Raw genomic sequence first — 144179 nt, forward strand, 5'->3', positions numbered from 1 at the left:
TCCAAAAATTAGAATGAACATGGGAAATAGTAATGCTATTACCCCTTTTCAGAGGAGACCAATCAATTTAGAACAATATAGATAATTGTTCTTTGATGGGATCCTAGGATATCCCAATCATGTTCCTACTAAGTTAAGAGACAGACTCCATAAATTTGCTGGGAACAATGCCACTAGCGTCGAGGAACATCTGAAATCTTTTGGGGATTTGATAAATGATTATGAGATAGTGGATGAAGATCTCATCATGAAACTATTTGTTCAATCCTTGGTTGATGATGCAAGAGATTGGCTCAGAGGTCTTTTGGTTAACAGCATAGGGTCATGGGAGGATTTTAAAAATTGATTCCAAGAGTAGTATGGTGACAAGACTAATTAGAGCTTCATGCTCAATGAATTCAATAATATTAGAAAGTCTGATAATGAAATGGTCACTGATTTTAATGCTAGATTCCAAAAGGCCATGCACAGATTGTATCAAGTGGTGAGATTAGATGATAACATGTGTTTAAATACTTATTACAATGCATTTGATTCTAAAATGGCCTATATCCTGAGAGATAAGAATCCTTATAACTTGAGAGCTTCTTTCAGAATTGCCATAAATGTAGAAAGTAATAGAATAGCATCTGGGAAGTCAGGAAGAAGAGCAGATAGTAGATTATGGCAGGAAACAAAACAATAACCTAATAAAGTTGCTAAGGAGGATGATAAGATAGAGAAATTGGTTATTGCAATGAAGGATCTGACTACCAAGGTAAACGAAAATGACAAACCTCATTATAACTGGCAAGATAGACCCCCTAGATTGCATGACATGCCATACAATACCAACTAGAAAGATGGCAAACCCCAAATTGAGAAGCCCAAGATTGCCCAAAATTAGGACACTCCAAATCCCTTGAAAGGGAAAACTATCCATAATATAGAAAATACTCCATGGTGTGTTGCTTGTGATGGACCACATTCCCCTCATCAATGTGCAGTGGCTCAGGCTCTAGAAGAATCCATGAGACAAGAGGTTGAGCCTGACATCAATATGTTTGAAACCATCATAGAAAGTGATGAGGAGTCTGTGCAAAGTGAATACAATGATGTGCTAGAAAATGAGAGGTTTGTTCAAGGACAATTAACCTTATATTGCCATCCTCCATTGAATGTGGTAACAATTGAGGATGAAGAGGTTCATCTTAGAAGGCCTAGTGAGGAAGAACTCAAAAATCTCACTAAAGCCGCCATTGCCAAAGCAAAACACAACTATAATTTGAGAAGCACCAAGAAGGACATCGATCAGGGTGAACCTGGTTCCATGTTCATAAAAGAGACCACCCAAAAGGGGGAAACAGGTAGTGCTACTACTGTTCCTAAGGCTGGTCAAGAAAAGAAGGAACAGGTCAAGGATGTACCTGAGTACAGATACTTGTGATGTACAAGGAGCTGCCATAGTGAAAAAGGTAAGTCAGCTCAAGATAGAAAGAGTTAGAGCTAGTATTGAAACAAGCAATAGTTCTACATTTGACATGACTCAAGCTCTTACTCAGATGAAGGTCATTGTCCCATTAGTAGAACTACTGAAGATTAAAGAACATAGGGATGCAACCTTGTCTCTATTTTCTAGTATATCTGATAGTGACACAGTCTTACCCACCAGTTCAGCTAGAATTGGGAAGGATCAAGAGTTCCAAACCCCAGAGGTCTATGTTGGGACCACTATCACTCAAGAGCCTTTACAGGTAGACCCTTTCTATGCTACTTTGTTAGTAAATAACCAGTTGATTAAAAACTGCATGATAGATTCAGGAGCTGCTGATAATGTAATGCCCTTTGGTGTTATGAAAGAATTAGGATTGTTAGTAACCACTATGTATGGGAAACGCTATGCCATGGATAACAGTTAAGTACCTGTGATAGTTACAATGAAAGATGTTGAAGTAAAGATAGCAGCATTCCCTGAGGCAACCTATAAAATGGATGTTATTGTTACTGATACCAAACCCCATTATGGTATGTTATTTTCCAAGCAGTGGGCAACAGCAGTAGGAGGAAATGTTCAATTGGACTTATCCTATGCCACCAATCCAATCAATGGAAATCAGGTCAAATTGTACAAAGAGCCACAAGCTCCTAGGGTAATTGAAAATGTAAACCCTAATATGCCCAATTGTATGATTGATGTAGATCTTGACAACTTTAGACTTCAACCAATTTTACCCCAATTGAAGAATACTAACCCCATTGTGGTCAAATTAGAAGCACAACAGTATGGTTTATGGCAGATGTATTTTGATGGAGCTTCCTCTAAAGAAGAATCTAAAGCAGGGGTTCTTTTTGTATCCCTATCAGGTATAACTTTCAAGTATTCATTCTTATTGGCCTTCCAATGAACAAATAACACTGCAGAGTATGAAGCCCTATTGCTGGGGCTTGAAGTTGAAAACAAGCATGGAATCTAGTTGTTGACAATGTTAGGGGATTTAGAATTGGTTGTATCGCAGGTGAGAGCCAAATATGCATCCAAGAATGATAGATTAAAGAGATATAAGCATGCAGTTTGGGATGTTATTGAGCATTTTTGTGCATTTTCTATTAATTGGATAGAGCGGTCAAAAATATTATGGCAGATTTCTTAGCTGATGTTGCCTTGAAGAATGATGATGCAACATTAACCAGTATTTCCACTGTGGAAATAAAATCTAGGCCTACTATTCCTAACAATGTGTACAATTGGCAAGTTTTTGCTGATGATGAAGACATTCTTACGTTCATCCAATGTGTTGATGATTATGATGGATAGAAGATTGATTGCAATGCACTAGTGGAGGTGGTTGATAATAGAGAAATAGTGTTTGGAAATGAGTTGGTCCAATTGGAAACCAATGAAATACCTAAAGGGTTGGTAGAGATGGAAAGCATGTTCAGTTATAATGATAGTCACTTACATCAACAGTTTACCACCAAGTTGGAAGAGCTAGAGGAGGTAAACCTGGGGACTGAATCATCCCCTAAGTTAGTATACATTGGAAAGAAATTACCCCCTCATGTTAGGACTAACCTTATTAATTTATTGAAGAAGTATAAACATGTTTTTGCTTGGTCTTATGAGAACCTAAAGGCATATAGACAAGATTTTTTTTAGCATGAAGTTCCTCTACTTCCAGATGCTAAGCCTTTCAGGCAGAAACAAAGACCCATTAATCCCCTGTTGGAAACTAAAATGCAGCAAGAGTTGACCAAATTGAGAGAAGGGGGGATTATCAAACCAATAAGGCATTCTTCATGGGTCTCCAATCTAGTCCCAGTAAGATAGAAGAATGGGAACATTCGATTGTGTGTAGATTTCAGAAATCTAAATGTTGCTTCTTTGAAGGACAACTACTCTTCTCCCAATATGGAAGCTATGTTGCAAAGGGTAAAAGGTTGTGATCTTTTGTCCATGATGGATGGTTTCTTAGGACACAATCAAGTGTTAGTGAAGGAATCTGAACAGTTCAAAACTGCTTTCACTACTCCAAGGGGGACATATGTCTATGTGAGAATGCCATTCATATTGAAGAATGTTGGAGCTACATTTCAGAGAGCAATGGATGGAGCTTTCAAGGAGTTCATTAATGTTATCATAGTGGTCTATCAAGATGACCTAACCTATTTCTCCAAAAGGGCTGAAGATCATTGTGGACATCTGGAAAAGGTATTCAGTAAAGCCTTGGAATTTGGTGTTTCACTAAATCCCAAAAAATGTCATTTTGGAGTTACTGAAGGAAAACTATTGGGACATATTGTTTCCAAGGAAGGGGTAAGGATAGACCTTGAAAGAATTGAGGTAATAAATAAGGTGTCTGAACCTAAGAATGTAAAAGGTATTCAGTCCTTTCTAGGCAAAGTGAATTTTGTTAGGAGATTCATTGCAAACTTTGCAGAGATAGTGAAGCCTATCATCAAGTTGCTCAAGAAGGATATCGAATTTTGTTGGGATCAAGAAGCCTCAAAGGATTTTGCTGAGATTAAGAAAGCCATTCAGGAAGCACCAGTGCTGAAATCTCCTGATTACAGTAAGCCTTTTTCTCTGTTTTCCTTTGCTTCATATCATACAATAGCTGCAGTCTTATTACAAAAGGATAATGAGGGATATGAACATCCCATAGCCTTCTACAACAAGTCTTTACAAGCAGCAGAACTAAAATATGAGACCATGGAGAAACAAGCTTATGCTTGGGTTAAAGCTATCAAGGCTTTTAGGCCATATCTAGTGAATGCAAATATCATTGCCTATGTCCCACATGCTGCAATTAAGGATATTCTGTCCTAGTCTGAAGTTATAGGGAAGAGATGCAGATGGATTAATAGAATCCAAGAATTTGACTTGGAGATAAAGATTACCAAATTGGTAAGAGGTTTAGGTTTGGCTAACCTCATGACTGAGTCCAATCTTATGAATGTTGAAATACATAATGTTGAAGTCAGAGATACTTCAGTCACTAGCATTGAAAGGCAACCTTGGTACTCAGAGATAGTCAAATTCCTAAGAGATGCTGCATTCTCAGAAGAAATGACACATAATTAGAAAAGAACTCTGAAGCTCAAGTCCCAAAAATATGTGCTCATTCAGGGTGATATGTTCTGGAGGAAAACAGATGGAGAATTACTAATATGTTTGGATGAATTCTAGGCTAAATGAGTATTTGACTGAAATGCATGATGGAGTATGTCGAGGCCACTACTCTACTAAGACCACTACTAGTAAGATAATCCAGGCAGGATACTATTGGCCCACTTTATTTAAAGATACTCATGCATATGTCCAAAAATGTGATCCCTGTCAGAAGTTTTCATCCAAGCTGAAATATGAAGGAGCCTTGCCCCTAAATCCAGTCACAGTGGAAGCCCCTTTTGTCCAGTGGGGAATCAATTTTATTGGAGAAATTGTTGAGAGGTCAGGGAGAGGTCACAGATGGATCATAGTAGCCACTGACTATTTCACAAAATGGATAGAAGCTATTCCTACAAGAAGGGCTACAAGTAAGGTTGTCATTGATTTCCTAATGGATAATGTTGTAACCAGATTTGGAATACCTGCAAAATTTGTGATGGATAATGCCATGTGTTTTAGATCAGAAGAGTTTGTAGGCTTTTGTACCAGTCATAGAATACTCATGTCTTACTCTTCACCTTATCATCCTCAGGGGAATGGACAAGCAGAATCCAGCAATAAAAGCCTATTGACTATCATCAAGAAAATCCTGGAAGAAAATAAGAGGTCTTGGGATCAAAAATTGAAGTTAGCTCTGTGGGTAGATAGAATAACCGTTAAAAAGGCCATTGGAATGTCCACTTTTGAACTGGTCTATGCAACTAAGGTTAGATTACTAGTGAATAATCTTCTTCCAGTTTACAAGTTCTTGCAAGATGAGGATATGGAGCTATCTGAACCTATGGAAGATAGAATGATCCAAATTGTGGAGGTGGAAGAGCTTAGAGCTTTAGCTCACAAAAGAAATTAGAAGATCCAATTGTGAGCCAAATACCTTTTTGATAAAAGGACATCATTAAGGAAGTTTCAAATTGATGACATGGTTCTTCAGTGGAATGTAAAAGGACAAGACAATGGAAAACATAAAAAATTTGAATCATTATGGACTAGCCCTTTTGTGGTCTATGACTTAAATGGTAAGGATTCATATTTTGTGAAGAATATGAATGATGAAGTACAGGAATTTCTCTTGATGTCCATGCACAGTAGGTCCTTGTTTGTACATATTTTCTTTCTTCCCTATTTTTCTATTCGAGTCTGTGTTTTGGTCTATTTCTCCAGAGTTTTTGAGTTTTCTTGCATTGATCTTGCGATCAACCATCTCTAGTCAGAGCCGCTATTATCACTGTTTAAAAATTGGGTTTTCCTTTCCCATAATTGGCTATGATTTTGAAATTTTGAATAAGACATGCTACCAATTGCTTTATCTCTATGTTAGGTCTCAAAGGTTTAGGGTTTTTAGTTATAAAATTGCTCAATGTGTTATCAAAAATCCTCTGGTTTCTATTTCTTTGTTACTTTATCCACTTAAGTAATGGGTCTCAAGTTCATCGAAAGTGTCCCCCCTTGTCATTTGCCCAAGCGATCATTTGAATTAATCCTAAAATTTTATGCCTTATATATTTCCCCCATAATGTTGTCGGGCCCAGTATGTGGTGCGCATCTCTTAGGAAGATCTATGGTTTTCGCTATTTTGTTAGGCAAAGTTGCACGTGGTTTAAGACCCGTGAAATGGTGAAAAGGCTTTGCATTCAAAATGGCGATTTTGGTAAGGTTTAGAGAGGTCTCATCTTGTCCAAGATCCAACGGCTGGCATTATTTCACAACTTGAACTTGCAAGCAAAATACCTTTCACAAAATGGCGAAATCGTTTGGTGGGACCCTGCATGCAAGGATTTTCTAAAGTGACTAAAAGGTGATCAGGTCCCATTTGATCTGACAGTTTGTGCTATTTCACAAGATGAAAATACTTGATAGTTATCTTTCACAAAATGGTGAAATGATGTGGCACTCCAAGTAGACAGTCCAGCTAGTCTAGAAAGTGAGTGAGATGGTTGCACGTGGCAGAGACTAAAATAGTCAGTGAGGCGGGTCCGAAGGGTTAAGAGAAGGTGGGTCCCAGAGGTGAGTCATGTTGCGGGATAAGAGGTGACCTGGCAGATGCAGGTGGTAAAAATTAATTGGAACCCAGTGTTTTCTCTCGATAAATGAAAGACTGACATGTCAGCTCTGAAAGTGACTAGATGCTAGGTGTTTGAGGTTGAGTCGGATGGCCCACGTCTGTCGAAGTATGTTCAGATGGTTAAGCACCGACCAAATAGAAAATAATCCAATGGCCCGCGTGATTTCACAAGGGTAAGATGCTCGTGCTTTATGTCCTGTGAAATGGTGAAAAGGTTTTTCGTCCCCAAAGGTAGACAAAACATAAGGTTAAAAGAGGATCGACTTTGTTTTGATCCAACAACTAGTACTATTTCGTGGTTGCAAGATGCTTGAAGGATATGCTTCGCAAAATAGCGAAAGTAATAGAGGTTCGTCCAGGTGTAAGGCTAGATGGTGATGTGTCCATGGACACGTGGTTTCAAAAAGAGCTGAGGGTCCACCAAGGTGTAACTGGAGGTAAAAGGGAGAGACATGTGGCCAACGCAGAACTAGGCTTGAATGGTTTTCTAAAACCAATGGTTGAGTGCCACATGGTAATTAATAACCAATAAAAGGTGGTGTCAGCAAAGCAAGCATAAAGGGCTTCCCTTAAAGGATGGTCATCTCCAATCTGATCCAACACTTCCCGTTGTTTCGCAGCCCGAAGTTGATAGATGTTTAAGCTTCGCAAAATAGTGAAAGACCACTAGCAGTTAAGGTAAAGGCACAGTTAGTAAAGATGTCTGCAGTCCCGGTGAGAATTAAAGGCCAAGTAGTTAGAGTTCCATTTAACATCTGGCATTGTTTCGTGAAGGAGAAGTGCTCGAAAGATAAAGTCTACGAAATGGCAAAAAGGAGGTGGAGCCCAGTGGGAAGGTAAGACTGTTAAGTCAGTATAACGGCCAATCAAGTTTCTTTTGATGGAATGGTTGGCGTGATTTCGCTTATCGAAATTGCCAGAAGGTTATGCTTTGTGAAACAGCAAAAAGGTGAAAGGAAAGAATTGCAAGAACGTTGTGGCTCATTGGAGTGAAAAATATGAATTCTCTCATGAATTCAATTCTGAAGGGACGACTGAAGTATGCGGAATCAATGTTGCAGTTAAGACCCTGGGTACCATATATGATCTCCTATCGATTGAGTAAGGGTATCATTCAGAATAATTGTTGCAGAAGAGGAGACACAGAGCTTTTTTCTTTAGATATATAGCGAGTCAATTCAGTTGCAGAGAAGATTCCTCTGAGCTAAAATCAGGTTTTCTTGTACTCCTATGTGGTAATTGCTTTATAGTGTTTTCATTTAAGGTCTTGATTCATCGCTGAACCATTTTGGGGTAGTATTTTGATTGCTTGCATTTGCAAATGGCACCTAAGAGAGAATTTTCTGGGAAGGTTAATTATCAGGAGAGGGCCATTTGTGATGACTTCTTGAGCAGTTGATGTTGTCAACTAACCAAGCCTCAAAAGTAAAAGAGCTAGTGCCTAGAGCTCCTCGTTTGAAGATAGGAGAAGGGCTGTATGACAAGGGAAATTGGTTAAGAGATCCACAAGTCAGATTGTCTGGGTTGGGGTTATTTAAGGTTGGATTTGGAATGAGGAATTCTCCGGCCCCACAAAATAGCATCTAGGAGTTAGATGTAGGGAAGTTGGTAGTCCCAGGGGTATTCATCGACATGGATCTATTGACTCAAATTGCACACAATTATGATCCAGTTACTAGAAGCATTAGGGACATAAATGTAAAAGCCTTTATTGATATTAATCCTAAAGAGTTCAGAAGCGCTTTTGGACTAAATGAGTTTACAAATTTTCTTGAACCCATAAATCTCAAATCATTAGCTCAATTATACAATGCATAGAGGAATCATCTTAGGAGTGGGCCTCTTCAAGAATTTTTTGTGAAGATAGGTGGGTTGACAGTTGTAGGACCCAACACGGAAGAGCCCTTCTCATTGAATCTATTCACCCTTAGGGCTAAGGGAATATATTGGTCACTTTGCCAAGTTTTGGGAGAAGATGCTGAAGCAAATATGCCCAGCCATTACTTGCTAATGATTGCTCGGATTCTAAATCCTTCGCTTGCAATAACATTTGATTATGCTTATTTCATTGTTGATGCTATCCATGGAGGGTTAGTAGGAATAAAAAATGGGAAGATGGATAGGCCTTTTGGATGGTACTCACTCTTGAGGCAGCTATTTCTGTTCAAAGGAGGTGATTACTTTGCCAGTGGACTAGAGCTTATCAAAGAGAAGGAAGGAGAAAAGATGCCAGTGCAACTATGGAGTACTATCTTGTCATGGGATAGAGAGGATGCCAGTTTCCTAAAATTTGATAAATATTTTGCATCCAAGATTAGGACTCTCCTTTGCTCAGAGAACCCAAGAATCCCCAAGGTTCTTTTGGAGTTTATTAGACCAAAAGAATTTGTAGAGAGCATAAAGATTGTTCATAATTGGGGTGACATTTATCTGTACCCAGTCTCAACTATTTTCAGAGTTTTTGGTTTTAAAGGCACTCCATTCTTGTTTCCCTATCAGGTCCCTATCAAAGTGTGAATTGTAGAAGTCCTCGGATAGATTGGTAGTGTACAAGAGGCAGAGCTGATAGGTAGGGGTAAAGGGACTATTTTCCCTACGGTTACCATAGCCCATCAATTTATAATAACCAAGGGAGGTTGGAATTGTTTTGAAGACTTTCTCAAACCCTGTCATTTTTCGACTACAATATCCAAGTGTGCAGATCCTGAAGACTTCTTCAGTGACATATTCAGAAAGAGGGCAGTGTGCAGAGGAAGACCCCTTCAATTTCAGTTTCCTAAAGACCTCATTAGAATTGAGTTTGATTTGGATGAGTAGGAACTAGAAAAAGAGAAATGGGTGGCTTATAAGAAAGCCTTAGACTTTGTGCATCAGTTTGATGCCAGTTATGACCCATTGTCTAGCTTTTTCCCTCTAGAGGAGAAAATAAAGTTTTTAATTGTTTGTTTTGAGGATGTGATGTAGACCTTGAAGGAGAAGAGGGAAGTTGTGATTAAAAGAAACCCTGAAAAGGAAAGAATGATTCTAAGAAGGTCTGCCTCCACCAAAGTAATCCCTCCTTGTGACTACACACTACATAAGAAATCTAGTTATAGTGTATTGATGCCTACAACAGGGGAGCCCTCTACCTCCAAAGAAAAGAGGAAGATACAAGATGTCATTGACATCCAAGAGAGCCCTAAAAAGTAGAGAGTAGGAAAAGAAATACCATCTGATACACCTTTGTACTCTCCATTCCAATCCCTTATCCACATAGGAGATGAGCAAGCAGCAGCTGAGCAACTTCTACAGTTGGGCAGTTTAGGGGAAATTGCCTACACATATGATGAGGTAGAGGAAGGAATGCCAGAAGAACCCCTTGCTGCTGAAATGAACATCACTACCACTGAACTTAAAGGCCAGCAGTTGGATCCTGAGATATAGCAAGCCAGTGATGATTTCTTGGCTGACAACAATTTTGTTACCTCAGGAGCATTTATGCAGTCTGTATGGAAACAAAACATAGATAAATACAATGCAAGATGCAAGAAGAGAAAAGGTGAGCAGCCTAGCAAAGATCCAGCTCTGGTAGAGGAAGAAATAAAACATGAAATGATGGAAGAATTTAAAACCATCACTCCTGAGCAAGGAAGAGATATGGTGGCACAAGCTGGAGTGCTTATTCTCCCTGAGTGGGATATAGCAGATGCCCTGGTTCTAGAGGCAGTGAGGAAAGAGACTAAGCCCATGGAGGGAATCACTTTTAGTAAGGATAATGTTGCACTTGTCATGTGGTCTCTTAAGAGAGATGAAAATAAGAAAATAAAAGATACCCAAGGGTCAAGCTACCTTGGTGGAATGATAGTAAAGAGAGTGCAGAGCACAGGGTTGGTAGAAGCTGCTAGTACTGTGTTACAGACTGCAAAATTCAATGTTATAGTAGCAGAAAAGGAGGCCAAGGAGAAAGTAGACCTCCAAGTCAAGTTGGAGACAATTCTAAAGGCCTATAACAATGTTAAGGAAGATGTAAGAGGTAGAGATAGCATCATTGCTAAGCTACAAAGCTAGTTGATAGGATAGTACCATCAAGGTGAGTCTTCAACACTGATGATCTCCTCTTCTCCTACAAGACCTCCACCTAGCAGTCCTATCATTGAGTTCCCACCATCCCCAACACCCTCTAGCTCCTAGATGATTGAAATTACTCCTCAAGAGCTAGAGAATTTGGAACAGGCTCAGGCCCTGTATGCCAAGAAATATGAGGATAAAGTAAGAGCTACTATTTTAAGTTTTGCGGATACAATGAGTGCCTCATTGCTATATAATAACATAAGAAAGATTTTGGATATTAGGAATGAGCTCAATGGAGATAAAGCCATTCTAACACCTATTTTTGACAAATGGAGGCCTAGAGAGCAGGACTTGGAGTTTATTTGTGCAGCTTATGGTGAAGCAAGGGCCAATCCTATCATCAAATTTAGTTGTGATACCACCAAGGATCTAGTGAAATTAGCAGAAGGGGTAAATAATGCTGATAGGAAAATTAACTTGTACAAAAAGGAGTATACTGATCAGGTTTTTGAGTTGCTCCCAAGAGTTTTTGCTAGCCTAGATCAACTGAAAGACAAACAAGTGTGGCTCAAGGAATTAGAGGCCAAATTGTTAGCCAGGATTAAAGGCATTGTTGATCTAGATGATGCTTCCTTCTTTGTTGTGACAATTCAGGAGATAGATAAAATCAAGTCTCATTATGATTTTCTAAATTCAGAAGTCAACAAAATGAGAAATTCCTAGAAAAGGTTGACCAAGGCTAAGACAAAAGTGATTAATTTCACATGGCCCACTAATGATGTGTACAATGAATGGACAGCAAAATATGCCATCCAGGATGTACAGCAGTTAGAGGATGCTCCTGAACAATTAGAAGAGGTTGCAACCAAACAGCAAGTAGAAGAAGCTGTAGAGGTCAAAAAGGACTCGTAACCGTTTTGCAAAAGGTTTTGTAACTTCTTCTTGAGAAGAAACAATTGTAACAAATTCTCCTAGGAAAGTCCGAAGCTATGTGCATCCATATTGTTATAAATGGATACCAGGACTAAGAGAAAAAAGATCGCAAAGAATTGTAAGAAAACGCTGTAGAAATTTATCTGAGCTTTTCTAAGTGTAATGGAGAATATTCAAAAAGTTTTTGTAATACTTTCTTGAAAATATATCAATATACAGACCATCGGTTTTGAGTAAAACTTTGTGTCATCTTCGAATGTGCTTGTAGTTGTTTATTGATTCATTTTGAATAATCCAGGGTTATTTTGTTTGAATGGGGATTGTAAGGCAATTTTTAGTAGATGTGCTCGCTAGCTTTTTCTCTTTAGGAGGGAAATTAAATATGCAGGGATCGCCTCTACCAATAAATTCTTCATAGAATATTTTGAATCTTGATGAGCATAGTTTGATTTGCTATGCATAAATTCTCATGTATGTCAGACATATATAGGGATTAAGAGAAGCCGAGCCAATGGGATGTGTAGAGATATTCTGTTTGGGGAGTATTGTTTGAATTTTGATGACTCTGTGACCTTGGATAAGGCACTGGTATAAATCACAGTTGTCTATTGCATGTTTTCTAGATCAAAATATTGAATATGAGTATAATTTTATTCCTTTGTTTCAGTTGGTTTCAAGGTGATTAGGTCCACTGGTTTTTGGGACTTGTTTGTTGTGGATTTATCTTTTGAAAGTGTGAATTTAGTTCAGAAAGGTATACCTGCCTGGATTCTGAGTAAGTCTGAAGTGTAGAAGGTTAAATCAAACCTTGTCATATGTTATCCTAAGAGTTCCCTTCCCTTTACTATCTCTTCTGCACAAAGTTTAAATCATTTTATTATAATGATGTTGAGGTGAATTAGATTTTGAAGACAACACCACTTATGTTCATCACATTTTCTTTGACCTCCTTGGCCATCTTGGATGCATCTCTTATAAGCTTTTCTCTACTTTTTCTCTATTTTTGCATTGTAACAACACTCTCAATGGTCCTAGAATTTCCAAAAGTTTCTTCAGTTGGTTCTCTAGGTGCTTCAAGTAATGTTTTTGCATATGTTTCCAGAATGTGTAAATAAACTTCATATCCCATTTTAGTAACCCAAATAGTTCTAGGGATAACTGCTTCCATCCATGTCTCATCGTGTTTAATTACAAAGAAAATTTTCTTGTCACACTTATCAAATATTCTCTGTGGTAACCTCTCTCTTGCCTTCATTTTGGTTTGAAATGTTTTGAAGTAATCTGATATGATCTTGTCACAGTTAGTGCCCATACCGGTGAAAACTTCCTTGATTTGTTTTCCTACCAAGATATCATATACAAAGTCCTTATGACCAATGCCAGGTATCTTTTTAGTGAAGTAAAGCATTAGACACACAAGAAGGTTGCCAAAACAAAATGTCCCTTTCTTGTCACCCTTAATCTATTTCACGTTGTCTATTAATTCACCTTTAAGCCATTCACAAACATCAATTTTAGTGTTTTTCTTTACCATCTCATATGTACTATGAATACAAAGGCTAGAAATTGAATTCAATTTGATTGCATGTGTTTCTCTATAGCATGTGTTTCAATTTGATTGCTTCCTTAGAGATTTTAAAAACAGAGTCAAGCCACGTGAACTCTCCATGAACTCTACTCAAAACTAGATGGATTACTTCCCTAGGAAATTAAGGTATGTTCAATATCTCAATGAATCCTAAGTCTTCAACTATCTTATGCTCTGGTTTGATTAAACCTTGTTCATCAGTAATGACACCACTGTACATGTTCTCCAAATCATTGGTTTCTAGGTTTTCTATGTTGCAGTGAATGTAGATTCTAGGATCTTCTACAAAAGTGACTCCCTTCATAATTTTTGAAAATGCTCCGATAAAATTATCTTGCTTGGCAATTTTAGGGATGATTTTAAACATGGGCCTAGGGTGCTTAACATTTTCTACCATATTAGGTTTTGCAATAACCTCAGGTGTAGAAGATGAATATATCATTTCAAAAGATAAATACCTCTTACTCAAAATTTGAATGCTTGGAAATCACTTCGCTACTTTGCCTTAAAATGCCCTTGCTCAATTTTGGGCTCTCTAAAAGCTTGAATGCCTGGTGAGTCGAAATGAGAGTTTTCCGGTGTTATATAACCAAAAAGTTCTTCAAAAACCAGATTAAATGCTTGCCGATTAAGTGAAAACTTAACATATCTATCGGTAAAGAAGAAATGTATCTTCTTCCTATCAACCGAGGCTAGAATGCATGATTTTGAATTTTATACAATACCCCCTAAGGATTATTACTTAGTTAGATGAAGAATCTCCTACCAATGGAGGGTTACTTTGTTCTACTGGTGCAAAGATAGATTCATCAACTTTCTGATCTCTCTTCTTAATCCATTGTTTTAAAAATTCTTGCTTTATTTCATTTACTTTTTCTTTTCCCTTCACACTAGATCCTTTATTGTTTGTCGGTATAGTCTTACTTCTACAAAATTTTGCAATATGTCTAATCTTGTTACATGCATAAAAAGTTACATTATTCCTCTGAATAGATTTTCTATATCCTTGACCAATTTGTGTTCTACATTGATTAGATAAATGCCCAACTCTACCACAAATATAGCATTCCACATTCTTTCTGCAATTTTCTGAATTGTGACCAACTTTATTGCATTTGGAACATTGACTGGTGGGTAAGTTTGTATTCTGATTATTTCTAAATCTACACTGATTTTCTCTATGACCAAATTTATTGCAATTGAAACATTTCCCATTGAATTTATAATCATTAGGTTGTCTTACCGGTTTACTATGATCTTGATTGTTTGTAGTCCTGAAACTTTCTCCATATTCAAATCCAAGTCCAATTGTATCTCCATCAAGTTTTTGCCTTTTTAGCATGTCGGCAATTCTTTCTAAACTTTTCTTGAATTTGTCTTCGTGTTCATTTGTAGTGATCAAATCATTTTCAAGAATTCCAACTTGTCTCACAAGCTCATCTTTATCATGTTGCATGTGAATAATATTTGTCTTTAGCATATCAATTTCATGACATAGTCTTTGATTTTCATTACCTCCATTATTAAGTCTCCTAGTCAAGTCTTCTTCATTCTTCTTTCTATCTTCAAGATGCTTACATAGCCTCATGGTTAAGTCTTTCATTTCATTTCTTATGTTAGTGTTCACTTGCCTCAACTTGTCTGCAATATCACTAAGAGTTTCCTTTTCATCATCATGTTTCTTCATTTGCTCATTAAGTTCTTTTCTCTTATTTTGTGATATAACCAGGTTCTCCTGAAGTCCTTTAATGAATTCCTTAGTAGTCCTTAGATCATCTTCAAGTTTTATATTCTTCAATTTTTCTGCATCAAAATCTTCAAGAGCTCCTTCCAACTGTTTTCTTAAGTTCTCCATCTGTACCAGTTTCAGAATCTTCCTCAAGCTATTAGGCTTTTGCAAATAGAGGACCAGGCTCTAATACCAATTGTTAGATTCAATGACAGTCCAAAAAACACTAAGAGGGGGGGGAGGGGGGGTGAATTAGTGTCTAAGAGGTTAGTTAAATATTTGAACTTATTTATAACTTTGCAACCCAAAATAGTGTACCGGTAAACAAGAAATAGTGTAGTAAACAGAAATAACTAAGACAACATAAATGCACACCATAACACAAGATATTTTAACAAGGAAACCTGGTGTGGGAAAAACCTCAGTGGAATTTGTGACCCACAATATTTACTCACTGGACAATATGAATAAATACTACTTACAATAAGGGTCTACACATGCAGGAAGGCCAATTGCCTAGAGTGCACTACTCAAAAGAGTCTCACTGATTACAATATGGATAATTAAATCCAATACAATGTACTGCTCAGAATAGCATCTCAAATTCTTGGTTTAGTACTAGCTTAATCTTAGTCAAACCTTCATTGTCCACTATATCACTTGATACAATAATTTCCTATTACATTTAACCATATTCTTCAAAATGACCTATGAGATCTCATACATATATGAGTCTTTACAATATACCAGGTCGGATTACAAATAATTAATAACATTTACAATATAATTCTTATAAACAAAACTTTATCCCATGTCAGCTTGAGTGTCGGTACACTTCATTTCTGGTGTGATTTGGATGCCGGTGAAAGTGTCTGTTGGTGTTGGTGCCTATCGATGCATGATGTATGTGATGTCGATGCATGTGGAGAAACCTATTGCCGGTTGATTGGGAGTTGGTTTCCATCAATGAAAACATAAACTATTCTCATTAGAGTGTATAATGCCAACATATAAAGAATCTGATAGTGATCGGCTCGCTCTGACTATCACATGAGATCTCTCATAGTCTCCCTAGTCAAGCCCTGAGTGGCTATCTTCTAAAGGGTCTGCATGAGCTGCTCAACATGGCCCCACTACTCTATCTTTGTATCCTGCTCAGAGGTGAGTCGAGCGATTTGAGCCTGTGCAACCTATAAACCCTGTTGTGTTGTATCCCTCTCTAGGGTAAGAGAGGTAACCTATCCCTACAACTGGGCTATCTATGTCTGTGCCAACATCATCTAACCCTATAATCCCTAAACCATGGCTTGTAGTGCAGCTATTTGTGCCTGCTACAGATGAGGATGCAGTGAAATCTATACCATTGGCGGTTGCGGATCTTGTGCAACCTATACTATTATAACTGGTACTAGGGAAGCTGGTGGTGGCATCTTTGTCCTCCTCTGCCTAACCAATGGTTGTGGATCCTCCTCCTCCTCCTCCAATTCCCCCATCCGTGTGCAGATTATTAGCTGAACTGAAAGACAAGTTAGGACCCAATCTCTACCATAAAGTCTTTCAAAAATGACCAATAAACTTTGTATCTCTATCTGATACTATGATGATAGGTAAGCCATGAATTCTAATGAATTCCTTGAAAAAAAAATGAGAAATATGACTAGCATCATGAGTCACCTTACATGGAATAAAATGGGCCATCTTGCTAAATCTATCTACCACAACATAGATGCTATCAAAACCTGACTTGGTCTTAGGCAAACTGGTGCAGGAGCACCTAGGCACAAGAGCACTACCAGGAGGTACATTTTCAATAAAGGAAGATTGGAAGACAATAAATTCATTTTTGATATTGTTATAATGTTACTAAGGTCATTGAACCAACATATGTAAGGCTATAAAGCCCATTTGCAAAAGTTGTCCAGTAGAGGCCTAGATTGGTCAAAAGGTAAAAATCATATAAAAGGCCATGAGAAGGATAGAAAGTATGTAAAAATAATTAAATGGGTCATTTGGACATGTATTGAATTTTTTTATACAGCCATGAAGACATTTGTGCAAAAGTGTAAAAGTTGTCAACTTGACAACAAAATGTTGTCAAACAAAGTTGCAAAAATGCAACAAAAGTTGAAAAAGGGGTTAATAGTTGGTTATGAGAGGTAGTTGTAAGGTCAAAACTGACCAAGAGTCTATAAAAATACATTGTATGGTCGTTCCAAATCAGAAAAAAAATAAAGGGAAGAAAGGAGAACATTTTGGATACATTTTGGTGCATTCTACTATTGTTGTTTTGATTGGCTTTCCAGTTTTTGTGTTGGTTCCAGGCCTTGTATGACCATGTATGGCTTGGAAACCTTTGTATATGTATAATGGATAGTTATATATGTGAATTACCTTTCTTTTCCTTTTTTTTTTAGTGATTATGTTTAGAAATGAAGAAGATATGGAATTTTTGGTGAAAGTTGTTAATTGCAGATTTGATATTTCCTGAGAATAGACACGTTGTAGCATATGTAATGAACTCATATGGGATGATTATAACCTCTAAATAGATTTATTGGAAATATAAGTGAATTATCTTTCTTTTCCCTTTGGTTTGAGGTATTTTTGTTTATATTTGTTAAAGTTATGAAGATTTTGGTGAAAACTGGTTTTAAACTGTCTTAAATGGAGATGCTGGAAAGGGTTTGTACTTATCTTGTGATTTCACCATTGAAAAAATTAATGGCTTGCATATTATGAAAGAATAATTATAATTCTTTCATTTGATTATGGTCTTGTTTTCATCTGGTTAAGGATTTTTTGTGAAATATGATGCCCTAGTAGGCAGCAAGCATACATTTTCCACATTTATGACAGTCAAAATTGGTCTCGGTGCAGACATGATTACTTTTTATTTCACGATTGGATCTTTATGAATGTTGGATATGTTGTTATTAATAATGGGTTATAAACCTTCACCAGAGAGATTGGCTAAATCATTTTGGGTTTAGAATTTATTAATGGTTGAGTGCAGGTATAGAAAACTGTCGTGTGAATGACAATCACCTTGATGATAGTGAATTGGATTCTTTCAATGAAAAATGATGTTTAATGGTTTGCAAAGGTATAGATGATTGGATATGTTTGAGACAACATTAATGAACTCCTATAGCATGCATAGAAGTATGACTATTGAGATGTGATATATTACCTTGAAATCAATATGGAATATGAGCTTGATGTTTTAGTACCTTGATAAAGAGTGTTGGATGAACTTGTAATGGATTTGGATGAAAGTGATATGACAATATGAGAAATTTTAATATGTTTATGCCTTTGATATTGAAGATATTGTGTTGAAGATTGAACTCCATGTTTTATTTGGGGTTCTTGGTTGGTTTTTCATGATGTTATGCATCACAAACCAACAATAAAATCTATACTTACACACTCCCATGACTGGTTTGGAATAGGTAAAGGCTGATAAAGACCAACATTAGAAGAGGTACCGTTAGATCTTTCAAAAACCATGCATTTCTCCACATATTTCCTAATATCCCTTTGCATCTTAGGCCAATATTAGAATCTTTGGACAAGTTCCAAGGTCTTGTTCAAGCCAAAATGTCCACTTAGGAAACCATTATGCTTCTCTTGCATCAAATTTTCTCTCATAGACCCTTTAGGCACACAAAGTTGTCCTCCCTTAAACAAAAGACCATCTTGTAAGGTTAAATCTTCATATTCACTATGAAAATGGTTTCTAAACTCTTGACAAACCTTGTAGGCAGCAGCAAAGTCTTCATCATCTTGATATAACCCCTTGAAACTATCCACTCCAATGCTCTTGAGCTGCACTTCTTACACTATTAACAACCTTCTACTTAATGAATCAATAACTTTATTACATTGACCCTTCTTGTGTTTATAGTAAAGGTATATGACTACAAATACTCTACTCATTTAATATGCCTATGATTCAACTTTTCATGTGAATTGAGAAAGCTAAGAGCTTTATTATCAGTATAAACCACAAATTCTTTGGGCAACAAATAACACCTCCACTTCCTAAGGGATTGAACAAGTGCATACAACTCCAAATCATAAGTGGGATACCTTTTCTTGGCATCATTGAGCTTCTCAATGAAAAATGCAACTGGTCTATTGTCTTGACTTAAGACTACTCCAACTGCTATGTTGCTTGCATCACATTCAATGGTGAAGAGCTTGTCAAAGCTTGGAAGAACTAGTACCAGTTGAGTAGCCACGTTTGTCTTCAAGAGATCAAATCCTCTTTCTGCTTATTTTGTCCATTAAAACTTAGTCTTCACACCTCCTTTGATTGTATCAAGCACGGGTGCACATATCTCACTAAATCCTCTAATGAACCTCCTATAGAATTGTGCTAAGCCATGAAAACTCCTTACTTCACTTGTTGTCTTAGGTGTAGGCCAACTGATTATGGCTTCCACTTTAGACTTATCCATCTTTAAATCACCTCTTGAGATTACAAACCCAAGATATATCAATCCTATTTCATAAACTCACATTTCTCCAAATTGATGGTTAGTTGCTCATCGCATAGTTTCCTCAATACAATCTCTATATGCTTAAGATGTTCATCTTTAAACTTGCTAAAAATCAAGATGTCATCTAAATAAACAACAACAAATTTACCAATATAGTCTTTGAGTATTTTTTTCATGAGTCTCATAAATGTGCTAGGAGCATTTGTGAGTGCAAATGGCATAACAATCCATTCATAAAGTCCTTTCATGGCCTTGAATGTTGTCTTCCATTCATCTCCCTCCTTGATTCTAATTTGGTGGCAACCACTCTTGAGGTCTATCTTTGTGAAGTATTCAGCACCTCCTAAACAATCCAATAAATCTTTAATTCTTGAAATGGGAAATATATACCTGATTGTAATCGGGCTTATGGCTCTAGAATCAGTGCAAAGTCTCCAAGTACCTCCCTTCTTTGGGTTCAAAATGGTGGGTATTGAGCATGGGCAAATTCTTTTTCCTTATCAGTCCATTGTCTAAGAGTTCTTGTATTTTCTTAGCTACCTCCTTGTTCTGATCTGGTGCCATTTTATAGGCTGCCCTATTGGGCAATGAGGCTCCAGGTATGAAGTCAATTTTGTGACTTATGGCATGTTGAGGAGGCAAGGTTGCTGGTGTTCCATCACTAATAATGTCCTTAAACTGATTTAGGACCTGATGTACTTCATTGGGAATGCATACATTCTTCTCCTTTCTTTCTTCTTTTGGTTTTACTACAATTGTAAACCCCACTCCTTCTCCTTCCTTGAGTGTGTTAATGAACTCCTTCTCAACAACTAGCAGCACATTAGGACCCTTTGATTTTCCCTCTTCTTTATCTCCTACGGACTGAATTTTATAGGTGATTCCATCCTTTTGAAAAGTATAGGCATTCTTCTCCCCATGGTGTATTGCTTTTCTATCAAACTGCCAAGGCCTACCTAGGAGTAGGTGGCAAGCATCCATTGGTAAGATTTCACACTAAATTTTGTCCTTGTAGCCTGCTATAGTGAACTCCACCCAAGTTTGTTCATTCACAAGAACATGCTGCCCCTTGTTGAGCCAAGTAACCCTATAAGGATCACTATATGGTACTCTTTGTAGGTTGAGCTTACTCACTGCTTCTTCTGAGACTATGTTATCCATGGACCCTAAATCTACCACCACTCTACATACTTTTCCCATAATCTTGCATTTTATCCTAAACAAGGATCTCCTTTGGCTAGGTTCCTCCTTAACTGGTTCTTTAATCAAGACTCTTCTTATCATGAGATTTTCTCCAACTTCTGATGCCTTAATGTTTGTTGCATCTTCTTGAACATAATTCACTCTCCTCTCACCTCCTTGGGATGAAGAATACTTCTTAGGACATCTATAGGTCAGGTGTCCAAGTTGATGGCAATTGTAGTACTTCATTGTGGCAAAATAGGACCCTCTTCCTGATACATTAGACCTTCCTCTACTAGAGTTGCTATACCCCCTTCATCTATAGCTGATCTTGCTATTGGAATCCCCACTTTTCTCTACCAACTTGGATTCCCCTTAGGATATTTGGTTTTCACTTCATCCACCATAGCTACCTCTATGACCTTTGCCATCTCTTCCCCTACCTCTTCCTATGTTGCTTTTCTCTTATTTCTTTTTGGTCTTCTCTCCCACCTTGAGTGCCAATTGATAGCACTTATGAACAATACTAGGACACAACAAACTCAACTCTTCTTGAATATTCTATCTCAAGCCATTCAAATACCTAGCTACCTTCATTCTTTCATCTTCCACCACCTTGGATCTCAAACACAACTTCTGGAATTCTTTAGAGTAGTTGCTCACATATAGTTCTCTTTGTCTCAAGTTTTGTCTCCTCTTGTGAAATTGGATTTCATAGTCTTTAGGGATATATGCTTCTTTCACCTTGGCTAACATTCCTTTCCAAGTGGCTACTGGGTTCTTACCCTCCTTTTGCCTCTCCTCTTGGATGAACTTCCACCAAGTCAAGGATGCTCCTCTCAATCTAGATTTGGCTACCTTCACCTTTTGTGCCTCATTTATCCCATCACATTCAAAGTGATTCTCCAATCCTTCAATCCATTCCATCACTACTTTTGGCTCCATTTTTCAACAAAAAGTGGCACTCCTTCTAAGGATTTTACTCCTAATGATTTGATAGCTCTAAGGAAAGGTTCTTTAGGTATAATAGGATCTGGTTGAGGTGTGCTATCCTCTTCTACTACTTGTTTACCCTTCCCTTCATTAACTTTGATTGTCACTTTCTCAGTCTTGTCTTCAACTGCGTCTAGTTTACTCTATAACTGTTGTAATCTTACCCTGAGGATTCTATTCTCTTCCTCTTGATCTTCTACCTTCTTGGATAACTTTCCATTGGTAACCATCCTTAGGCTATTTTCTCCTACTGACTTAGTCTCTGACATGAACTGGCTTCTTCCCAAATCTTAGGCTCTTTGATACCACTTTGATGGGGAGGGGTTCTCAAAGAGAGTTTCACCTTGCTCAATAGGAAGTTGGGTGATATTTTAGAGGGCTCCTTTCACTCTTCACTGGTCATTTAACAAAACAAAACACTCAAACTCTCTAGGAGTTCTCCCTATCAATTGTGCTCAATAGTTGCTTCAAGCATGGTTGAGATTCACAAGGCTAAATCCAACCTCTAAGCTATGCAATCCTCTAACATGTACTTTTAGAGGTTGTAGTAGGTATTCTAAAGGTGTTTCCATGAAATTCAACTGGTTCTTCAATTGGCTTTCCTTCATTTCTTCATTGTTCCCTCTTTCTCCCATTTTCTAGGGCTAGTAGACCTAGAGCCCCAATAATCCATACCTTACTAGTTTTTAAGGAATAGTTCAAAAATCACTCAAAGAACCTTCCAGCCTCTTTTGTGATATAAGTACCCTTTTGGATGAAAGTTTGAATCCATCGGGTGATATAGTCAGGTTTGTTCGTACTAGTATGGGACCCAAAAATGGCATTTATAGAGGGTTTTGGGACTTTGTAGTCTTCTCCAAAGGGTTCGTTGTCTTCTCTACTCTGTCACACCTCCAACCTTTCACATAGGCTCTTCCACACATTAATTTCTTATGCCAAACACTTTGAATCTTCACAACTGGTCATACCTGCAAGCATATGCAACATTTCAATCATTTTCCTAATCGGGCTATGACTGAACTTGCCTAGGAAATGATGGCAAATTGCTTTTCAATAACTTCCAGGCCAATAAAACAAATATTTACACTATACAAGGGTTCCATGGCTCGAGTCCCAAGGGTTAATGAGAAAAACTCAAGGGCTTTCATGCTGGAAGCATAATTGGGCTCTTAAACCCTTGCTCAAGCTGAGTGCAATGTAAAATCAATAACACACTTCAAACTTGCACTAAAAATAATTACAAACACCTTCTGAGCACTAAAATGTCATGTACTAAGTGTAGACGTATAAAAATAACCACTTTCCTAAATAAATATTTAGTGTTCATTTTATTCTCATTCCTCTATTTAGTTAAATCTCATTTAATTAAATCATCCACATTCCTCTATTTGATTAAATAAATTATTCAATTTATTTATTTAAATTCACCTAAGCCTTTCATGTCATTTAATCAAATAAATCATTTTATTTAATCCCTTCTCTCACCTTTTAATTAAATTTACATTTAATTAAATTATTCACTTCAAATAAATAAATCTAATTTATTTAAATCCCCCACTTGCATCTATTTTGTTGAAATAAAGCAATTTATTTTAATTAAAATTATCCTCCATCCACTTGCATTCTCCTACATCTCCCACTTGCCTCCTAACCCTCTTTCTAGATTCTTCTAGAACCTATCTAATCCTAATCAATTAGCCTAAACCCTTCAATTATCCCCTTTCCCTAAATTTGAGGATGTCACTTCCAAAATTTGGAGTAAAGTCTTCCAAAGGCATTAAAGCCTTTATGCCTTCAACAAGCTAACTTGTTGAGTTCCCCCAAATTTGAAAGTACTCTTACAAATTTTTCCCCAAAGTCTTCCAAACCATTAATGGTTAACTAACCCTTTTGGCATGGTTAGAGACATTTTGCCTAACTCAACCTTCATCTAACCCAAGGGTCTCATCAAGCATTCATGGCTTTACCCTTGGTTATCCCTTTAACCCTTGCACAAGAGTTTATCCTTTGGGTAAAAGCTTTATCCAAAAGATAATCTTAACCTAAACTTAACCCTTACCCCCTAGGGTAACCATTATGTCTTCTCAAGCATTTAATGCTTCTCACATCTCCTCTCAAGCAATCTCTTGTTGACAATGTCACCATTTCATTGGTGAAAATTGTAAACATGGATTGATAACTTTCAATCCTGACCCTTGATAGGATCATCCAATCTTGACCCTTCATTGCCCTATTTTCCCTATAAATAAAGCCCATTCCTTCTTGAAAAAACAAGTCTTTAGCATCAAATTTATAGACATTTTACTAAGCATCTAAATCATTTTTATATAGCATTTAACCTCTCTTTGATAGAAATAATCAAATCATCTTTATTTTTTTAATCATGGTAGACTAGTATGATATGCTAGGATAGTCTTATTACTAGTCCTTTCATCTTATCATCATACGCATGCTAGTTAGTTCATCTTTTAATATCATACACATTAGGATTGCATTCATGTTAGATTGATCAAAAACATCCCTCATTCTCATGATTGTCATCCCTAAGTCACTTTGCTTAGTGATCTGAGAGCAAAGGCATTGGCTTAAGGGGTCTTGTGAGATAGAGAACAATGGAACATTCCTTGGGAAGTTGAGCTATTCCATATAGCTCTATAACTTGCACCAAGAGTCCCATTGGTGTGTGAACTAGTCATGATTTCGTAATTTTTGTTTCATTGCACCACTTTTCCTGCATACATTTCCGGTGCCCACCGTGGGGCATAAACCCATTTATCAAATCATTTTTGATGCAGGATTAACTTTGCAGGTACACGGAAAACTTGAATCAACGTGTGGAGAGAATCCTGTAGTGCATCCGGTCAGTTCTTTGGTGCATCTAGCGGACTATTTAGCGCTTTCAAACCATCTTTTAGCATGTAAAGACTTAAATTTAGCGCATAGCATTTATGCTATTTCCTGTAGGTCTCAACCATTTAGTACATCAGTCTAGCACATCCAAACAACATCTGGGCATTCGGCTAGCGCATCTGTCTTATTCTGTAGCGCATAGGTTCCATTCTGCAGTGCATAGAAGACACGGGCAGAAAGAAAAATTGTAAGAGAGGCTTATATTAGACTTGTAGAAGTCCACAAAAAGAAATATTTTGATTGCTAAGTGGTTTTACTGTAGGTAACTAACAATTTCTTTGCAGGGTTTGGGAGATTGTTTTCTTTTACTAAAGTTTTAGGCTTGGAGTTTAATTTTGTACTTCTAACTTTGTTAAGTTAGTTATATTGAATTTTCATCATTTCCTTCTTGAGTAAAATTGAACTCACCTTTCATTTTGGGGTACCTAAAAAGAACAACAAATAAAAACCATTTTCTTGCTTTCTTAGGAAGAAAACACTTCATTTTGGAAGCTATAAAAAGAACCAGACAAACTTTACTTTTGCAAATGTTTTAAAAAGAACCTGTTGGTGTTTAAAAGTATTCACTTTACTTTGCAAGTTAAATAACCTCATTTTCCTAGAGTTTTTGAGGCAAACCAAAAGAGGGAAGTCCTTCCCCTTTATCGATTTCATTTTGTTGACCAACCCGAACACTTTGCTTTGTTGACCAGGATTTTATTACTTAGCTTAGAAAATCATTGATTTGGGAGCTAAAAAGAACACCATGCTTTTTGAAGTAACATCTCCAAATAGAAGTTAGCAAAATCATTGCTTTAAAGGTTAAAAAGAAGATTGTTTGCCTTGTCTCGAAAGTGGAAGGTATATGCTCTCCCCTTAACTAGGTGATCAAAAATCCAAATCACTCTTATGCATTCTTCATTTCAAGCATTTAAGTCCTTTAGCAAGCCTACCCTCCCGAGGAGCTAAAAACTCTTAAAACCATTTTTGGTCGGTGTGAGGGGAACGACCTAAGTGGGAAACAACTTTATCACCAAGTGTTTCAACCCACTATAATCAAAAGTGGAGGGTGACAAAATTCCCTTTCATCGGTTTCGCGCGGTGATTAGCCTTCCCCCAATATCTTTATGATACATAAAGCCTTTGTTCTAAAGGTTGGGAAGCCTCCTGAGGGAGTTTATCACTTACGACTGAACAAGAAGCTTGATTACGAACCTTAGAAATAGAGACCTTGAGCTAAGTCAGTATCTAGACATTGGCAATATCATAGTGCAAGGGTGGGGAAAAATACACCCCCAAGATTACTCACCATATATCTCCCAAGATAGCTACTCAATTGTGAAGCAATTCACTTTGGGTCAATTTCTGGCAAAAGGCAAAAAAATGGGTGCCCTCTAGGGGGTGACATGGTTGTTTGAGCTAATGGAGTATCGAGACTAGTGGGCTATGATACTATTGATAACCCTTAAATAAAGAGTCTGATTGAATTGTATTATTTGTATCCAAACCTGTCAAAGCATTGGGGATTTGAACACATCTTTGCAAAACATACACTCTTTGTTTAGAATAGGCAAAAATGGTTGTCTTTTTCATGTTGTGTTTGCATTTCATACTTCAGAAAATCATCTATCAGAGTTAAAAAAGTGTTAAAACTTCCAATAAAACCAACAAATCAAAACAAATAGGATAGTTTAACACGTAGGAACAACATCCTAACACATCTGGAGCAAAACTTAGTGCATACATTATGAGAAACAGAGCATAAATCATCAAAACATTTGATAGCTAAAAAGTAGCGCCTCTTAGGGACATATTAGCGCATTCAGACACTAGTTTAGCACATTCGAGACATATAATAGAGTTTTGAGCTCAAACAATAGCGCGTAATTGGAACATATTAGTGCATAATCTATCCAGACCGATCAAAATCAAATAGTCCAAGTTAGCGCATAGAAAAGGCAGCTTAACGCATCAAGGTATTCCTTTAGCGCATTGGGATCATTCTTTAGTGCATCTAGTCTCTGGCTTAGCGCATGGTCAAAAACTTAGAAAACCAGAGAGCAAAACAAACCTTTCTGGAAAATTTTATCAAACTTCTTGAGTATCCTTTCAGGGCCAATATTGAACACGGTCATAAGAAATCAAATTAGAAACGCCAGAGAAATCATTTCCAAATCAAACAAGTCAGTCTTAGAACAAAAGTTGTCAAGTCAAAAACTAGCTAAAGATAACACTTTTTCCTATCAAAATCAGGTTACATCGTCACACTGATCAAAAGGTCCATCATCTAATGGATTCCATCATCAAACATACCTAGTTTAAGCCTAAGTTGTCAAATCGAGTTTCCATATTAGGAAAACTCTTATTCCATATCATTTGACACACTTTGTCGTGAGGGGCATCTAAACCTTCATTTGATAAAAGTAGGCTTAATTTTTCAAATGAAGTATCACAATCCAAACATCGAAGGAAACCATTGATCACCTGTGTATGAATAATCCTCATATTTTGACAAGAAAAAGTCTTCATCATAACACTAAGTAAAAGAAACAACAACCTAGTTCCCAAAAACTTGCTAAAAGAAATAGATTTCTCTACATCAATCACCAACTCTTCAAATCTCATCACACATTTCTCCATCATATGTGCTTATATCTTCAAAACAATTCAAACAAATTTGACAAGGAGCCATTGAGAAGTAGACCATTTTGCCAAAAAGCAGCGTTCAGCCAACGCTTAAATCGTGGAGGAAAGATCAATCCAAATTTCTTCCTGGAAGTTTGCATCACTTACAACATACCTCGATTAGAACCACCAACTACCAAGCAAAACATAGAAGAGGAATTCATCCCCTTTGTCATAGAAATTTTCTACTAGATGCCCGCTATCACTCGCTCTCAACGAAACAAGCAACATGAACCACAACCAGAGTCTAGTATGGGTCGAACATTATCAAATCCCTTCGAGTATCCAAATCTAGAAGATACAGAGATTATTGAAGAGCTCCTCCAAGAATGTCAAGAAAGCACCTCATTTCAAAGACTTATGGAAAGACTCATAGAGGCTGACAAAGAAAATAACCTACTCATGCTAACAAGCAAAGGAGTTAGGATTCCTGAAGACTTTGATGCTAACACCTTTAGAACAAGGTCTTGGAATTATACTTATCAGGAACAACATAGAGAAGAAGATGCATGTGACCCTGAGAAAAACATGCATGAGCCAAACATACCACAACACATGCCTACCCAAGCTAAAAATAATGAGAGGGAAGAAATCTTCCCTCGGCAAACAAATGCACCGTTGGTTGCTCTCACACAACAAATTCAAATGTTGCAAAGACAAATATAGGACATGCAACAGGGATCAATAGTAAGGTATTCCTTAAATGAAATTTGTCCTTACCCTTTTGATAGAAGGTTAAACATGAGACCTTTTCCCCCAAATTCAAACATTCCAAAATTTGACAAATATGATGGAAAAAGCGATCCTCGCGATCATGTTAAGAATTTTGTACCATGAGCCTTGAATTTTCCCATGATGACACCTATTTGATGAGGCTATTCCCGAGAAGTTTGGGAGGACAAACAATGGAATGGTTATCCAAACTCACACCTTGTGTTAGATCCTTTAATGAGTTAGTCAACAAATTTATCACTCAATACTCCTACAATATTCAACATGCAATCACCATGCTAGGTGTCTGCAATACCAAATAGAAAAACAATGAAACATTCATGGTGTTTCTTCAATATTGGAGATATCCTCAAGATGTGTCTGAAAAGGAAAAGATGGAAATTTTCATCGACAATTTGAATAGCGAGATGAGCTACTTACTCAATCTCCAATGCATACCATCTTTTGCTAAGTTGATTGAAAATGGAATCCAAGTAGAAGAGGCATGTGTTAAGAAAGGAACATTGAAATTCTTCAAAGAAGGAACTAATTCATCCAACTCTCATTTCAACAATCAAAACAACAACAACAACTTAGATAAAAACAGGTTTTGGACTAGAAAACAAAATACTAGAAATGAAGGAGGAAACGAGGCTAATGATGTGAAGTCCAAACAACCAGTATTGGCCTTATCAAGCAATCCTCAGGCTACCAAGAATCAAAATGGTGCTAACCAAGGCACTAACACTTATGCACCGAATATCAATCCAGAATCTTCAAATACAAACAACACCAACAATACCCAAAACAACAACACAAATCGAGGACCTAATACAAATTCAAGGGGTAACACCAAAAAATTTCCTAAACGCATTTACACACCATTAGGACAATCATTAGAATCCGCATTCTGAGAACTCGTGGCAAACAAGATTATCTCATTACCAGCAATAAACAACTTTGAACCCCAGGTCAAACCACCTTGGTGGAATGACTCACACTTTTGTGATTTTCATTGAAATAGAGGACATCAAACAAATGATTGCATGAGGCTTAAAAACATGGTTCAAGACATGATTGATAGAGGTGATTTAATAGTTGATGGTCTCAAGACAAATGGTGATCATGGCACCTTTAAAAATCCCCTTCCAAATTACAACAAGGATGGAGCTTCAACATCAAACGATACAAGTGGAGCTCGTATCAATCACATATACAATAACACCATCAATCATATATCAACAGATGACAATCAAGTAAATGTCATTAAAATCAAGGACAAACGTGAACATGAATCGATCAATGTAACCACCAGAGCTCAAAAATATGTTTTGAAAGGGCATACAACAGTAGCACACACTATCCCCAAAATTCAATATGATCTGGTCAGTCAACTGCACAGAACTCCTCCTCAAATATCCATACTTGAGTTATTAAAACTTTCACCAAAGCATAAAGACATCTTGGAACAGGCACTATTGGAAACAAATGTACCTCAAAATCTGGATATTGATAAATTTCAAGCCATGGTAGCTCACATGACAGGGCCTCATAATCTCACCTTTTCTGAGCATGATAATATCTCATTGACCCATCCACACAATACTCTACTTCACATCAAAGTATTAGTCTACAAACATTGAGTTAAAAGAGTATTAATATATGTGTTGACATTTTTTATGTTTATGTTGTGATTGTCATTGATGGACACACACTTGCTTTGAGATCACTTTTTGTAAGTATGAGTTATGATCAACCGGTATTTGTTCCAAACCGGTATTGCTTTATAGTCTATAGGACATCCATGTTTTGCAGAAAGTGTTTACCAATCTCAAGTGGTATGGAGACCTCAAACCGTTCAAGGATATCAAGCAGAGCAAAGAAACTGAAGCAGCAATTATCATTTTCCAAGTCTTCATTTTTGGACAACCATCAATTGGTTTAATGTTTGAACTAGTACTACTCTGTGATGAGGTACCACCCAGTAATCAGTAAAGTTGTATGAACCGGTAATACTCTATGATGAGTTACCAACCGGTATTTATGTGATGAGTTACCATCCACTGATACTTTGACGGTGATTTGTGTCGTGTTATCAAATGTGTCTAGATGCAATGAACCTAGGAACTTGCAATGTAATCCTATTGGACCGATATGGAATTAGATTCCTTTTTTAAGGACATCATGTCTCAAGTTTTAGGTGTGGTAGCTATTAGGGTTTGTGGTGGTTGATGAGTTTTTGTATGTGCGATCTTAGAAGAGAAGATCAAGTCTATGTCTTGTAACAGAGTATGGATTGATTGAAGACTGAAGTAATGCTAAAATGTATTAGCAATGAGCTATCATGGATCTAACCAAGCAGACTGTACTATTTGCTAGATCATTCACTTGTTGATTACTCACATCTTCGATAAGTCTGAAACCCTTAATCGGGTAGGTCTAGAAAAGCCTTTGTAAATCCTCTAACAAGGTGGTTCACATCTGTGGATCTGAAATCCTCTCACAAGGTAGTCTTTAATCGAACTTATCTCCTAACAAAAATTGAGATTCCTAATAGGATCTGTTCTAGTAAAGAACATTGTATGACCTTAACCGGTCTGGTTACTATTTTGCAGATAGTTACCTGCGAGTTTCATCTCACCGTGGTTTTTCCCATTTGGGTTTCCACATCAAAATCTCTTATGTTATGGTGATTGTGCTTCTGTGGGTGAATGCCTTATTTGCTGTTTGGTTTGCATTTGTGTTAACCGGTTTGTTATTTAAACTGTTATATTAGTTTACTACTAAACTGTTAAAGTGTTTGAGTTCAGTATTTTTTGGTATACTAATTCACCGCCCCCCCCTCTTAGTATTCATCAATTGGTATGAGAGCCAACCTTTCTATAAGTTTAACCACTTGGAAAGAGATATGGGGGAATACACTGTGAGGAAACTTACTCATCGGCTCACTCAGTCTGAGAAAGCCTATCATAAACTCAAAGTCAAGTATAAGGCCTCTCTGGCAAAAAGGAGAGAGCATGCTGAGAAATTGATGGAGCTAACTGAAAATGGTTCCTCTGATGAAGCAAATATGGATGCCCTAGTTGGAGAAGCTGAAAAATTGAATGAGTCTAATGCCAGCCTAAGAAATGCAAGGTGAACTAAACTTGGCTATTTCTGAGAATGCAACCTTGAAGGAGTCCAATACTACTATTACCAAAGAACTCACCGAGTCAAAGGAAATAATTGTCAAATTCAATAAGAGCACTATTAAGTTAAAACAAAAGCATGAATCAACAAAACCAGTAAAGAATACAATTGGACTTGGTTTCTCTGAGTATGAAGAAGGTGAGACCTCTGGAGAAAAAGATGTAGCATCAAAGAAGCAACCATCATCAAAGGATAAAGGTAAGAAAAAGTTCAAACCTATTTGCTTTAATTGCCTCAAGGAAGGACACACTGCCAATGTATGTAGAAACAAGGCTTACAATAATTTTCTTTACTTTTTAAACAATAAGCCTAGATTTAATAGATTCAATGGAAATTGTTATGCATGAAACAAGTTTGGGCATAGAGCATCTGAATGGAGGTCTGTCATGCACAACACTGGAAGGTATCCTCAAAGGAGTCAAGGAGTTTTTCCTGAACCCTCTGGGAACCAGAATCCTAACCAGTTTAATACCTACAATTATCAGTCAAGAGGTGGTGGCTATCAAGCGGCAACCGAATGGAGAGCAACCTATTTGATTTGTCATGGTAGTGGTCACACTGCTACAACATGTAGAAGGAAGAATGGAAACATGAATAATGGACCTTGGAGAGCACCTAGAATGATTTTCTATCATTGCAACAAACCAGGTCATACAACAAGATTCTGCAGAATGAGAAAGAATATATCGGATGATATACCGGTCACTCCAGAAGGAAAGATTGATATTGAAACTATTTAAATAGATATGAAGAAAACTTGGAAGAAGAAGCCAGAAGAAATGCCTCAAGAAGAGTTGGTTTTTGCACCTAGTGTGGAAGACGTTGAACCGATAAACTAAGCTACAAAAAGGCTTAGGGGGAACAAATCGATGAAATGTTTCGATCCCCCGATTTACACTGGTAAAAGACCTTAACCGCTATGTGATACTTGTCAATTGGCAGAAGATTGGGAATGGTAAAAGGAAAAATAGGGTTTATGCCCTAATAGTGGAGCATTTATTGTGGTAGGTGAAGAATTCATTTAAAAAAGGATTTTCAAGTCATTTTCACTTATCAATTTTTGAGCAAAGAAGTTTTCAAGCGTAGAGCGACAAAAGGCGATTTGTCTTGCAATTCGGTGAGATTTCAAAACCATGACGAAGAATCTGAAGATATCATCAATCGGTCAAGTGTAGAACCCAAAGCGGTAATCTAGCAACTGAAGTGGTGAGTGTCGAAGCAAAAATTTCAAGCCCTAAATCTTGACATTCGAAGGTATTTCTTGAGTTTATCTATTTATCATGGCTTCAACATCTCACTCTAGCTCTAGTACACCCATTGATTCAGTTGATTTCATACAACAGAAAGCAAAATATAATGCCCTATCTCAAATTCCTGCTAGTGTTATAGTAGAGGAAGGTATTTCAGATTACATTGATTATAAAATTGAAAACCTAGGATCTCTAGTGATGCATTCTCAGTTGAGTTTGTTATGTGGAAAGGACAAGAAGATCAAACCAGAATTCAACATCTTGGAAAAGAAGAAGCTTCACAATGTGGTCTATTTCCTTGAATAATTCTCAAATGATCACATTCGCATCATTCTAAGTAGAGTGCATGGTGACAAAATGTATTTAGAGCGGATGCAGGACATCACACTAGAAGCGATTCATGTCATCACCGGTTTCTGTAACATTGGGGAAGTGCCAACCCTAAGGAAGATCAACAAGACTAAAATGACTAAGCTCATTGGTTTTGTGAGCGACCATAGGAGAATGACCATCAATACCATCAAGGATGATCTGGTCAAGTATGCTTGCATGGTGATAGGTTACCGGACATTCTATGCTAGCAGGATCAACTCTGTCTCTTCTGTAGTGGTAAATGCTACGTATAGGATGATTATGGAAGATGCCTCGTTTGATTTATGCACCTGTATGCAAAGGCAACTCCTGGTGAATCTGAAGTCAATAAAATAAGACAATGCCTTGAGATTTAAATTAAGACAACTATTGGTCGGATTATTCTTCTACTTCCAAGGGTACTCTCTAGGAGTGGGTGATATTTAGTGTTCTGCTGACCAACCGGTTACAAAGAAAATCAGGGAAAGTCTACAACTGGTTGGAACCGGTTGCCCTGAAGTCCTGAACAAATACTTTGATGAGTTCAGATGCAAGATGAGCCAAAGGCGGAGTATATCTAGTGATATTGTCAAGAAGTATGAAGAGGACATCTGCTTTATCATCAAAGTAAATGAGTGCATAATGGAGGTTGTTGAGCCCAGAAAGGAAGAAGTGGAGCCTATGGGTTATGAGATAATGTATGACATGCTGGATGAGTATGCTTCTACCCTTCTTGCCTCACCGCTTGATCCCAAGGAGAAGAGAGCCAGCACCTATCTAGAGAGGATTACACCAGTTGAGGAGCCCACGGTGAAAAAAGGGAAGGCAATACCATCTGTATCGGCACCGGTTACTCTGGTGAGTCCTAAAGTGTCCAAACAGTCACTGGCAAAGAAGAAACTAGAAGTTGCACCCACCAAAGTCTTTGAGAGAAAGCGGAAGACAAAAGGAAACACTCCAGACTCAAAAGACACTATATCTAAAGAACCACCTAAGAAGACTAGGCAAATGAGGAAGAAGTCACAGGCAACCAGCAGTGAACCGCCATCTTCAGCACTGGTAAATATTGATATCTCCTCTTACAAACCTTTCACACGTTGTCAAAGAACCATTAAGAATATTAAGAGGAAAGTGTTGAGTGACTTAGTAGATTATTTTGATGATTTCAATGATAATGAGGAGGAAGTAGAATAGGCAGTCATTCAATATTTATGTATTAATGACCGGTCGCCGTCAGAAATTAAATCTATGACATCGGATTCTTTATATAATTCTTTGGACAACAAATGGTGCATTGCCATAGAGAAAGAATAGGAAATAAGAGAGGAAATATTTGAACAATATTTTCCTAATATGTCCAATTTTGAACTCTATTAAGTTATGGAAAAATATAAAGGCCTCTTCTTTATGCAAAGAAGGAGACTCTTTTTGCTAGAAGGGAAAGTCCCTGAGGTGGTAAAAGATAGCCACTCTCATGCTCAAGCTTCTCTGAGATTGCATCAAGTGTCCAAAGCCAACAAAAAGGCTGAACAAGAATTAAAAATTGCAAAACCAGATGAGGTGTATAATAGTTAGGGAGAACAGGTCACTGAGAAAATGGACCCCATTGATGTTGATGCCCTAAATGGTGAAGATGTTACCCCTGATACACCATCAGAAACATCAGGACAGGAGAAACAGGATGAGAAGAAGCAAAAGGAAGAGGAGAAGTGAAAGTAAGAGGAGAAGAGAAAGGAAGAAGAGAAGAAATAGGAAGTGGAGAAGAAGAAGGAAGAAGAGCGGAAACAGGAAGAGGAGAAGAAGAAGGAAGATGAGAAGAAATAGAAAGCAGAGAAGAAGAAGGAAGAAGAGCAGAAATAGGAAGCAGAGAAGAAGAAGAAGGAAGAGGAAAGGAAAGAAGAAGAGAAGCAAAAAGAAGAAGAAAGGAAGAAGGAAGAAGAGAAAAGAAAGAAAGAAGTTGAAGAGAAGAAAAAGGTAGAAAAAGATAAGCAGAAAGCCAAAGAAAAGGAGGAAGTGGCAAAGAGTGCTCATATAGAGACCCCAAAGGCAACCGGTGATAAAGCCAAACCGGCTAACATCACCAGTCCCATTGACCTCTAATCTGCAAATGAAATGGAGCTACTGCAAAGTATTAAGCTTGCTCAAGAGTGATTGGATGCACTAAGGAGGAAAAAGGAGGAAGATGTGATTCAAACTGTGCTGGAAACACTCACCAGTTTGATTCCCGGTACCAATCTCCCAAGTTGTGATTCCTCTTTAGCTCAATTGAAGCTCTTATGCATGGTTGTAGAGGACCAAGTGCAATGTCTAGAAGATGTTGCCGAAGCCAATGAAAAAAAGAAGCATCAAAAGGCTCTAAACACTGCCTTGGTGAAGAAGTTGAATGAGCTCTGGTCCGATCTACAGAAGGCACAAAAGGACATTAAATATGTTCTAGATGAGGGGAATCTATTACTCAGCAAGATATGTCAACCTCATCTATTCTGTGATGATGTGCTTGCTCAGAAAGACAAACTGCAAACTGATTTGTAGACATTTATAAGCACCTTCAAGATGCCATATGATTCCCTTACCGCTTATGAGCAAACAGTTCACCGGTTTCAACTTCAGGCTACAAGAATTGATTTGGAGATCAGCAACCAAACCAGGGATTTGCAGGAACTACAACTGGTTCTACTACCAAGACTGCAAATACTTTAGAAATGTTATCTCAATCTAGAAGCCTTGACGGTTACTCAAGAGATGAGTACCTTGGATGCCATGAAGGAACATGTATCCTAGATGCAAACGGAGAGTGACGTTGCTACCTCATTGCTTGAGTCATGGTCTGTATCCATGAAGACATTTATGCAAGACTTTAAATTGGTTTTTGACAAGCTTCACTCTTTATTGTCATAAATTTTTATTATTTTAATGCTAATGGACACAAGGGTTATTCAGCTGCACTTTGTCATTGTTGGCAAAGGGGGAGTATATTTTGTATTCAAAATTTTGATGCATGCTATGTATAATTTCATGTTTATCTATGTAAGGGAGTAGTATACATTGTGTTTTCTACAAAAGGGATAGTGTATATTTTTAGGGGGAGTAATTTTGATTATGGCATATTTTTGTTGTAAAACACTTAGGTGTCAAAATTTTCCTAAGTGTTGCCATGAATGCCAAAGGGGGAGATTGTTGACATTTTTAATGTTTATGTTGTGATTGTCATTGATGGACACACACTTTCTTTGAGATCACTCTTTGTCTGTATGAGTTAGGCTCAACTGGTATTTGTTCCAAACTAGTATTGCATTATAGTCTATAGGCCATTAGTGTTTTGCAGAAAGTGTTTACCAATCTCAAGCGGTTCGAGGATCTCAAGAAGAGCGAAGAAACTAAAGCGGCAGTTATCATTTTCCCAGTCTTCATTTTTGGACAATCGGTAATCGGTTTAATGTTTGAACTGGTATTACTCTGTGATGAGGTAGCGACCAGTAATCGGTAAAGTTGTATGAACTAGTAATACTCTATGATGAGTTACCATCCACCAACAATTTGATGGTGATTTGTGTCATGTTATCAAATGTGTCTAGATGCAATGAACCTAGTAACTTGCAATGTAATCCTATTGGACTGACACGGAATCAGATTCCTTTTTTAAGGACATCATGTCTAGGGTTTTAGGTGTGGCAGCTGTTAGGGTTTGTGGTGGTTGATGAGTTTTTGTATGTGCGATCTTAGAAGAGAAGACCAAGTTTGTGTCCTGTAACAGAGTATGGATTAACTGAAGACTGAAGTAATGCTGAAATGCATTAGCAATGAGCTATCATGGATCTAACCAAGAAGACTGTGCTATTTACTAGATCATTCACTTGTTGATTACTCACATCTTTGACAAGTCTGAAACAATTAACCAGGTAGGTCCATTAAAGCCTTTGTAAATCCTCTAACAAGGTTGTTCACATCTGTGGATCTGAAATGCAAGCAGTACCCTCAACTTACCACCAATCTGTTAAATTCTTGTACAATGGGCAGGAGATTTCTATATCAGAAGATAATAACCCTTTTCAAAATTGTAATGCTATGGGGGCAGCCCAAGACAGATTGGTTCCACATAATAGGGAAAAACAAACTTCCTCAGCACCAGATCCTTAACAAGAAAAGCTTAAATATTTATCCATGGATTTCAAACAAAAGATGAAAATCAAAGAACAAGGCATGAAAGAATACTCTTTGGAACCCATGTGTCTAACCAACTTACCAGCATCACCTAAATCTCAGGGGCTACCTTCGGTATCAACACATCAAGAAACACAACCCATCACCAAGTTTGATGGCAAATTTATCCAATTAGGCACACTAGAACATGAATCAGAAGAGAAGAAAATCCTTAGTTAGTTATACAAGGATGAAGAAGAAGTCAGAGCTGATACTATGGAAGTAGCTATACCAACACAACTATATGGGAAAGGCTAACTAATCATGCAACAAATGGGATACAATGGCAAAGGACCTATGGGTAAGCATCAAGAAGGTGTCACAGAACCATTGGATCATCCTTCATAATTTTCTAAAGACAAAATAGGATTGGGCTATGAACACACTCTACCCCCAAAGAAGAAACCAAATAAATATCAAAAACCTCAGTGGAAAACAAAGAAGAAATACGAGGACTCATGGCAGGAGGCACTACACGAATCAACAGAAACAATACGAAAGGAATGTGAATACCAGGAAAAAGAGAAACAATACAAGGATTTGGCCATTCAAAGAGAAGAAGCATCTTATGCAAAAGTACATCATGTTCAGGAACCTATTCCAAACAAGGAAGAATCACTCCTTGACAATATCACTACTCCCCGAGGAGAAACAGTAAATGAACAAATGTAAAAAGTACAAGAAGGATTTGATATAGAATCAGAGAAAACTATTAGGCTGGTATCAATCATCGAGGATCTCTTTTCACCTTACAACACCCCTATCAACAGCACTGAAAAACTCTAGGACAATACTTCTGAGACTGATTCTAATGACTATGAATGGGGCAATTGTTCAAATATTACTAAAGATATTCCTAAAGATACTAGTCATACACTTATTTCTCAAGAAGGACAAGACACGGAGTCTAGACTGCATGAATTGGGTCCACAAAATATCTATGAAGCCAAAGAAAACAAGCGGCGAAATTACAAGAAAGTCTACATAGAAGATGATACCATCGAGGACCTCGACAATATCATTAACTCATTCAATATCCCAACCAACCTTAATGATGCCTCTATCATGACACTTACCACAGCCGAACTCGATGCACCTAATGAATCTTTACCACTCGTCTTTCCTGATCTCATAGACTGGGATGAACCTGAAAACCATACCTATTTTCCCAGATGATGACTCCATTATCCATTACCTATATATTTTCAACCTGGAAACAGACTCTACTAGCAAACAAAGTAACAACATCCACAATCAGGGGAGTGCCAAGTCTTTAAGTCACAAATATGAAGGAAATAAAGGATCTAGTGCTGAAAACTAGTCAATGGAAGTACTAGATCACAAAAAAGTAAAAATAAAGGACGCATCTGAGGGTGAAAACCTTTTTAAGGCACTTAAAGATGGGAGACTTCAGACTCTTCCTGAACACTATCAGGAGTGATCGCCCATATTGATTGAGCCCACTCAATCCATCAATATTGGTACAAAAGAAATGGCCAAACACATACACCTAGTAGAATCTCTGACAGATGCAAAAAAGCCAGAGTTTATCAATTTCTTCAAAGAGAAGCAGATCAATTTTTCTTGGTCCTATGTAGATATGCCTGGGATTGATCCACACTTAATCATGCATCACTTATCTATTGCTCCAGGAGCTTAGCCAGTCAAGCAAAAGTTGAGAAAGATGATTCCACATGTGGCATTAATGATCAAAGCTGAGCTAAAGAAACTATTAGATGTCAGATCTATTTGACCTATCGACTATGCTGAATGGATTTCAAACATTGTACCAGTTTCAAAACCAGATGGCAGCATCAAGATATGTAAAGATTTCTGGGATGCTAACAAAGCCTATCCAAGAATGACTTTCCTTTGTCTAGCATTGACAAAATTGTAGACCTCACAACAGGCCATGCAATGCTATCATTAATGGATGGTTTTTCTAGCTATAATCAACTCAAGATAGCTCTAGAGGATCAAGATAAAACAACATTTACCTATCCTTGGGGAACATATTGTTGGAATGTCATGCCTTTTAGCTTAAAGAATGATGGAGTAACTTATCAACTAGCAATGATGATAATATTTCATGATATGATGCATACCTTCATGGAAGACTATGTGGACAATTTACTGGTGAAGTCATTTACCCGGGCAGAACATTTGGGCATACTAGAGAAATTTTTTGAAAGATTGGAGAAATTCCAAGTCAGGCTTAACCCTAAGAAGTGTTTCTTTGGGGTAACATCAGGCAAATTATTAGGTTACATTATGTCAGCAAAAGGCATTGAAGTAGATCCAACAAAAGTATAGGCCATCATGGAAATGCCACCTCCCAAGAACATTAGCCAACTCAAATCTCTACAAGGATGGCTCCAATCAATCAGGTGATTCATTGCCCAACTAGCAGATAAAAGTCTACCATTCAATCATTTGCTACACAAGAAAGTACCATTTAGATGGGAAGCCAAATGTGCAGAATCATTCTATCAAATCAAGCAATATCTAATGAACCCACCAGTTCTGGTACCACCAATAGCAGGAAAGCCACTTATTCTCTACATATCAACAACGGACATTGTTGGCGATATTGCATTATAACAGACAATGAAAGATTGTTGGCATTTCATAAGGATATTGAGAAGGTTGTTGATGATTGTGGATATAACTGATTAAAGATGTTTTACTATCTTGATATTATTATTTTGTCATTGATGTCAAGAAATTGATTTTCTAATTCAGTATGATGTTGCCATATCTTGAGAAGTATAATATGAAGATTATAAAAATGTCGGTAAAAGACATACGAAAGAATATGATGAATAAGGGGATGAATAAGGTATTCAATGCGAAACTACTACCGAGTCAGACAATGATGAGATCATGATGTTTTAGATTGTTTTAACATCATACATATGTTGTAAATTGTAAAGGTTAATACTATACTATGTTATCGACCAAAGAACCTAGTCGATAAACCCTAAGGTTATCGTTATCGGTTAATGAAGGCGGAATGTATACTGAGTGAAGTTTAGTATTCACCGAGTTGTTACCGAGTTGTAATGGAGCTATAACAGAATGCATTAAATGTTTACATGTGGTATTTAATGAAGGAAGCTGATGAGCTGGAGCGGATTAAATGATTGGTAAACCATGGAAGAAGTTTGTTAACGAATCTAAGGCAAATAAAATTTGGCATGAAGATCTATAGCTCAGATTGAACCGCAATACCCTAGCACAAGTTCCAAGACTAGTATGCAAGTTCCAAGGTGGGGTAAAAAATTTTCAGATCGAAAGATGCATTGAACCTGGAAAAGATTAAAGATCTGATGGCTATGATTGATCATGGGAAATGTGATCAAGGAGATTAGGTGGTTATCAAATTGTTTATAAATAGGAAACTATTGATAAACAATGTATGCGGGCAAGTGTATGCACAGGGATGCTACATAGTGATTATCGAACAAAGAAGCTTGAATACCTGTTTGAATAACAGAGTATAGAAGCCCAATAGATAGACAAGATTAGTTCTATGTCTAGATTGTATTGAACAAATAAGAATCTGCTTTAGCATTTTAGATGTGAAGTTGCAGATAGATTTTATTACTGTCATTTTGTGAAAGTGACAGAAAATCTCTTAACCGAGTGGACTTAATAGTCTTATATGTAAATCCTCTAGCAAGGTGACATTCTGATTGAGTGTTTGAAATCCTTTAACAAGGTCACTTCTAACAAAGTGAAGATCCTAAAATATCTAAGGGAAATCCCTTAACCGGGTCACATCTAGAAATGTGTTTGTAATCTTTAATAGGATTTGTTTTTAACCGAGCATACTCTAGAAGAGTATATTTCTTAGTGGGTCCAAAATCCCATAGTGGTTTTTCCCTATTTGGGTTTCCACGTTAAACCTGGTGTTATGAGGTTTATATTGTTCATATGCTTTTGAGTTTGCATGTTTAATAGTTTTGGTTATATTACTGATATATATGTTAATGAGGTTGAATCTAATGTTTTTATGGATGACTAAGTTTGTATGATTCAGCCCCCCCTCTCATCTTGTTGGCTATTGGATCTATACTTATATTAAGTATCAGAACTATCAATTGGTATTAGAGCTTTGGACTCCGGAAGGAAAGTTTAAAGGCACTTGAGTCAAAGATCCAAAGATGTATAAGAGGGATGCACCGAAGCTGAACAAGTCAAGTTTCTCTACATGGTAGAAAAGGATGAAGCTACATCTATCAGGAGTTGGAGAATATGTTGTATAGTATCTGGAGAATGATTTTGTTGCACCGAGCACCTATCCACTGACTATGGAAGAGATAAGGGCAAAGAAAAAACATATTCAAGCAATGATTGAAATAACATCTGCATTGACCGATTTAGAGTTTAATGATCTAGAAGGCTGCAATGATGCAAAGGCAATGTGGGATAAGCTCATATTAGTATATAGAGGAGATGAACATGTTCAAAGAGCAAAAGTAGACAATCTGAGAGACAAATTGAATCTATGAGGATGAATGAAGGTGAGAACATAACTCAGTATAGTATAAGACTAAAGGAGATTGTCAATCAAATCAAAGGAGCAGGTGGAACTATTGAAGAAAAGGATATAACAAGTAAGTTGTTGAGAACCCTTCTACCATCTTATGCAATCTGAGTCTCTGCAATCAATGAATTGAGGTCTGTACCTAATATGCCAGTTTCTTTAGATGCTACGATTGGTAAGCTACACGCATTTGAGTTAAGTAAATTTGATAACAGTGGATCTTTAGTAAATAAAGTTGAATCTGCATTTAGTTCTTTTCATCTTGATGAATCTAATGATTACAATGAAAGAAAATATAAGTACTCTGAAGGAGATCACAGTGGAGCAAGTGAAAGATTTTGGAAGAACATGGAAGAAGTACAAAAACTATATGAAGAAATCAAAAAGAAAGAAGAGTTTGAAGCACTATTAGCCAAAAGGTTACCGAGAGGCAAAGGTAAGTATAAAGGAAAACTACCTTTGAAATGTTTCAATTGTGATAAGATAGGACATATGGCTTCTAACTGTCCTGACAAAGATTTTAATGAAAGAAGAGATTATCGAGATGATAGATAAAAAGATAATAATTTCAAAGGACACCGAGACTTCAAAAGAAGAGATAGAAAGACATGCTTAATAGCTGATGAGGAATCTAACGATGATAAATCAGATGAGACTGATATAGAGGAAGTAGTTTATGTGGCTATCAAGGATGGATCAGATGAAGAAAGGTATGAAGAAAAAGCCCTAATATCTCACATAAACACTAATGATTCTTGGATTATAGATAGTGGATGCTCACATCATATGACAGGAGATAAACACAAGTTTGTTATATTAGAAGATTATGATGGAGGCTATGTTAGATTTGGTAATGATGCACCATGTCCGGTAAGAGGTAAAGGATCTATAACACTTCTTGATAATGCAAGATGCAATTATGTTTATTGGGTTGAAGGTTTGAAATACAATTTGTTGAGTGTAGCTCAACTAAACAACACAGGTTACCGAATAGAATGTCAGAAAGGAATTGTCAAAGTTCATGACAAAAATGGAAAGTTAGTTGCTACTGGGACATAAACAAAAGGTAATACATTTCACCTTGACTCAACTTGGAATAAGTGTTTGCATGCAAAGATTGATGATACCAGGTTATGGCATAAAAGGTTTTGTCATGTCAATTTTGATAATCTGATCAAAATAAGTAAGAAGCACAGAGTAAGAGGTCTACCGAGTCTTGAAAAACCTAAGAATGCTATGTGTCGAGGATGCCAGATGGGTAAGATGACAAGATCAAGCTTTACAAGTAAGTCCTACACTTCTAAGGGAATTTTAGATCTAGTGCACACTGATCTTTGTGGTCCTATGAAAGTTCAAAGTTATTATGGTGATAAATATTTCATATTATTTGTGGATGACTATTCAAGGATGATGTTAGTAATGTTTTTAAAAGAAAAATCAGAAGCTTTTCAAATGTTTAAATGGTACAAGGCAAGAGTTGAAAATGAAACAGGAAGACAACTAAAATGTCTTAGATCAGATAGAGGAGGAGAGTTCACATCTGATGAGTTCAACTTATTTTGCAATGATCATGGTATTAAAAGACAAGTCTCTACACCAAGAACTCCACAACAAAATGGAATAGCTGAAAGAAGAAATAGATCTATTGTGGATTGTGCTAGAACACTGATGATTGAAAAGAAGGTGTCACAAACATTTTGGAGAGAAGCAATAAGCACAGTTGTTTACACCTTGAACTGAGTTCAATTGAAGAAAGGTACTTTGAAGACACCATATGAAATCTAGTATGATAAGAAACCTAATGTTAGTTATTTTAAAATCTTTGGAAGTAGATGCTATGTTCATAAAGATGATAGAAATGGCAAGTTTGATCAGAAAAGTGAAGAAGGAATGTTTCTAGGTTACTCTTCTCGAAGCAAAGCATTTAAATGTCTGATCAAATCATCTAACAAAATAGTAGAAAGTGAAAATATGAAAATTGATGAATTTGCAGAAAGAAATGATGAAGGAAATTCCAAGGAACCAGAAGACTATGATGAATTTGTCTATGTTCAACCGAGAAGTCCTACTGAAAAGACTGTTGAAGAAAATGAAGAGAATATCCAATTACTGAGTGATGAAGAAGATCATACAGAGCCTACCGAGCCTGTATTAGCCAAGCATGTCAGAAGACATCATGCACCAGGTCAGATTATAGGAGATAAGGATGATCCAGTGATGACAAGGAACAAACTGAGACATAACACATGCTTGATATCTGAATTTGAGCTGAGAGTAGTAAAAGAGGCATTTAATAGTGAAGATTGGGTAAATGCTATGATAGAAGAGATTGATCAAATCAAGAAGAATGATACATGGACACTAATCCCAAGACCGAAGGACAAAAATGTAATCAGTACAAAGTGGATTTTCAGAAACAAGCTAAATGAAAAGGGTGAAGTCATTCGAAACAAAGCAAGACTAGTTTGCAAAGGTTATGCTCAAGAAGAAGGAATTGATTATGGTGAAACTTTTGCACCTGTTGCTAGACTTGAAGGAGTTAGAACATTGTTGGCCTATGTTGCTTTCAAGAACTTCAAGATATATCAAATGGATGTCAAATCTGCATTTTTGAATGGAATATTAGAAGAATTTTTCATTGAACAACCTGAAGGATTTGTTGAAGACAATAATAAAAATCAGGTATGTAAATTGAACAAAGCTTTATATGGTTTGAAACAAGCACCAAGAGCATGGTATGAAAGATTGCACTCTTATTTGATTAAGATTGGTTTTATAAGGACAAGTGAGAATAGAAACATGTACATGAAGAATGATGAAAATGGAATACTAATCTCAACCATATTTGTTGATGATATTATATTTTGTGGAAATGACTCTTTATGCAAGAACTTTGGAAATGAAATGAGCAAAGAATTTGAGATGTCATTATTTGGTGAGATAAAGTATTTTATAGGTTTATAGATACTGCAAATGAAAAATGAGATTTTCATTACTCAATCCAAGTACATAAAGGAAATCTTGAAGAAATTTTGAATAGATGATTCAAAACCAGTAAGTACTCCTATGACTACAAACTACAAATTATCAAAGAATGATGAATTTGCATCTGTTGATGAGACACTCTACCAATCCATGATTGGAAAACTACAATATGTTGTTCACAGCAGACCAGATATAGCACATGCAGTAGGTATAGTTGCAAGATTCTCTGCAGCTCCTAAGGAAACACACATGATAGCAATCAAAAGAATTTTTAGATACTTGAAAGGCACAGAGGATTATGGCTTAGTATATCATAAAGGAAATGATTTTGATTTAAAATTTTATATTGATGCTGATTGGGTAGGCAACATTGATGACAGGAAAAGCACAAGTGGAGGAACTTTCTTTTTAGGAGAAAGACTAGTGAGTTGGCTTAGCAAGAAACAAGGATGTGTTTCATAGTCAACAGCAGAAGTTGAATACGTTTCTGTAGCATTGAATTGTACCAACATTGCATGGATCAAACAACTGTTCGGAGGTATAAATGAGAAAGTTACCGAGCCAGTAACTATATTTTGTGACAATACTAGTGCCATTAATATTTCAAAGAATCCTATTATGCACTCTAAGACAAAGCACATATCTATCAAATATCATTATCTTAGAGAAGAAGCTCAAGAGAAGAAAGTGGTGTTGGAGTATGTTAGCACAAAGGAGAAAATAGTAGATATCTTCTACTCACTGACCGAGTTCAGTTAAAGCATCAATCCGATGACTCTAATGAATATCTTTTGGGAGTTGATGCTGAGTTATACACTTTAGGATGTTTTGTAAAAGTGTACTAGAATTAATATAGGAAATATTATAGGGAATAGGAATTAAAGACAAATGCTCTAACCGAGATGCAGTTGATACACAACAGCAGGAAATAACTTCTTATAGAAAAAAATTATGTTTTAGTTCTTTACTTTTTGGCATTGTTGTCAAAGGGGGAGAATACCTACAAAGGGGGAGAAGACTACTATGAAGGAGAAACGACTGAGAGAAGACTAAGAGCAAACTACAGATTGGAAAAATGAGGAGAAGTCTAATGTATGGGGGAGAGCATTTCAGCATTTCAGAATCATAGCAATCCGAATCTATTAAGGTCAAATCAATTGGTTTTTCCATCAATGCCAAAGGGGGAGATTGTTGGCAATATTGCATTATAACAAACAATGAAAGATTGTTGGCATTTCATAAGGATATTGAGAAGGTTGTTGATGATTATGGATATAACTGATTAGAGATATTTTACTATCTTGATATTATTATTTTGTCATTGATGTCAAGAAATTGATTTTCTAATTCAATATGATGCTGCCATATCTTGAGAAGTATGATATGAAGATTATAAAAATGTCGGTAAAAGACACAGGAAAGAATATGATGAATAAGGGGATGAATAAGGTATTCAATGGGCAACTACTACCGAGTAAGACAATGATGAGATCATGATGTTTCAGATTGTTTTAACATCATACATATGTTGTAAATTGTAAAGGTTAATACTATACTATGTTATCAACCAAAGAACCTAGTCAGTAAACCCTAAGGTTATTGCTATCGGTTAATGAAGGTGGAATGTCTACCGAGTGAAGTTTAGTATTCACCGAGTTGTTACCGAGTTGTAACCAAGCTATAACAGAATGCATTAAATGTTTACATGTGGTATTTAATGAAGGAAGCTGATGAGATGGAGCAGATTAAATGACTGGTAAGCCATGGAAGAAGTTTGTTAACGAAAATAAGGTAATGAAAAGTTGGCATGAAGATCTATACCTTAGATTGAACCGCAATACCTTGGCACAAGTTCCAAGACTAGTATGCAAGTTCCAAGGTGGGGTAAAACATTTTTAGATCAAAAGATGCATTGAACCTGGACAAGATTAAAGATCTGATGGCTATGATTGATCATGGGAAATGTGATCAAGGAGATTAGGTGGTTATCGAATTGTTTATAAATAGGAAACTGTTGATAAACAATGTATGCAGGCAAGTGTATGCACATGGATGCTACATAGTGATAATCGAGCACAAAAGCTTGAAGACCTATTTGAATAATAGAGTATAGAAGCCCAGCAGATAGACAAGATTAGTTCTATGTCTAGATTGTATTAAACAAATAAGAATCTACTTTAGCATTTTAGATGTGAAGTTGCAGATAGATTTTATTACTGTTATTTTCTGAGAGTGACAGAAAATCTCTTAACCGAGTGGACTTAACAGTCTTATATGTAAATCCTCTAGCAAGGTGACATTCTGATTGAGTGTTTGAAATCCTTTAACAATGTCACTTCTAACAAAGTGAAGATCCTAACACATCTGAGGGAAATCCCTTAACCGGGTCACATCTAGCAATGTGTTTGTAATCTTTAAAAGGATTTGCTTTTAACTGAGCATACTCTAGAAGAGTATATTTCTTAGTGGGTCCAAAATCCCATAGTCGTTTTTCCCAATTTGGGTTTCCATGTTAAATCTGGTGTTATGAGGTTTATATTGTTCATATGCTTTTGAGTTTGCATGTTTAACAATTTTGGTTATATTACTAATATATATGTTACCGAGGTTGAATCTGATGTTTTTATGGATGATTGAGTTTGTATGATTCACCCCCCCTCTCATCTTGTTGGCTATTGGATCTGTACTTATATTAAGTATCAGAACTATTAGACATATCATTCAGGGCACTATTATCACAAGAAGATCAAGAAGGCAAGGAACGAGCTATACATTACATCAGCAGAACATTAAATGGATATGAGCTTAATTACACATTCATTGAGAAAGAATGCTTAGTTGTAGTCTTCGCTTCTCAAAAGTTTCGACATTACATGCTAGCTCACACAATCAAGCTAATAGCCAAAATTGATCCTCTCATGTATTTACTCAGCAAAGCAGCTCTCACAGGCAGACTAGCTAAATGGGTCATGATTCTCAGTGAATTTGATATCCACTACACAGAGCGTCGAGCTATCAAAGGACAGGTAATTGTAGATCAATTAGCTAGCGCACCACTACCAGATAAACAACCAATGGAGATCAAATTACTAGATAGGAATGTTCTTACTGTTACCACCAAGCAATGGACCCTGTACTTTGATGGTTCCTACACTCAACATGGCTCAGGTGTTGGCATCTTGTTTGTCACTCCTAAAGGACACACCATACCAAGATCATATAGACTCATGTTTCCATGCACAAATAACATTGTTGAGTATGAGGCACTAGTTACAGGAATCAAAATGGTCATGGAATGGAGAATCATGGAATTGAAAGTCTATGGAGATTCCCAACTAGTCATAAATCAAATCAACAATGACAATGAGACAAAAGATGACAAGTTGTTTCCATACAAAAGAATGGTGGATGATTTCAAACAGTATTTTGTACACATCACCTTTGACCAAATATCAAGGTTGGACAATAGAGCAACTGATGCAATGGCTACTATCGCTTCACTATTACAAATTCCAGAATAATAGATTCGTTATGAGTTTCTGGTAGAGAAACTATTTTCCCCAGCCTATGACAATTATGCATCCCATGTTATCTATGTCTTAACCGATTTAGACTCTCTGTTATACGGAACAATATATGAATATCTCAAAACCAATACCCTACCCATTGACTTATCTTGAAACAAAAAATGTAACTTTATCTGGCAAGTCACCTGTTACACTCTAACTGCTGATACTCTTTACCGTTGAGGTCTAGATGGTACTCTTCTTCGTTGCCTTGACTATAATGAATCTGACTTTGCTTTACAAGAGAATCACGAAGGTATCTATGGCACACATTCAAGTGGTCCTACTCTTGCTAAAAAACTTCTAAGAATGGGATATTACTGGCCGACAATTGAAAAAGACTCCTATCATTTTGCAAAAAAATGTCCTAAATGCTAAATCCATGGCAATCTTATACATGCACCAGCACAGGAGTTGCAGCCATTTACAACATCTTGGCCTTTCTGTCAGTGGGGACTGGACTTAGTAGGAAAAATACACCCTTCATCATCAAATGGACACAAGTTCATTATCAATGCAACATAATATTTTACAAAATGGATCAAAGCAGTCCTCATGACCACAGTTATTGGAAAACAAATTGCCTCTTTTATTCTTAATTATCTGATCTGCAGATATGACATTCCCAATTCCATCATCACAGATAATGGACGTCCTTTCAAAAACTAGGATATGTGAGAACTCTGTGAACGATTCAAAATCCAACATCGTTTCTCTACACCTTACTACCCAAAAGGGAATGGTCAAGCAAAGGCATCAAATAAAACAATATTGAAAATCCTCAAGAAGATAATAAATGATGTAGGGAAGGATTGGCATGTGCAACTCAATCCGACACTTTGGGAATACTGAACTAGCATCCGGACACCTACAGAAGCTACTCCATATTCATTGGTGTATGGATCAGAAGCAATTTTACCTCTAGAGGTAGAAATTCCCTCACATGGAGTATCTTTGAAAGGCCTCATTCCGGATGAGGAGTATCAAGTAAATAGACTACAAGATCTAGAACTTCTAAATGAAAAGCGACAACATGCCTATAATCACCTCAAAGCATACCAGCAATGCACGTGTCGAAGCAACAACCACAAGGTCATCCCTAGGATTTTTAAATTCGGTGATCTCGTACTCAAGGAAAATCCAGGAAATCAACAGGATCGAGAAAAGAAGGGGAAGTTTGAACCTAACTGGTTGGGTCCCTATGTCATCATCTCAACCCATGGATCTAGTGCCTATCAGCTAACAACTTCAGAAGGCAATGTACTCGATGAACCAATCAACAACATCCATCTGAAGAAATACTATACTTGAGCAGTCTAATGCACGAACAAAGTGAAAAATACAAAAAAATTCAAAAAATCCGAAAAAAACAAAAAAAACAAAGAGGAGTAATAAAAACAAATGCTGAAAACCTGGCAATAGGCGCTACTTATGAGAGAATAGCTCCTCTATCTATCTTTTCTCCTATCTTTTGTATCCAAAATTAAACACCACTAGCCATTACCCAACACTTTATCAAAACAACATTGTCCAGGACATACTTAGCGTAGTCACTATCCTTTCTTATCTAAATATCAGTTCATCATATCCCACCATGGCTTGGTAATCACTGTACATATCCACATCAATAGGTAAATCTAGCTACGGGCAACATTCATCTAAATTCCATCATGTCAGCAAAACAAGAATCACAAAATGAAAAGAAAATTTTATCAAGCAAAACTCCAGCGGTCAAAGAGAACAAAAACATTGGTCCACTTAAAACAACTTTGCAACACGTGATGGATGATTTTCTGAGGTATAAATTGTTTACATCTTGCATGAAGTTTTGACTATTTTTGCACTTGAACTCTTTTTAACTATTGGGTCCCCTAAATTTTCTCAACGATGCATCGAGCTAGAGAAAGTGATTGGGGACTCTGATTTTTTTAGTTTTCTGTCTGTGAGGCGATCACTTGTACTATGCAAATACTTGTCTTGAGACGTGATTCAAAGCATATCACTGAAGACATTATTCCACTTTGTACATACAAATGTTTTACTCTTGTCTATTTTTATGCAAGTAACACTCAGGTCATCTTGGTTCAATTATACCTCGATGCTTGTGTCATCTTGCAATATCAAAATCCATGTAAGTTATACTTGGGTTGTTATGGTTCAATTATACCATGATGCTTGTATAAACTTTCAACAAATCAAGGCTCGATGATGAAAAAAAAGGAAGCACTAGAACTTTGATCACAATAGATGGAAACATTGAGAATGAGAATGCATATTAAGATTTGCATTAGTTGCACATCACTATCATCTTACCCTTGCATTAGGTTGCACATCATTTTTAATTTTGCATTAGTTGCACATCATTATCATTATCATACATCTCAATTTCTAGATACATCTCACATCTCATAAATCAAAGAAATGCATCATCACATTTCACTCATCTCATCATAAATCATACATTCACGTCATAATCGAAATCAAGAGCATTTATCTAAGCATCACATCATCCTCATAGAATCTCATATCACAATATAATGCATATCATTCATCATTGCATCCATCACATGCATATCTATCGTATCATCATGGAATCTTTCTTCACTTCCATATCTTCATCATTCTTCCAAACTATGTTCTATCATGTCTTATACAGGTTGTCTCTTTCTTGAAACCAGATTTTTTGATCAACTCTTATATAGGATATATCATTCTTGAAACAAGATGTTTTGATCAGCTCTTATACATGATATATCATTCCTGAAACCAGATGCTCAATCATTCATGTCTTATACAGACGGTATCATTCCTGAAACCAGACGCTTCATCATCCATGTCTTATACAGGCGGTATCATTCCTGAAACCAGATGCTTGATCATCCATGTCTTATACAACAGGTGTCATACCTGAAACTAAAGTTGATCTTAATCTTATCAATCCCAATCAATCTTATCAATCTAATCCATATGATCGATCATATCATTATCCCCATACATGAGCATATCATATCGACGAAATGTTAGAAATATCTGCATTCATCAAATTCACCATCATCTACATCATCATCTGCAAAAGTCATATAGATTAAAAGCATATCATATAGCTCATCAAAATCAAAATCAGTGCATCCATATCATATCATCATACACATGTGTGACCACATGTTGATCCAAAGGAAATAAATTAAAACCAATCGTCAATCAAAAAAAAAAAAATCCAAAGTCCCTGGATATCATATCACAAATCAATGCAGACCCATATCGAGAAATCAATCAACCCAACTCCCATATCGAAATCAATCAAATCAAAGATCCATATCAAAATCAAATCAAAGACCCATATCGAAAGCAATATCAAGATCCATATCGAGAAATCAAGCAACATCAAGATCCATATCGCAAGCATCAAATCGGGACCCATATCTAATCAGGACCCATATCAACACTTGAACCATATCAACAATCATGATTCATACCAAAGTGACCTTGGTCGACGTGTGGACATGTATGCGCTATGCCCACATTAGTCTTACTCATTTCTTCAATCTTTTGTGGAAGTGTGGGACATGTACGCGCTATGCCCACATTAGTCTTCCTCATTTATTCAAATCCTTGGTGGATGTGTGGGACATGTATGTGCTATGACCATATTAGTCTTCATCATTTCTATCAACATCATTATTAGGAGATGAATCAATTAGCATGCATTCATCAGGAGATGAATCAATTAGCATGCATTCAACGCAGTCAATATTCTCATATTGCAATCAATTAAAAAATGCTTATCAAATCAACAAATTTTTCAAAATCCTTGATTCATCTCTCGAGGGGGCATCATCAATATCATTCATCAAATCAGGGGCATCATATTGATATTTTGAGACATGAAATCACACCAATCAAATTTTGGTGATGCATCAATTTTCTTTGAATCAACATGTGCACACACGTCACTTCAAAGAGGGGCAAAATGTAGATGTATAAAAATGACCACTTTCCTAAATGAATATTTAATGTTCATTTTATTCTCATTCCTCTATTTAGTTAAATCTAATTTAATTAAATCATCCACATTCCTCTATTTGATTAAATAAATTATTCAATTTATTTATTTAAATTCACCTAAGCCTTTCATGTCATTTAATTGAATAAATCATTTTATTTAATCCCTTCTCTCTCCTTTTAGTTAAATTTACATTTAGTTAAATTATTCACTTCAAATAAATAAATCTAATTTATTTAAATCCCCCACTTGCATCTATTTTGTTGAAATAAAGAAATTTACTTTAATTAAAATTATCCTCCATCCACTTGCATTCTCCTACATATCCCACTTGCCTCCTAACTCTCTTTCTAGATTCTTCTAGAACCTATCTAATTCTAATCAATTAGCCTAAACACTTCAATTATCCCCTTTCCATAAATTTGAGGATGTCACTTCTCAAATTTGGAGTAAAGTATTCCAAAGGCATTAAAGCCTTTATGCCTTCAACAAGCTAACTTGTTGAGTTCCCCCAAATTTGGAAGGACTCTTACAAATTTGTCCCCAAAGTCTTCCAAACCATTAATGGTTAACTAACCCTTCTGGCATGGTTAGAGACTTTTTACCTAACTCAACCTTCATCTAACCCAAGGGTCTCATCAATAATTCATGGCTTTACCTTTGGTTATCCCTTTAACCCTTGCACAAGAGTTTATCCTTTGGGTAAATGCTTTATCCAAAAGGTAATCTTAACCTAACCTTAACCCTTACCCCCTAGGGTAACCATGAGGTCTTCTCAAGCATTTAATGCTTCTTACATCTCCTCTCAAGAAGTATCTTGTTGAAAATTATCACCATTTCATTGTTGATAATTGTAAACATGGATTGGTAACTTTCAATCCTGACCCTTGATAGGATCATCCAATCTTCACCCTTCATTACCCTATTTTCCCTATAAATAGAGCCCATTCCTTATTCAAAAAACAAGTCTTTAGCATCAAATTTATAGAAATTTTACTAGGTATCTAAATCATTTTTATATAGAATTTAACCTCTCTTTAGTAGAAATAATCAAATCATCTTTATTTGTATAATTATGGTAGACTAGTATGATATGTAGGATAGTCTTGTTACTCATCCTTTCATCTTATCATCATACGCATGCTAGTTAGTTCATCTTTTAATATCATGCACATTTGGATTGCATTCATGTTAGATTGATCAAAAACATCCCTCATTCTCATGATTGTCATTCCTAGGTCACTTTTCTCAGTGATCAGAGAGAAAAGGCATTGGCTTAAGGGGTCTTGTGAGATAGAGAACAATGGAACATCCCTTGGGAAGTTGAGCTATTCCATATAGCTCCATAACTTGCACCAAGAGTCCCATTGGTGTGTGGACTAGTCATGATTTCATAATTTTCATTTCATTGCACCACTTTTACTGCATACACTAAGAAATCATGAAAGAACAATAGTAGAATCAATCCATTATGTACAGACTATTGCTAAAAATTTGAGAAAATGCAAAGTAAAATCTGGAAAATGTCTTCACAATCTATTCAAACTTTCACAAGGATTTTTCCAACCCATTTAAATTCATTCTTAGAGAATTTTATATGCCATATGGATCCTAACCAACTCTTCATTGGTTGTCTAACCACCGATGTGCTCAAAAATGCAAAAAGTCGTAAAATGTTTTTGAGCAACAATAACAACTTTTGCCAAAATTTGCATTTTATGCATTGCCACTCATCCTAAACCTCCTAGGATGACTACATAACATTAAAATGACATGCCTAAATGCCTAATCAGGCTTTCCAAGACATTTTACATGAAAATACAAATTTATGTCATTTTAGGCTTACAAGGGCTCATAAGCCAAATTTGAGCAAACAAATAACCTAGTTGACAATCATCCTTCAAATGCATAGCCAACACACATATGGACCACTAAGTAGCCCATTATTCACAAACCTAATCCAATATAAGGACTATCACACCAAAATCTAGAAAATGCACTAAAAACTAGGTACTCCTGCACCACTTACTGATCTAGAACTTGATTGAACTAGACACAGTGGGCAGAGATAAAACTAATCTTGAACTTGATGGATCAAGACACGATGAGTGAAGATAAATTGTCCATCTTGATTAGATGAGATGAAACTGAACTCCTATTTAGATTAAACGTGTGATCAAAGATACTCTTTAAACCCTTGGTTGAGTTCAAATGAATAATCAGCTTGATCTAAAGCAATGAAATTGATTAACGTAAAGAGATTGATTCAGACAAAGACAATATGAGCTTGATCTGATGTAGATGATTGAGAAATCTCAACTTGATATGAAGCAATGAAGCTAAGATGCCCCTGGCGATAAGGTCTTGTTTGGTAAAGATTAGCTACTCGACTTGTAAGATTTTGAAAGAAATTCTCAACTTTGAGGATGTGATCATTGATGATGTCATGAGTATGCCCCTTCGGGAGTGAAATCGAAAGATCCATAGGTTGCATAGTGATTTTAAGCAATTTGGTAAAAAGATGAAGCAATTAATGATTTGAGCACAAAGAATGATTCAGAGGGCCATTTGAACATTTAGCGTTGATTAGTGAGAAATTGAGCATAAATTGAAGAAAAGAATGAGCAGTTGATGAAAGCACTAAGTGGTCATAGTTGTGAAATTGACTAGGAAGAAAAATGGCTATTATAATCTAGGAGCATCGATTCGAGTGCCAGAGGCTAGTTCTTGATTGGCATATTCAACTCAACCCAGCATTGTGGGCCTACAAAACTAGCATCCACATGCCTACAAGAGATACACCATACTCACTTATGTATGGATTAAAAAAAAATTCTACCTATTGAGGTTGAGATTCCATCACTCAGAGTATCATAGAAAGGACTCATTTCAAATGAGGAATATCAGGTAAACATACTGCAAGAGTTAGAGCTGCTAGATGAGCACCGACAATGTTCTTTTGATCATCTCAAAGCTTATCAACAACGCATGTGACATAGCTACAACCACAAAGTAAAACCAAGGGCATTTCAAATTGGTGATAGTACTAAAGGAAAATCCCCACAATCAACAAGATCGAGAAAAGAAGGGCAAGTTTGAACCAAACTAGCTAAGTCCTTTTGTCATCATATCAACCTATGGATCAAGGGCATATCAACTATCTACATCAGAAGGGGAACTGTTTGACGAGCCTATCAACAATATTCACCTCAAAAAGTGCAATAAAAGCAAGTAAGTGAAAACCTAGCAACATGCACTATTTGTGATAGATTGGCTCTTCTATCTATTAGGACATTGTATCATATCTTTGACATCCATTTGAGCTAATCCCATGGCCATCGCAAAACCTCTTAATGCAACACTATCTTGGACAAACTTAGCATAGTCATTTTCCTTGGTCATTTGAATAGTTATCTGCATCATATCTCACCATGGCTTGGTGATCAATGTATATATCGATATCAAAAAAAGTGCCCATAGCTATGGATAAAATCTTGATCTTAACTAGGGGCATCTTGCCTTTCAAGGGTTCAAACAAACAACACAACCATGGATGCTTGAATGAAAACAAAGATCATAACAATCAATGGTAGACATAAAAACGAAGAACTAAGAAAACTAAACAAAGATCTACTTGCAAGATGTTTTATTTGACATGGTGCATAGGGTAGCATGCATGTTCACCTATGGTTGTTTTTTGTTTTTGATATCATATCTCCTGAGTGACTTAAGGATGTCTTGAAACTAGAGATGCAAGGAGGGAGTGTGATTTTTATTTGTCTTCTATTTGTGAGTGAAGCCATATTACTATGCAAGTTTATCTCAAGATGTGATCATGTAACATATCACTGAGGACATTTCAGATCTACATAGGACATAGGTTAACTCTTGTCTATTTTACGCAAGAAACACTCACGTCATCTTGGTTCAATTATACCATGATGCTTGTGTCATATTTCAATATCAAAATCCATGTAAGTTATACTTAGGTCATTATAGTTCAATTATAACATGATGCTTGTATCAACTTTCAACATATCAAAAGCTCAATGATGATAAAAAGGGAAGCACTATAAAATTTGATCACGAGGATGACTATATCAGCAACGAGGGATCATTTCATATCATATTCACCTAGATTTAGTTGCATTAATTAGTCATATCCACTTAGTTGCATATCATTGTTTAGTTAATATCATTCAAAAGTTCCATTAGTATCATTTGCATCTCATTTTCAAGATACATCTCATTCCATTATCTTTTTTATTTTACATCTCATTTTCAAGATACATCTTGTGGCATTATCATGTTAGTTCCACATCTATACATTTCATTTTCATATCATTTGCAAGTGCATTTAGTTGCATTATTATTTTATATCGTTTAAAGTGCATTTAGTTGCATTTTCATATCATTTACAAGTGCATTTAGTTGCATTATCATTTTATACCATTTAAAGTGCATTTAGTTGCATTTTATTATCATTTACAAGTGAATTTAGTTGCATTATCATTTTATATCATTTAAAGTGCATTTAGTTGCATTTTCATATCATTTACAAGTGCATTTAGTTGAATTATCATTTCATATCATTTAAAAGTACACTTAGTTTCATTTTCATATCATTTAAAAGTGCATTTAGTTACATTTTCATATCATTTGAAAATAATTTAGTTGCATTATCATTTCATATTGTATCATTCCATTAGTATCATTAATCATTTCATATCATTTCATTTGCATCATTTCATTTAGTACCATTTAAATTTAGTATCATTTTATTTAAATTTCATATCATTTAGAACTATATCATTGCATTTAGTGTCCTTAAAATATTTCATATCATTTAGCTATGCATAATTCATACATTTAAGCACAATATCAAAGCATTTATCATCTCTTAAAGCATCATCATATCCAAACCACATCTGTATATCACAAAAATCATCACATCAGCATATATCACTTTCAAAAATATATCACATTTGTCCATCATGATCATCATTTGCATACATCCACATGTAATCAAAATCATCATATATGCATTTATCACCTTCAAAACATATAGATCACATCATATCATCACACACATCACATAGATATCATCTACACAAACTCATGCATATAAACATCTAGATCATCAAAGCAAATGCATCCATAGCATATATAAGAATATCTAGCATCATCGCATCATACATGTGTGACCCATATGGATCCAAAGGAAAATAACTCATAAATGTTAGAATAAATCAAAAGAAAGAAATAATTGTCCAAAAGTCCTTGGATATCATATTAACAATAAAAATTATATCATAAGAAGATCAAAATCATCCCTATAAAAAATAAATTAGTATTAACATCGCATCATATCAAAAAGACTCAAAGCAATATCAATATGTACATCAATATCATCAAGAGATCCAAAATACAATCAAATGAGGGGAAATCTAGGAGTGGCTACCACCCGAATTTGTTGGCCTAGCACCCAAACCACAACTTGTACCTACAGGACCTGCACCTATTTCACCACTACCAGGATCTCTCCTCGGTCCCAAGACTCCTCAGCTACCCTCCTATCTTTGCGATGTCCCACGCTGCGAACTTGGTATGTAGGATGGTTCTCGCCTCTCTGGAGGCACAACTTGATGATAATGTTAGATTCAATGACAATCCCAAAGACACTGAGAGGGGGGATGAATCAGTGTCTAACCGGTTAATTAAATATTTGAACTTATTTATAACTTTGCAACCCAAAATAGTGTACTGATAAACAAGAAATAGTACAATAAAAAAAAATAACATAGACAACATAAATGCACACCATAACATGATATTTTAATGAGGAAACCCAGTGTGGGAAAACCATCAGTGGGATTTGTGACCCACAATATTTACTCACTGGCCATTATGAATAAATACTACTTACAATAAGGGCCTGTACATGTAGAAAGGCCAACTGCTTCGAGGCCACTGCTCAAAAGAGTGTCACTAACTATAATATGGATAATTAAATCCAATACAATGTACTGCTCAAAATAGCATCTCAAATTCTTGGTTCAGTATCGGTTTAAGCTCAGTCAAAACCTTCATTGTCCACTATATCACCTCATACAATAATTTCCTATTACATTCAACCATATTTTTCAAAATGACCTATGAGATCTCATACATATATGAGTCTTTACAATATACCAAGAGGGATTACAAATAATTAATTACATTTACAATATAATTCTTATAAGCAAAAATTTATCCCATGTCGCCCTGAGTGCTGGTATAGTTCATGAGTGCCAGTATAGTTCATTTTTGGTGTGATCTGGATGCTAGTGAAAATGCCTGCTGGTGCCAGTGCATGATGTCTGTGATGCCGGTGCATGTGGAGAAACCTGTTGCCGGTTGGTTGCCAGTTGGTTGCCATCAATGACAACATCAACTATTCTCATTAGAATGTATAATGCCAACAAAATCCCCCTTTGGCATTGATGGTAACACTGATGAGGAAAATCCAAAAAACTATTTATCCAAAAGTGTAGTTCAAAATATGATAAAAAATGTGTGCTCCCCCTGAGCAAGTGATCTCCTCTGTGCAATTATTTTTCTCCATACTATTCCTTATTTTTCTTCATACTACTACTCCCCCTTTGACATCAATGACAAAGGATGTAAAAAAGAATCAAAGAATACAAAAAATAATGCTACCTCATCGCTTGTAATCGGTTGGTTACAATCTAAAAAATGTTTGCCAAAACTAGATTTAGGCTCTGCATGAATTTGTTGTTGTCAGAGAGAATGGTCTCAATTTACTGGATCATGCCGGTTAGATAGTGCATTTGTTTCTCTTGTGATCATTCTCCTTGAACTCTTGCCTTTGATAGCTCAACTCACTGAGTAATGAGACAGTCCAATTTTGGACCAAGTTTACTTTTGAGTTCTAAGGATTTTGACCTTATCCTTGCTTTCTCTTTCTCAAGTTTCTCTAACTTCTCTTCGAAAACTGCCATTTCCTACTCAAAAACTAAGATAAGTCTCGAAGAACCTATCAAATTATCTACAATTTCATCAATATCTTTTTGTGTCTCCTTGATTTCCTCATCTATGTCCTCTGTCAAATAGTAAGGTTTACATGCTTCTCTATATAGCTCCTTATACTCTAAAACTATTGAATTGAGTATTGGTATTAATGAGTCCATATGCTCATTATAGTTTTTGATGGTTTTCTCAAAGAATTCTCCTTTCTCTTTATCTACTCGTTCCTTTATAGTATCCTCATTCACCTTATCTATAGTTATGACATTATCAACAATGAATTTGGACAATGTGTCCAATTTACGTAAAGAATCATTAATGTGATCTATCTTACAGGTAGGTGCAATCATTTTCAAGATAGGTATTGTGTTATCAATAGTCTTAAATGCTAAGGCATTACAATTTGTTATCCTCTTAATGGAATCCAATAGAACCTCTGTTACATTAGTGGGTCTAAATGGACTTGTAGACGTGCTCGCTTTAGAAATAGCTTTCCTCTCAACAGATGCTTCTCCAATTACCTTCACTATTTCATCCTTATTTCTATCAACTACTTCCTCTTTATTCACATTGTCTACCGGTTTCTCTATCTGTGTTATTTCTTCTGCTTCCTTTGGTTTTTTAGTTTGATTGAGCACCTCTGCAACTGCTGGTTTGCCTCAGCTTATTTCTCAGTATTAGTTCCTTTATCTTTTATCGGTATCTTAGTCTCTAGTTGTTTAGCTTGTTTCAGTTTCTTAGTGTTCTGAGAGTCAACAATTTGTGCCGGTGACTCAGAGATCTCAAGAATCTCAGAATCTGGGTTAGTGTTATCAAGAGTAACATTTTCAGTTCCCATATCAAGTAGACTGACTGAATGTACCAGTGGGATATCCTGAGCTGGAGGTTGAAGATTATTAGTAATCTTTATTGAAGGAACACCAACAACTTTTCCTTTTCCCTTATCCTTTTGATATACCTTAAAGGTCTTGTCCATTTTCAATCTGCTCCTTTCTTCTTTCTTTTCCTTTTCAACAAAGAATATATCCCATTTATTTGCAGTCTCATCAACAATCTCCTTAACTCTCCCAGCCATTAGGCTCACTTGTTGGTATCCACTGATAAATATTGACTAGTTTTCTTCAGAGATTAATCCATCAATTTCCTCTTTTGAATTTACAGGATGCACCGCCAACAATGCTTCAAGTTTTAATTTCTTATCAAGTTCCATCACTAATAGTCATTTAGCCTCAAGTCTCAGATAAAGATCATTAGGTAAAACATCCACAACCTCAATCAAAATTCTCTTATAGATGTCAAGATGTAAAATTATGCTCTCTTCTATTGTTTCCTTGTTAGAATCCTTATAAGAATTATACAATTTGTTCACATTCGACAGATTTCCTTCCTGTGTTATCTCATTCAATAGTTCTTCCAGAGTAGGGGTAACTAATGTCTATTTCTTTTTCAGTGTAAGCTTCTTTTTTGGTTCCCTAACTGCCTGCTGCTTCTTCCTTAGAGTTCTAGTCCCTTTGGGAGAAGGAGAGGGTATCGGTGAAGGTTTTCTCTTCCTCCTTTCTACTCTCTTAAATTTAGTTGCTTTTCCATTGTCAGTATCAGAAGAAGTGACAACCGGTGAAATATGAGCTTCTAGTTTCAATCCTTCTAGATCGCTGGAGGATATACCACTTGTTATCACTATTTAAAAATTGGGTTTTCCTTTCACATAATTGGCTATGATTTTGAAATTTTGAATAAGACATGGTAGCAATTGCTTTAGCTCTATGTTAGGTCTTAAGGGTTTAGGGTTTTTAGTTTTAAAATTGCTCAATGTGTTATCAAAAACCCTCTGGTTTCTATTTCTTTGTTACTTTATCCACTTAAGTAATGGGTCTTAGGTTCGTCGAAATTGTCGCCCCTTGTCATTCGCCTAGGTGGTCATTTGAATTAATCCTAAAATTTTATGCCTTATATATTTCCCCCATAATGCTCTCGGGCCCAGTAAGTGGTGGGCATCTCTCAAGAAGATCTATGGTTTTCGCTATTTCGTTAGGTGAAGTTGCGTGTGGTTTAAGACCTGTGAAATGACGAAAAGGCTTTGCGTTCAAAATGGCAATTTTGGTAAGGTTTAAAGAGGTCTCATCTTTTCCAAGATCCAACGACTGACGTTATTTCACAGCCTCAACTTGCAAGCGAAATACCTTTCACGAAATGGTGAAATCATTTGGTGGGACCCTACATGTGAGGATTTTCTAAAGTGACTAAAAGGCGATCAAGTCCCATTTGATCCGATGGTTCGCGCTATTTCGCAGGATGAAAATGCTCGATAGTTATCTTTCGTGAAATGATGAAATGATGTGGCACTCCAAGTAGATAGTCCAGCTGGTCTAGAAAGTGAGTAAGATGGTTGCACGTGGCAGAGACTACAATAGTCAGTGAGGTGGGTCCAAAGGGTTAAGAGAAGGTGGGTCCCAAAGGTGAGTCATGTCATGGGATAAGAGGTGACCTGGCAGATGCAAGTGGTAAAAATTAATTGGAACCCAGTGTTTTCTCTCGGCAAATGAAAGACTGACATGTCAGCTTTGAAAGTGACTAGATGCCAGGTGTTTGAGGTTGAGTCAGAGGGCCCACGTTTGCCGAAGTCTGTTCAGATGGTTAAGCACCGAGCAAATAGAAAATAATCCAACGGCCCGCGTGATTTTGCAAGGGTAAGATGCTCGTGCTTTATGCCCTACAAAATGGCAAAAAGGTTTTTCATCCCCAAAGGCAAATAAAACATAAGGTTAAAAGAGGATCGACTTTGTTTTGATCCAACATCCGATGCTATTTCGCCATTGCAAGATGCTTGAAGGATATGCTTTGCGAAATAGCGAAAGTAATAGAGGTTCATCCAGGTGTAAGGCTAGATGGTGACGTGTCAGTGGACACATGGTTTCAAAAGAAGTTGAGGGCCCACCAAGGTGTAACCAGTAGTAAAAGGGAGAGACAGGTGGCCAATGCGGAACTAGGCTTGAACAGTTTTCTAAAACCAATGGTTGAGTGCCATGAGGTAATCAATAACCAATAAAAGGTGGCATTAGCAAAGCAGGCATAAAGGGCTTCCCTTAAAGGATGGTCATCTCCAATCTGATCCAATGCTTTGTGTTGTTTCACAGCCCAAAGTTGACAGATGTTTAAGCTTCGCAAAATAGCGAAAGACCGCTAGCAGTTAAGGTAAAGGTGTGGTTAGTAAAGATGTCTGTGGTCCTGGTGAGAATTAAAGGCCGAGCAGTTAGAGTTCCATCTAACATCTGGCACTATTTCATGAAGGAGAAATCCTCGAAAGATAAAGTCTATGAAATGGCAAAAAGGAGGTGGGGCCCAGTGTGAAGGTAAGACTGTTAAGTCAGTATAACGGCTGATCAAGTTTCTTTTCATTGGATGGTTGGCATGATTTTGCTTATCAAAATTGCCTGAAGGTTATGCTTCGTGAAATAGTGAAAAGGTGAAAGGAACGAATTGCAAGAACATTGTGGCCCATTGGAGCAAAAAATATGAATTCTCTCATGAATTCAATTCTGAAGGGACGGTCGAAGCATGTGGAATCAATGCTGCAGTTAAGACGCTAGGTACCATATATGATCTTCTGTCAATTAAGTTAGGGTATCATTCAGAATAATTGTTGCAAAAGAGGAGATACAAAGCTTTTCTCTTTAGATATAGAGCGAGTCAGTTCAGTTGTAGAGAAGATTCCTCTGAGCTAAAATCAGGTTTTCTTGTACTCCTGTGTGGTAATTGCTTTATAGTGTTCTAATTAAGGTCTTGATTCATCACTGAACCATTTTGGGGTAGTTTTTTGATTTCTTGCATTTTCAAATGGCACCTAAGAGAGAGTTTTCTGGGAAGGTTAATTATCAGCAGAGGGCCATTTGTGATGATTTTATTGAGCAGTTGACGTTGTCAACTAACCAGGCCTCAAAAGTAAAAGAGCTAGTGCCTAGAGCTCCTCGTTTGAAGATAGGAAAAGGCCTATATGAAAAGGGCAATTGGTTGAGAGACCCGCAAGTTGGATTGTCTGGGTTGGGGTTATTTAAGGTTGGATTTGGAATGGGGAATTCTCCGGCCCCACAAAATAGCATCTGGGAGTTAGATGTAGGGAAGTTGGTAGTCCCAGGGGTATTCATGGACATGGATTTGTTGACTCAAATTGCACACAATTATGATCCAGTTACTAGAAGCATTAGGGACATAAATGGAAAAGCCCTTATTGATATTAATACTGAAGAGTTCAGAAGTGCTTTTGGGCTAAATGAGTTTACAAATTTTCTTGAACCCATAAATTTCAAATCACTAGCTCAAGTATACAATACACAGAGGAATCATCTTAGGAGTGGGCCTCTTAAGGAATTTTTTTTGAAGATAGGTGGGTTGATAGTTGTAGCACCCAACATAGAAGAGCCCTTCTCATTGAATATATTCACCCTTAGGGCTAAGGGAATGTATTGGTCACTCTGTCAAGTTTTGGGAGAAGATGTTGAAGCAAATATGCCCAATCATTACTTGCTAATGATTGCTTAGATTTTAAATCCTTACCTTGCAGTAACATTTGATTATGCTCCTTTCATTGCTAATGCTATCCATGGAGGATTAGTAGGAATAAAAAATGGGAAGGTGGATAGGCCTTTCGGATGGTACTCACTCCTGATGCATCTATTTCTATTCAAAGGAGGTGATTACTTTGCCAGTGGACTGGACCTTATCAAAGAGAAGGAAGGAGAAAAGATGCTAGTGCAACTATCGAGTACTATCTTGTCTTGGGATAGAGAGGATGCTAGTTTCCTAAAATTTGATAAATATTTTGCATCCAAGATTAGGACTCGCCTCTGCTCAGAGAACCCAAGAATCCCTAAGGTTCTTTTGGAGTTTGTTAGACCAAAAGAATTTGCAGAGTGCATAAAGATTGTTCATAATTGCGGTGACATTTATCTGTACCCAGTCTCAACTATTTTTCATAGTTTTTGGTTTTAAAGGCACTCCATTCTTGTTGCCCTATCAGGTCCCTCTCAAAGTGAGAATTGCAGAAGTCCTCAGACAGATTGGTAGTGTACAAGAAGTAGAGCTAATAGGCAGGGGTAAAGGGACTATTTTCCCTATGGTTACCATAGCACATCAATTTATAATAACCAAGGGAGGTTGGAATTGTTTTGAAGACTCTCTCAAACCCTATCATTTGTCAACTGCAATATCCAGGTGTGTAGATCCTGAAGACTTCTTCAATGGCATATTTAGAAAGAGGGCAGTGTGCAGAGGAAGACCCCATCAATTTCAGTTTCTTGAGGACCTCATTAGAAATGAGTTTGATTTGGATGAGAAGGAACTGAGAAAAGAGAAATGGGTGGCTTATAAGAAAGCCTTAGACTTTGTGCATCAGTTTGATGCCAGTTATGACCCATTGTCTAGCTTTTTCCCTTTGGAGGAGAAAATAAAGTTTTTAATTGTTTGTTTTGAGGATGTGATGCAGACCTTGAAGGAGAAGGGGGAAGCTGTGATTAAAACCAACCCTGAAAAGGTAAGAATGAGTCTAAGCAGGTCTGCCTCCACCAAAGCAATCCCTCCTAGTGACTACACACTGCATAAGAAATCTAGTTATAGTGTGTTGATGCCTACAATAGCAGAGCCATCTACCTCCAAAGAAAAGAGGAAGATACAAGATGTCATTGACATCCAAGAGATCCCTAAAAAGCAGAGAGTAGGAAAAGAAATACCATCTGATACACCTTTGTACTCTCTATCCCAATCCCCTATCCACATAGGAGATGAGCAAGCAGCAGCTGAGCAACTTTTACAGTTGGGCAGTTTAGGGGAAATTGCCTACACATATGATGGGGTAGAGGAAGGAATGCCAGAAGAACCCCTTGCTACTAAAATGAACATCACTACCACTAAACTTAAAGGCCAAGAGTTGGATCCTGAGATAAAGCAAGCCAGTGATGATTTCTTGGCTAACAACAATTTTGTTACCTCAGGAGCATTTATACAGTTTGTATGGAAACAAAAAATAGATAAATAAAATGCAACATGCAAGAAGAGAAAAGGTGAGTAGCCTAGCAAAGATCCAGCTCTGGAAGAGGAAGAAATAAAATAGGAAATGATGGAAGAATTTAAAACTATCACTGTTGAGCAAGGAAGAGATATTGTGGCACAAGCTGGAGTGCTTATTCTCCCTAAGTGGGATATAGTAGATGCCCTAGTTCTAGAGGTAGTGAGGAAAGCGACTAAGCCCATGGAGGGAATCACTTTCAGCAAGGATAATGCTGCACTCGTCATGTGGTCTCTTAAGAGAGATGAAAATAAGAAAAGCAAAGATACCCAAGGGTCAAGCTATCTTGGTGGAATGATAGTAAGGAGAGTGCAGAGCACAGGGGTGGTAGAAGCTGCTAGTACTATGTTAGAGACTACAAAATTCAATGTTGCAGTAGGAGAAAAGGAGGCCAAGGAGAAAGTAGACCTCCAAGTCAAGTTGGAGACAATTCTAAAGGCCTATAACAATGTTAAGGAAGAGGTAAGAGGTAGAGATTACATCATTGCTAAGTTGCAAAGCCAGTTGACAGGACAGTACCATCAAGGTAAGTCTTCAACACTGATGATCTCGTCTTCTCCTGCAAGACCTCCACCTAGCAGTCCTATTATTGAGTTCCCACCATCTCTAGTACCCTCCAGCTCCTAGATGATTCAAATTACTCCTCAAGAACTAGAGAATTTGAAATAGGCGCAGGCCCTGTACGCCAAGAAATATGAGGATAAAGTAAGAGCTACTATTTCAAGTTTTACGGATACAATGAGTGCCTCATTTCTATATAATAACATAAGAAATATTTTGGATATGAGGAATGAGCTCAATGAAGATAAAGTCATTCTGACACCTATTTTTGACAAATGGAGGCCTAGAGAGAAAGACTTGGAGTCTATTTGTGCATCTAATGATGAAGCAAGGGCCAATCCTATCATCAAATCCACTTGTGATACCACCAAGGATCTAGTGAAATTAGTTGAAGGGGTGGATAATGCTGATAGGAAAATTAACTTGCACAAATAGGAGTATACTGATCAGGTTTTTGAGTTGCTCCCAGGAGTTTTTGCCAGCCTAGATCAACTGAAAGACAAACAAGTGTGGCTCAAGGAATTAGAGGCCAAATTGTTAGCCAGGATTAAAGGCATTGTTGATCTAGATGATGCTTCCTTCTTTGTTGTGACAATTCAGGAGATAGAGAAAATCAAGTCTCATTATGGTTTTCTCAATTCAGAAGTCAACAAAATGAGAAATTCCTGGAAAAGGTTGACCAAGGCTAAGACAAAAGTGATTAATTTCACATGGCCCATTGATGATGTGTATAATGAATGGACAGCAAAATATGCCATCTAGGATGTAGAGTAGTTCGAGGGCACTCCTGAATAGTTAGAAGAGGTTGCAACCGAACAGCAAGTAGAAGAAGCTGCAGAGGTTGAAAACAACTTGTAACCATTTTGCAAAAGGTTTTGTAACTTCTTCTTGAGAAGCAACAATTGTAACAAATTCTCCTAGGAAATTCTGAAGCTATGTGCATCCATATTGTTATAAATGGATACCAGGACTAAGAGAAAAAAGATTGCAAAGAATTGTAAGACAATGTTGTAGAAATTTATCTGAGATTTTCTAAGTGTAATGGAGAATATTCAATAAGTTTTTGTAATACTTTCTTGAAAATATATCAATATACAGACCATCGGTTTTGAGTAAAACTTTGTGTCATCTTTGAATGTGCTTGCAGTTGTTTATTGATTCATTCTAAATAATCCAGGGTTATTTTGTTTGAATGGGGATTGTAAGGCAATTTTTAGTAGATGTGCTCGCTAGCTTTTCTCTTTAGGAGGGAAATTAAATATGCAGGGATCGCCTCTACCAGTAAATTCTTCATAGGATATTTTGAATCTTGATGAGCATAGTTTGATTTGGTGTGCATAAATTCTCATGTATGTCAGGCATATATAGTGATTAATAGAAGCCGAGCCAATGGGAAGTGTAGAGATATTCTGTTTGGGGAGTATTGTTCAAATTTTGATGACTCTGTGACCTTGGATAAGGCACTGGTATAAATCAAGGTTGTCTATTGCATGTTTTGTAGATCAAAATACTAAATACGAGTATAATTTTTATTCCATTGTTTCATTTGGTTTCAAGGTGATTAGATCCACTGGTTTTCTGGACTGGTTTGCTGTGGATTTATCTTTTGAAAGTGTGAATTTAGTTCACAAAGGTATACCCGCCTGGACTCTGAGTAAGTCTGAAGTGTAGAAGGTTAAATCAAACCTTGTCATATGTTGTCCTAAGAGTTCCCTTCTCTTTACTATCTCTTATGCACAGAGTTTAAATCATTTTATTATAAGGATTTTAAGGTGAATCAAATTTTGAAGACAATAAAAGTGGCGACTCTGCTAGGGAGAGTCACATTAAGGATCCAGAAGTAGATTTGTGCTTAAGTATTTTAATGAAAACCATTGTGTTTGTGGAATTCCTACATATTATTCTAATAGCTTGTTTTCATAATTCCCATATTCTTGTGGGTGGCGACTCTATCATATTGGAACTAGTCCTTGTGAATTGTAAATCTTTTCAAAAGAAAACAAGCGTAATGCAAGGAGGAAAAAACACCAGGTCATTCATGAAGATACGTCCTCGTGAAACTTTGCAAGAAGGTTTGCCAAAACAATCACGAAGTGGTCAAAAGAGATCTATGCTACCTGAACCATCAAATGCTGCTTGGGTACAAAAGAACAATAATACTAGTAAGATGCCTGATCGACCTATTTATGCAAAGTCTAATTCATCTTCCAAAGATTCAGAACATGATATATTAGTTTTCCATTTAGGATTGTTTGGAAATATTGATAATGCTCTTGTTTTAAATCAAGATTTGTCCCATGTTAGTGTCTCTGCAAGAGATAGGACTAGTTCAAATGCAATTAGACACTTTGTGCCTAGAACAATAGATGGAAACATTAGTTTAATTGACATAGACCAAGTCAATATGTTAGATTCTGAGGAAAATTTCCCTGATGAAGATAAAGTGTGCCAAGAAATTGATGATCTGAGCAAAAGAGTTCACCATCTAATTTCCCTAAGAGCCCAAAAGGAAGAAAATAGGGAGAAAGAGGTTAAAGCTAAATTAATGGAGAGAGATAGGCTTCTTAGACAGATAGCTGATCTTGAGGTACTGGCCAAAGAAAATGAAAAGAGTGATGAAAAAGGCCCTGTGATCAGAGAAATCCTGATCCCCAAAGCCAAGCAAGCATATAGGTCAGTAGTCCAACCTAACAAGGAAGTATTTAGTGATTATCAACTTCTTAGGACTAATGTGGATAAAGGAAAATAGAAATGGGTCGATGATGGAACTAGATCTAAAACTACAGAGCAGATTTCTCATAGGTTGTCATCACATGAGAGAGAAATGGAAAGAATGAGGAAAGAAAAGGAGGATCTCCAAATGGAACTAGAGAAAGTTGAATTAGAAGCAACAAATCAGGAAGTAAAAAGAAAAATTAGTTACTTAAAGGCTCCCCCTATTACGTTTCCATCAGAAGATCTGAATAAGCCCGATACTCAACAAATTTCCCTTCCCCCTGTTAGAATTCAACCTGCAATACTGGCTAATGTAGCATCAGTGAGTCAAATCCCTATGAATGATCATCACACCCAAATATATCAGTCTCCAATTCCAAAAATTAGAATGAACATGGGAAATAGTAATGCTATTACCCCTTTTCAGAGGAGACCAATCAATTTAGAACAATATAGATAATTGTTCTTTGATGGGATCCCAGGATATCCCAATCATGTTCCTACTAAGTTAAGAGACAGACTCCATAAATTTGCTGGGAACAATGCCATTAGCGCCGAGGAACATCTGAAATCTTTTGGGGATTTGATAAATGATTATGAGATAGTGGATGAAGATCTCATCATGAAACAGTTTGTTCAATCCCTAGTTGATGATGCAAGAGATTGGCTCAGAGGTCTTTCGGTTAACAGCATAGGGTGATGGGAGGATTTAAAAAATTGTTTCCAAGAGCACTATGGTGACAAGACTAATGTGAGCTTCATGCTCAATGAATTCAATAATATCAGAAAGTCTAATAATGAAATGGTCACTGATTTTAATGCTAGATTCCAAAAGGCCATGCACAGATTGTATCAAGTGATGAGATTAGATGATAACATGTGTTTAAATACTTATTACAATGCATTTGATTCTAAAATGGCCTATATCCTGAGAGATAAGAATCCTCATAACTTGAGAGCTGCTTTTAGAATTGCCATAAATATAGAAAGTAATAGAAAAGCATCCGGGAAGTTAGGAAGAAGAGCAGATGGTAGATTATGGCAGGAAACAAAACAACAACCTAATAAAGTTGCTAAGGAGGATGATAAGATAGAGAAATTGGTTATTGCAATGAAGGATCTGACTGCCAAGGTAAATGAAAATGACAAACCTCATTATAACTATCAAGATAGACCCCCTAGATTGCATGACATGCCATACAATACCAACTGAAAAGATGGCAAACCCCAAAATGAGAAGCCCAAGATTGCCCAAAATCAGGAAACTCCAGATTCCTTGAAAGGGAAAACTGTCCATAATATAGAAAGTACTCCATGGTGTGTTGCTTGCGATGGACCACATTCCCCTCATCAGTGTGCAGTGGCTTAGGCTCTAGAAGAATCCATGAGCCAAGAGGCTGAGCCTGACATCAATATGTTTGAAACCATCATAGAAAGTGATGAGGAGTCTGTGCAAAGTGAATACAGTGATGTGCTAGAAAATGAGAGGTTTGTTCAAGGACAATTAACCTTATATTTCCATCCTCCATTGAAGGTTGTAACAATTGAGGATGAAGAGGTTTATCTTAGAAGGCCTAGTGAGGAAGAAGTCAAAAATATCACTAAAGCCGCCATTGCCAAAGCAAAACACAACTATAATTTGAGAAGCACCATGAAGGACACCGATCAGGGTGAACCTGGTTCCATGTTCATAAAAGAGACCACCCAAAAGGGGGAAACAGGTAGTGCTACTACTATTCCTAAGGCTGGTCAAGAAAAGAAGGAACATGTCAAGGATGTACCCAAGAGTATAGATACTGGTGATGTACAAGGAGCTACCACAGTGAAAAAGGTAAGTCAGTTCAAGAGAGAAAGAGTTAGAGCTAGTATTGAAACAAGCAATAGTTCTACATTTGACATGGCTCAAGCTCTTACTTAGATGAAGGTCACTGTCCCATTAGTAGAACTACTGAAGATTAAAGAACATAGGGATGCAGCCCTGTCTCTATTTTCTAGTATATTTGATAGTGACACAGTCTTACCCACTGGTTCAACTAGAATTGGAAAGGATCAAGAGTTCCAAACCCCAGAGGTCTATGTTGGGACCACTATCACTCAAGAGCCTTCACAAGTAGACCCTTTCTATGCTACTTTGTTAGTAAATAACCAGTTGATTAAAAACTGCATGATAGATTCAGGAGCTTCTGCTAATGTAATGCCCTATGGTGTTATGAAAGAATTAAGATTGTTAGTAACCACTGTGTATGGGAAATGCTATGCCATGGATAATAGGGAAGTACCTGTGATAGTTACAATGAAAGATGTTGAAGTAATGATAGCAGCATTCCTTGAGGCAACCTATAAAATGGATGTTATTGTTACTGATACCAAACCCCATTATGGTATGTTATTTTCCAAGCAGTGGGCAACAACAGTAGGAGGAAATGTTCAATTGGACTTATCCTATGCCACCAATCCAATCAATGGAAATCAGGTCAAATTGTACAGAGAGCCACGAGCTCCTAGGGTAATTGAAAATGTAAACCCTAATATGCCCAATTGTATGATTGATGTAGATCTTGATAACTTTAGACTTCAACCAATTTTACCCCAATTGAAGAATACTGACCCCATTGTGGTCAAATTAGAAGCACAACAGTATGGTTTATGGCAGATGTATTTTGGTGGAGCTTGCTCTAAAGAAGGATCTAGAGCAGGGGTTCTTTTTGTATCCCTATCAGGTATAACTTTCAAGTATTCATTCTTATTGGCCTTCCAATGAACAAATAACACTATAGAGTATGAAGCTCTATTGCTGGGGCTTGAAGTTGCAAAGAAGTATGGAATCTAGTTGTTGATAGTGTTAGGGGATTCAGAATTGGTTGTATCTCAGGTGAGAGCCAAATATGCATCCAATAATGATAGATTAAAGAGATATAAGCATGCAATTTGGGATTTTATTGAGCATTTCTATGCATTTTCTATTAATTGGATAGAGCGGTCAAAAAATATTATGGCAGATTTCTTAGCTAATGTTGCCTTGAAGAATGATGATGCAACATTAACTGGTATTTCCACTGTGGAAATAAAATCTAGGCCTACTATTCCTGACAATGTGTACAATTGGCAAGTTTTTGTTAATGATGAAGACATTCTTAGGTTCATCCAATGTGTTGATGATTATGATGGACAGAAGATTGATTGCAATGCACTAGTGGAGGTGGTTGATAATAGAGAAACAGTGTTTGGAAATGAGTTGGTCTAGTTGGAAACTAATGAAATACCTAAAGGGCTGGTAGACTTGGAAAGCATGTTTAGTTATAATGATAGTCACTTACATCAACAATCTACCACCAAGTTGGAAGAGCTAGAGGAGGTAAACCTGGGGACTGAATCATCCCCTAAGTTAGTATACATTGGAAAGAAATTACCCCCTCATGTTAGGACTAACCTTATTAATTTATTGAAGAAGTATAAACATGTTTTTGCTTGGTCTTATGAGAACCTAAAGGCATATAGACAAGATCTTTTTTAGCATGAAGTTCCTCTACTTCCAGATGCTAAGCCTTTCAGGCAGAAACAAAGACCCATTAATCCCCTATTGGAAACTAAAATGCAGCAAGAGTTGACCAAATTGAGAGAAGGGGGGATTATCAAACCAATAAGGCATTCTTCATGGGTCTCCAATCTAGTCCCAGTAAGAAAGAAGAATGGGGACATTAGATTGTGTGTAGATTTTAGAAATCTAAATGTTGCTTCTTTGAAGGATAACTACTCTTCTCCCAATATGGAAGCTATGTTGCAAAGGGTAATAGGTTGTGATCTTTTGTCCATGATGGATGGTTTCTCAAGACACAATCAAGTGTTAGTGAAGGAATCTGAACAGTTCAAAACTGCTTTCACTACTCCATGGGGGACATATGTCTATGTGAGAATTCCATTCAGATTGAAAAATTTTGGAGCTACATTTCAAAGAGCAATGGATGGAGCTTTCAAGGAGTTCATTAATGTTATCATGGTGGTCTATCAAGATGACCTAACCTATTTCTCCAAAAAGGTTGAAGATCATTGTGGACATCTAGAAAAGGTATTCAGTAAAGCCTTGGAATTTGGTGTTTCACTAAATCCCAAAAAATGTCATTTTGGAGTTACTAAAGGAAAAGTATTGGGACATATTGTTTCCAAGGAAGGGGTAAGGATAGACCCTGAAAGAATTGAGGTAATAAATAAGGTGTCTGAACCTAAGAATGTAAAAGGTATTCAGTCCTTTCTAGGCAAAGTGAATTTTGTTAGGAGATTCATTGCAAACTTTGCAGAGATAGTGAAGCCTATCATCAAGTTGCTCAAGAAGGATACCGAATTTTTTTGGGATCAAGAAGCCTCAAAGGATTTTGATGAGATTAAGAAAGCCATTCAGGAAGCACTAGTGCTGAAATCTCCTGATTACAGTAAGCCTTTTTGTCTGTTTTCCTTTGCTTCATATCATACAATAGTTGCAGTCTTATTACAAAAGGATAATGAGGGATATGAACATCCCATAGCCTTCTACAACAAGTCTTTGCAAGCAGCAGAACTGAAATATGAGACCATGGAGAAACAAGATTATGCTTTGGCTAAAGCTATCAAGGCTTTTAGGCTCTATCTGGTGAATGCAAATATCATTGCCTATGTCCCACACGCTGCAGTTAAGGATATTCTATCCCAGTCTAAAGTTATAGGGAAGAGATGCAGATGGATTAATAGAATCCAAGAATTTGACTTGGAGATAAAGATTACCAAATTGGTAAGAGGTTTAGGTTTGGCTAATCTCATGACTGAGTCCAATCTTATGAATGTTGAAATACATAATGTTGAAGTCAGAGATACTTCAGTCACTAGCATTGAAAGGCAACCTTGGTACTTAGAGATAGTCAGATTCCTAAGAGATGCTGCATTCTCAGAAGAAATTACTAATGTGTTTGGATGAATTCTAGGCTAAATGAGTATTGACTGAAATGTATGATGGAGTATGTCGAGGCCACTACTCTACTAAGACCACTGCTAGTAAGATAATCTAGGTAAGATACTATTGGCCCACTTTATTTAAAGATACTCATGCATATGTCCAAAAATGTGATCCCTGTCAGAAGTTTTCATCCAAGCTGAAATATGAAGGAGCCTTGCCCCTAAATCCAGTCATAGTGGAAGCCCCTTTTGTCCAGTGGGGAATTGATTTTATTGGAGAAATTGTTGAGAGGTCAGGGAGAGGTCATAGATGGATCATAGTAGCCACTAACTATTTCACAAAATGGATAGAAGCTATTCCTACAAGAAGGGCTAGAAGTAAGGTTGTCATTGATTTCCTAATGGATAATGTTGTAACCAGAATTGGAATACCTGCAAAATTTGTGATGGATAATGCCATGTGTTTCAGATCAGAAGAGTTTGTAGGCTTTTTTACCAGTCATAGAATACTCATGTCTTACTCTTCACCTTATCATCCTCAGGGGAATGGACAAGTAGAATCCAACAATAGAAGCCTATTGACTATCATCAAGAAAGTCCTGGAAGAAAATAAGAGGTCTTGGGATCAAAAATTGAAGTTAGCTCTGTGGGTAGATAGAATAACAGTTAAAAAGGCCATTGGAATGTCCCCTTTTGAACTAGTCTATGCAGCTAAGGTCAGATTGCCAGTGAATAATCTTCTTCTAGTTTACAAGTTCTTGCAAGATGAGGATGTGGAGCTATCTGAACCTATGGAAGATAGAATGATCCAAATTGTGGAGGTGGAAGAGCTCAGAGCTTTAGCTCACAAAATAAATCAGAAGATCCAATTGTGATCCAAATACCTTTTTGATAAAAGGACATCATTAAGGAAGTTTCAAATTGATGACATGGTTCTTCAGTGGAATGTAAAAGGACAAGACAAGGGAAAACATAAAAAATTTAAATCATTATGGACTGGCCCTTTTGTGGTCTGTGACTTAAATGGTAAGGATTCATATTTTGTGAAGAATATGAATGATGAAGTACAGGAATTTCCAATACATGGACAATTCCTGAAACATTATTTCTCTTGATGTCCATGCATGGTAGGTCCTTGTTTGTACTAATTTTCTTTCTTCCCTATTTTTCTATTCGAGTCTATGTTTTGGTCTGTTTCTCCAGAGTTTTTGATCTTGCATTGATCTTGCGATCAACCATCCCCAGTCAAAGCCGCTATTATCACTGTTTAAAAATTGGGTTTTCCTTTCCCATAATTGGCTATGATTTTGAAATTTTGAATAAGACATGCTAGCAATTGCTTCAGCTCTGTGTTAGGTCTCAAAGGTTTAGGGTTTTTAGTTATAAAATTGCTCAATGTGTTATCAAAAACCCTCTGGTTTCTATTTCTTTGTTACTTTATCCACTTAAGTAATGGGTCTCAGGTTCATCGAAAGTGTCCCCCCTTGTCATTTGCCCAAGCGGTCATTTGAATTAATCTTAAAATTTTACGCCTTATATATTTCCCCCATAATGTTGTCAGGCCCAGTAAGTGGTGCGCATCTCTCAGGAAGATCTATGGTTTTTGCTATTTCGTTAGGTGAAGTTGCACGTGGTTTAAGACCCGCGAAATGGCGAAAAGGCTTTGCATTCAAAATGGTGATTTTGGTAAGGTTTAAAGAGGTCTCATCTTGTCCAAGATCCAACGGTTGGCATTATTTCACAGCCTGAACTTGCAAGCAAAATACCTTTCACGAAATGGCAAAATCATTTGGTGGGACCCTGCATGTGAGGATTTTCTAAAGTGACTAAAAGGCGATCAAGTCCCATTTGATCCGCAGTTCGTGCTATTTCGCAAGATGAAAATACTTGACAATTATCTTTTGCGAAATGGCGAAATGATGTGGCACTCCAAGTAGACAATCCAGCTGGTCTAGAAAGTGAGTGAGATGGTTGCACGTGGTAGAGACTAAAATAGTCAGCGAGGCAGGTCCAAAGGGTTAAGAGAAGGTGGGTCCTAGAGGTGAGTCATGCTGCGGGATAAGAGGTGACCTGGCAAATGCAGGTGGTAAAAATTAATTGGAACCCAGTGTTTTCTCTCGATAAATGAAAGACTGACATGTCAACTCTGTAAGTGACTAGATGCCAGGTGTTTGAGGTTGAGTCAGATGGCCCATGTTTGCCGAAGTCTATTCAGATGGTTAAGCACCGAGCAAATAGAAAATAATCCAACGGCCCGCGTGATTTCACAAGGGTAAGATGCTCATTCTTTATGCCCTGGAAAATGGTGAAAAGGTTTTTCGTCCCCAAAGGTAGATAAAACATAAGGTTAAAAGAGGATTGACTTTTTTTTGATCCAACAGTCGGTGCTATTTCGTGGTTGCAAGATGTTTGAAGGATATGGTTTGCGAAATAGCGAAAGTAATAGAGGTTCTTCTAGGTGTAAGGCTAGATGGTGACGTGTCCGTGGACACGTGGTTTCAAAAAAAGCTGAGGGCCCACCAAGGTGTAACTGGCGGTAAAAGGGAGAGACACGTGGCCAACATAGAACTAGGCTTGAATGGTTTTCTAAAACCAATGCTTGAGTGCCACATGGTAATCAATAACCAATAAAAGGTGGTGTCAGCAAAGCAGGCATAAAGGGCTTCCCTTAAAGGATGGTCATCTCCAATCTGATCCAACACTTCATGTTGTTTCACAGCCTGAAGTTGATAGATGTTTATGCTTCGTGAAATAGCGAAAGACCGCTAGCAGTTAAGGTAAAGGCGCGGTTAGTAAAGATGTCTGCAGTCCCGGTGAGAATTAAAGGCTGAGCAGTTAGAGTTCCATATAACATCTAGTTTTGTTTCGCGAAGGAGAAGTGCTCAAAAGATAAAGTTTCTTTTGATGGAACGGTTGGCATGATTTCGCTTATCAAAATTGCTAAAAGGTTATGCTTCGTGAAACAGCAAAAAGGCAAAAGGAAAGAATTGCAAGAACGTTGTGGCTCATTGGAGTGAAAAATATGAATTCTCTCATGAATTCAATTCTGAAGGGATGGCCGAAGCATGTCGAATCAATGTTGCAATTAAGACCCTGGGTACCATATATGATCTCCTATCGATTGAGTAAGGGTATCATTCAGAAGAATTGTTGCAGAAGTGGAGATACAGAGCTTTTGTCTTTAGATATAGAGCGAGTCAATTCAGTTGTAGAGAAGATTCCTCTGAGCTAAAATCAGGTTTTCTTGTACTCCTATGTGGTAATTGATTTATAGTGTTTTAATTAAGGTCTTGATTCATCGCTAAACCATTTTGGGGTAGTTTTTTGATTGCTTGAATTTGCAAATGGCACCTAAGAGAGAGTTTTCTGGGAAGGTTAATTATCAGGAGAGGGCCATTTGTGATGATTTTCTTGAGTAGTTGATGTTGTCAACTAACCAGGCCTCAAAAGTAAAAGAGCTAGTGCCTAGAGCTCCTCGTTTGAAGATAGGAGAAGGGCTATATGACAAGGGCAATCGGTTATTTAAGGTTGGATTTGGAATGAGGAATTCTTCGGCCCAACAAAATAGCATCTGGGAGTTAGATGTAGGGAAGTTGGTAGTCCCAGGGGTATTCATGGACATGGATATATTGACTCAAATTGCACACAATTATGATCCAGTAACTAGAAGCATTAGGGACATAAATGTAAAAGCCTTTATTGATATTAATACTGAAGAGTTTAGAAGCGCTTTTGGGCTAAATGAGTTTACAAATTTTCTTGAGCCCATAAATCTCAAATCATTAGCTCAAGTATACAATGCACAGAGGAATCATCTTAGGAGTGGGCCTCTTAAGGAATTTTTTGTAAAGATAGGTGGGTTGACAGTTGTAGGACCCAACACGGAAGAGCCCTCCTCATTGAATCTATTCACCCTCAGGGCTAAGGGAATGTATTGGTCACTTTGCCAAGTTTTGGGAGAAGATGCTGAAGCAAATATGCCCAATCATTACTTGCTAATGATTGCTCAGATTCTAAATCCTTCGCTTGCAATAACATTTGATTATACTTATTTCATTGTTGATGCTATCCATGGAGGGTTAGTAGGAATAAAAAATGGGAAGGTGGATAGGCCTTTTGGATGGTACTCACTCTTGAGGTAGCTGTTTCTTTTCAAAGGAGGTGATTACTTTGCCAGTGGACTGGACCTTATCAAAGAGAAGGAAGGAGAAAAGATGCCAGTTCAACTACAAAGAACTCTCTTGTCATGGGATAGAGAGGATGCCAGTTTCCTAAAATTTGATAAATATTTTGCATCCAAGATTAGGACTCTCCTCTGCTCAGAGAACCCAAGAATCCCCAAGGTTCTTTTGGAGTTTATTAGACCAAAAGAATTTGTAGAGAGCATAAAGATTGTTCATAATTGGGCTGACATTTATCTGTACCCAGTCTCAACTATTTTCAGAGTTTTTGGTTTTAAAGGCACTCCATTCTTGTTTCCCTATGAGGTCCCTCTCAAAGTGTGAATTCTAGAAGTCCTCAGATAGATTGGCAGCGTACAAGAGGCAGAGCTGATAGGGAGGGGTAAAGGGACTATTTTCCCTACGGTTACCATAGCCCATCAATTTATAATAACCAAGGGAGGTTGGAATTGTTTTGAAGACTTTCTCAAACCCTATCATTTGTCAACTACAATATCCAAGTGTGCAGATCCTGAAGACTTCTTCAGTGGCATATTCAAAAAGAGGGCAGTGTGCAGAGGAAGACCCCTTCAATTTCAGTTTCTTAAGGACATCATTAGCAATGAGTTTGATTTGGATGAGCAAGAACTAGAAAAAGAGAAATGGGTGGCTTATAAGAAAACCTTAGACATTGTGCATCAGTTTGATGCCAGCTATGACCCATTGTCTAGCTTTTTCCCTCTAGAGGAGAAAATAAAGTTTTTAATTGTTTGTTTTGAGGATGTGATGCAGACCTTGAAGGAGAAGAGGGAAGTTGTGATTAAAAGCAACCCTGAAAAGGTAAGAATGATTCTAAGAAGGTCTGCCTCCACCAAAGCAATCCCTCCTAGTGACTACACACTACATAAGAAATCTAGTTATAGTGTGTTGATGCCTACAACAGTAGAGCCCTCTACCTCCAAAGAAAAGAGGAAGATACAAGATGTCATTGACATCCAAGAGAGCCCTAAAAAGTAGAGAGTAGGAAAAGAAATACCATCTGATACACCTTTTTACTCTCCATTCCAATCCCCTATCCACATAGGAGATGAGCAAGCAACAGCTGAGCAACTTTTACAGTTGGGCAATTTAGGGGAAATTGCCTACACATATGATGAGGTAGAGGAAGGAATGCCAGAAGAACCCCTTGCTGCTGAAATGAACATCACTACCACTAAACTTAAAGGCCAGGAGTTGGATCCTGAGATAAAGCAAGCCAGTAATGATTTCTTGGTTGACAATAATTTTGTTACCTTAGAAGCATTTATGCAGTTTGGATGGAAACAAAACATAGATAAATACAATGCAAGATGCAAGAAGAGAAAAGGTGAGCAGACTAGCAAAGATCCAGCTCTGGTAGAGGAGGAAATAAAATAGGAAATCATGGAAGAATTTAAAACCATCACTCCTGAGCAAGGAAGAGATATGGTGGCACAAGTTGGAGTGCTTATTCTCCCTGAGTGGGATATAGCAGATGCCCTAGTTCTAGATGCAGTGAGGAAAGAGACTAAGCCCATGGAGGGAATCACTTTCAGCAAGGATAATGTTGCACTCATTATGTGGTCTCTTAAGAGAGATGAAAATAAGAAAAGAAAAGATACCCAAGGGTCAAGCTACCTTGGTGGAATGATAGTAAAGAGAATGCAGAGCATAGGGGTGGTAGAAGCTGCTAGTACTGTGTTAGAGACTGCAAAATTCAATGTTACAGTTGCAGAAAAGGAGGCCAAGGAGAAAGTAGACCTCCAAGTCAAGTTGGAGACAATTCTAAAGGCCTATAACAATGTTAAGGAAGATGTAAGAGGTAGAGGTAGCGTCATTGCTAACCTGCAAAGCCAGTTGATAGGACAGTACCATCAAGGTGAGTCTTCAACACTGATGATCTCCTCTTCTCCTGCAAGACCTCCACCTAGCAGTCCTATCATTGAGTTCCCACCATCTCTAGCACCCTTTAGCTCCTAGATGATTGAAATTACTCCTCAAGAGATAGAGAATTTGAAATAGGCTCAGGCCCTGTATGCCAGGAAATATGAGGATAAAGTAAGAGCTACTATTTCAAGTTTTGCGGATACAATGAGTGCCTCATCGCTATATAATAACATAAGAAAGATTTTGGATATTAGGAATGAGCTCAATGGAGATAAAGCCATTCTGACACCTATTTTTGACAAATGGAGGCCTAGAGAGTAGGACTTGGAGTCTATTTGTGCAGCTTATGATGAAGTAGGGGCCAATCCTATCATCAAATTTACTTGTGATACCACCAAGGATCTAGTGAAATTAGCAGAAGGGGTCGATAATTCTGATAGGAAAATTAACTTGTACAAAAAGGAGTATACTGATCAGGTTTTTGAGTTGCTCCCAGGAGTTTTTGCCAGCCTAGATCAACTAAAAGACAAACAAGTGTGGCTCAAGGAATTAGAGGCCAAATTGTCAGCCAGGATTAAAGGCATTGTTTATCTAGATGATGCTTCCTTCTTTGTTATGACAATTCAGGAGATAGAGAAAATCATGTCTCATTATGGTTTTCTCAATTCAGAAGTCAACAAAATGAGAAATTCCTAGAAAAGGTTGACCAAGGCTAAGACAAAAGTGATTAATTTCACATGGCCCACTGATGATGTGTACAATGAATGGACAGTAAAATATGCCATCCAGGATGTAGAGCAGTTAGAGGGTGCTCCTGAACAGTTAGAAGAGGTTGCAACCAAACAACAAGTAGAAGAAGTTGTAGAGGTCGAAAAGGACTTGTAACTGTTTTGCAAAAGGTTTTGTAACTTCTTCTTGAGAAGCAACAATTGTAACAAATTCTCCTAGGAAAGTCCAAAGCTATGTGCATCCATATTGTTATAAATGGATACCAGGACTAAGAGAAAAAAGATCACAAAGAATTGTAAGAAAACACTGTAGAAATTTATCTGAGCTTTTCTAAGTGTAATGGAGAATATTCAAAAAGTTTTTGTAATACTTTCTTGAAAATATATCAATATACAGACCATCGGTTTTGAGTAAAACTTTGTGTTATCTTCGAATGTGCTTGTAGTTGTTTATTGATTCATTCTAAATAATCCAGGGTTATTTTGTTTGAATGGGGATTGTAAGGCAATTTTTAGTAGATGTGCTCGCTAGCTTTTCTCTTTAGGAGGGAAATTAAATATGCAGGGATCGCCTCTACCAATAAATTCTTCATAGAATATTTTGAATCTTGATGAGAATAGTTTGATTTGGTGTGCATAAATTCTCATGTATGTCAGGCATATATAGGGATTAACAGAAGCCGAGCCAATGGGATGTGTAGAGATATTCTATTTGGGGAGTATTGTTTGAATTTTGATGACTCTGCGACCTTGGATAAGGCACTGGTATAAATCACGGTTGTCTATTGCATGTTTTCTAGATCAAAATATTGAATATGAGTATAATTTTTATTCCTTTGTTTTAGTTGGTTTCAAGGTGATTAGATCCACTGGTTTTTGGGACTGGTTTGCTGTGGATTTATCTTTTGAAAGTGTGAAGTTAGTTCACAAAGGTATACCTGCCTGGACTCTGAGTAAGTCTGAAGTGTAGAAGGTTAAATCAAACCTTGTCATATGTTGTCCTAAGAGTTCCCTTCCCTTTAATATCTCTTCTACACAGAGTTTAAATCATTTTATTATAAGGATGTTGAGGTGAATTAGATTTTGAAGACAACACCACTTATGTTCACCACATTTTCTTTGACCTCCTTGGCCATCTTGGATGCATCTCTTATAAGCTTTTCTCTACTTTTTCTCTATTTTTGCATTGTAACAGCACTCTCAATGGTCCTAGAATTTCCAAAAGTTTCTTCAGTTGGTTCTCTAGGTGCTTCAAATAATGTTTTTGCATATGTTTCTAGAATGTGTAAATAAACTTCATATCCCATTTTAGTAACCCAAATAGTTCTAGGGATAACTACTTCCATCCATGTCTCATCGTGTTTAATTACAAAGCAAATTTGCTTGTCATACTTATCAACTATTCTTTGTGGTAACCTCTCTCTTGCCTTCATTTTGGTTTGAAATGTTTTGAAGTAATCTGATATGATCTTGTCACAGTTAGTGCCCATACCGGTGAAAACTTCCTTGATTTGTTTTCCTACCGAGATATCATATACAAAGTCCTTATGACCAATGCTAGGTATCTTTTTAGTGAAGTTTCTATTGTCGGATGTAGCTCCAGTTAACTCCATAACTCCCTTGTTAAGTATCTTCTTAGTTTTGTTAGGCCAACTACCAGTTGAGGGTAAACCAGTAACCGCCTTAATTGCTTCCTTGGAGATTTTAAAAAAAGAGTTAAGCCACATGAACTCTCCATGAACTCTACTCAAAACTAGACTGATTACATCCGTAGGAAATTAAGGTATGTTCAGTATCTCAATGAATACTAAGTCTTCAACTATCTTATGCTCTGGTTTGATTAAACCTTGTTCATCAGTAATGACACCACTATACATGTTCTCCAAATCATTGGTTTCTAGGTTTTCTATGTTGCAGTGAATGTAGATTCTAGGATCTTCTGCAAAAGTGACTCCCTTCATAATTTTTGAAAATTCTCCGATAAAATTATCTTGCTTGGCAATTTCAGGGATGATTTTAAACACGAGCCTAGGGCACTTAACATTTTCTACCATATTAGGTTTTGCAATAAACTCAGGTGCAGAAGATGAATATGTCATTTCAAAAGATAAATACATCTTACTCAAAATTTGAATGCTTGGAAATCACTTCGCTACTTTGCCTTAAAATGCCCTTGCTCAATTTTGGGCTCTCTAAAAGCTTGAATTCCTGGTGAGTCAAAATGAGAGTTTTCTGGTGTTATATAACCAAAAAGTTCTTCAAAAACCAGATTAAATGCTTGTCGATTAAGTGAAAACTTAACATATCTATCGGTAAAGAAGAAATGTATCTTCTTCCCATCAACCGAGGCTAGAATGCATGATTTTGAATTTTCTACAATACCCCCTAAGGATTATTACTTAGTTAGATGAAGAATCTCCTACCAATGGAGGGTTACTTTTTTCTACTGGTGCAGAGATAGATTCATCAACTTTCTGATCTCTCTTCTTAATCCATTGTTTTAAAAATTCTTTCTTTATTTCATTTACTTTTTCTTTTCCCTTCACACTAGATCCTTTATTGTTCGTCGGTATAGTCTTACTTCTACAAAATTTTGCAATATGTCTAATCTTGTTACATGCATAAAAAGCTACATTATTCCTCTGAATAGATTTTCTATATCCTTGACCAGTTTGTGTTCTACATTGATTAGATAAATGCCCAACTCTACCACAAATATAGCATTCCACATTCATTCTGCAATTTTCTGAATTGTGACCAACTTTATTGCATTTGGAACATTGACCGGTGGGTAATTTTGTATTTTGATTATTTCTAAATCTGTACTGATTTTCTCTATGACCAAATTTATTGCAATTGAAACATTTCCCATTGAATTTATAATCATTAGGTTGTCTTACCGGTTTACTGTGATCTTGATTGTTTGTAGTCCCGAAACTTTCTCCATATTCAAATCCAAGTCCAATTGTATCTCCATCATGTTTTTGCCTTTTTAGCATGTCAGCAATTCTTTTTGAACTTTTCTTAAATTTGTCTTCATGTTCATTTGTAGTGATCAACTCATTTTCAAGATTTCCAACTTGTCTCACAAGCTCATCTTTATCATGTTGCATGTGAATCATATTTGTCTTTAGCATATCAATTTCATGACACAGTCTTCGAATTTCATTACCTCCATTATTAAGTCTCCTAGTCAATTCTTCTTAATTCTTCTTTCTATCTTCAAGATCCTTACATAGCCTCATGGTTAAGTCTTGCATTTCATTTCTTATGTTAGTGTTCTCTTGCTTCAACTTGTCTACAATATCACTAAGAGTTTCCTTTTCATCATCATGTTTCTTCATTTGCTCATTAAGTTCTTTTCTCTTATTTTGTGATATAACCAGGTTCTCCTGAAGTCCTTTAATGAATTCCTTAGCAGTCCTCAGATCATTTTCAAGTTTTATATTCTTCAATTTTTCTGCATCAAAATCTTCAAGAGCTCCTTCCAACTGTTTTCTTAAGTTCTCCATCTATACCAGTTTCAGAATCTTCCTCAAGCTATTAGGATTTTGCAAATAGAGGACCAGGCTTTGATACCAATTGTTAGAATCAATGACAGTCCAAAAAACACTAAGAGGGGGGGCGGGGGGGGGGATGAATTAGTGTCTAAGTGGTTAATTAAATATTTGAACTTATTTATAACTTTGCAACCCAAAATAGTTTACTGGTAAACAAGAAATAGTGCAGTAAACAGAAATAACTGAGACAACATAAATACACACCATAACACAAGATATTTTAACAAGGAAACCTCGGTGGAATTTTTGACCCACAATATTTACTCACTGGACAATATGAATAAATACTACTTACAATAAGGGTCTGCACATGCAGGAAGGCCAACTGCCTAGAGTGCACTACTCAAAAGAGTCTCACTGATTACAATATGGATAATTAAATCCAATACAATGTACTGCTTAGAATAGCATCTCAAATTCTTGGTTTAGTACTGGCTTAATCTTATTCAAACCTTCATTGTCCACTATATGACTTGATACAATAATTTTCTATTACATTTAACCATATTCTTCAAAATGACCTATGAGATCTCATACATATATGAGTCTTTACAATATACCAGGTCGGCTTACAAATAATTAATAACATTTACAATATAATTCTTATAAACAAAACTTTATCCCATGTCAGCTTGAGTGTCGGTATACTTCATTTCTCATGTGATCTGGATGCTAGTGAAAGTGTCTGTTGGTGTCGGTGCCTGTCGATGCATGATGTCTGTGATGCTGATACATGTGGAGAAACTTGTTGCCAGTTGATTGGGAGTTGGTTTCCATCAATGAAAACATGAACTATTCTCATTAGAGTGTATAATGCCAACATATAAAGAATCTGATAGTGATCGGCTCACTCTGACTATCACATGAGATCTCTCATAGTCTCCCTAGTCAAGCCCTGAGTGGCTATCTTCTGAAGGGTCTGCATGAGCTTCTCAACATGGCCCCACTTCTCTATCTTTGTATCTTGCTCAGAGGTGATTCAAGCGATTTGAGCCTGTACAACCTATAAACCCTATTGTGTTGTATCCCTCTCTAGGGTAAGAGAGGTAACCTGTCCCTACAACTGGGCTATCTATGTCTATGCCAACATCATCTAACCCTGTAATCCCTGAACCATGGCTTGTAGTGCAGCTATTTGTGCCTGCTACAGATGAGGATGTAGTGAAATCTATACCATTGGTGGTTGCGGATCCTATGCAACCTGTACTATTATAACCGGTACTAGGGAAGCTGGTGGTGGCATCTTTGTCCTCCTCTGCCTAACCAATGGTTGTGGATCCTCCTCCTCCTCCTCCAATTCCCCCATCCCACCCATCACCTCTTCTCTCAACTCCTCTAACTCTGTCTCCTTTGATGACCTCTCCTCCTCCTCATATCCTATTTGTAACGGCTCTCCTCAACCTAAAGATACTCTCCAACCTCCCCCTCTTCCCATCACTCTACATCCTCGGCCTCCATCGCCTTTGTCATCCCCATACCATCACTACCTCAGCCAATATGTCCCCTCACCCTAACTACAATCTTACCTCTCCCCCAACCTCATCTACCACTCTTGTGTCATCCATCACCTCCCTCATCATCATCATCGTCACCCTCCTCTAAAAGTGGTACTGGCTCTACTGGCCCTGTCAATCGAGGGAATGGATGCTCTACAAAATACTTTGCATACTGTGGAGTCTTCCCTGCATCAAACACTCCTAATCACATCTCCCACCATACCCATGGTAGTGAATCAAACTTTGCCCATGCTATATCAAAATCCAAGATCAGGACCCAATCTACTCTCTCCTTGTGCACTCGAGCATATATGGTCAAACCCTAAGGCATCCCCTAGGTACGAGCAAACTACTACTACACATGAGTCAAAATGAATCTCTCCACAATATAGGGGGTCCTCCCTATCAAATATCGGCTCTAAAATAGGATAGGGATCTCTGTCACATCCTCTACCTAGGCCTCACAATCTATGTAAGGTCTCCATATCACAAAATCTATATCATCTAGGACCTGTATCCAGTACTCCAACTTCCCGAGCATGGGCTAGGAAGCTTTCTATCGATACATAAATAAATATGGTAGCCGGATTGGTCATGATCTCTCTACTACTGGACTAAACACTGCTATGTGCTCCCTGGCCCAAATATGCAATAGTGTGACCCTCACTATTAAGCTGCTACCCTCAACATATACAACCTGGTGTAGATCATGATAATAGTGGTCCAACAAATAGATCCCCCATGCATATTATGTTCATTGTCTCACCATCTTTCAGAGTATCCACCCCCATCCAATTGAGAACCCATGCAATCTCCTATCTAGACAAAGGAAGACACTATGTGTGTGAAAAGTGGATTGTATCTGTAAGTTGTATCTGAATACACAACACTTCAATTAAGTCATTATATGCATGGTTAGTAAATCAATAATCAATAATGAACAATAAACCATTACAAAGCAACCTATTTCCTTCTAGTAGATGCAAGTTTAGTCTTGCTTTCAGATTTCATATGCAATACCAGTGAATAGACAACACATAAACGAAGGATTTAATCTATATGAGCACAAGAATAAGCTAAATGTATGAAAGATTAAGCTAGATAAATGCAAGATATGCAAGATTAATGAATATTATGATAACATGATTAAGCTTTGAATAAATATTAATATAAATTATTTAACAAATATACAATAACTAATATGCAAATACTCCCAATACAAAACCTTAATGAACCTAGAGCAAAAACAACATAATAACAATATACTCTCCAGGATCCTTGATTAGGAGATGACAACCTAAATTTATAGAAAATACGCAAAAGAAACCGACTGTCGAGATCAAATGATGATGAACGGTCAAGATTTTCCAAGAAGAAGCACAATCCAGGTGAATTGATGTGATTGGTTGCTTTTCTCAGTTTTAAAGGAAATTGAACTAAAATTAAGATAAAATCAAAAAAAAAAAACTGATTTATTCTATATTTCATTCAATTTTGAGATTTAATTGGTTTAATTGCTTTTCCTGAGATTTTTTCAATTTTTAATTATTTTTCCAATTAATTCATTTTTCTCAATTAATTCCTTTTTTGATGATTTAATCGCAAATTGATTTATTTAATTACATATGCTAGGATATTCATTAAAATAAATAAGATAATTGTTTTAAAAAATGATTTACTTGAAATGATCAATTAATTAAATATTTGTTTAATTAATTCACAGTGATTAATTTGCCTTGTAACATTGATGATTTAAAAAATTAGTTGTGTGCTCAAGATTAATTTTAATTGCCTTTGGTTAGGACCTTGGTGACGTTATCGAGATTAGGGGGTCTATGGCTTAGATGACCATTTTTAGGGTATTATATTTGCCCCTCTTTGAATTGATGTGCGAGCAACACATTGATTCAAAGAATAATTAATGTCTAGGAGATACTAGTTTTGAACTTGATTGATCATGAACCAGATGAATAGAGAGGTATTCAGTTTGTTTTGAAGTGATGAAACTAAACAGATTGATTGAAAGTGATACCAATCCCAAACTTGATTGAACTAGGATTGATGAAGAGAAAAGCTACCGAACTTGAACTTGATGCATCAAGAAGCGGATCTTACTAATGGGGAGGGGTTCTCAAAGAGAGTTTTACCTTGTTCAATAGGAAGTTGGATGATATTTTAGTGGGCTCCTTTCACTCTTCACTGGTCATTTAACAAACCAAAACACTCAAACTCTCTAGGAGCTCTCCCTATCAAATTGTGCTCAATAGTTGCTTCAAGCATGATTGAGATTCACAAGGGTAAATCCAACCTCAAATCTATGCAATCCTCTAACATGTACTTGTAGGGGTTGTAGTAGGTTTTCTAAAGGTGTTTCCATGACATTCAACTTGTTCTTCAATTGGCTTTCCTTCATTTCTTCATTGTTCCGTATTTCTCCCATTTTCTAGGGCTAGTAGCCCTAGAGCCCCAATTAGCCCCACCTTATCGGTTTTTGAGGAATTGTTCAAAAATCACTCAAATAAACTTCCAACCTCTTTTTTTATCAGAGTACCCTTTTGGATTAACTTTTGAATCCATCAGGTGAGATAGTCAGGTCTGTCTGTACTAGTACCAAACCCAAAAATGGCATTTATAGAGGGTTTTGGGACTTTGCAGTCTTCTCCAAAGGGTTTGTTGTCTTCTCTACTCTATCACACCTCCAAAATTTCACATAGGCTCTACCACACATTACTTTCTCATGCCAAGCACTTGGAATCTTCACAACTAGTCATCCCTACAAGCATATGCAACAATTCAATCATTTTCCTAATCGGGCTATGACTGAGTTCACCCAGAAAATGATGGCAAATTTATTTTCAAAAAATTATAGGACAATACAAAACATATTTACATTATATAAGGGTTCCATGTCTCGATTCCCAAGGGTTATTGAGAAAAACTCAAGGGATTTCAAGCTGGAATCATAATTGGGCTCTTAAACCCTTGCTCAGGGCGAGAGCAATGTAAAATCAATAACACACTTCAAACCTGCACTAAAAAAAATTACAAACATCTTCTAATCACTACAATGTCATACTAAGAAATAATGAAATAACCGTAGTAGAATCAATCCATTATGTATAGACTACTGCTCAAAAATTGAGAAAATGCATGGTAAAATCTGGAAAATGTCTTCACAATCTATTCAAACTTGCTCAAGGATTTTTCCAACTCATTTACATTCATTCTTAAATAATTTTATATGCCATATGGATCCTGACCAACTCTTCATGGGTTTCCTAATCACCGATGTGCTCAAAAATGCAAAAAGTTGCTCAGAAGTTGCAAAATGTTGTTGAGCAACAATGACAACTTTTGCCAAAATTTGCATTTTTATATTTTATGCATTGCCACTCATCCTAAATCTCCTAGGATGACTACATAACATTAAAATTACATGCATAAATTATTAATGAGGCTTCCTAGAATATTTTACATCCAAATGCAAATTTTTGTCATTTTAGGCTTACAAGGGCTCATATGCCAAATTTGAGCAAACAAATAACCTAGTTGAAAATCATCCTTCAAATGTATATCCAACACAAATGTGGACCACTAAGTAGTCCATTATTCACAAACCTAATCCAAAATAAGGACTATCACACCAAAATATAGAAAATGCACTAAAAAGTAGGTGTTCCTGCACCATACTCCCCCAATGAGAAAGAAGTCAAGTGGCTCCTTTAGGAAACAAAGAAAGTGGAATTCCAAGCTTATAAAAGTCTACCTCAAGTACCCAAGTAGCTTCAGATGCTGGAAGGTTCTTCCATTTGATCAAATGCTCCATATAGGTGGTGTGCCTTATCTTCTTGAGAACTCTAGAATCTAACACTTTCTCGGCTTGTGGCATGGTTTCAAGTGGTAAGCGCAAGTCTAAAAGTTTGTGAGAGACCTCTAAGACTTTGCTACATTCCTCTGGAGGTGTGCCCTTATACTACACCAAATCTGCAACATTGAAAATGGGAGATAAATCCATATCTCTGGGTAGGTCTAGTTTATAAGCATTATTTTCATACTTTGCCAAGACCTTACAAGGTCCAATCCTCCTCATATGAATTTTAATAGGGACACCTTTTTGAAGTCTTTCTTTGTTCAAATGAACCATGACCAAGTCCCCAATAACAAATTGTATATCCTTTATTTTCTCATCTACTTTTTCTTTGATCTTTTGAGAGGTGTCTAGTAAGGTTGTCCTAACCTGCTCATGAATCTCTTGCATGGATTGAGCTATGTCCATAGCATGTCCACTCCATTTTCCCATCTTTCTAACATATTTGAGCTCCAAAACACCTCTGGGATGAAGGCCATACACAATCTCAAAAGGACTCTTACCGATTGATCTATTCACACTGTCATTATAGGAAAACTCAACTTGATGGATGATCTGATCCCAAGCTTATCCATACTTATTTGTCAAACATCTAAAAAAATTTCCAAGTGTTCTATTGACCACCTCTATTTGGCCATCCGTGTGCAGATTATTAGCTGAACTAAAAGACAAGTTAGGACCCAATCTCTACCATACAGTCTTTCAAAAATTACCAATAAACTTTGTATCTCTATCTGATACTATGATGATAGGTAAGTGATGAATTCTAATGAATTCCTTGCAAAACAAATGAGAAATATGAATAGCACCATGAGTCACCTTACATGGAATAAAATGGGCCATCCTGCTAAATCTATCTACCACAACATAGATGCTATCAAAACCTGACTTGGTCTTAGGCAAACTGGTGTAGGAGCACCTAGGCACAAGAGCACTACCAGGAGGTACATTTTCAATAAAGGAATATTGGAAGACAATCAATTCATTTTTGATATTGTTATAATGTTACTAAGGTCATTGAACCAACATATGTAAGGCTATAAAGCCAATTTGCAAAAGTTGTCCAGTAGAGGCCTAGATTGGTCAAATGGTAAAAATCACTACTTTTGGTTCCATTTTTCAACAAAAAGTGGCACTCCTTCTAAGGATTTTACTCCTAAGGATTTGATAGCTCTAAGGAAAGGTTCTTTAGGTAGAATAGGATCTGGTTGAGGTGTGCTATCCTCTTCTACTACTTGTTTACCCTTCCCTTCATTGACTTTGATTGTCACTTTCTCAGTCTTGTCTTCAACTGCGTCTAGTTTACTCTGTAACTATTGTAATCTTACCCTGAGGATTCTATTCTCTTCCTCTTGATCTTCTACCTTCTTGGATAACTTTGCATTGGTGACCATCCTTAGGCTATTTTCTCCTACTGACTTAGTCTCTGACATGAACTGGCTTCTTCCCAAATCTTAGGCTCTCTGATACCACTTTGATGGGGAGGGGTTCTCAAAGAGAGTTTCACCTTGCTCAATAGGAAGTTGGGTGATATTTTAGTGGGCTCCTTTCACTCTTCACTAGTCATTTAACAAAACAAAACACTCAAACTCTCTAGGAGTTCTCCCTATCAATTGTGCTCAATAGTTGCTTCAAGCATGGTTGAGATTCAGAAGGCTATATCCAACCTCTAAGCTATGCAATCCTCTAACATGTACTTTCAGATGTTGTAGTAGGTATTCTAAAGGTGTTTCCATGAAATTCAACTAGTTCTTCAATTGGTTTTCCTTCATTTCTTCATCGTTCCCTCAAAGAACCTTCCAGCCTCTTTTGTGATATAAGTACCCTTTTGGATGAAAGTTTTAATCCATCGAGTGATATAGTCAGGTCTGTCCGTACTAGTATGGGACCCAAAAATGGCATTTATAGAGGGTTTTGGGACTTTGCAGTCTTCTCCAAAGGGTTCATTGTCTTCTCTACTCTATCACACCTCCAACCTTTCACATAGGCTCTTCCACACATTAATTTCTCATGCCAAACACTTTGAATCTTCACAACTGGTCATCCCTGCAAGCATATGCAACATTTCAATCATTTTCCTAACCAGGCTATGACTGAACTTGCCTAGGAAATGATGGCAAATTGCTTTTCAACAACTTCCAGGCCAATAAAACAAATATTTACACTATACAAGGGTTCCATGGCTCGAGTCCCAAGGGTTATTGAGAAAAACTCAAGGGCTTTCATGCTGGAAGCATAATTGGGCTCTTAAACCCTTGCTCAAGCCAAGAGCAATGTAAAATCAATAACACACTTCAAACCTGCACTGAAAATAATTACAAACACCTTCTGAGCACTAAAATGTCATGTACTAAGTGTAGATGTATAAAAATGACCACTTTCCTAAATAAATATTTAGTGTTCATTTTATTCTCATTCCTCTATTTAGTTAAATCTCATTTAATTAAATCATCCACATTCCTCTATTTGATTAAATAAATTATTCAATTTATTTATTTAAATTCAGCTAAGCCTTTCATGTCATTTAATTGAATAAATCATTTTATTTATACCCTTCTCTCACCTTTCAATTAAATTTACATTTAATTAAATTATTCACTTCAAATAAATAAATCTAATTTATTTAAATCCCCCACTTGCATCTATTTTGTTGAAATAAAGCAATTTATTTTAATTAAAATTATCCTCCATCCACTTGCATTCTCCTACATCTCCCACTTGCCTCCTAACCCTCTTTCTAGATTCTTCTAGAACCTATCTAATCCTAATCAATTAGCCTAAACCCTTCAATTATCCCCTTTCCCTAAATTTGAGGATGTCACTTCCAAAATTTGGAGTAAAGTCTTCCAAAGGCATTAAAGCCTTTATGCCTTCAACAAGCTAACTTGTTGAGTTCCCCCAAATTTGGAAGGACTCTTACAAATTTTTCCCCAAAGTCTTCCAAACCATTAATGGTTAACTAACCCTTTTGGCATGGTTAGAGACTGTTTGCCTAACTCAACCTTCATTTAACCCAAGGGTCTCATCAAGCATTCATGGCTTTACCCTTGGTTATCCCTTTAACCCTTGCACAAGAGTTTATTGTTTGGGTAAAAGCTTTATCCAAAAGGTAATCTTAACCTAACCTTAACCCTTACCCCCTAGGGTAACCATTAGGTCTTCTCAAGCATTTAATGCTTCTCACATCTCCTCTCAAGCAATCTCTTGTTGACAATTGTCACCATTTCATTGGTGAAAATTGTAAACATGGATTGATAAATTTCAATCCTGACCCTTGATAGGATCATCCAATCTTGACCCTTCATTGCCCTATTTTCCCTATAAATAAAGCCCATTCCTTCTTGAAAAAACAAGTCTTTAGCATCAAATTTATAGACATTTTACTAAGCATCTAAATCATTTTTATATAGCATTTAACCTCTCTTTGATAGAAATAATCAAATCATCTTTATTTGTATAATCATGGTAGACTAGTATGATATGCTAGGATAGTCTTATTACTAGTCCTTTCATCTTATCATCATATGCATGCTAGTTAGTTCATCTTTTAATATCATACACATTAGGATTGCATTCATGTTAGATTGATCAAAAACATCCCTCATTCTCATGATTGTCATCCCTAAGTCACTTTGCTTAGTGATGTGAGAGAAAAGGCATTGGCTTAAGGGGTCTTGTGAGATAGAGAACAATGGAACATTCCTTGGGAAGTTGAGCTATTCCATATAGCTCTATAACTTGCACCAAGAGTCCCATTGGTGTGTGAACTAGTCATGATTTCATAATTTTTATTTCATTGCACCACTTTTCCTGCATACATTTTTGGTGCCCATCGTGGGGCATAACCCCATTTATCAAATCATTTTTGATGCAGGATTAACTTTGCAGGTACACAGAAAACTTGAATCAACGTGTGTAGAGAATCCTATAGCGCATCCGGTCAGTTCTTTGGTGCATTTGGCGGACTGTTTAGCGCTTTGAAACCATCTTTTAGTGTGTAAAGACTTAAATTTAGCGCATAGCATTTATGCTATTTCCTGTAGGTCTCAATCATTTAGTACATCAGTCTAGCACATCCAGACAACATCTTAGTGCATCTAGGCATTCAGCTAGCACATCTGTCTTATTCTGTAGCGCATAGGTTCCATTCTGTAGTGCATAGAAGACACGGGCAGAAAGAAAAATTGTAACAGAGGCTTATATTAGACTTGTAGAAGTCCACAAAAAGAAATATTTTTATTGCTAACTGGTTTTACTGTAGGTAACTAACAATTTCTTTGCAAGGTTTGGGAGATTGTTTTCTTTTACTAAAGTTTTAGGCTTGGAGTTTAATTTTGTATTTCTAACTTTGTTAAGTTAGTTATATTAAATTTTCTTCATTTCCTTGTTGAGTAAAATTGAACTCACCTTTCATTTTGGGGTACCTAAAAAGAACAACAAATAAAAACCATTTTCTTGCTTTCTTAGGAAGAAAACACTTCATTTTGGAAGCTATAAAAAGAACCAGACAAACTTTACTTTTGCAAATGTTTTAAAAAGAACCTCTCCATCATTTGGTGTTTAAAAGGATTCACTTTACTTTGCAAGTTAAATAACCTCATTTTCCTAGAGTTTTTGAGGCAAACCAAAAGAGGGAAGTCCTTCCCCTTTATCGATTTCATTTTGTTGACCAACCTGAACACTTTGCTTTGTTGACCAGGATTTTATTACTTAGCTTAGAAAATCATTGATTTGGGAGCTAAAAAGAACACCATGCTTTTTGAAGCAACATCTCCAAATAGAAGTTAGCAAAATCATTGCTTTAAAGGTTAAAAAGAAGATTGTTTGCCTTGTCTCGAAAGTGGAAGGTATATGCTCTCCTCTTAGCTAGGTGATCAAAAATCCAAATCACTCTTATGCTTTCTTCATTTCAAGCATTTAAGTCCTTTAGCAAGCCTACCCTCCCGAGGAGCTAAAAACTCTTAAAGCCATTTTTGGTCGGTGTGAGGGGAACGACCTAAGTGGGAAACGACTTTATCACCAAGTGTTCCAACCCACTATAATCAAAAGTGGAGGGTGACAAAATTCCCTTTAAACGGTTTTGCATGGCGATTAGCCTTCCCCCAATATCTTTACGATACATAAAGCCTTTGTTCTAAAGGTTGGGAAGCCTCCTGAGGGAGTTTATCACTGACGACCGAACATGAAGCTTGATTACGAACCTTAGAAATAGAGACCTTGAGCTGAGTCAGTATCTAGACATTGGCAATATCATAGTGCAAGGGTGGGGAAAAATACGCCCCCAAGATTACTCACCATATATCTCCCAAGATAGCTACTCAATTGTGAAGCAATTCACTTTGGGTCAATTTCTGGCAAAAGGCAAAAAAAGGGGCACCCTCTAGAGGGTGACATGGTTGTTTGAGCTAACGGAGTATCGAGACTAGTGGGCTATGATACTATTGATGACCCTTGAATAAAGAGTCTGATTGAATTGTATTATTTGTATCCAAACCTGTTAAAGCATTAGGGATTTGAACACATCCTTGTAGAACATACACTCTTTGTTTAGAATAGGCAAAAATGGTTGTCTTTTTCATGTTGTGTTTGCATTTCATACTTCAGAAAATCATCTATCAGAGTTAAAAAAGTGTTAAAACTTCCAATAAAACCAACAAATCAAAACAAATAGGATAGTTTAACACGTAGGAACAACATCCTAACACATCTGGAGAAAAACTTAGCACATACATTATGAGAAACAAAGCATAAATCATCAGAACATTTGACAGCTAAATAGTAGCACCTCTTAGGGACATATTAGCACGTTCAGACACTAGTTTAGCACATTCAAGACATATAATACAGCTTTGAGCTCAAACAATAGCGCGTAATTGGAACATATTAGCGCATAATCTATCCAGACCGATCAAAATCAAATAGTCCAAGTTAGCGCATAGAAAAGGCAGCTTAGCGCATGAAGCTCTTCCTTTAGCGCATTGGGATCATTCTTTAGTGCATCTAGTCTCTGGCTTAGCGCATGGTCAAAAACTCAAAAAACTAGAGAGCAAAACAAACCTTTCTAGAAAAAAATTTCAAACTTCTTGAGTATCCTTTCAGGGCCAATATTGAACATGGTCATAAGAAATCAAATTAGAAACACCAGAGAAATCATTTCCAAATCAAACAAGTCAGTCTTAGAACAAAAGTTCTCAAGTCCAAAACTAGCTAAAAATAACACTTTTTCCTATCAAAATCAGGTTACATCATCACACTGATCAAAAGGTCCATCATCTAATGGATTCCATCATCAAACATACCTAGTTTAAGCCTAAGTTGTCAAATCGAGTTTCCATATTAGGAAAACTCTTATTCCATATCATTTGACACACTTTGTCGTGAGGGGCATCTAAACCTTCATTTGATAAAAGTAGGCTTAAGCTTTCAAACAAAGTATCACAATCCAAACATCGAAGGAAACCATTGATCACCTGTGTATGACTAATCCTCATATTTTGAGAAGAAAAAGTCTTCATCATAACACTAAGTTAAAGAAACAACAACCTAGTTCCCAGAAACTTGCTAAAAGAAATAGATTTCTCTACATCAATTGCCAACCCTTCAAATCTCATTGCACATTTCTCCATCATATGCGCTTATATCTTCAAAACAATTCAAACAAATTTGACAAGGAGCCATTGAGAAGTAGAGCATTTTGCCAAAAAGCAGCATTCAGCCAACGCTTAAATCGTGGAGGAAAGATCAATCCAAATTTCTTCCTGGAAGTTTGCATCACTTACAACATACCTCATTTAGAACCACCAACTACCAGGCAAAATACAAAAGAGGAATTCATCCCCTTTGTCATAGAAAGTTTCTACTAGATGCCCGCTATCGCTCGCTCTCAATGAAACAAGCAACATGAACCACAACCAGAGTCTAGTATGGGTCGAACATTATCAAATCCCTTCGAGTATCCAAATCTCGAAGATACAGAGATTATTGAAGAGCTCCTCCAAGAATGTCAAGAAAGCACCTCATTTCAAAGACTTATGGAAAGACTCATAGAGGCTGACAAAGAAAATAACCTACTCATGCTAACAAGCAAAGGAGTTAGGATTCCTGAAGACTTTGATGCTAACACCTTTAGAACAAGATCTTGGCATTATACTTATCAGGAATAACAAAGAGAAGAAGACGCATGTGACCCTAAGTAAAACATGCATGAGCCAAACATACCACAACACATGCCTACCCAAGCTAGAAATAATGAGAGGGAAGAAATCTTCCCTCAACAAACAAATGCACCCTTGGTTGCTCTCACACAACAAATTCAAATCTTGCAAAGACAAATATAGGACATGCAATAGGGATCAATAGTAAGGTATTCCTTAAATGAAATTTGTCCTTACCCTTTTGATAGAAGGTTAAACATGATACCTTTTCCCCCAAATTCAGACATTCCAAAATTTGACAAATATGATGGAAAAAGCGATCCTCACGATCATGTTAAAAAATTTGTACTATGAGCCTTGAATTTTCCCATGATGACACCTATTTGATGAGGCTATTCCCGAGAAGTTTGGGAGGACAAACAATGGAATGGTTATCCAAACTCAGACCTCGTGTCAAATCCTTTGATGAGTTAGTCAACAAATTTATCACTCAATACTCCTACAATATTCAACATGCGATCACCATGCTAGGTGTCTGCAATACCAAATAGAAAAACAATGAAACATTCATGGTGTTTCTTCAATATTGGAGATATCCTCAAGATGTGTCTGAAAAGGAAAAGATGGAAATTTTCATCAACAATTTGAATAGCGAGATGAGTTACTTACTCAAGCTCCAATGCATACCATCTTTTGCTAAGTTGATTGAAAATGTAATCCAAGTAGAAGAGGCATTTGTTAAGAAAGGAACATTCAAATTCTTCAAGGAAGGAACTAATTCATCCAACTCTCATTTCAACAACCAAAACAACAACAACAACTTAGATAAAAATAGGTTTTGGACTAGAAAACAAAATACTAGAAATGAAGGAGGAAACGAGGCTAATGATGTGAAGTCCAAACAACCAGTATTGGCCTTATCAAGCAATCCTCAGGCTACCAAGAATCAAAAGGGTGCTAACCAAGGCACTAACACTTATGCACTGAATATCAATCCAGAATCTTCAAATACAAACAACACCAACAATACCCAAAACAACAACACAAATCGAGGACCTAATACAAATTAAAGCGGTAACACCAAAAAATTTCCTAAACGCATTTACACACCATTGGGACAATCAGTAGAATCCGCATTCTGAGAAATCGTGGCAAACAAGATTATCTCATTACCAGCAATAAACAACTTTGAACCCCAGGTCAAACCACCTTGGTGCAATGACTCACACTTTTTTGATTTTCATTGAAATAGAGGACATCAAACAAATGATTGCATGAGGCTTAAAACCAGGGTTCAAGACATGATTGATAGAGGTGATTTAATAGTTGATGGTCTCAAGACAAATGGTGATCATGGTGCCTTTAAAAATCCCCTTCCAAATTACAACAAGGATGGAGCTTCAACATCAAACGATACAAGTGGAGCTCGTATCAATCACATATACAATAACACCATCAATCATATATCAACAGATGACAATCAAGTAAATGTCATTAAAATCAAGGACAAACGTGAACATGAATCGATCAATGTAACCACCAGAGCTCAAAAATATGTTTTGAAAGGGCATACATCAGTACCACACACTATCCCCAAAATTCAATACGATCTGGTCAGTCAACTGCGCAGAACTCCTCCTCAAATATCCATACTTGAGTTATTAAAACTTTCACCACAGCACAAAGACATCTTGGAACAGGCACTATTGGAAACAAATGTACCTCAAAATCTGCATATTGACAAATTTCAAGCCATGGTAGCTCACATGACAGGGCCTCATAATCTCACCTTTTCTGAGCATGATAATATCTCGTTGACCCATCCACACAATACTCCACTTCACATCGAAGTATTAGTCTACAAACATCGAGTTAAAAGAGTATTAATATATGTGTTGACATTTTTGATGTTTATGTTGTGATTGTCATTGATGGACACACACTTTCTTTGAGATCACTTTTTGTAAGTATGAGTTATGATCAACCAGTATTTGTTCCAAACCGGTATTGCATTATAGTCTATAGGCCATCGGTGTTTTGCAGAAAGTGTTTGCCGATCTCAACCGGTATGGAGACCTCAAACTGTTCAAGGATCTCAAGTGGAGCAAAGAAAGTGAAGCGGCAATTATCATTTTCCAAGTCTTCATTTTTGGACAACCATCAATTGGTTTAATGTTTGAACTAGTACTACTCTGTGATGAGGTACCAACCAGTAATCGGTAAAGTTGTATGAACCGGTAATACTCTGTGATGAGTTACCAACCGGTATTTATGTGATGAGTTACCATCCACTGATACTTTGACGGTGATTTGTGTCATGTTATCAAATGTGTCTAGATGCAATGAACCTAGGAACTTGCAATCTAATCCTATTGGACTGATATGGAATTAGATTCCTTTTTTAAGGACATCATGTCTCGAGTTTTAGGTGTGGTAGCTGTTAGGGTTTGTGGTGGTTGATGAGTTTTTGTATGTGCGATCTTAGAAGAGAAGATCAAGTCTCTATCCTGTAACAAAGTATGGATTGACTGAAGACTAAAGTAATGCTGAAATGTATTAGCAATGAGCTATCATGGATCTAACCAAGTAGAATGTACTATTTGCTAGATCATTCACTTGTTTATTACTCAAATCTTCGACAAGTCTGAAACCCTTAACCGAGTAGGTCCAGAAAAGCCTTTGTAAATCCTCTAACAAGGTGGTTCACATCTGTGGATCTGAAATCATCTCACAAGGTAGTCTTTAATTGGACTTATCTCCTAACAAAGATTGAGATTCCTAATAGGATCTGTTCTGGTAAAGAACATTGTATGTCCTTAACCAGTCTGACCTTAACTGGTCTGGTTACTATTCTGCAGATAGTTACCTATGAGTTTCATCTCACCGTGGTTTTTCCCATTTGGGTTTCCACGTCAAAATCTCTTATGTTATGGTGATTGTGCTTCCGTGGGTGAATGCCTTATTTGCTATTTGGTTTGCACTTGTGTTAACCGGTTTGTTAGTTAAACTGTTATACTGGTTTACTGCTAAATTGTTAAAGTGTTTGAGTTCAGTATTTTTTGGTATACTAATTCACCCCCCCCCTCTTAGTATTCATCAATTGGTATCAGAGCCAACCTTTCTATAAGTTTAACCACTTGGAAAGAGATATGGGGGAATACACTATGAGGAAACTTACTCATCAACTCACTCAGTCTGAGAAAGCCTATCATAAACTCAAAGTCAAGTATAAGGCCTCTCTGGCAAAAAGGAGAGAGCATGCTGAGAAATTGATGGAGCTAACTGAAAATGGTTCCTCTGATGAAGCAGATATGGATGCCCTAGTTGGAGAAGTTGAAAAATTGAATGAGTCTAACGCTAGCCTAAGAAGGGAATTGGAAGGACTAACTATCAGGATGTGTCAAGAGCTTGAGAACTGGAGGAAAGCTGAAGATCTGGTAAAAGATGAAGATCATGAGATCTCCAAGCTAAAGCAAGAAATAAGTGCACTTACTGCTCATCTCCAAGAAAACAAAGTGGAAAAAGATGAAATGCAAGGTGAACTAAACTTGGCTATTTCTGAGAATGCAACCTTGAAGGAGTCCAATACTACTATTACCAAAGAACTCATCGAGTAAAAGGAAATAATTGCCAAATTCAATAAGAGCACTGTTAAGTTAGAACAAAAGCGTGAATCAACAAAACCAGTAAAGAATACAATTGGACTTGGTTTCTCTGAGTATGAAGAAGGTGAGACCTCTGGAGAAAAAGATGTAGCATCAAAGAAGAAACCGTCATCAAAGGATAAAGGTAAGAAAAAGTTCAAACCTATTTGCTTTAATTTCCTCAAGGAAGGACACACTGCTAATGTATGTAGAAACAAGGCTTACAATAATTTTCCTTACTTTTTAAACAATAAGCCTAGATCCAATAGATTCAATGGAAATTGTTATGCATGAAACAAGTTTGGGCATAGAGCATCTGAATGCAGGTCTGTCATGCACAACACTAGAAGGTATCCTCAAAGGAGTCAAGGATTTTTTTGTGAACCCTTTGGGAACCGGAATCCTAACTGGTTTAATACCTACAATTATTAGTCAAGAGGTGGTGGCTACCAAGCAGCAACCGAATGGAGAGCAACCTGTTTGATTTTTCATGGTAGTGGTCACACTGCTACAACATGTAGAAGGAAGAATGGAAACATGAATAATGGACCTTGGAGAGCACCTGGAATGATTTTCTATCATTGCAACAAACCAGGTCATACAACAAGATTCTGCAGAACGAGAAAGAATATATCGGATGATATACCGGTCACTCCAGAAGGAAAGATTGATGTTGAAACTATTCAAACAGATATGAAGAAAACTTGGAAGAAGAAGCTAGAAGAAATGCCTCAAGAAGAACTGGTTTTTGCACCTAGTGTGGAAGACGTTGAACCGATAAACTAAGCTACAGAAAGGCTTAGGGGGAACAAATCGGTGAAATGTTTCGATCCCCTGGTTTACACCGGTAAAAGACCTTAACCGCTATGTGATACTTGTCAATTGGCAGAAGACTGGACATGGTAAAAGGAAAAATAGGGTTTACGCCCTAATAGTGGAGCATTTATTGTGGTAGGTGAAGAATTCATTTAAAAAAGGATTTTGAAGTCATTTTCACTTATCAATTTTTGAGCAAAGAAGTTTTCAAGCATAGAGCGACAAAAGGTGATTTGTCTTGCAATTCAGTGAGATTTCAAAACCATGAAGAAGAATCTAAAGATATCATCAATCGGTCAAGTGTAGAACCCAAAGCGGTAATCCAGCAACTGAAGTGGTGAGTGTCGAAGCAAAAATTTCAAGCCCTAAGTCTCGACATTCGAAGGTATTTCTTGAGTTTATCTATTTATCATGGCTTCAGCATCTCACTCTAGCTCTAGTACACCCATTGATTTAGTTGATTTCATACAACAAAAGGCAAAATATAATGCCCTATCCCAAATTCCCGCTAGTGTTATAGTAGAGGAAGGTATTTCAGATTACATTGATTATAAAATTGAAGACCTAGGATCTCTAGTGATCCATTCTCAGTTGAGTTTTTTCTGTGGAAAGGACAAGAAGATCAAACCAGAATTCAACATCTTGGTAAAGAAGAAGCTTCACAATGCAGTCTATTTCCTTGAAAAATTCTCAGATGATCACAATTGCATCATTCTAAGCAGAGTGGACGGTGACAGAATGTATTTAGAGTGGATGCAGGACATCACACTAGAAGCGATTCATGTCATCACTAGTTTCTGCAACATTGGGGAAGTGCCAACCCTAAGGAAGATCAGCAAGACTAAAATGACTAAGCTCATTGGTTTTGTGAGCAACCACAGGGGAATGACCATCAATACCATCAAGGATGATCTGGTCAAGTATGCTTGCATGGTGATAGGTTACCGGACATTCTATGCTAGCAGGATCAACTCTGTCTCTTCTGCAGTGATAAATGCTAGGTACAGGATGATTATGGAAGATGCCTCATTTGATTTATGCACCTGTATGCAAAGGCAACTCCTGGTGAATCTGAAGTCAATAAAATAGGACAATGCCTTGAGATTTAAATTTGGACAACTATTGGTCGGATTATTCTTCTACTTCCAAGGGTACTTTCCAGGAGTGGGTGATATTTAGTATTTTGCTGACCAACCAGTTACAAAGAAAATCAGGGAAAGTCTACAAGTGGTTGGAACCGGTTGCCCTGAAGTCCTGAACAAATACTTTGATGAGTTTAGATGCAAGATGAGCCAAAGGCTGAGAATATCCAGTGATATTGTCAAGAAGTATGAAGAGGACATCTGCTTTATCATCAAATTAAATGAGTGCATAATAGAGGTTGTTGAGCCCAGAAAGGAAGAAGTGGAGCCTATGGGTTATGAGGTAATGTATGACATGCTGGATGGGTATGCTTCTACCCTTCTTGCCTCACCGCTTGATCCCAGGGAGAAGAGAACCAGCACCTATCTGGAGAGGATTACACTGGTTGAGGATCCCTTAGTGAAAAAAGGGAAGGCAATACCATCTGTATCGGCACCAGTTACTCTGGTGAGTCCTAAAGTGTCCAAACAGTCACCGGCAAAGAAGAAACTAGAAGTTGCACCCGCCAAAGTCTTTGAGAGAAAGCGAAAGACAAAAGGAAACACTCCAGACTCTAAAGACACTGTATCTAAAGAACCACCTAAGAAGACTAGGCAAATGACGAAGAAGTCACAGGCAACCAGCAGTGAACTAGCATCTTCAGCACTAGTAAATATTGATATCTCCTCTTACAAACCTTTGACACGTTGTCAAAGAACCATTAAGAATATTAAGAGGAAAGTGTTGAGTGACTTAGTAGATTATTTTGATGATTTCAATGATAATGAGGAGGAAGTAGAATAGGCAGTCATTCAATATTTATGTATTAATGACTGGTCACCATCAGAAATTAAATCTATGACACTTAATTCTTTATATAATTCTTTGGACAACAAATGGTGCATTGCCATAGAGAAAGAACAGGAAATAAGAGAGGAAATATTTGAACAATATTTTCCTAATATGTCCAATTCCGAACTCTATGAAGTTATGGAAAAATATAAAGGCCTCTTCTTTATGCGAAGAAGGAGTCTCTTTTTTCTAGAAGGGAAAGTCCCTGAGGTGGTAAAAGATAGCCACTCTCATGCTCAAGCTTCTCTGAGATTGCATCAAGTGTCCAAAGCCAAAAAAAAGGCTAAACAAGAACTGAAAATTGCAAAACTGGATGAGGTGTATAATAGTGAGGGAGAATAGGTCACTGAGAAAATGGATCCCATTGATGTTGATGCCCTAAACGGTGAAGATGTTACCCCTAATACACCATCAGAAATAGTAGGACAGGAGAAACAGGATGAGAAGAAGCAAAAGGAAGAGGAGAAGTGAAAGGAAGAGGAGAAGAGAAAGGAAGAAGAGAAGAAATAGGAAGTGGAGAAGAAGAAGGAAGAAGAGCGGAAACGGGAAGAGGAGAAGAAGAAGGAAGATGAGAAGAAACAGGAAGCGGAGAAGAAGAAGGAAGAAGAGTAGAAATAGGAAGCAGAGAAGAAGAAGAAGGAAGAGGAAAGGAAAGAAGAAGAGAAGCAAAAAGAAGAAGAAAGGAAGAAGGAAGAAGAGAAAAGAAAGAAAGAAGTTGAAGAGAAGAAGAAGGCAAAAAAAGATAAGCAGAAAGCCAAAGAAAAGGAGGAAGTGGCAAAGAGTGCTCATATAGAGACCCCAAAGGCAACCGATGATAAAGCCAAACCGGCTAACATCACCAGTCCCATTGACCTCTAATCTGCAAATGAAATGGAGCTACTGCAAAGTATTAAGCTTTCTCAAGAGTGATTGGATGCACTAAGGAGGAAAAAGGAGGAAGATGTGATTCAAACTGTGGTGGAAACACTCACCAGTTTGATTCCTGATACTAATCTCCCAAGTTGTGATTCCTCTTTAGCTCAATTGAAGCTCTTATGCACGGTTGTAGAGGACCAAGTGAAATGTCTAGAAGATGTTACCGAAGCCAATGCAAAAAAGAAGCATCAAAAGGCTCTGAACACTGCCTTGGTGAAGAAGTTGAATGAGCTCTGGTCCGATCTATAGAAGGCACAAAAGGACATTAAATATGTTCTAGATGAGGGGACTTTACTACTCAGCAAGATATGTCAACCCCATCTATTCTATGATGATGTTCTTGCTCAGAAAGACAAACTGCAAACTGATTTGTAGACATTTATAAGCACCTTCAAGATGCCATATGATTCCTTTACCGCTTATGAGCAAACCGTTCACCGGTTTCAACTTCAGGCTACAAGAATTGATTTGGAGATCAACAACCAGACCAGGGATTTGTAGGAACTACAACTGGTTCTACTACCAAGACTGCAAATACTTCAAAAATGTTATCTGAATCTAGAAGCCTTGATGGTTACTCAAGAGATGAGTACCTTGGATGCCATGGAGGAATAGGTATCCTAGATGCAAATGGAGAGTGACGTTGCTACCTCATTGCTTGAGTCATGGTCTGTATCCATGAAGACATTTATGCAAGACTTTAAATTGGTTTTTGACAAGCTTCACTCTTTATTGTCATAAACTTTTATTATTTTAATGCTAATGGACACAAGGGTTATTTAGCTGCACTTTGTCATTGTTGGCAAAGGGGGAGTATATTTTGTATTCAAAATTTTGATGCATGCTATGTATACTTTCATGTTTATCTATGTAAGGGAGTAGTATACATTGTATTTTCTACAAAAGGGATAGTGTATATTCTTAGGGGGAGTAGTTTTGATTATGGCATATTTTTGTTGTAAAACACTTAGGTGTCAAAATTTTCCTAAGTGTTGCCATCAATGCCAAAGGGGGAGATTGTTGACATTTTTGATGTTTATGTTGTGATTGTCATTGATGGACACACACTTTCTTTGAGATCACTCTTTGTATGTATGAGTTATGCTCAACTAGTATTTGTTCCAAACCAGTATTGCATTATAGTCTATAGGCCATCGGTGTTTTGCAAAAACTATTTACCAATCTCAAGCAGTATGGAGACCTCAAGCAGTTCGAGGATCTCAAGCAGAGCGAAGAAACTAAAGCGGCAGTTATCATTTTCCCAGTCTTCATTTTTGGACAATTGGTAATTAGTTTAATTTTTGAACCGGTATTACTCTACGATGAGGTAGCAACCAGTAATCAGTAAAGTTGTATGAACTGGTAATACTCTGTGATGAGTTACCAACTAGTATTTATGAGATGAGTTACCATCCACCAACAATTTGATGCTGATTTGTGTCATGTTATCAAATGTGTCTAGATACAATGAACCTAGGAACTTACAATGTAATCCTATTAGATTGACACGAAATCAGATTCCTTTTTTTAGGACATCATGTCTAGGGTTTTAGGTGTGGCAGTTGTTAGGGTTTGTGGTGGTTGATGAGTTTTTGTATGTGCGATCTTAGAAGAGAAGACCAAGTTTGTGTCCTGTAACAGAGTATGGATTATCTGAAGACTGAAGTAATGCTAAAATGCATTAGCAATGAGCTATCATGGATCTAACCAAGCAGACTGTGCTATTTACTAGATCATTCACTTGTTGATTACTCACATCTTTGACAAGTCTAAAACCCTTAACCGGGTAGGTCCATTAAAGCCTTTGTAAATTCTCTAACAAGGTTGTTCACATCTGTGGATCTGAAATCCTCTCCCAAGGTAGTCTTTAATCAGACTTATCTCCTAACAGAGATTGAGATTCCTAACAGGATCTATTCTGGTAAAGAACATTGTATGACCTTAACCGGTCTGACCTTAATCAGTCTGGTTACTATTCTGCAGATAGTTACTTGTGAGTTTCATCTCACCGTGGTTTTTCCCATTTGGGTTTCCACGTCAAAATCTCTTATGTTATGGTGATTGTGCTTCTGTGGGTGAATGTCTTATTTGCTGTTTGGTTTGCATTTGTGTTAACCGGTTTGTTAGTTAAACTGTTATACTGGTTTACTACTAAACTGTTAAAGTCTTTGAGTTCAGTATTTTTTGGTATACTAATTCACCCCCCCCACCCTCTTAGTATTCATCAATATGGAGGAGTTGGACTCAATATCTGTACCTTAAAACTTATCTGTGCATTAGGCTTCTCTGAGCAGTCTATTGATCAACACAAAAAGATCACTATCAAAGCATAGGATGATGAAGAAAGATCATCCAAGGGAAACGTGATATTGCCAATTCAAGTGGGACCAACACAAAGGGACACTATGTGCCAAGTCTTAGACATAGACCCCACATATAATATTTTATTGGGTTGACCTTGGATACATGAAATGCAAGCAGTACCCTCAACTTACCACCAATGTGTTAAATTGGTGTACAATGGGTAGGAGATTTCTATATCAGAAGATAATAACCCTTTTCAACATTGTAATGCTATGGGGGCAGCCCAAGACAGCTTGGTTCCACAAAATAGGGAAAAACAAACTTCCTCAGCACCAGATCCTCAACAAGAAAAGCTTAAATATTTATCCATGGATTTCAAACAAAAGATGAAAATCAAAGAACAAGGCATGAAAGAATACTCTTTGGAACCCATGTGTCTAACTAACTTACCAGCATCACCTAAATCTCATGGGCTACCTTCGGTATCAACACATCAAGAAACACAACCCATCACCAAGTTTGATGGCAAATTTATCCAATTAGGCACACTAGAACATGAATCAGAAGAGAAGGACATCCTTAGTTAGTTATACAAGGATGAAGAAGAAGTCAGAGCTGATACTATGGAAGTAGCTATACCAACACAACTATATGGGAAAGGCTACCTAATCATGCAACAAATGGGATACAATGGCAAAGGACCTATGGGCAAGCATCAAGAAGGTGTCACAGAACCATTGGATCCTCCTTCATAATTTTCTAAAGACAAAATAGGATTGGGCTATGAACACACTCTACCCCCAAAGAAGAAAACAAATAAATATCAAAAACCTCAATGGAAAACAAAGAAATATGAGGACTCATAGCAGGAGGCACTACACGAATCAGCAAAAACAATACGAAAGGAATGTGAATACCAGGAAAAAGAGAAATAATACAAGGATTTGGCCATTCAAAGAAAAGAAGCATCTTATGCAAAAGTACATCATGTTCAAGAACCTGTTCCAAACAAGGAAGAATCACTCCTTGACAATATCACTACTTCCTGAGGAGAAACAATAAATGAACAAATGCAAAAAGTACAAGCAGGATTTGATATAGAATCAAAGAAAACTATTAGGCTGGTATCAATCATCGAGGATCTCTTTTCACCTTACAACACCCCTATCAATAGCACTGAAAAACTCTAGGACAATACTTTTGAGACTGATTCTAATGACTATGAATGGGGTAGTTGTTCAAATATTACTAAAGATATTCCTAAAGATACTAGTCATACACTTATTTCTCAAGAAGGACAAGACACGGAGTCTAGACTGCATGAATTGGGTCCACAAAATATCTATGAAGCCAAAGAAAACAAGCGGCGAAATTATGAGAAAGTCTACATAGAAGATGATACCATCGAGGACCTTGACAATATCATTAACTCATTCAATATCCCAACCAACCTTAATGATGCCTCTATCATGACACTTACCACAACCGAACTCGATGCACCCAATGAATCTTTACCACTCGTCTTTCCTGATCTCATAGACTGGGATGAACCTGAAAACCATGACATACCTATTTTCCCAGATGATGACTCCATTATCCATTACCTATATATTTTCAACTTGGAAATAGACTCTACCAGCAAACAAAGTAACAACATCCACAATCAGGGGAGTGCCAAGTCTTTAAGTCACAAAAATGAAGGAAATAAAGGATCTAGTGCTGAAAACTAGTCAATGGAAGTACTAGATCACAAAAAAGTAAAAATAAAGGACACATCTAAGGGTGAAAACCTTTTTAAGGCACTTAAAGATGGGAGACTTGAGACTCTTCCTGAACACTATCAGGAGTGATCGCCCATATTGATTGAGCCCACTCAATCCATCAATATTGGTACAAAAGAAACAGCCAAACACATACACCTAGCAAAATCTCTGACAGATGCAGAAAAGCCAGAGTTTATCAATTTGTTCAAAGAGAAGCAGATCAATTTTTCTTGGTCCTATGTAGATATGCCCGGGATTGATCCACACTTAATCATGCATCACTTATCTATTGCTCCAAGAGCTAAGCCAATCAAGCAAAAGTTGAGAAAGATGATTCCACATGTGGCATTAATGATCAAAGCTGAACTAAAGAAACTATTAGACGTCAGATCTATTTGACCTATCGACTATGCTGAATGGATTTCAAACATTGTACCAGTTTCAAAACCAGATGGCAGCATCAGGATATGTACAGATTTCTAGGATGATAACAAAGCCTGTCCAAAGGATGACTTTCCTTTGTCCAGCATCGACATAATTGTAGACCTCACAATAGGCCATGCAATACTATCATTAATGGATGGTTTTTCTAGCTATAATCAACTCAAGATAGCTCTAGAGGATCAAGATAAAACAACATTTACCTGTCCTTGGGGAACGTATTGTTGGAATGTCATGCCTTTTAGCTTAAAGAATGATGCAGCAACTTATCAACTAGCAATGATGATACTCTTTCATGATATGATGCATACCTTCATGGAAGACTATGTGGATGATTTACTGGTGAAGTCATTTACTCGGGCAGAACATTTGGGCATACTAGAGAAAATTTTTGAAAGATTGGAGAAATTCCAAGTCAGGCTTAACCCTAAGAAGTGTTTCTTCAGGGTAACATCAGGCAAATTATTAGGTTACATTATGTCAGCAAAAGGCATTGAAGTAGATCTAGCAAAAGTATAGGCCATCATGGAAATACCACCTCCCAAGAACATTAGCCAACTCAAATCTCTACAAGGATGGCTCCAATCAATCAGGTCATTCATCACCCAACTAGTAGATAAAAGTCTACCATTCAATCATTTGCTACACAAGAAAGTACCATTTAGATGGGAAGCCAAATGTGCAAAATCATTCTATCAAATCAAGCAATATCTAATGAACCCACTAGTTCTGGTACCACCAATAGCAGGAAAGACACTTATTCTCTACATATCAACAACGGACATTATTGGCAATATTGCATTATAACAGACAATGAAAGATTGTTGGCATTTCATAAGGATATTGAGAAGGTTGTTGATGATTGTGGATATAACTGATTAAAGATGTTTTACTATCTTGATATTATTATTTTGTCATTGATGTCAAGAAATTGATTTTCTAATTCAGTATGATGCTGCCATATCTTGAGAAGTATGATATGAAGATTATAAAAATGTCGGTAAAAGACAAAGGAAAGAATATGATGAATAAGGGGATGAATAAGGTATTCAATGCGAAACTACTACCGAGTCAGACAATGATGAGATCATGATGTTTCAGATTGTTTTAACATCATACATATGTTGTAAATTGTAAAGGTTAATACTATACTATGTTATCGACCAAAGAACCTAGTCGGTAAACCCTAAGGAACCTAGTCGGTAAACCCTAAGGTTATCGTTATCAGTTAATGAAGGCAAAATGTATACCGAGTGAAGTTTAGTATTCACCGAGTTGTTACCGAGTTGTAACCGAGCTATAACAGAATGCATTAAATGTTTACATGTGGTATTTAATGAAGGAAGTTGATGAGCTGGAGCGGATTAAATGATTGGTAAGCCATGGAAGAAGCTTGTTAACGAATCTAAGGCAATTAAAAGTTGGCATGAAGATCTATAGCTCAGATTGAACTGCAATACCCTGGCACAACTTCCAAGACTAGTATGCAAGTTCCAAGGTGGGGTAAAACATTTTCAGATCGAAAGATGCATTGAACCTGGACAAGATTAAAGATCTGATGGCTATGATTGATCATGGGAAAAGTGATCAAGGAGATTAGGCGGTTATCGAATTGTTTATAAATAGGAAATTGTTGATAAACAATGTATGCGGGCAAGTGTATGCACATGGATGCTACATAGTGATTACCGAACACAGAAGTTTGAATACCTGTTTGAATAATAGAGTATAGAAGCCCAACAGATAGACAAGATTAGCTCTATGTCTAGATTGTATTGAACAAATAAGAATCTACTTTAGCATTTTATATGTGAAGTTGCAGATAGATTTTATTACTGTTATTTTGTGAAAGTGACAGAAAATCTCTTAACCAAGTGGACTTAATAGTCTTATATGTAAATCCTCTAGTAAGGTGACATTCTGATTGAGTGTTTGAAATCCCTTAACAAGGTCACTTCTAACAAAGTGAAGATCTTAACAGATCTGAGGGAAATCCCTTAACCGGGTCACATCTAGAAATGTGTTTGTAATCTTTAATAGGATTTGTTTTTAACCGAGCATACTCTAGAAGAGTATATTTCTTAGTGGGTCCAAAATCCCATAGTGGTTTTTCCCTATTTGGGTTTCCACGTTAAACCTGGTGTTATGAGGTTTATATTGTTCATATGCTTTTGAGTTTGCATGTTTAATAGTTTTGGTTATATTACTGATACATATGTTACTGAGGTTGAATCTAATGTTTTTATGGATGATTAAGTTTGTATGATTCAGCCCCCCCTCTCATCTTGTTGGCTGTTGGATCTGTACTTATATTAAGTATCAGAACTATCAATTGGTATCAGAGATTTGGACTCTAGAAGGAAAGTTTAAAGGCACTTGAGTTAAAGATCCAAAGATGTATAAGAGGGATGCACCGAAGCTGAACAAGTCAAGTTTCTCTACATGGCAGAAAAGGATGAAGCTACATCTATTAGGAGTTGGAGAATATGTTGTATACTATCTGGAGAATGATTTTGTTGTACCGAGAACCTATCCATTGATTATGGAAGAGATAAGGGCAAAGAAAGAACATATTCAAGCAATGATTGAAATAACATCTGCATTGACCGATTTAGAGTTTAATGATCTAGAAGGCTGCAATGATGCAAAGGCAATGTGGGATAAGCTCATATTAGTATATGGAGGAGATGAACATGTTAAAGAGAAAAAGTAGACAATCTGAGAGGACAACTTGAATCTATGAGGATGAATGAAGGTGAGAACATAACTCAGTACAGTACAAGACTAAAGGAGATTGTCAATCAAATCAAAGGAGCAGGTGGAACTATTGAAGAAAAGGATATAACAAGTAAGTTGTTGAGAACCCTTCTACTAGCTTATGCAATCCGAGTCTCTGCAATCAATGAATTGAGGTATGTACCTAATATGCCAGTTTCTTTAGATGCTACTATTGGTAAGCTACACGCATTTGAGTTAAGTAATTTTGATAACAGTGGATCTTCGGTAAATAAAGTTGAATCTGCATTTAGTTCTTTTCATCTTGATGAATCTAATGATTACAATGAAAGAAAATATAAGTACTCTGAAGGAGATCACAGTGGAGCAAGTGAAAGATTTCGGAAGAACATGGAAGAAGTACACAAACTGTATGAAGAAATCAGAAAGAAAGAAGAGTTTGAAGCACTATTAGCCAAAAGGTTACCGAGAGGCAAAGGTAAGTATAAAGGAAAACTACCTTTGAAATGTTTCAATTGTGATAAGATAGGACATATGGCTTCTAACTGTCCTGACAAAGATTTTACTGAAAGAAGAGATTACCGAGATGATAGACAAAAAGATAATAATTACAAAGGACACCGAGACTTCAGAAGAAGAGATAGAAAGACATGCTTAATAGCTGATGAGGAATCTAACGATGATAAATCAGATGAGACTAATATAGAGGAAGTAGTTTATGTGGCTATCAAGGATGGATCAGATGAAGAAAGGTATGAAGAAAAAGCCCTAATATCTCACATAAACACTAATGATTCTTGGATTATAGATAGTGGATGCTCACATCATATGATAGGAGACAAACACAAGTTTGTTATTTTAGAAGATTATGATGGAGGCAATGTTAGATTTGGTAATGATGCACCATGTCCGGTAAGAGGTAAATGATCTATAACACTTCTTGATAATGCAAGATGCAATGATGTTTATTGGGTTGAAGGTTTGAAATACAATTTGTTGAGTGTAGCACAGCTAAACAACACAGGTTACCGAATAGAATTTCAGAAAGGAATTGTCAAAGTTCATGACAAAAATGGAAAGTTAGCTGCTACCGAGACACAAACAAAAGGTAATACATTTCACCTTGACTCAACTTGAAATAAGTGTTTGCATGCAAAGATTGATGATACTAGGTTATGGCATAAAAGGTTTTGTCATGTCAATTTTGATAATCTGATCAAAATAAGTAAGAAGCACAGAGTAAGAGGTCTACCGAGTCTTGAAAAACCTAAGAATGCTATGTGTCGAGGATGCCAGATGGGTAAGATGACAAGATCAAGCTTTACAAGTAAGTCCTACACTTCTAAGGGAATTTTAGATCTAGTGCACACTGATCTTTGTGGTCCTATGAAAGTTTTAAGTTATTATGGTGATAAATATTTCATATTATTTGTGGATGACTATTCAAGGATGATGTTAGTAATGTTTTTAAAAGAAAAATCAGAAGCTTTTCAAAAGTTTAAATGGTACAAGGCAAGAGTTGAAAATGAAATAGGAAGACAACTGAAATGTCTTAGATCAGATAGAGGAGGAGAGTTCACATCTGATGAGTTTAACTTATTTTGCAATGATCATGGTATTAAAAGACAAGTCTCTACACCAAGAACTCCACAGCAGAATGGAATAGCTGAAAGAAGAAATAGATCTATTGTGGATTGTGCTAGAACACTGATTATTGAAAAGAAGGTGTCACAAACATTTTGGAGAGAAACAATAAGCACAAGTGTTTACACCTTGAACCGAGTTCAATTGAAGAAAGGTACTTTGAAGACACCATATGAAATTTGGTATGATAAGAAACCTAATGTTAGTTATTTTAAAATCTTTGGAAGTAGATGCTATGTTCATAAAGATGATAGAAATGGCAAGTTTGATCAGAAAAGTGAAGAAGGAATGTTTCTAGGTTACTCTTCTAGAAGCAAAGCATTTAAATGTCTGATCAAATCATCTAACAAAATATTAGAAAGTGCAAATGTGAAAATTGATGAATTTGTAGAAAGAAATGATGAAGGAAATTCCAAGGAACCAGAAGACTATGATGAATTTGTCTATGTTCAACCGAGAAGTCCTACCGAAAAGACTGTTGAAGAAAATGAAGAGAATATCCAATTACCAAGTGATGAAGAAGATCATACAGAGCCTACCGAGCCTATATTAGCCAAGCATGTCAGAAGACATCATGCACCAGGTCAGATTATAGGAGATAAGGATGATCCAGTGATGACAAGGAACAAACTGAGACATAACACATGCTTGATATCTGAATTTGAACTGAGAATAGTAAAAGAGGCATTTAACAGTGAAGATTGGGTAAATGCTATGACAGAAGAGATTGATCAAATCAAGAAGAATGATACATGGACACTAATCCCAAGATCGAAGGACAAAAATGTAATCAGTACAAAGTGGATTTTCAGAAACAAGCTAAATGAAAAGGGTGAAGTCATTCGAAACAAAGCAAGACTAGTTTGCAAAGGTTATGCTCAAGAAGAAGGAATTGATTATGGTGAAACTTTTGCACCTGTTGCTAGACTTGAAGGAGTTAGAACATTGTTGGCCTATGCTGCTTTCAAGAACTTCAAGATATATCAAATGGATGTCAAATCTGCATTTCTGAATGGAATATTAGAAGAAGAAGTTTTCATTGAACAACCTGAAGGATTTGTTGAAGACAATAATAAAGATCAGGTATGTAAATTGAACAAAGCTTTATATGGTTTGAAACAAGCACCAAGAGCATGGTATGAAAGATTGCACTCTTATTTGATTAAGATTGGTTTTATAAGGACAAGTGAGAATAGAAACATGTACATGAAGAATGATGAAAATGGAATACTAATCTCAACCATATTTGTTGATGATATTATATTTTGTGGAAATGACTCTTTATGCAAGAACTTTGGAAATGAAATGAGCAAAGAATTTGAGATGTCATTATTTGGTGAGATAAAGTATTTTATAGGTTTACAGATACTGCAAATGAAAAATAAGATTTTCATTACTCAATCCAAGTAGATAAAAGAAATCTTGAAGAAATTTGGAATGGATGATTCAAAACCAGTAAGTACTCCTATGACTACCAACTACAAATTATCAAAGAATGATGAATCTGCATCTGTTGATGAGACACTCTACAGATCCATGATTGGAAAACTACAATATGTTGTTCACAGCAGACCAGATATAGCACATGCAGTAGGTATAGTTGCAAGATTCTCTACAGCTCCTAAGGAAACACACATGATAGCAATCAAAAGAATTTTTAGATACTTGAAAGGCACATAGGATTATGGCTTAGTATATCATAAAGGAAGTGATTTTTGATTTAAAAGTTTATATTGATGCTGATTGGGCAGGCAACATTGATGATAGGAAAAGCACAAGTGGAGGAACTTTCTTTTTAGGAGAAAGACTAATGAGTTGGCTTAGCAAGAAACAAGGATGTGTTTCACAGTCAACAGCAGAAGCTGAATACGTTGCTGTAGCATTGAATTGTACCAACATTGCATGGATCAAACAACTATTGGGAGGTATAAATGAGAAAGTTACCGAACCAGTAACTATATTTTGTGACAATACTAGTGCTTAATATTTCAAAGAATCCTATTATGCACTCTAAGACAAAGCACATATCTATCGAATATCATTATCTTAGAGAAGAAGCTCAAGAGAAGAAAGTGGTGTTGGAGTATGTTAGTGCAAAGGAGAAAATAGCAGATATCTTCTACTCACTGACCGAGTTCGGTGAAAGCATCAATCCGATGACTCTAATGAATATCTTTTGGGAGTTGATGCTGAGTTATACACTTTAGGATGTTTTCTAAAAGTGTACTAGAATTAATACAGGAAATATTATAGGGAATAGGCATTAAAGACAAATGCTCTGACCGAGACTCAGCTGATACACAATAGTAGGAAATAACTTCCTATAGAAAGAAATTATGTTTTAGTTCTTTACTTTTTGGCATTGTTGTCAAAGGGGGAGAATACCTACAAAGGGGGAGAAGACTAATATGAAGGAGAGATGACTGAGAGAAGACTAAGAGCAAACTACAGATTGGAAAAATGAGGAGAAGTCTAATGTATGGGGGAGAGCATTTCAGCATTTCAGAATCATAGCAATCCGAATCTATTAAGGTCAAATCAATTGGTTTTTCCATCAATGCCAAAGGGGGAGATTGTTGGCAATATTGCATTATAACAAACAATGAAAGATTGTTGGCATTTCATAAGGATATTGAGAAGGTTGTTGATAATTATGGATATAACTGATTAAAGATATTTTACTGTCTTGATATTATTATTTTGTCATTGATGTCAAGAAATTGATTTTCTAATTCAATATGATGCTGCCATATCTTGAGAAGTATGATATGAAGATTATAAAAATGTCAGTAATAGACACAGGAAAGAATATGATGAATAAGGGGATGAATAAGGTATTCAATGGGCAACTATTACCGAGTCATACAATGATGAGATCATGATGTTTCAGATTGTTTTAACATCATACATATGTTGTAAATTGTAAAGGTTAATACTATACTATGTTATCAACCAAAGAACCTAGTCAGTAAACGCTAAGGTTATCGCTATCGGTTAATGAAGGTGGAATGTCTACCGAGTGAAGTTTAGTATTCACTGGGGTTGTTACCGAGTTGTAACCAAGCTATAATAGAATGCATTAAATGTTTACATGCGGTATTTAATGAAGGAAGCTAATGAGCTAGAGCGGATTAAATGACTGGTAAGCCGTGGAAGAAGTTTGTTAATGAATCTAAGGTAATGAAAAGTTGGCATGAAGATCTATAGCTCAGATTGAACCGCAATACCCTGGCACAAGTTCCAAGACTAGTATGCAAGTTCCAAGGTGGGGTAAAACATTTTCAGATCAAAAGATGCATTGAACCTGGACAAGATTAAAGATCTGATGGCTATGATTGATCATGGGAAATGTGATCAAGGAGATTAGGTGGTTATCTAATTGTTTATAAATAGGAAACTATTGATAAACAATGTATGTGGGCAAGTGTATGCACATGGATGCTACATAGTGATTACCGAGCACAAAAGCTTGAAGACCTATTTGAATAACAGAGTATAGAAGCCCAGCAGATAGACAAGATTAGTTCTATGTCTATATTGTATTGAACAAATAAGAATCTTCTTTAGCATTTTAGATGTGAAGTTGCAGATAGATTTTATTACTGTTATTTTGTGAAAGTGACAGAAAATCTCTTAACCGAGTGGACTTAACAGTCTTATATGTAAATCCTCTAGCAAGGTGACATTCTAATTGAGTGTTTGAAATCCTTTAACAATGTCACTTCTAACAAAGTGAAGATCCTAACACATCTGAGGGAAATCCCTTAACCGGGTCACATCTAGCAATGTGTTTGTAATCTTTAACAGGATTTTCTTTTAACCGAGCATACTCTAGAAGAGTATATTTCTTAGTGGGTCCGAAATCCCACAGTGGTTTTTCCCTATTTGGGTTTCCACGTTAAATCTTGTGTTATGAGGTTTATATTGTTCATATGCTTTTGAGTTTGCATGTTTAACAGTTTTGGTTATATTACTAATATATATGTTACCGAGGTTGAATCTGATGTTTTTATGGATGATTGAGTTTGTATGATTCACCCCCCCTCTCATCTTGTTGGCTATTGGATCTATACTTATATTAAGTATCAGAACTATTAGACATATCATTCGAGGCACTATTATCACAAGAAGATCAAGAAGGCAAGGAACGAGCTATACATTACATCAGCAGAACATTAAATGGATATGAGCTTAATTACACATTCATTGAGAAAGCTTGCTTAGTTGTAGTCTTCGCTTCTCAAAAGTTTCGACATTACATGCTAGCTCACACAATCAAGCTAATAGCCAAAATTGATCCTCTCAACTATTTACTCAGCAAAGCAGCTCTCATAGGCAGACTAGCTAAATGGGTCATGATTCTCAGTGAATTTGATATCCACTACACAAAGTGTCGAGCTATCAAAGGACAGGTAATTGTAGATCAATTAGCTAGCACACCACTACCAAATAATCAACCAATGGGGATCAAATTACTAGATAGGGATGTTCTTACTGTTACCACCAAGCAATGGACCTTGTACTTTGATGGTTCCTACACTCAACATGGCTCAAGTGTCGACATCTTGTTCGTCACTCCTAAAGGACACACCATACCAAGATCATATTGACTCATGTTTCCATGCAAAAATAACATTGTTGAGTATGAGGCACTAGTTACAGGAATCAAAATGGTCATGGAATGGAGAATCATGGAATTGAAAGTCTATGGAGATTCCCAACTAGTCATAAATCAAATCAACAATGACAATGAGACAAAAGATGACAAGTTGTTGCCATACAAAAGAATGGTGGATGATTTCAAACCGTATTTTGTACACATCACCTTTGACCAAATATCAAGGTTGGACAATAGAGCAACCGATGCAATGGCTACTATCACTTCACTATTACAAATTCCAGAATAATAGAGTCGTTATGAGTTTCTGGTAGAGCAACTATTTTCCCCAGCCTATGACAATTATGCATCCCATGTTATCTATGCCTTAACCAATTTAGACTCTCTGTTACACGGAACAATATATGAATATCTCAAAACCAATACCCTACCCATTGACTTATCTTGAAACAAAAAATGCAACTTTATCCGGCAAGTCGCCCGTTACACTCTAACTGCTGATACTCTTTACCGTCGAGGTCTAGATGGTACTCTTCTTCGTTGCCTTGACTGTAATGAATCTGACTTTGCTTTACAAGAGAATCATGAAGGTATCTATGGCACACATTCAAGTGGTCCTACTCTTGCTAAAAAGCTTCTAAGAATGGGATATTGCTGGCCGACAATTGAAAAAGACTCCTATCATTTTGCAAAAAAATGTCCTAAATGCTAAATCCATGGCAATCTTATACATGCACCAGCACAGGAGTTGCAGCCATTTACAACATCTTGGCCTTTTTGTCAGTGGGGACTAGACTTAGAAGGAAAAATACACCCTTCATCATCAAATGGACACAAGTTCATTATCAATGCAACATAATATTTTACAAAATGGATCAACGTAGTCCCCATGACCACAATAACTGGAAAACAAATTGCCTCTTTTATTCTTAATTATCTGATCTGCAGATATGACATTCCCAATTCCATCATCATAGATAATGGACGTCCTTTCAAAAACTAGGATATGTGAGAACTCTGTGAACGATTCAAAATCCAACATCGTTTCTCTACACCTTACTACCCACAAGGGAATGGTCAAGCAGAGGCATCAAATAAAACAATATTGAAAATCCTCAAGAAGATATTAAATGATGTAGGGAAGGATTGGCATGTGCAACTCAATCCGACACTTTGGGAATACAGAACTAGCATCCGGACACCTACAAGAGCTACGCCATATTCATTGGTGTATGGATCAGAAGCAATTTTACCTCTAGAGGTAGAAATTCCCTCACACAGAGTATCTTTGAAAGGCCTCATTCTGGATGAGGAGTATTGAGTAAATAGACTACAAGATCTAGAACTTCTAAATGAAAAGCGACAAAATGCCTATAATCACCTCAAAGCATACCAGCAATGCACGTGTCGAAGCAACAACCACAAGGTCATCCCTAGGATTTTTAAATTTGGTGATCTCATACTCAAGGAAAATCCAGGAAATCAACAAGATCGAGAAAAGAAGGGGAAGTTTGAACCTAACTGGTTGGGTCCCTATGTCATCATCTCAGCCTATGGATCTAGTGCCTATCAGCTAACAACTTCAGAAGGCGATGTACTCGATGAACCAATCAATAACATCCATCTAAAGAAATACTATACTTGAGTAGTCTAATGCACAGACAAAGTGAAAAATACAAAAAAAATCAAAAAATCCGAAAAATACAAAAAAACAAAGAGGAGTAATAAAAACAAATGGTGAAAACCTGGCAACAGGTGCTACTTGTGAGAGAATAGCTCCTCTATCTATCTTTTCTCCTATCTTTTGTATCCAAAATTAAACACCACTAGCCATTACCCAACACTTTATCAAAACAACATTGTCCAGGACATACTTAGCATAGTCACTATCCTTTCTTATCTAAATATCAGTTCATCATATCCCACCATGGCTTGGTAATCACTGTACATATCCACATCAATAGGTAAATCTAGCTACGGGCAACATTCATCTAAATTCCATCATGTCAGCAAAACAAGAATCACAGCATGACAAGAAAATTTTATCAAGCAAAACTCCAGCGGTCAAAGAGAACAAAAACAATGGTCCACTTAAAACAACTTCACAACATGTGATGGATGATTTTCTGAGGTATAAATTGTTTACATCTTGCATGAATTTTTGACTATTTTTGCACTTGAACTCTTTTTAACTATTGGATCCCCTAAATTTTCTCAACGATGCATCGAGCTAGAGAAAGTGATTGGGGACTCTGATTTTTTTATTTTTCTGTCTGTGAGGCGATCACTTGTACTGTGCAAATACTTGTCTTGAGACGTGATTCAAAGTATATCACTGAAGACATTATTCCACTTTGTACATACAAATGTTTTCCTCTTGTCTGTTTTTATGCAAGTAACACTCAGGTCATCTTGGTTCAATTATACCTCGATGCTTGTGTCATCTTGCAATATCAAAATCCATGGAAGTTATACTTGGGTTGTTATGGTTCAATTATACCATGATGCTTGTATAAACTTTCAACAAATCAAGGCTCGATGATGAAAAAATAGGAAGCACTAGCACTTTGATCACAATAGATGGAAACATTGGGAATGAGAATGCATATTAAGCTTTGCATTAGCTGCACATCACTATCATCTTACCCTTGCATTAGGTTGCACATCATTTTTAATTTTTCATTAGTTGCACATCATTATCATTATCATACATCTCAATTTCAAGATACATCTCACATCTCATAAATCAAAGAAATGCATCATCACATTTCACTCATCTCATCATAAATCATACATTCACGTCATAATCGAAATCAAGAGCATTTATCTAAGCATCACATCATCCTCATAGAATCTCATATCACAATATAATGCATATCATTCATCATTGCATCCATCACATGCATATCTATCATATCATCATGAAATATTTCTTCACTTCCATATCTTCATCATTCTTCCAAACTATGTTCTATCATGTCTTATACAAGTTGTCTCTTTCTTGAAACCAGATTTTTTGATCAACTCTTATATAGGATATATTGTTCTTGAAACAAGATGTTTTGATCAGCTCTTATAAATGATATATTATTCCTGAAACCAGATGCTCAATCATTCATGTCTTATACAGACGGTATCATTCCTGAAACCAGACGCTTGATCATCCATGTCTTATACAGGCGGTATCATTCCTAAAACCAGATGCTTGATCATCCATGTCTTATACAGGAGGTGTCATACTTGAAACTAGAGTTGATCTTAATCTTATCAATCCCAATCAATCTTATCAATCTAATCCATATGATCGATCATATCATTATCCCCATACATGAGCATATCATATCGACGAAATGTTAGAAACATCTGCATTCATCAAATTCACCATCATCTACATCATCATCTGCAAAAGTCATATAGATTAAAAGCATATCATATAGCTCATCAAAATCAAAATCACTGCATCCATATCATATCATCATGCACATGTGTGACCACATGTTGATCCAAAGGAAATCAATTAAAACCAATCATCAATCAAAACAAATAAATGTCCAAAGTCCCTGGATATCATATCACAAATCAATGCCGACCCATATCGAGAAATCAATCAACCCAACTCCCATATCAAAATCAATCAAATCAAAGATCCATATAGAAATCAAATCAAAGATCCATATAGAAATCAAATCAAAGATCCATATCAAAATCAAATCAAAGACCCGTATCGAAAGCAATATCAAGATCCATATCGAGAAATCAAGCAACATCAAGATCCATATCACAAGCATCAAATTAGGACCCATATCTAATCAGGACCCATATCAACACTTGAACCATATCAACAGTCATGATTCATACCAAAGTGACCTTGGTGGACGTGTGGACATGTATGCACTATGCCCACATTAGTCTTACTCATTTCTTCAATCTTTTGTGGAAGTGTGGGACATGTACGTGCTATGCCCACATTAGTCTTCCTCATTTATTCAAATCCTTGGTGGACGTGTGGGACATGTACGCGCTATGATGACATTAGTCTTCATCATTTCTATCAACATCATTATTAGGAGATGAAACAATTAGCATGCATTCAACGCAGTCAATATTCTCATATTGCAATCAATTAAAAAATGCTTATCAAATCAACAAATTTTTCAAAATCCTTGATTCATCTCTTGAGGGGGCATCATCAATATCATTCATCAGATCTGGGGCATCATATCGATATTTTGACACATGACATCACACCAATCAAATTTTTGTGACACATCAATTTTCTTTGAATCAACATGTGCACACACGTCACTTCAAAGAGGGGCAAAATGTAGACGTATAAAAATGACCACTTTCCTAAATGAATATTTAATGTTCATTTTATTCTCATTCCTCTATTTAGTTAAATCTAATTTAATTAAATCATCCACATTCCTCTATTTGATTAAATAAATTATTCTATTTATTTATTTAAATTCACCTAAGCCTTTCATGTCATTTAATTGAATAAATCATTTTATTTAATCCCTTCTCTCTCCTTTTAGTTAAATTTACATTTAATTAAATTATTCACTTCAAATAAATAAATCTAATTTATTTAAATCCCCCACTTGCATCTATTTTGTTGAAATAAAGCAATTTACTTTAATTAAAATTATCCTCCATCCACTTGCATTCTCCTACATATCCCACTTGCCTCCTAACTCTCTTTCTAGATTCTTCTAGAACCTATCTAATTCTAATCAATTAGCCTAAACACTTCAATTATCCCCTTTCCGTAAATTTGAGGATGTCACTTCTCAAATTTGGAGTAAAGTATTCCAAAGGCATTAAAGCCTTTATGCCTTCAACAAGCTAACTTGTTGAGTTCCCCCAAATTTGGAAGGGCTCTTACAAATTTGTCCCCAAAGTCTTCGAAACCATTAATGGTTAACTAACCCTTCTGGCATGGTTAGAGACTTTTTGCCTAACTCAACCTTCATCTAACCCAAGGGTCTCATCAATAATTCATGGCTTTACCTTTGGTTATCCCTTTAACCCTTGCACAAGAGTTTATCCTTTGGGTAAATGCTTTATCCAAAAGGTAATCTTAACCTAACCTTAACCCTTACCCCCTAGGGTAACCATGAGGTCTTCTCAAGCATTTAATGCTTCTTACATCTCCTCTCAAGAAGTATCTTGTTGAAAATTATCACCATTTCATTGTTGATAATTGTAAACATGGATTGGTAACTTTCAATCCTGACCCTTGATAGGATCATCCAATCTTCACCCTTCATTACGCTATTTTCCCTATAAATAGAGCCCATTCCTTATTCAAAAAACAAGTCTTTAGCATCAAATTTATAGAAATTTTACTAGGTATCTAAATCATTTTTATATAGAATTTAACCTCTCTTTAGTAGAAATAATCAAATCATCTTTATTTGTATAATTATGGTAGACTAGTATGATATGTAGGATAGTCTTGTTACTAATCCTTTCATCTTATCATCATACACATGCTAGTTAGTTCATCTTTTAATATCATGCACATTTGGATTGCATTCATGTTAGATTGATCAAAAACATCCCTCATTCTCATGATTTTCATTCCTAGGTCACTTTTCTCAGTGATCAGAGAGAAAAGGCATTGGCTTAAGGGGTCTTGTGAGATAGAGAACAATGGAACATCCCTTGGGAAGTTGAGCTATTCCATATAGCTCCATAACTTGCACCAAGAGTCCCATTGGTGTGTGGACTAGTCATGATTTCATAATTTTCATTTCATTGCACCACTTTTATTGCATACACTAAGAAATCATGAAAGAACAATAGTAGAATCAATCCATTATGTACAGACTACTGCTAAAAATTTGAGAAAATGCAAAGTAAAATCTGGAAAATGTCTTCACAATCTATTCAAAATTTTGCAAGGGTTTTTCCAACCCATTTACATTCATTCTTAGAGAATTTTATATGCCATATGGATCCTAACCAACTCTTCATTGGTTGTCTAACCACCAATGTGCTCAAAAATGCAAAAAGTTGTAAAATGTTTTCGAGCAACAATGACAACTTTTGCCAAAATTTGCATTTTTACATTTTATGCATTGCCACTCATCCTAAACCTCCTAGGATGACTACATAACATTAAAATGACATGTCTAAATGCCTAATCAGGCTTTCCAAGACATTTTACATGAAAATACAAATTTATGTCATTTTAGGCTTACAAGGGCTCATAAGCCAAATTTGAGCAAACAAATAACCTAGTTGACAATCATCCTTCAAATGCATATCCAACACACATTTGGACCACTAAGTAGTCCATTATTCACAAACCTAATCCAAAATAAGGACTATCACACCAAAATCTAGAAAATGCACTAAAAACTATGTGCTCTTGCACCACTTATTGATCTAGAACTTGATTGAACTAGACATAGTGAGCAGAGATAAAACTAATCTTGAACTTGATGGATCAAGACACGATGAGTGAAGATAAACTATCCATCTTGATTTGATGAGATGAAACTGAACTCCTACTTAGATTAAACGTGTGATCAAAGATACTCTTTAAACCCTTGGTTGAGTTCAAACGAATAATCAGCTTGATCTAAAGCGATGAAACTGATTAACGTAAAGAGACTGATTCAGACAAAGACAATATGAGCTTGATTTGATGTAGATGATTGAGAAATCTCAACTTGATATGAAGCAATGAAGCTAAGATTCCCCTAGCGATAAGGTCTTGTTTGGTACAGATTAGCTACTCGACTTGTAAGATTTTGAAAGAAATTCTCAACTTTGAGGATGTGATCATTGATGATGTCATGAGTATGCCCCCTCGGGAGTGAAATTGAAAGATCCATAGGTTGCACAGTGATTTTAAGCAATTTGGTAAAAATATGAAGCAATTAATGATTTGAGCACAAAGAATGATTCAGAGGGCCATTTGAACATTTAGCGTTGATTGGTGAGAAATTGAGTGTAAATTGAAGAAAAGAATGAGCAGTTGATGAAAGTGCTAAGTGGTCATAGTTGTGAAATTGACTAGGAAGAAAAATGGCTATTATAATCTAGGAGCATCGATTCAAGTGCCAGAGACATCAAATTCAACCTTGAAACTATGAACTAGTAGTAAGTGATCAATCTTAGACCTTTGCATTTCTCAAATTTTGAATTTTTGTTGAATTTTTTGCATTTTGTTTTCGTTTGAAGTCGTGTTACCTTGGTTTGTCGTGCAGGTTAATACCATTTCTTGTATGCCAAATTGTCCTTCTTCTATTCTATCGCATGGTCATATAGGATTTTTTGTCTGATGTGGTCCCATGAATCGTATGAGATTGTGTTTGAGTGCTCATTATATCATGCAATATATTATGTTTTATCATATGGGGATAATTTATCGTATGAAGTGTAATCCGTATCCATACGAGTTTTTGCCTGTCTGTGAAAACTCGTATGAAAAAAAACAAGCATCTTTTAGGGTCTAAAAATCAATTTTTGATTTTGCATTTTGTATATTTGGATTCACGAGCATGTTTAGCATATTTTGAGTGTAATTTGGATCACTTGCTGATAGTTTTTATGTTTGATTTTATAGAAACGGTTGTCAGATATCCTGTTTCGGTGTGTATATCCATTGACGATGGGGCAAGTCCATAGATTATCAGATGCAGACAGAGCACATATTGATTTGCGTGGGTTTGAATACCTTCTATAGATGCTAGATACTCATGTGAATCATGAGATGTTGACTGCATTAGTAGAGCATTTTCATTCAAATCATAACACCTTCCATCTACGGGTTGGAGAGATAATGATTACACTAGAGGATGTATACAGGATTCTCAAGATTCCGTTTGCTGGGGACAAGGTTGATTATGATTCTACTCAGTGGCCAGGTATTTTAGCATTGAGACAAATATTTCATGATGAGACCATTCTAGAGTATGCTATCACATGGGATGTTTTGATGAACAGATATAGTGAGCAGTATCTGTTGGCATGCATTTTAGCAGGTATTATCAGATGTTTTGCTATGCCTGATAGAGGACAGCAAGGTTTTCTTTGTGGTTGGGCTAGGATGCTTGAGAGGTTGTTGACTCATCTAGAGAGATTGGGGTGGGGATCATGTTTGCTTTCCCATATGTATCATGAGATGCATGAGATTGTGTATGGGGAGGGTAAGAGCATGGCAACAGGTGTTTTACTGTTACAGAAATGGGCATGGGAGCACATCCCAATATGTAGGCCTATAGTATATGATTCTAGAGAGGCATGCCAACCTATTGTGTATTCTTATTCAGAGTATGTTACTCAACCTCCTCTATGAAAGACAGACTATTGGAGGAGGCGGATTGATGATTTGATCATCGTAGTATGGAGATTGTATATTGGTTTGGAGCTATGGGACGATTGGAGAATGCAGAGGAAGGACATGTTCATGACTCGACCTCTCATTGGCCGATTAGTGTCTATCATTGAGTGGTTTGTAGTGTCCAGGGTGATGAGGCAGTGTGGGAGACTGCAGGGTATATCCCAAGAGTTCACAGCCTATGCCTGGTATGGAGAGGAGGAGAGATGAGGATGGGCCTTGAGACTATCATATGTGCTAAGCATGAAGGAGTTAGTCAGTTTACAATGACAAAGATGGGATTACTTAGAGGATGTTGCAGACATGGGGGTATTGCCTGAGTACATAGATTGGTTCCAGAGACATCCTTTTCCTTGGTTTACAGATCCCAGAGAGCATGCACCTCTTATAGAGGAGGTCAAGGGTGAGGCACCAGCTCAGGCATAGGTACCAGGTCAAGTACAGATGAGGGAAGGTATAGGGACAGAGAGCAGAGGTTCCTAGGTGAGCAGGAGGGGATCCCCAGGTGAGTAGCAGTAGGGTACCAGCTGGAGCTAGACAATAGAGAGGGGAGGGTGGATCTATAGGAGCTATTGGGGTTGAGGCTAGTAGCGCTAGGGCAGCAGAGGGTGGAGGTGAGGAGGAGAGAGAAAATCCTAGGCAGGTTAGGCAATAGAGAGATGAGCAAGGAGGTAGAGAGGGAGTTGGAGAGGGAGGCAGAGGAGCTGGGAGAGAGTAGGGGATACTAGATGTAGTATGGTCTCTGAGAACTAGATTGGCAGGTTTGCAGTCATAGTTGACAGTGGCGTGGACGTAGCTTGCAAAGTGAGATCGATAGCTTGCAGAGATCAGAGCAGATTTTGATCAACAACTTGCTGAGGTCAGAGCAGAGCATGATTGACATCTTGCCAAGGTGAGAGAAAAGTGGGATGCTCTTTAGCGAGAGGTGTTACATCAAACGAGTCAAGAAACCTACTATGTTGCATCTTATAGTGTAGCAGTCCTAGTGGCGTAGTAGGTTGTCCCGTATTCATAGTATATGACTTGATCTGAGGGAGCTAGGGTACCCAAACAAGATGTCGGTTAGCAGGCACCACCTCCTCCACCTGCTGATGAGGGAGAGGCAAAGAGCTAGCTTGTTATATCTCTTAGATTTTGTTATATGTCCCATTTTTGTAGCCTATATGATTTTTTCTCTGATGAGACATTGTATTTGACAGTTGATATCATTTGTACTCTAAGACACTGAGATTATGATGATATATATGAGCTCTTGATTTGATTTCATCGTAATTGTGTTGATTGATTATGAGATGTTTTTGTATATGCTCTATCCTATATGTATGCATATCTTTTCTGTATGGATGTATGTAATGTAGATGAATATGGATGTTTGTTTTTTGTTTCTTTTTCATATGCAAATGAATGATGAAAATGACTAACTAGTAATGCAAATGTTTATTATTATTATTATTATTATGCAATAATATGAATGAAAACAAGTATGTAATGAAATGTATGGATCTATATAAGATGCTCATGTATGCAGCTAACATCTCAATACACAAGTACTCGATCAGAGAAATGATGATGAAAAAGAGACCACTTAGTTGAGAAATGATGATGCTTCAAACTCTCATTCAAAAGATAAATAGATCATTATTATCATGCCGAAATCACTCGAAATGCATAAAATTTTGAATGAATGCAACCTAAACCTAGTGACTGGATTTGGAATGCTTAATTTTCATCACTGAGTGTTTTACAAATACATCAGGCATAGTAGAGTTCCTTTCTTTTATTATGCAATATTAATATCTTGTCCGCAATGACCCCCTTTTTTATTCATATCCTTGGACAAATTACGCATGCATTCGGATTGCACATTAAAGAAATTCCTTCAAACAGACAAATAAATTACTCCAACCTCCCTGTAGCATACAAATAAGCGGAGTGGAGGTATGTGTGGCAATTTCAGCTTGATGTGAAGGCACTTATCACAGACACCCAGCTAATTAGATGTTTCCAAATCATCAAATTCATTCCTACAAGCAAAAAACAAAGAAAAGTATTATGCTCCCAATCCTTGCTTCTCTTAGTCAAGATAGACTTCCATGAGTTACTCAGAGGGAATAATAATCAAAAGCCAATGTAAAAGACAACAGAAAAAGAAAATTTCATGCATATCTCAAACAATTTAGTGATTATTTTCAGTAGTCTTGTTTTGCTTGTTTACTAAGTGATAAGACTCTTCATTAGTTAGGAGATAGGTGACTGACTCAGAGTAGATGACTGGGTACCACTGACAGAAAGATGACTTGGTTGATACTACTTAGGACATGTAAATTGCTCAATCGATGACCCTAAGACTAGGACATTGATTGGTTTCAAGCCATGAGGGTTCCAAAAGAACCAGGATGTCACAAAAGCGACTAAAATATTTGTACAAGCGAAAGCAAAGATGTAGGAAAGAGGGAATGAAAATGAGAAATGCCAACGTGGTGTTGAGAGATGGAGTGCTTGAGTACAAGAGGCACCTATTTACCCAGTTTTCACTTGCTTGGCAAAGGTTTTTTTTTTTCTGACATTTCATGATTTTTAGGAATTTTTCAGGACATTTTAGCTGTACAGGTTGCTAGAGCAAAAAATTCTAAGTGAAGAATTTCTTCAATTGGATGGTGTTGATTAGTTCATGGAGTTTTTCTCCTTCCACTGTTGAGAGTTGATAGACACCAAAGCCAAAGACTGTAGTAACGATGTAGGGACCCAACCAGTTGGGTTCAAACTTCCCTTTTTTGTCTCGAAACTATTGATTTTTAGGATTTTCTCTCACAACAAGGTCACCAACCTAAAAATCTCTTTGACAAACTTTTTGTTATAACCTCTAGACATTCTCTTTTGATACGCTCTCAAATGGTCAAATGCCACTTGCCGATGCTCATCCAACAACTCAAGTTCTTGCAATCTAGATATTCTGTAGTCTTCATCAGTAACAAGACCTTGTAAAGAAACTCTCAAAGATGGTATTTCCACCTCAATAGGTAAGACTTCTTTGGACCCATACACCAAAGAAAAAGGTGTAGCCCTAGTAGGTGTTCTGATACTTGTTATATAATCCCATAGTGTAGGATTGAGCTTCAGATGCCAATTCTATCTAGATTTATTTACTATTTTGTGTAAGATAGTCAACAGATTTTTGTTAGATGCTTTAGCATGTCCATTACCTTGAGGCTAGTATATGGATGACCAGTGATGTTTTATTTTGAATTTTTCACAGAGTTCATCTAGATCTTTGTTTTTGAACTGCCCTCCATTGTCAGTCACAATGGAAGAAGGTATCCTATGCCTACAGATGATATAGTTATGGATGAACATAGATATTTGTTTACCAGTTGCTTTGATGAGTGAAACTACTTCTACCCACTTAGTGAAGTACTTAGTGGCAGTTATAATAAACATGTGTCCATTAGATGATGCAGGATATATTTGGCCAATGAGATCAAACACCCATTGTTGAAAAGGCCAATGTGTAATGAAGGCTATGAGATCCCTTGCTGGAGCGTGTATGAGATTCCCATGTAGCTGACACTTCTCACAATTTTTAGCAAATTTTATAGCTTCTTTCTCCATATCTGGCTAGTAGTAGCCAACCCTTAGTATTTTTCATGCTAAAGTTAGATCGTTTGAATGGGATCCACAAATACCTTTATGGAGTTCGGATACTGCACATTGGGACTCTTCAGTTTCTAGACACCTAAGCAAAGTACTATCCAAACCTTGCTTAAATAGATCATTAGCGATGATGATGTATCGTGAAGCATTTCATACTAGGTTCCTTTTCTCATTACGGGTAAGATTAACAGGGATAACTTGGTCATGCAGGTAAGAGTAAATGTGGTTATAGCGAGACTAGTCATGTCCAATAATAGAACAGACCATATGGGACTCAGGAGAATCATAGGTAGGATAATGTAACTCTTCCACTAGGAATTCAAAGTGAAAATTAGATTCCCGTAGCTATGGTATAGATGATAGGGTGGCCATAGTATCTGTTGCTCTATTTGCTGATCTGGGAATTTACTGAAATAATACAAAGGTAAATTATTTCTTGAGATCATCAACCATTCTCTTATAAGGCATTAGTTTCTCATCTCTAGTCTGATATATCATTAATTTGGTTGATAATCAACTGGGAGTCTCCATTGATGTGTAATTCAACAACCTTCCATTCAATAGCTAGCTTGATCACATTTACCAAAGCTTCATATTTTGCAATGTTGTTTGTGCAAGGGAAGAGAATCTTGTAAGCTTTTGGGATTGAATATTTTTGAGGAGTAATAAAAATTATTTTAGCACCAGAACCATGTTGAGTGAAAGACCCATCAAAGAACATCTTCCATGATCATTGAGTAAGGTGGATGATGGATTCATCCAAAAATTATATGTGAAAAGTTTGATTGTGTTCAAGTGGAGCATCAAAAAGTTGATCCACAATGACCTGTCCTTTGATGGCTTTGCGTTCTCCATATTTGATATCAAATTCTGTAAGAACCATGATCCATTTAGCCAATCTTCCTATAAGTGTTGCTTTGCTGAGAAGGTATTTGAGTGGATCAATCTTAGCCACCAACTTAATAGAATGTGCTAACATGTAGTATCATAATTTTTGTGATGCAAAGACTAATGCCAAAAAAGATTTTTCTATGATAGTATAGCTCATCTCATAGGACACCAAGGTCCTACTGATATAATATATAGCTTGTTCTCTTTTATTTTCATCCTGTTGTGCCAAAAGTACCCCCAGTGATGTATCTATTGCTGATATGTATAGAATAAATGGTTTACCTTGAATTGGTGGCATCAATGTAGGTGGATTAGAAAGATAGTCTTTGATTTGTTTTAGATGTTGTTCACAATCTTCATCCTAGTTGTATTTGACACCTTTTCATAATGCCTTTGTGAATGGTTGAGCTTTATCTGCTACCTGAGAAATAAAGCACCTTATAGATTGGAGATGTCCTTGTAAACTTCTCATTTGATTGATATTCTTGGGCGAAGGCATTTCCATTATTGCTTGGACCTTTTCAAGAACATCAATTCCTTTCTTTGAAATAATATAACCAAGCAATTTCCCTGATGTTACTCAGAATGCACACTTTTTAGGATTTAGCCAGGAGCTTGAATCTTTCCATTCTATCTAGTATGAGGCCCAGTTCTTGGATATGTGTGGATCTCTTCATGGTTTTTACTAGGGTGTCATCAACATAATCTTTCATGTTTTTGTGCATCATATTGTGGATTATAGTGGTTACTGCTCTTTGGTAAGTTGCTCTTGCATTCTTTAGTCCAAATGGCATGACGTTCTAGCAGAAGGTTCCCCATGCACATGTGAAGGTTGTCTTTTCTTGATCCTCAGGAGCTATCTTGATCTGATTATAACTAGAGAATCCATCCATTAATGAGTCCATCTCATATCCAGTAGTCATATCCACTATCATATCAATGTTGGGCAATGGAAAATAGTCTTTCAAACGTGCTTTGTTGAGATCCTTGAAGTCTGTGCAAACCCTAATAGATTTGTCTCCCTTTGATATAGGTACTATGTTTGATATCCATTCTACATAGTCTATAGCTCTGATAAATCTAGCTTTTAGTAATTTTTCTAGCTTAGCCTTGACTAGAAGTGCCACATGGGGATGCATCTTACAGAGTTCTTTCTTGATTGGTTTAACTCCTGGTGTAATAGAGAGATGATGCATGATGAGATCAGGGTCTAGGCCTGGCATATCGGAGTATGTCCATGCAAAGTTGATCTTCTTTTCTGAAAAGAGGTTGATGAAATCTTTTAACTCTTCTGCTTATAGTGATTGAGCTAAATGGATGATATGTGGTGTCTCTTGACTTCTAATATTTACTGGTTGAGTTGGTTCAATCAATATTGCAGACCTTTCTTGGAAGTGACTTGGCATCATATCAAGTATCTCATCCTTAGGTGCCTCAGAGAGGTTTTCACCCTTAGGTACGTCCTTTATTTAACTATTTTTGATTCTGGCAATGCCACAGTGTGGTTTTCGCCATCAGATCTCTTATTTTTCTTTTTTTGATTTTTGCGACTAAGATACGTGACACTTGATGATGTCATGTTCCCACTTTATTCACTGGTGGAAGAGTCCATCGGTTCAACTGCATTAAGATAGCAGGCTAGTGTGTAGTCATTGGCAAAAGTAGGTATATTCAAAGGTTGGTTGTGAAGAGTACAGTCAATCAGTTCAGGATGTACCAAGGATAAATTATTAATAGGTTCAAGGGATTTCACGATATTATCATCATAACTTCGGACGGACAAGTCGAGTTCCATAAAACTACCTTGCGTAGGTGTCTCGAGACCATGAAGAGTTACAACACAATTATCAAAGTGCATGTTAATATTTAGTGGACCTAACCCAACAGACCTACTCCTAGCATCATCCCCTACTTCAGACTAGACTACATATCATGGTGTGACAGTAACATGGTTAACAAGAAGAATTGCGACACTCATGACAGAGTAGTCATAATCTGATGTTGAATAGGTATTGTCATAAATAGAGCTTCTATCAGAGTTATCAGAGTCATAAGATGAAGTTTCTGACTCTTCTTCAAATGATTGAGTAAAAGTATGTATAGTATCAATATTTTCATCTTTGATGATGCAAGTTCCTTCATGATTTGGTTCATTGATCACTTGTAATTGATATACCTGTTGACATAACCTTGATGGTTCTGTTAGTCTATGTCCTCTTTTTCATTCGGCTTCCTCTAGACTGATGACTGGTCCTGCTTCTATAGCTTCTAATTATTCTTTTGTAGTTACATACTTGATTTGTTCTATCTCATTAGAGGGAGATATAGTAGGTGAAGAATTTTTTTGTGCTCTTCCTTCTTTCAACTATTGTTCATAGGCTTCTTGTCTTTTTAATCTGATTTCCTCTATTTCCTTTTGCAACTTTAAGCAGATTTCCTCTTGTGCTTCATCTATGATATCACTAGATTCTTCGGGAGTTTTTGTAGTAGATGTATCTGAGAGATGATCTAGACCCCATTCATACTCATTCAAGTCAATTTCTGAATCATCTATTTGTTGTCTATCTGTATATATAACTGGAATGTTTAGTGGTGCAAACATCTCTTTAATTCCTTTGATTTCTTCTCTCATGTCTTCTGGGATTTCTACGTCTTGTAGTTTTATTGTTGATACAATTGGAACTTGAGTACTAGCTACTTTTTCTCTCTTGATTCCCAATTCTTCTTGTTTATTTACATACTCTTCCCGAGTTTGTTGAGTATTGATTTCCTATGATGTTGAAGGTAGTATCTTTTTCCTCCACTTAGGTTGATGGTGAGAAGTATGTTTCTGATCTGATGACTTTCTTGGATTATAAGGAAATTTCAAGCACTGATGATATGTAGATGGTACCACTTTCGTTTTGTGAATCCATGGCCTGCCCAATAAGATGTTGTATGAAAGAGGAAGGTTGAGCACTTGAAAGATAACATCTCTTTCCATAGGTCCTACCCTGGTTGGTAATAGTACCAGACCTTTAGAGGTTCTTTCTTCTTCATCATAAGGTTTGATTGTTATTTTCTTTGTTGGATCAATGACATTTTCAGAAAAGCCCAGCTATGTCAGTAAATTGTAGGTACAAATATTCAACCCAACGCCTCCATCTATCAAAACACGTTTGACTCAGTGTTTACGTATCATAGCTTTGATGTGTGATGGTTGGTTATGCAGGTGATTCAGTAAGTTATCATCTTCTTCAGAGAAAGTGAGGTAATGAGGCGAAGTCAGGTGACTCACCATAGATTGAAACCGATCTACATCTAAATATTTAGGGACATTAGTAATGAGTAAAGGTTTGTCCAGGATCTCTCTATGACCAGAAGAGATTTTAAGCAGTTCAAAAATGGAGATTTGAGTGTTAGTTCTTTTCAATTGTTCGACAATGCTATAACTAGGAGAGGATGATGAAGCCATGTGTATAGAATTAGCTATGATTGTATCTGGTTGTCTATTTGAAGAAATCGGTAGGTTTGATGTTGTTTGAGCATAAGTTGAGGAACTAGCTCCTTGGAGAGTAACCTTCTTTTGAGCGCAGGTCACAACATTTGTAGTTTGTGCTTGATTTTGTTTATCCTTGATTATGATCATATTGCATTATTCAAGTTGGGAAGATTCAATCATGTTGATCACATTGTCATTGTTAGTGTAGGTGTAATTGACTTTGGCACCTCCCTTGGATTTTGAGGAATCACCTTGTTCATAAGAAGGTAAGGGGTCTTTAAAAGCTTTGTGATCAACATTAGTTGTTTGATTTTCAACGACTTTTCTAGCATCGACGAGGTCTTGAATTTCATGTTTGAGCGTCATGCAGTTGTTTGTTGTATGACCCTTGTTTCGATGGTATTAATAGTATTCATTTTCCCTCCACCATTTGGGTTTAACTTCTAAATCATATGGTCTAGAGTTGTCTGGAAATGTTATCAGATCATTTTCCAATAAAGTTCTAAGAGATGATTCATATGATTCATCTAGAGGAGTGAAATCGCGTTTAGGCTTTGAAAGCCAAGGTTTCTCTTTAAACCATTCTTTTAATTTTTTGGACGATTTTTTGCTACAGTTTCAGCTGCTTTGAGTTCTTGTGTGCCACTAGCTAGATTAAATATTGTGGATTTTAATTTTTCTTTAACAGTATCTACCACTCCATCATTAACAATGTTCTTGTTGTTATCTTTGTCGTATTTCTAGTATTTTTTCTTTTCTTTGGAACTAGAACCTTGTGTTTCTTTCCAAAGTGAGATATCTCCTTTCTTTAAGTACATCTTCCATTATGAGGGTACTATCTACCATTTTTTTGAATGAAGGGGACACTTGCATTTGGATACTGTATTTCAATTTAGGGATCAAGTTATTGATGAAGATATCCATCTTCTTAGAATCTAGAATAGGCCATGAATATCTAGAGAACATCTTTCTCCAACATTGAAAAAAAGTGAGAAAAGGCTCTCCTACTTTCTATTTGGTATTGCAAAGCTCAATCATAGTTATGAGATGATGAAAGTTATAGGAGTATTGTTTTAGAAACAATCGATTAATTCCTCAAAGTTTTAATTCCCATAGGTAGGTTTGAAAACCATTCCATAGCTTGTCCTCCTAAACTTCTTGGGAAAAGATGAATGAGATATGTTTGTTCGTGCATGAACTCCATACATAAAGCACAAAATTATCTGACATGGTCTTGAGGATCTACATTTCCATCATATTTGTCAAACTTAGGAATCTCCACTCTTGAAGGAAATGGAGGCATGTAGAGGTCTTTGTCAAATGGAAATGAGCATATCATGTCCAAAGAATATTGCTTGGATGATTTATCCTTGTTTTTCAGTTCTGTGATTTCAGTTCGTAATACTTGCAATTGTTTGTTTACCAACATTAAAGGTGTATCTTCCTCTTTAGTGATAAGGGTTTCCATTTTATAATCAATAGGAAGTTTGGCACCTTGATTTTCTCTCTCTAGAAAATGTTCTTCCTTTTCTCTAGACATGATGATCTTCATCATCTTTCGAAAATGTTTATCATTTAGACATTTATTTATAATAGTTTATGTAGGTTCAAAGGCTTCAGAATTTCTTGATGAGGAATCACTATCAATAGCATGGGTGTTGAGGTTGTCATAAGCATTGTGTTTAGCAACTTGTCTTTCTTGCCTTGCTCCAGACATCGTGGGAGATAAGGGTTGATAAAAAATTGGTAGATTTGACGATGAAGGCTTACTAGAGACGGGTTCTTCTACAAAGAATGGATTGCCGTTTGACAAAAAGGATGGTCCTTTACCTTTGTCAATTTTCTTGCGATAAATTTTGGTTGGAACAGGCATTTATGACTGAAATGACCAAGAGTTGAATGTGATGTAGAAGTCAAGATCAAATTGATGCTAGTTGTTCGTTTGACATAGTGATTGAGAGAAGTAACTAAGATTTAGTCTAGTTTTAGGAAATATCTATCCTGTGGAAGACGTGGTCTAAGTGACTTAAGTTTGATAAGTAGTTGATTGAACTAGCTAAGAGATGATCGACAAAATTGTGGAGCACAATGGTAGGGGTACACTATCAAGATTGTTTATGCCCAAGATTATGATGACCAGTTTTATGCTCACTGTAGACTGATTTAGGCAAGTTTGATTGTTCTTGATTGACAAAATCAGGAATTCGTACAACAAAGTTTACAGACCCAGATGACAGTTTAGTAGCTCTCGAATGATAAAGACAATTCCTCGTATGAGTTGCTGGCTAAATTCGTACAACAGTTTGGTGGCCTCCAGACAACAATCTATTGAGTATGATTTATATTCGTACGACGGGATATTAAGGGCCGGATAGAAAATTTTCAAACCTTGTACAACAATTTATAAAGAGCCAGACGATAAACTAAGAGGATCAATGAAGTTTCATATGACAATAATTATGTAGCAGGACGACAATTCATGAGACTCATAGACAGAGGACTAGACAAAGATGAGATTCTGACAGACAGAGTTTCAATGGTTGACGAAGACCAATTTTTGGTATGGACAGAGTTTTGATCACTGAGTTTTTGATGTATTTGATTTGTTTTCTCTAGTTTTAGTATTTCAATTTTAGTTTCAGGGATCAAAACATAGTAAACATGTAAGATGTATAATGACTTCAATCACAACATGCTAACCCTACATAAGTTGGCTTACAAAAGAAAATATTTGCTTGCTAACTTAGGTACACACCCAATAGCTAATCAAATTACAGTTGCTAAGTCTCACATAATAGATTCTCGAAGCTACATTAGCCGAATCCAAATGATAATGGGGGCACAATATGGCAAGTGTCTTGGGAAAGTTACTATCTCTCTTGCACAAAGATTATCCCCCTTTTGGAGGTGAATTAGGTAGCCTCTATCTTATAGTTCTTAGTTAGGAATTATGTTTGAAATTACCCCTTGAAGTCACGCAAGCATGAATGAGGCTTATAGCTCGACAAGGTACTGAAACAAGTTGTAGTCACGTAAACATGATTGAGACCCCGAGGCCCTACAAAATGCTTGATATGAGAGATCTCAAAGAGAAAACTCAAATAATCCTATCCTCTTAGAATTTAATCACAAGAGGCCTATTTATTATAGTGAGTTGGAATGCTCAGGTCTAGTTGTACTCACTTGGGTCATTCTCACAAGGTGATTACTTTTTTCCACTGTGACAGACTCGCTAAAGGTACACAAATCTAAAAACTTAGAAAAAGTTTCGAGGGTCTAGATTTTTGATTGTCTGTAAAAGACAAGAGCATACTCTCCTAACTCAAATATTTTTGTTCAAGCACAAAAGACAGATTTGTTCATTAACCAGATAGTAATTTAAGTGCCTAAAAATGAACTTTAAAGAATACATGATGTTCGGTTGATTCTTTTTAGGCAACCTACAAGAACAACGCATTAGTAGTCATTTTTCTTTTGATTCTTTGATAGGCATATGTTCAACTGATGTATTCTTTGACAAGCATTCTATAGAAAAGCAATTAGGCTGTAAAAAAATCTCAGGTAGACAGAAGATAGACCAGGGTTAGCATCAGCATTAGTAAATTCCAAATTTCATTCACGAAAAACCCTGAAAAGTATATTGTTTTTAAAATGATAAAACAAAAATTCATACGACAGTCTATACCTTCCCATACAAGTATTCCCATAGACCCGAACGACAAAACATAGAATCAAATATGGAAAGCAAAAACTCGTATGAGTACTTGCACTGAACCGAACGATAAAAGAAAGGACTTGACAGAACTTCATACGATGCAGAATAGATATTCGTATGACCTTTCACAGAGACTATACGGATGAGACCTGAAAAATAAAGAAATGATTTTGAGGTCGAAGGATTGAATTCTGAGCCCCATGGTGGGTGCCAAAAATGTGTGTGTGAAAAGTGGATTGTATCTGTGAGCTGTATCTGAATACACAACACTACAATTAAGTCATTAGATGCATGGTTAGTAAATCAATAATCAATAATGAACAATAAACCATTACAAAGCGACCTGTTGCCTTCTAGTAGATGCGAGTTTAGTCTTGCTCTTAGATTTCATATGCAATACCAGTGACTAGACAACACCTAAATGAAGGATTTAATCTATATGAGCATAATAATAAGATAAATGTATGCAAGATTAAGCTAGATAAATGCAAGATATGCAAGATTAATGAATATTAGGATAACATGATTAAGCTATGAATAAATATTAATCTAAATGATTTAACAAACATGCAAATACTCTCAATACAAAACCTTAATGAACCTAGAGCAAAAACAACATAATAACAATATACTCTCCAGGATCCTTGATTAGGAGATGCGAGCCTGAATTTATAGAAAATTCAGAAAAGAAACTGACGGTCAAGATCAAATGATGATGAATGGTCAAGATTTTCCAAGAAGAAGCACAATCTAGGTGAATTGAACTAAAATTAAGACAAAATCAGAAAAAAACTAATTTATTCTCTATTTCATTCAATTTTGAGATTTAATTGTTTTAATTGCTTTTCCTGAGATTTTTTCAATTTTTAATTTTTTTTCAAGATTATCTCCATTTGATTTCTTTTCTCAAATTTTAATTCCTTTTCCTAATTAATTATTTATCTCAATTAATTCCTTTTTTGATGATTTAATGGCAAATTGATTTATTTAATTAAATATGCTAGGATATTCAATAAAATAAATAAGATATTTGTTTTAAATAAATGATTTACTTAAAATGATCAATTAATTAAATATTTGTTTAATTAATTCAGAGTGATTAATTTGCCTTGTAATATTGATGATTTAAGAAATTAGTTGTGTGCTCAAGATTAATTTTAATTGCCTTTGGCTAGGACCTTGGTGACGTTGTCGAGATTAGGGGGCCTATGGTTTAGATGACCATTTTTAGGGTATTTCAAAGACCAATCAAACCTGCTAATATAGACGGAAGTGGGGCATACTAATCCACCATGTCCTACCACACAACTGAATAACCACTGAGGTGCGGATCAATAAACACCTCCTGCAATGCATCAATCCCACGCTACTCCTCCACATCATATTTTAGCAACTCTCCGGTGATCGGGATACACAGTATCCTGTACACATCCTCGGGTGTCACCGTGATCTCTATAGTGGGTAGATGGATGGTGTTATGCTTGCTATGCCATCTCTCAGCTAACGCAGTCAACAAGGCCCTATTCTTCCAGTAGGAAGGCATGAACAAGATGTGCGACAAACTACATGCAGCAATAACAACCCTGTCACCATCAGTCAAATCTCCTCACATAGCCAATGTCTTTGAGTATCACTCCCGAAGCATCAACACACCAAGTGGATCCTACATCACAATATCAAAACCATATCAGTTGTATCTATCAAATGGATCAATAAACATGAGTCAATAAAACAATCTTCTATCTGCTCAGCATATGATCTTAATCAATCTCATTTAGCCCCTATCGGTGATTTCAATCACGCTATCATTCGAGAGTTTCGATCATAAATTCTTATCAGTTAGATGGGTTCATATTAGCCTATCCTATCGGTAATCAAACAGGCATCTCCTATCAATGATGCAAGTCACGCTATCAAATCCAGGTAGGTTCATCTTATCCTATCATATCACAATCAAAGTTATTATATCGCAATCAAAGTTATCCTATATCAAAATCAAAGTTATCCTATATCAAATCAAAGTTCTCCTATATCGAAATAAACGTTATCCTATATCAAATCAAAGTTGACTCATATCAAATCAAAGTTATCCCATATAGAAAACAAAGTTATCTCCTATCAAATCAGTTGACTCATATCGACTCAAAGTGACCCATATCGACACCAATGACTCATATTGAAATCAAATGAACCCATATCGAATCACATGACCCATATCGAATCCAGTGATCCATATCACAATCAATTGTCTCATATAAAAATTATGTATCCTATCCATGACGCCAGTCACACTAGAATTTTGATCCTACACTTTATCAATCAAAACATCATTCAACATATCACCAAGTCCTATTATTGTCAACAATCAACATTCCAAAAAAATCAAACGAAATCATGACACAGCGATCATAAAAAACTCAACACTGTCTCATATGTGCCACAATAGTTTTTGTATTTGCTAAATCAAATGTTTTGCAATAGTGATCATAAGTGCCATAAAAACCATCATATGCATGATTACATTATTCATATGCACTACAACAGTTATCTTATGTGCTATAACATACATTAAATGTGTCATTGTCAAAAAAGAAATGCTCTATTTGATTGATCAAATGTGCTACTAAACAAATTATATGCTCTATGATAATTTTTAAATGCACTTCAAAAAGAGGATTATGTGCTAAGAGAAAGATAAAAACCTAGGGCATAAAAACCGCAAAAAAATGTGCAAAATTCTTCAAAAATCCATAAAAAATGCTCAAAAATCACACAAGAAAGGTTCAAAATCCCACTTACTAGAGGTCCATACACTGATGGCCTCTCAAATCAACAAACTCACTCAAATCATTGGTGGTGATGAGGTGGCACCATCTTTCTCTCTCTCTTCTTCTTCTCTAGGCTCCAATCTTAAAATACCAAGTGCACAAATGAGCTGGAAATGGACCTTTGGAGGCTTATATAGCCCATGGTGATGTAAGTGAGGTTTGTTGCCTAGATGGAGATGTGGGGCATGTGTGTTCTCTACTCACACCACATTTTCACAAATTTAAACAACTTCTATTGGCATGACAATTTCAAAAAATATCAAAAATTACCACAAAAATCAAAAACTCAAAATCGCAAAAAAAATCAAATATTTTTTAAATCCCAAAAATTGTCAAATCCTCCAACATCAACAAAATTGAGTTGAGAACTGACAACAAATTATGGGTGCGGAGCGGCAAGGAGAGCGGCGAGCGGGAATCCCAAATTTCAAATCTAGGAATGGCAGAATCCCTAGGGAAGGTAGTCTTTCTGGGGGTGGAACTGGCAATTAGGCAGACTTCTAGGCATCCCAAGGTACAGAAGAGGACAAGGAGACAGTCAAATCAGTGGAAGATAAAGATTCCAAAACTGGGGATCCACACGATAGAGGTAAGGGAAAAAAATGGTCTTCACTTTTTGGAGTGAAGTCGCTGGTAAAAACAGGGCTACCGGAAGTTAAAAATATTTTTAATCCAGTTATAGGGGTGGTTGCTATTTCTGTTTCAGATAAGCTAGTAGATCTTACTGTCTCTAGTATAGCTATGATATTAGTCAGTCGATTCGCTGGTTTTAGGCCTAACATTGATGTTGTTAGGAATTTTATAAGGAGGAAATGGGTTCTCAAGGGTCAAGTGGATGTGGCGGCGTTGCCTAGGGGTTTTTTTTCCTTTGCTTTTAACTCTAAAGAAGATATGAATAAGGCTCTATGTGAAGGTCCATGGATGTTCGGCAAGTTAACTTTGGCTCTACAGAAATGGGCTCCAAACCTTTCTCTCAATGAGTCATTTTTTGTGTTGACGCCTGTGTGGATGCGCTGCCCGAGCCTTCTGCTGGAATTCTAGAATGAGGAAGTCTTTAAGAGGATAGCAAGTTCTTTTGGAGAACTTCTTTCGATCAACCCAATGACTGTAGCTAAATCAAGGTTAGTTTTTGCTTGCATCTATGTAAATGTTAATCAAATGACGGACATGACCCAATCTATTGAGATTATATCTAAATTAGGGAAATGGACCCAAGCAATTGAATATGAATAGCTCCCATTTGCTTGCTTTCATTGCAAAAAATCGGGCCATTGGGCAAAATCTTGTCCGCTTAAGAAGGGTAAGAACAGCAAGAATGATAGCAGTGTGAAGTAGAAATGGCAAATGAAAGAGAAAAAAGGAGATCCTTCAGTAGAGTGTGATCCAGATAAGGAAGTGATTGAGCTAGAAAAGGAGGTGAAGAAGGATGTGAATAGTAATAATGAAAAGCCTGCTTGTGTCTGTTCTAATAATCAAATAGAAAGTACTAAAGAAGATGAGCAAAGAATAGAGGTAAATAATAAAAATGATCCAAAGGACCAAGAGGTAGGGCTAGTTAGTCAGGAGAAAGTAGAGGAAAGTCCCAATGACAATGTGTTTGCATCATCTCATACAAAAGCAATTGAGGAAGACTTCAATGAAGTGCAAGATTTTAACCTTTCTGATCTTGAGCCTCTGTTGCTATTAACCAATGGAAGCCCAAAGTCGTTTCAATGCAAAACCCCATCACATAGTGCGAAAATGGAAGTCCTGGAAGGAAATATTAGGATTCTTGGTATGAAAGAGGAAAAATCGAATAAGGAGGGACCCAATGGAGGTATCGCAACTAGAAGCAAGAATAAGAAAAAGGCAGATGTTGGAAGCCAAAACAAAAAGCAGGGGAGACCTTCTCTAAAAAATCAGAGGGAACAGGAAAGTTGGAAGAACCATGCTAATGGAACATAGAGTTCCATCAAGTCAGCCCTATCCCTGGTTAAAGTATGAAGATAATTTCCTGGAATATAAGAGGTTTGAATGCCCTTCATAAGCAGGATGTGTTACGTAATATTATAAGAGATCATAAACCGGATGTGGTCCTTGTTCAAGAAACTAAGATGTGTTAGGATAAAGTTGAAAGAATTAGAATATTTAATCATAATGGAGTTATAGGATCTAGTTCAAAGGGAGCCTCTGGAGGAACAACGATTTTTTGGAACCAAAATACTATTAAAGGTAAGGAAATTATTTCTGAATTTAATAGGAACTATGTACAACTTGAGCATATCAGGGATAACTTTGTCTGGGTTTTAACCAATGTCTATGCACCTAATACCAAAACTGGGAGAGCTAAATATTGGAGAAGCCTTGCTGAAGACAGACTTAATTTTGTTGATAAAAGTTGGATAATAATGGGAGATTTCAATACTCTGCTAAAAGAGGAAGAGATGATGGGAGACCTTCCCTTGCAGCTTGATGGTAAACAAGATCTTATGGATTTCATTGATGATCAAGCTCTTATGGATGTGGATCTCCAAGGGATTAACTATACCTGGACTAATAGAAGAACTGGAGTTGATCTTATTCAAGTTAAGTTAGACAGAACCTTAATTACTCCTGAGTGGTTATCAAAGTATAGTTGTTCTTTGGCGTCTATTATCAAGATTGGTTTTGATCATTACCCTATTTCTTTCATTGCCAATTATTTTTCTGCTAAGAGAAATTTCCCTTTTAGATTTGAAAAAGTGTGGTTATCCCATCCTTCTCTGGAAGCTTGTGTTGCAAATTGGTGGAGTTCTAAGGTTGAGGGAACGGCTATATTTAGAATAGCTAAAAAGCTCAATATTATAAAGGCTAAAATCAAAATTTGGAACAAAGAGATTTTTGGGGATATCTTCAAGAGTAAAATTCAAATTAAAACTGAAATAAAAGAAGTTGAAGATAAAATCCAAGAGGATGGGCTTTCTAAAGAGTTGAGGTCTATGGAAAATGGTCTGTTGTCTAAATACCACACCATTATTTCTAATGAAGAGACTTTCTGGAGACAAAGATCAAGAGCCTTGTATTTGAAGGAAGGTGATAAAAATACCTAGTTTTTTCACTTAACTGCTCTTACGAACAGGGCAGTTAACAGGATATCTAGGTTATCCTGTAATAGAGGGATTTTAATGGAGGATAATGATATAAGAAAGGAAGCTCTGGACTATTTTAGCACCCTTTTGGGAGAAGTGGATAACCTAGACACTAGTAACCAAAACCTCCTGCTGCAAGTTATTCCTTCTACCTTGACTGAGGAAGACAACAAACATTTGTCCCGAATTCCTTCTAGTTAGGAAATAAAAAAGGCGGTGTTCTCTTTTCAGGGAGATAAGTCTCTTGGACCGAATGGTTTTTGAATGTTCTTTTTCCAATCTTTTTGGCATATTGTGGAGACAGATATCTGTAAAGGAGTTAAAGAATTCTTTGGTTCTAGAAGGCTTCTAAAAGAACTGAATGCGACCTTCATTGTCCTAATTCCGAAGATCTCTGGAGCTGATTCTCTTAATAAGTTTAGACCTATTAGTCTCTACAACTCTGTTTACAAGATTTTGTCTAAGATTCTTACCTCTAGACTGCTGGATATTCTTCCCAGAATTATCTCTGCCCAACAAAATGGTTTTGTCCCCGGTAGACATATTTTGGATTCCATTATTTCAGTTCATGAAAATATTCATTCTCTAACAGTGGCTAATAATTAGGGTTTTTTTTCTTAAGTTAGATATGGCTAAAGCTTATGATAGAGTGAATTGGCAATTTCTCTTAAGGATTATGAAAGCCTTTGGATTTGGAGAAAAAGTTATTCAGATTTGCTCTCAATTGATGGAAACTTCCTCTTCTGTTGTTATTATCAATGGATCCCCATCAAGTTTCTTCAAAAGCACTAGAGGTCTTAGACAAGGGGATCCCATCTCCCCAATCTTGTTTACTATTTTAGCTAAAAGTTTGGGTAGATTTACTTTTAAAAATGTGGAAGAAGGCAATCTCAAAGGACTAAAACCTTCTTCCTCCAATTTTACTTGTACTCATGAATAGTTCGTTGATGACTCAATCACTATGGGGGAAGCTACTATTAGGGAAGCTAAAAATATGAAGAATGTTATGAATATTTATGAATCTGCTTCTGGTCAAAAAATTAATTGGGATATGAGCTCTTTGTTCTTCATCA

This window comes from Cryptomeria japonica, chromosome 6, assembly GCF_030272615.1.
Source record: "Cryptomeria japonica chromosome 6, Sugi_1.0, whole genome shotgun sequence".
Taxonomy (NCBI): domain Eukaryota; kingdom Viridiplantae; phylum Streptophyta; class Pinopsida; order Cupressales; family Cupressaceae; genus Cryptomeria; species Cryptomeria japonica.